At 42.2% G+C, this 144,179-nt stretch overlaps 1 long non-coding RNA gene across 5 annotated transcripts; it reads left to right on the plus strand.

Moving 5' to 3' along the window:
* The first annotated feature begins 4,026 nt into the window (after window positions 1–4,026).
* LOC142827878 (uncharacterized) lies at window positions 4,027–85,574 on the plus strand. Of its 5 annotated transcripts, none has more exons than XR_012902666.1 (5): window positions 4,027–4,346; window positions 33,007–33,203; window positions 42,764–42,856; window positions 60,601–60,663; window positions 85,193–85,574. It is a non-coding gene; the product is annotated as an uncharacterized LOC142827878 (long non-coding RNA). The 5 variants fall into 5 exon arrangements; XR_012902669.1 differs by lacking the exon at window positions 85,193–85,574 and adding an exon at window positions 65,295–65,480; XR_012902668.1 differs by lacking the exon at window positions 85,193–85,574 and adding an exon at window positions 63,202–64,243.
* The last annotated feature ends 58,605 nt before the right edge of the window (window positions 85,575–144,179 follow it).

Here is a 144,179-nt window from a genome sequence, read left to right on the forward strand (position 1 = left end):
AAACCACAGTCAAGTTCTATTACTAATGCTTTAGGTTTGCCTAGCACTTTTTATACAAATGATCCACAAGTAGGGGTATGTCTACACTACAGAGTTTTGTCAGAAAAACGACCATTTTTCTGACACAACCTGAGTTACGTCCACACTGCAATCGCATTTTTCCGAAAGTAAATCGAAAGAACAGAGTGGTTTTTCTGGCATTGGTAATCCTCTTTCTACGAGAGAGAAGTCTTTTTCTGAAAGAGGTCTTTCGGAAAAAGGTTTGTGTGGACAGGTGAGAGGGAGTTCTTTCGAAAGAAGAGGAAAGAGGAAAAAGCACAGGAGCCCTAGTGGCCACTATGTCCATAGTAATCACAGCTTAAATGCGAGATAGCATCCACAGTGAATGGACACTATCTTTCAAAAAAGCAGGTGGCTTTTTTGATGTGCTTTTGTGTGTGGACGCTGTCTTTCAGAAGAAGTTTTTTCGGAAGATCTCTTCCGAAAAAAGGTTCTTCTGACAGAAGCCTGCAGTCTAGACATAGCCTAGCTTACAAACTGGCTCACAAGCTGCCTTCTGCTACACAAAGTGGAACTGAGAAAAAATCATTTGAAATACTCTTCATTTCAATCCCAAATTCAGGATTGAATACAAAAGGCCCTGCAGCTGTGTGGTCTGCACTGTGTAGCTAGTGTTGGTGTGCGTGTGCTTGCAGGAAAGGGACAGGAGCTAAGGAGCAGTTGCTTTGCACAGCATGCTTCCCTCTTGTTTGGGCAGATATCCAGAAGCTACTAAGTGTACTACAGCATCTGTAACCCCTGCTGAGGTGATTTCTGAGCAGCTTTACTATGGAAGGACCTCAATGTCTCTTCCCTGCAGATTTACAAGATGCACAAGCTCCAACATGAGGCTCAATTACCTTTGTCCTGTAATTTTTTCCTGATCCCTGTAGCCCCTTCTGTAGCTTTCTCTGCATGTATGAAGTGTTTGTTTGATCTGTTAAGTATTAATATTGTCAGCCTTAAGAGATGAAAAATGATTTTTTAAATATGTTTTGGTCTTTTAATTTTTACAATCACTATTGTGGTATTATAGTGATAGAAATGTAGCCGTGTTAGTCTGGGGTAGCTGAAGCAAAATGCAGGACAATGTAGCACTTTAAAGACTAACAAGATGCTTTATTAGATGATGAGCTTTCTTGGGCCAGACCCACTTCCTCAGATCAAATAGTGGAAGAAAATAGTCACAACCATATATACCAAAGGATACAATTAAAAAAATTAACACACATGAAATGGACAAATCACGTTACAGAACAGGAGGGGGATGCGGGGGTGGGGGGGAAGGAAGGAAGGTAAGTGTCTGTGAATTGATGATATTAGAGGTGGGGAGAGTGGGATGTCTGTGAGCTAATGGTATTAGAGGTGATAATTGGGGAAGCTATCTTGGTAATGGGTAAGATAGTTTGAGTATTTGTTCATTCCTTCTCGGAGAGTGTTGAATTTTAACATGAATGACAGTTATGTTATTGTGGTATTAGACTTTCATCTATGCTGGCGTGTAGTTGTTTACACAATTAACTGATAAGCCTGGGCTTATTGGTCAATCCTAATGATGACTATACACAATCCCCCCTTATCAAAAGCAGCAACGGGTTGGGGGTGGGGCGGGAGCTGGTGACCATGAGGAGCAGTTTTTAAGCCAGCTCCTTGTGAGTGCCAGCTCCAGTGAAGCCGCACCTACTCCTGTGGATTCCTGCCTACAGCGGCTTCCGTGGAGCCACCTACCCACCACCCCACAGCAAGAGGCAGCAAGGAGGCAGAGAGGGTAGGCAGAGCTGGCGCTCGTACCTGCCCCCTGTGCATGTAAATGTGTAACTGCTGAAAAATTCGGCAATTACACGTTTACAAAAATAAATGTTTGCCAACATCCCTAATCTGTGCCAAGTAAGATATTGTGTAATCATAGTCCAGTGTATATCAGAGGCAGTTGATAGCATACTCAGAAAAGATCTTTTTGGAAAGATCAGATCTTCACTCTACAAAATATAATAGAACAATATTCAGAATGGCCATGGCAACTCTACATAGACTTTGAGTAGGCTTTTGTCAGCCTTCACGGGGCCAACCTATGATGCATTGTACAGGCATACAGCATCCCTCTCCATATACTCAATATCATTAAAAGCTTTTATTCAAACTTCACATGAAAGCTTAGTTTGAAGTCAAAGTAGGAATATGACAAGGGTGTGTGATGTCTGCAATCCTCTTCAACGGAGCCATTGACTGGGTAATGGCCAACATGCATCTGGAAATCATCAAAATACCCCCCTCTCATCACTGGAAGACCTAAAGTTCAGAGATGATCTTGCTCACCTATTACATATCCAACACCATGTACAGGAAAAAACAACCTGGCTTATCATAGCTAGCAAATCGGTCTAAAAGTCAGCTGCAATAAGACAGATATCATGACCCTTAATATTGTGTCACCATCACTATGGTAAAAACATTCACTGCTTGGATAGCATCATCTACCAGGATGGTAGAATGTACCAGGATATCTGGAACAGAATCAATGAAGCCAGGAATGCCTTCAGGAGCTTAAATGCAATCTGGAAATTATCAAAATACACCACTAAAACCATGCTCAAGATTTAACAGAACGGTGTAGTTTCAACAGAACTTTATAATGCAGAATGCTGGAAAATGGAAAAAGCATGACATTCCAAACTGTCTTCATTCCATACAACCTGCCACAGAAAAGTCCTCTGCTTTTTTAGGCCCAAAACAATCTCAGACCAAGACTTGCACATATAATGCAGGAGTATCGTCATTGCCTGGAGGTGTTGGAGGTGGATTGGCCATGTGCTTCAGATGGAAACTGATTCCATCACCAAGATGGACACCTGACGGCAAAGTACAATGAGGCTATCCAAAACCAACATGGCAAAGAGCTGTGGAAGCTGGGCTGTGTCTAGACTGGCAAGTTTTTCCACAAAACCAGCTGCTTTTGCGGAAAAACTTGCCAGCAGTCTACATTTGCCGCTTGAATTTCCGCAAGAACACTGACGATCTCATGTAAGAAATCAGTGCTTCTTTCGGAAATACTATGCTGCTTCCGTTCAGGCAAAAGTCCTTTTGTGCAAAAGCTTTTGTGCAAAAAGGCCAGTGTAGACAGCTCAGATTTGTTTTGCGCAAAAAAGCCCCGATCGCGAAAATGGCAATTGGGTTTTTTTTGCGCAAAAGCGAGTCTAGATTGGCAGGGACGCTTTTCCACAAAAAGTGCTTTTGTGGAAAAGCATCCGTGCCAATCTAGATGCTCTTTTCCGCAAATGCTTTTAACGGAAAAGTTTTCTGTTAAAATCATTTGCGGAAAATCATGCCAGTGTAGACCTAGCCCTAGCCCTGGGGCACAGCTGAAGAAGGATCGAAAGGCTTGCTAGAAACAGGTAGGAGTGGATGAGCTTTGTTACTGTCCGAAATGCGAGAGATGTAATGGGTACTAACTAATTTTTAATGTTTGACCTTCCCCTGTTAATCCCCTGTGTCTTGCATGTACATGTGGCAATTTTTAGTGTTGCCAATCTTTCAAACAGATTAGGTAGGGTGATTTTTTTTTGTTCCCCGTTAAAGGAGATCTCACTCCACATTATGTCTCCTGCCAGTAATTAATCCTGTCCCCCCAACCCCATCAGTTCAGCCCCGACCCCAGCTTCACCTGTGCTGCTCCTGGGGTTCTTCAGCCCCCATATATGCCTAGTTGGGGGCTGAAGTGAAACCAGAAGCAAGATTCCTTTCCTCCTTCCCAAGGTGGGGGGAGTAGTGCCATGGGCTCTTTAATGGCCCCCCTCTTTCCCAGGCTGGATGCTGCAAGCAGGAAGACCAGAATCACCACCTGCCTGTAGTTAATGCAGGAAGGGAAGGAGGATGAGGGAGTAGGGGCTGGCCTGGGGGGGTCCCTAGGCCTGCCGACAGGGGGTGGGGGGAGCATAAAGGGAGCAATTGCCCCGGGTACCAGTAATTCAAAGGGGCCTACACCTACAGCTGCTCCTGCTGCTGCTGCTGCTGTGGCAGCAACAGTGGCACACAGAGCCCCAAGCCCTTTAAATTGCCATGGGAGCATTATGACACACGTTCCAGGTGGCTGTTAGGGCTGCCTTGGGAGGTGGGGGCACTGTACAATATGCTCCAGGAAGTGCTGAAGGGGCTCTATGGTTTGAGGAGTGCTGAGGATTGGCTGCCCTTGGCCCTGTCCCTTCTACCTCATCCCCGCCCCTTCTAGGAGCTCAGAGGCAGCCACACACACACTTTGCCCAGGGACCCAGCATGGCTGTCTGCTCCCCTCTCCCCTTCCTGGAAGAATGGTAAGTAGAGAGGAAAAACTCTGCTGACTTCTAGAAGGACTGCAGTTTGAGAGGGAGCTGGAGGTTCTCGTGTCATTCCTAGATGAGCTGCAGTCCAGTTTTGCTCTCATTTAAAAACTGCTAAAGAGATTTTGCTTATGATTTCCAAAGACACCAAGCATGGAATTTTTCAGCCCAGAAAATTACCATTTCTAATGTTTTTGCTGTAGTGTGTGTTTCTATATTTGAATAGATGTGTATATCATGTCTATTGTATACACACACATGTATATGTAAATTTTATAAACAAGTTAGGAGCATATAAAATGAGATGAGAAGTCTTTTAAAAGCTTAATGGCAGCCCTGGCTATATTTAATAAAATGTCTCAGTAAGATATGGGCAAATTATTTACAATATATTATTGGCCTAATTAAAGAGTTGATGGCACTAAAACTTGAGTCTTTTGCCTAAAAACACACTAACCTTGAATTATTAATATGCTATAATTTGCTGCCTGTTGTGCCTTATGCTGCACAGTTCTTATTCCCTTATGTTATTGGCAGTTACAGCCAAGAATCTAGGGTATAAGAAAGATTAAATGCATAGAACAAATGCAGGCAAAGTAGTTTCACATTTAGTGTATTATTTTTGTGACTATTGTATTAAAATTGATACTTTGTGAGCTTTTCTTGGAACAGGAAGAAAGCATCTTTCTTTACTATTATTCCAAGATGTCTCTATTAGGGAATAGTGGACATTTAATTACTTTGAAATTCTCCATAACAAATGTACTAGTCTTGCCCCAAATTGTCCCTTGGATATCTGTGCATGGAAAGAACACATTCCCCACCCCTGCCCATGTGCTGGATGAGGAGGGAGATAACTTTCTCCAACGAACTCTCTGCACTGACACTTTGCTTGGAAAGGGCTCCCTGGGGCTTCTGGAAGAGCAGGAGACTGTTTGTTGCCATGGTACTGTTCCCTGGTGACTCACAGCATTTCCAAGTGGAAATTGTTTGAGAAATTAATGGTAGCCTGAAAATAGAATTTCACATTTTGTTTAAGATGTGCAAAGAAGGCTGATAGGATTTGACTTGTATATTAATTTTTTTCTGTGTTGGCGATTCAGTTCTTGTCTATCACAGAAGTCCTCTTGAAGCACTCTGACTACAAGAGTAGTGAATAATATGAAAATATGACTGAAGACTGAACAGTTGTGGGGTTTTTTTTTTTTAGAATTTGTTTAACTTTAGCGACTAACATATATTTTGGAGAGAGAATGTTTTTGTTAAAGGTTCAGTACCCCATCTCTCCTTATTCCTCCCTCTGTCTCAGTCCTTCAGCAAATCCGAGGAAGACTAGACTTGACATTCCTGCCATTCTTAAAGGAAAAAAATGTAGGAAAAAACATTTATACCCCCTCCATCTGTCAGGAGGAAGTAGCAAAAAGGGGTCAAAGATCCAATTTTAAAATAAAACCTTTGCATGTCACTCTTCATAGTTTGCAGTTGCATTAATTTGTGGGTTTCATACTACATCTGCTCTTAAACAACCGTTCTAGGATTTAGATAGTAGCAAAGCTTCAACAGGAGTCATGATGGTAGGGAAGACATGGGGCATCACAATAGAGTGGAGAAAAGCATCCATATGGCTCAGCAGAACTGGATGTCATTTTCCTCATGAACCCACTTGGATAGGATAACCATATGTCCAAATTTTAAAGGCACAATCCAGTATTTAAGCCCTCCTGTATGTGTTCTGGCTTTTTCTTTAAAAAGGGCAAATTGTCCTGTATTTTCTGTCTCCTCTCTCATCAGCACTGGGGGGGGGGTCCTATTGTTGGCTGGATCCTTGCTTGCCAGCCATGTACTCACCAATGGTGAGTTGTGGGGGTCCAGAGACCGAAGATAGGGGTGGGTGTGCAGGGCCAGTGGTGAGGTAAGGTGCGTGTGGGGCTGGCCGCTCCCTCTGCTAGTCTGTGAGTGCATCCCTTGTTGTGTGCCGGCTCTTGGCCACCAGGGTTCCACCTCTTGTTTCGTTTCTGGCCGGCATGGCTGTGAGCTACAGTGGCTGGTGAGCATGGACATGTGTCAGATGGCAGTTATGTTTCCCCTCTGCTGCCTACCAATCAGCCCTTTAGTGTGCTCCCTCTTGCTGTTGTCTCCCTGCTTTGTCCTTTCCCTCCCTCCATCTCATCTCATCTCATCTCATCCCTGAAGCTCCTTCATCTCCCCCAGCAAGGCATCTTGCTCCCAGCACTTCAGAGAAACAGACCCTGATTGCAGCACTCAGCTCACTAACAACCTGGCTAGCAGTTTCCTTCCTTCTCCTGCTGCCTCTAGCTGGGCTGGTGCACTACCAAGACTCCAGCTGGCTTGGCTGGATCTGGCTCCTGAGGCTCAGGGCTCCCCTCTCTGCCAGCACTGGCACACCAGCCCCCCTGCCGTCCCCATCGCGGGGCTGGAGCACACAAAATCTACTACCCTGGGCCCTCATAGGCTATGGTATATGAGGGGGAATGTGGGGTGTGTCTTTCTCCTTCTCAGTCGGGGGCCATCTCAGTGAGGATGTTTTTTTTTTGGGATGGTTGTTCTTTTGATTTTTCACTTGTATGTGGCCCCCAACTGTTTCTTCTTTGAGTCAGGGGCTCCCAACCCAAAAAGGTTCCCACCCCTGCTCTGGTCAGAGAACTTGTCCAATCCCTCATGATCCCAAGCCACTTCCCCTCCTTGAGGGGACAATTTGCCAGGAAGGTGCCCCTCTAACTGCTTCCTGCATATTTCTCAACAGAAAAAGTTGTTCTGTCCCCTTGTTTAGAAAGATGAAAATAGTGTCCGTTTTAATGTAAACATAAAACAAGATAGATTCAAACTCCACTCATTTTTTTAGAAATTAATACATTACAAAAATGATCCCAAAATGCTTTCTACCATTATACTTTTGGCTGAGGCATATGTGTTCAATTGAGTCAATTTTCTCTTTTCTGTTATAAAACAGAGGATTAAATAACCAACATTAAATTTATGAATTCCCAATTGTAGTAGTTGCATTTTGTGTTGAAGAAATACAATTGACATGAAAATGTTAAACAAAACAAAAAACACAAATTAGGAAACTCAAAATATCAGATTCTTTAATATTTTGCAAAACGTGCAAAATTGCATTTATTGGAATGAACATGTGTAATATTTGCAGTTTCATTAAATGTAATTCATGTTTGAATTCTTCTTTAAGAAATGTATTGTAGACCATGGTTGAGGCATAAGTAACAAAATACCTTTATTTCTGTTTTAATTTAATTTGTACATGCCTCTGTTATGCAGGAAGCATAGTTTTAATAAAAGTCATGTGTGTAGAGCAGTAGTTTTTGACATTCAAAATAAATTGTTGTCTTGTAAACTGTTTGATGTATGCCCTAAACTTACTGTAAGTAAAGTTCCCTTGAGGAGTAGATGGATACTGTCAGCTATTTACTCAACATTCTATTGAAAATAAATAAATCTTAGCTGCTATCAATTTATGTGAACAAAATTGTGATAGTCTACATTCATTTCTGTTGCAATACTTTTTTGCTTAGGTTTCTTACACTGTATTAGGAAACTTGGACAAGTTTATTTGGGTCTATCTTTTTTTATTCCTCTCTGCTCCCCTTTGAAAGCAGTGCATAGCACTATTCGAAACACTTTTCTGACCTTTTCCAATGTCAAAACATGAAACAGAGAGGAGGATATCCTACGGTTTATAGTGTGTTAAGGGAATTACCTCATCAGCATGAAAGGTCCATAGCTAATGAGCACCAGAGACAAGTGAGCTATTGGAGTGCTGCACTCTTGAGGATATAAAACAATATGTCAAAACACACTTGATATTTTTTCCCTTGTTCAGTCTTTCCTTAGCATTTCAGTAGACAATCAGGAACATGAGCATCCTTGGATTTTGGCTTTTCCCTCTGTCGCACTTCCATCTTTTTCCATTGCTTTGCTCCCCTTGCCCCAAGAATAATATATAGGAAAATATTAGTTTTATAGAATTTTAAGGGGGAAGGAGCAAATCTTGCTTTTATAAAAAGAAGACTTGAACAATTTGTTTTCCCCAGCATGTTATTTTTACATTAGCAAACAAGATTTTTGTCTTCCCTGCTTTATCTTGGAAGACTCTAAAGACAACTGTGGAATCAGTGTGGCTGAGACATCACAAAAATCAAGCAAGGGACATCTTAAGAGGGAACTATTTTTTCCAAATAGTTAAACCTTTTGTTTGTTCTTAACAAATGGAAGAAAAAAAATCTGCCACTTTTTTTCAGGAGTAGAAAACTGGAATGGAAGTAGTATTTTATCACCCAGAGATAAAGTAGTTAATTGATTGCTTTGAAATACTCTAAATACAACTAGCATTAAACATCTAAGGGGTTGTACATACCAGTCTTGCACCAAGATTTTTGTTGATTTCAGTGGGAAGTTAATGACTTGATGATGCCAGAAAAAGTAACTTGGTGGGCCAGAACAAAAAAAGATTAATTTGAGAAAAAATGCTTAAGCAAATAGAAGGTATTCTCTCAATACTTATTTTTAAAGGAATTTTATAAGTGCTATTCAGGTTTACAGTTTATGAGCATAGCAGTAGGAGTTCTGGCAGGACTAGCTTTTAGATCATCTTCTGGTATGAGGCAGAAATGTATTTTTGTAAGGTTGGGGGCATGACAAAAATTGCTTAAGTCTGCAGTCAGGAATCCTGATTTAAAAATATTCTTGGCTTTGAAAGTTGAAAGATCCTAAGATTAGATTAAAAATAAGAATGCATTTTTCACCACTAGTGAGCTAAAAAAGAAACTATTTTCTCATAAAAATGTTTTATATTTTGGGTTCTATGTAGGGGGTTTTGTTTCAAATCCAAAAGACATGCCTTAGCCAATGTTCATTTGAATTCCTTCATCTACCAATACTATGGAAAAGCGAACTGATTTTGTGCTCATGTATAGACCAACGAAAATTAGTGGGCTCAAAAGGAGTATTGTATCAGTGTTGGTGGTGAAATACCCCAGACTTGTCATCATGAACAGATGTAAAAGTCCAAAAACTCTTCTTGCTTGCTTCCTCGGTCTTTAATATGCTTTTTCTGGTCCAATCCATACAGCTAATCACATTTTGGTCTTTTTCATTCCATATCATTATCGAGACCATCACAACCCAACTGTTGTCTTAATCATAACCATTGCCTCATTAAGGCAGTGATCAGAGCTCTTCCTGTTCTCAGGCCACAAGAAAGACACCTGGTCCTAATTCAACCACAAAAACTTAGACTTTATCCAGTTCTAAAGCATACTAAAGGACAGCAGCACTCAGCCCACAGGAAAAAGGTTGAGGATATGATGAATCAAGATCAGTATGTGGTAGCCTCCACCATCCTTGCGTTGTCTACTTTCTTCCCTGTAGTCTACCCAGAGCCCTGTGCTTTTCTGATACCTTGTGCCAGATACAGACAGAGAGTAGGAAACTTGAGTATCTATGGTAGAAAATGGAGGCTGAAACTGAACTTAAACAATTTCTCAAAGCTTATGCTGAGATTGTATTACGAGCCAAAAGAAAGCTCCTTTCATCCTCCTTTGAAACTGCCAAATCCCTAAGGAGATATCCAGTGTGGTAAACAGTTTCATCAATTCTGAGTGCCTCCAGACCACAACAGAAGCCAGCACCAAATGTTCAGTTTTCAGTGTGGAGAGCTCATGAGCTCAGCTGATTATGGGGACACAAGCCTGCCAACGTGCTTCAAGAAGTGGAGAACTCTGGAGGTGTCAGATCTTATTGCAGTGTGGAAAGAAGAATTCATGAAGGCAGATCACTGATCCAGCAGAAGAAATGCTGACATCTATGTCAATATACAATGTAACAATATATGGTGGTAAACCTCTAACGGTAGCATGTTCATTAGGTTACACCTTCAAATAATGGTAACAATAACAATGCCACTTCACATTCAAAGTTATAACGAGCTTGAGTCCTGGCATCTCTTTCATTACAAATTAAGCATTGCTTACAAGGCACAAAAGCTTCAGGGGGTAGCTGAGTTAGTCTGTACAGAATAAACTTAAAAAACAACAAATAGTCTGGTGGCACTTTATAGACTAACAAAACATGTAGATGGAATCATGAGCTTTCGTGGGCACAGCCCACTTCTTCAGATAAGTGGGCTGTGCCCATGAAAGCTCATGATACCATCTACATGTTTGATTAGTCTTTAAAGTGCTACCAGACTATTTGTTGCTTTTTAAGTTAACTTTTGTAAAACTGTGCCTTTGTAATTGCAATAGTGTGTAGGCTGTGGAAATACAGAGGTATAATCTATCGTACATCTACAATGTGGAAATGCTTTAAAAAAACCTATTAGCATGTAGCTAAACTCAAGACAACTTCTGTGAAACATCTTTGTGAAACCAAATTGTATTTTTTCTCTTCTTGGTTTCAGAGGAACAATTATGTGTCCTTTTAGTTAGAACTAATTATTGGACTCGCTAATAAGGGTTTTGAATATGAGTAATCCTATTCCCAGGGAAGGATCAGGGGTCGTTTCCAATAGGAAACTTTTTTATGGACAGAGTCAGGATTTAAGTGTAGTCTGACTCAAAAGCTTTACAGAATAATGCTAGTGGGCAGTATATTAAACATACATGTACTTGCCAAAATGAAGATGCTTTACTCATTAACAAAAACTGTAAAATCTTCAGGTGTTCTAACTGGTGTTCTAGAACAGTGTTTCTCAACCAGTGGTACATGTACCCTTAGGGATACTTGAGAGAGGTTTGGGTGGTATGTCAACACAACTGAAATTTGGGGAAAACAGAATTTTTGTTTTAAGTTTTGCAGCGCTTTATTATTTTTGTACTTTTTTACACCCCAAAATTTCATTGCCCGCTTGGCTACGAGTAAGTTGTTTAAACAAATGTGTTGAAATTGTAGAAAAAAATTTTGAGTGTCTGAAAACTATAGATATTGGGGGTACTTATAATTTGTTTAAAAAGGGGTATTTTATAAAAAAAGGTTGAGAAACACTGTTCTAGAGAATAATATCAGATATATGAGTCTGGAAGTGTAGAGATCAATTCAGTCATTCTTTCCACAGTGATATATAAAGCTTTTGAGCTTTAATAGTATAATTTTCCTTTTACAATGTGAAATAGTACATTGATGGTTAGTCTTTCAGAGGGAGACAAAATCTGAAGTTTAAATAAAAAAGACCAACACCCCAATAAAAACAGCCCAGATCCTTGGTGGCACATATAACCTGCAGAGATGGGATGGGATGAAGAGGATGTTGAAGGAATTGATTGTTTCCCTGACTCTCAGTCCAGCTCTCTGCTTGTGTCGCTTAGAACAGACTCAGAGCTTCTGTAAACAAGCCTAAATGGCAATGACCCTCAGGGAGCTGATCATGAACTGAAATTAGCCAAGTGCTATTGTGCTCTAGTTATGTATCCTTCCATTATAACATGCTCCTTGTGCCAGGCCATTAGTATATGGAAGAGGCAACAAAGGAGCTGGTTATACTGCGTGGGCAGAATTCCCTGGCTTCTGAAAGCTAGCTAATTTCTGGCTTCCTTGTGCTGCTGCAACAATGCAAAAGGACCAGAGCGGGATAGAGAATCAGGTCCAATGTTTTTAAATTGGCATCAGTATCTAAGTCTTGTTCACAGAAAGCAAGAATCTGCATCCAAATTCTACTCCTGGTTGTCTTCCACATCAGAAGGTGTTTGCAATTTTCTCCCAATATGAGTGAAAAATACAAGCTGCAGGCTGGAAATGGTTGCCAGGATTCGGATTCATTGTGCTGCTGGCTTGATATATGCTTCCCCCGCTCTCTTTCTCATGTACACTATTTAAACTATGGAAGAAAAGGCATCAGGGGGTCTGTTTCTGACAATACAAACCCGTTTGCTGGTTGGCTGTTCTTTGCAGGGCTGAGGATTATTTTCTTAAAAGCTACTGTGACATTAAAACCTTTCTACAATGCTAGATTTATTTACATCTATATATAGCTTACAAAATCAGCCTCTTAAAATGAGGAAATTCACACAGATAAAATTTTTCCTGAAATATTATCTCAGGTAAGTAAGTGTATTGTTCTGTTTATAGCAAAGTATGCATTCATGAGATACTGAGTCACTGTTAAAAAAGTGCCCGTTTTGCCTTAGCTAAATAGGTACAGGAAACAGTATGTGCCAAATCAGAGTCACCATTATAAACATATTGTGTAACAATGAGTATTTTGTGATGTACACTTATTTTGAAAAGCAGTACGAAAGGAGGGCTTCAAGTGCTCCTATTGAAGTATTATGTAAACTGACAAACTCTACAGTTTGGAGGCAAAAGAATAAGGACTCTGGATTAATGGCTTCTCCCCAGTCTAGAAGGTGGAGGATTGGTTGGAAATGATCCAGTAGAAGGATTGAGTTTCATTTCTGCCTGAATCAGGGTTGAGGTAACTGACAGGGCTCATGGCCAAGAAGGTGTTGGCTGCCATTATGGCTGTACCCAGTGTGGACTTTAGACAATGGGAATGTATCTCTGGTTATTTTTAGTTGTTATGGTACTCCTTCCTCTTTTGAAGAAATTCTTATGAAAACATTATCTTGTCATCATGTGTAAATTATGTCGTATATTTTCAATATTATAGGGTGATGTCCACCCCACAGTGGGTTATATATTACGACTCCTGCAGCTGTTCTGCACAGTATTTTACTCTGAAGACACTCCAAAGTTCTGGTTGACTTCAATTTGGAATGAAGATTTTGCTGTTATATGCTTTGTGCGGGAGGGACTGGTAAATGTCTGGACTTTGGAACTGACTTTGTGATGTTTGGATAGTACTTACACTCCATGGGGTGAATTAGCATGTGGTGTTCTTATGCAAACAATAAAAACAAAACAAAGAATGAATTAAAAGTTCATTTAAGAAAAAGAACTTTGGCATATGACTAAAACAGTGCCATAATAGCAACAGTTTTTTTAGCAGAGGTATAAACTTGCCAAAAATATCTACCAGAGTGTAAAAACCAAATGCTCAAAATCATCAGTTTATCAGTACTTTAGATGCTGTTACATAGTTCAACATCATTTATCATGGATGGCTTAAATGCTGTCTTGAGACTACAGTTACAGTGCTTAAAAGATGGCACATATCAGTCGGCTAAAACACTGTAGTCCCAATTCTGGCCTCGGTTATAGTACTGTAAATCAGTGGTGTTACTTTGGATTTACACCAATGTAATGAGAGCAAAATTTGGTCCAGTAAGTACTTACAGGTGAAAAAAACCTTGTTATCAAAGTCAAAATGCATCTTGTGAAAAACTCACCCAAAGGGATCTCCTGCATCCAGTTGATATTTTGACTCTGGCAACTGCAGAGTGTAAGGGCTCAGTTATCAGGCTGGCTTACATCAGTCTGTGGAATATATGGTCCTTTAAGGAAGTGAAAAAGAGTACATCATATGACTAGAGTCAGGAACTTACCTATTAAAAGGAGCATGATTATACACAAATTCTAAATGTTGATCCCATTAATGCTAATAAGAGTTTTCAAATTATTCAGTTAAACCAAAATGTGTGTCCAACTGCAAGACAACTGACAGATACACCAATAGAAACAGTAGCTTAGGATGTCATGAATCTTAACAATAGAGAGAACACAATATGGCAAAGAAATTGTTTGCAAATGTTTACTACTTGGCTTTTGTGAACAGTTAAAGGCATTAATACTTAGGGTCTTTTAAATGGGAACTTACATCTGCTCTGTATATGGACTGCCTTATGTACTTGGTCAAACTGCCTCTTCGTGTGTTATACTGAACGCTTTATGCCAATATGATGGTATTCTGTTCCATGAAAGAAATGGCTCAGTTTCAGAAATGTTGTATTATATATTACTAGATGATTTACCCCAGCATTGCTTGGCTCCTTAACTCGATTACTTTTTGATTTTTGGAAAACAAAATGAAAATGTACATGCTTCATTAAATCATTGCTTGAGGGTGGGGCAGGGGATAAGGGGGTTCAGTATGCTGGTGACCCTGATGAGAGAGAACTAGCCAAGCCCTCTCTCACCACGGTAGCTTGGAGGCCAGGTGAGAAGCACCTCTACTTGGCCCCTGCAGCTTTGGCGGACACAACTGGGGAAGGGGACAAGGAGTCTTATAGACTAACAGATGTACTGGAGCATAAGTTTTCATGGGCTTCATCAGATGCATGTAGTGGAAATTTCCAGAGGCAGATATAAATAGGCAGGCCAGAATAAGGCTAGAGATAACAAGGTTAATTCAGTCAGGGCGGGCGAGGCCGACTTCTAGCAGATGATCTGGAGGTGTGAACACCAAAAGAAGAGAAACTGCTTTTGTAGTTGGCTAGTCATTCACGGTCTTTGTTTAATCAGGATCATCAGTGATCTACAACCCATTCTGAACTATGATCCTTACTTTCACAGGCTTTTGGGAGGCAGGCCAGTCCTCGCCCACAGACAACCTGCCAACCTGAAGCAAATTCTCACCAGCAACTATACACCGCACCACAGTAACTCTAACTCAGGAACCAATCCATGCAACAACCCTCGGTGCCAATTCTGCCCACTTATCTAGACCAGCGACACCATCACAGGACCTAACCAGATCAGCCACACCATCACTGGTTCATTCACCTGCACATCTAGCAATGTAATATATGCTGTCATGTGCCAGCAATACCCCTCTGCTATATGCATCAACTAAACTGGACAGTCCCTATGTAAAAGAATAAATGGACACAAATCAGTTATTAGGAATGTCAATATACAAAAACTTGTAGGAGAACACTTCAATCTCCCTGGACACACAGTAGCAGATTTAAAGGTACCCATCCTGCAGCAAAAAAACTTCAAGACCAGACTTCAAAGAGAAACTGCTGAGCTACAGTTCATCTGCAAATTTGACACCACCACCTTAGGATTAAACAAAGACTGTGAATGGCTAGCCAATTACAAAAGCAATTTCTCCTCTCTTGGTGTTCACACCTCCAGATCATCTGCTAGAAGTGGGCCTCACCCTCCCTGACTGAATTAACCTTGTTATCTCTAGCCTGAATATTTATACCTGCCTCTGGAAATTTCCACTACATGCATCTGATGAAGTGGGTCTTTGCCCACGAAAGCTTATGTTCCAATACATCTATTAGTCTATAAGGTACCACAGGACTCCTTGTCGCTTTTGCAGATCCAGACTAACATGGCTACCCCTCTGAAACTGGGGAAGGTATGCAGGTCAAGGTTCATCTGCCCCTGCTCTCTCCAGCCAGAGTGAGGAATGCAGCAAACTGTGTACTTTTCCTTCTATAAAAGGGAACAGCCAGCAATGGCCCTGTACAAATGAGGTGGGGAAGGAGCTTCAGCCCCCCGACCGTCCTTGAAGGGAGGATGGGAGGCTGAGACCTGGGGCAATTCCGGATGGTGACTTTGTCCCTTTTTTTTATGGTTTTATGAGAAGCAATCCCATTTTTCTGGCACAAATAAACCCTGACTTTGCTTTAAGTTATGATAAGAGGAAGCTGTATACCTTATTTGGTGGTCCTAGCTCTTACTCTTTAAGAAGAGCTCTTGAACAGATGGACAGACAGACAGAGAAACTCTCTCAAATATATAGTAGATAGTTGTAAAGTGCTTCAGGATGAGTACAAATTGAATACTATAAAATACTTTCCATAAATATTCATTCAAATCTTTAAATATATTTTCTTTGACTTTCCCCCAGATATTCTAATGAAAAGTTTATTGTAGGGAACTTGGAGTCAAGAATTTTAAGTGAATATTGGCAAATGTTTGCTGATAGCAAAGTTTAAGTCTACATTCAGCAAGTCCTAAAAAGCTTGGATTCTAAGTCTTACTGCATTCACTCAATAATTGAAAAGAAGTATGATATAAATGACCAGTTACATAGTATAAGAGGCAAGGAATTATTTGACTGTATGATACAAAATTAATAGAGGCTAAGTATTTATTACTGACATATATATGTGTGTGTGTGTGTGTGTACACACACACAAACACACTATGTTGGAGCTGCTGTAAGAAGGAACGGAGGGTCTGGTGGTTTAGCGGGACTTTTATTGAGCTCCATGAAGGCATGACACCACGGGATTCTCAGGCTGACCCTCTGAATACTGCTAGGGGAAAAAAATCTTCTGGGCACACCTAATTGGAATGGACTTGAGCAACATGTCTTTCCCCATAGATTTTTGTTTCCTTGTACCCAGATGGAAATGTGTTTCAAAAAGGTGACTGATACTATAAAAAGGAGGGACAAAACCCCCGAGGCCCTACCAGTCACATTGTTTTCACCTGACGTGACAAAAGAAGCATCTGTTGGATTCTGGGAGAAGAAGGCTCAATGTAAGAAGACTGCTGAATGCATACGGTGAGAAATGTTGCCTGAATCTGATACGGTAGGCAGCAATAGCATTTTAACTTTATTTTCTTGTAATAGTTTCTGAATGTTATGTCTCCCTATATGTACTCCCTTGAAATCTCTCTTTGTAGTGAATAAACTTCTTTTATGATTTTTCCAGTGTGTTTAAATGGAATTGCCTGGAAAAATCCATTTGGGGTGGCAAGTTGTATGCATATTATTTCTATTAAAGAAATAACGGTTTATATAAACTTGTATTGCTCAAGGAAGGGCTGAGCAGTACAAAACATGCATTTCTGGGGGTTGAGGGATCTAAGACTAGGAGTATATTGGGTTACTCTGTAGTGTAACCAAGATTGGTGAGAGCCAAGGTACAGCTGTCTACAGCACACACATATCTGGGAATGACTTGCATGCTGGAAGCTGTTTGTGAGCAGCCCAGATTTAAAGCTATGACAGCAAAGCATTGCAAAGCACACTCCAGGTTAGAGGGCAGGGTGACATTAGTCACAGCTACTCAGTAGTTTCAATTGTAGCCTACTATGCCATAGCAACATGTCATGGTTCTGTTTCATTAACAGATTTACATGCCATTTGTAAAAGTTAGTAAAATCAAATTCTTTATCTACCTATATATTTTAGAGATGTGCGTCTGCCTGTCTGTCCGCCTGTGAGTCTGTTTGTTCAAGAACTCCTCATAAACAGTAAGAGTTTGGACTACTAAATTTGGTGTGCTGCTTAAAGCAAGTTAGGATAAGAGGAGTTTGCTTGTGCCAGGTTTGCTTGTGCCAGGAAAATGGGATGTGCCTGGAATCCGATTGTTTTCTATTACATGAGAAGGGAAGGAGCTAATTGGAGAGACAGCTATATTGCAGAATGGCTACTTGAATGCTGTTTTCATGTTCCCTTTCAGTCTTTTCTTTTCTAGACTAAACACTGAATTCTTTCAATCTTCTCCCATAGGTCATGTTTTCTAGTCTTTTAAATATTTTGCTTTTCCCTGGACCTTCCCCAATTTATTCACATATTTCCTGAAATGTGGTGCCCAGAACTGTACACAATGCTCCAGTTGAGGCCTAATCAGGATGGAGTAGAGTGGAAGAATTATTTCTCGTTCCTTACAACACTCCTGCTAATACATCCCAGAATTATGTTTGTTTTTTGCAATGGTGTTACACTGTCAACTCATATTTAGTTTGTGGTCCATTATGACCCCCAGATCCCTTTCTGTAGTACTCCTTCCTAGACAATCATTTCACATTTTGTATGTGTGCAACTGATTGTTCCTTCCTAAGTGGAGTAGTTTGCATTTGTCCTCATTGAATTTCATTCTGTTTGCCTCAGACCATTTCTCCTGTTTTGTCCAGATCATTTTGAATTATAATTCTATCTTCCAAATCACTCGCAACCCCTTTCAGCTTGGTATTATCTGCAAAAAGTGTGCTCTCTCTGCTAGTATCTAAATCATTGATGAAAATATTGAACAGAATTGGACCCAAAACTGATTCCCGAGGAAACCCATGCATTATGTTCTTCCAGCATGACTGTGAACCAATGATAAATATTCTCTGGGAATGGTTATTCAATCAGTTATGCACACACCTTATAGTAGCGCCATCTTGGTTGTATTTCCCTAGTTTGTTAATGAGAAGGTCATGTAAGACTGTATCAAAAGCCTTATTAAAGTCTAGGTACGCCACATCTATCACTTCCTCCCATCCACAAAGCTTGTTACTCTGTCAAAGAAAGCTATCAGGTTGGTTTGACAAATCCTTGCTGATCTTTACTTATCTTATTATCTTCTAGATGTTTGTAAACTGATGTCTTAATCATCTGTTTCACTGAATGTATAGACAGCTCAGTATTGGGAGAAATGTGTGCGTTGTGGTGCAGTTCTATTTAGAAGGTCTGTACAACCAAAGTGAGTCTGTATATGCTTGAGTTCTGAGGCGCTGTCTCCTTCCCTAAGCTCTGCTATGGCAGTTATGGTCAGATGAGGCATTTAATTTAATTCTCCTTAACTTTTAAGTATGAGGGTTGGTAGCAGGATATTCTTGGTGCTGGTGATGGGACTCAAGTTTAGAACTTATTCCACCAACTTTGTCTGACAGAGCCTAAGTTTAATGACATTATAAGATTCTGTTAGAAGTCCATTTAGCTAATCAGAAATGAATTTGAGATGGTAAAGGATGTCTGTAGAGTCTGAGGGTATGTCTATACTACCACCCTAGTTCGAACTATGGTGGTTAATGTAGTGAATCGAAGTTGCAAATGAAGCCCGGGATTTAAATATCCCGGGCTTCATTTGCATCTTGTCGGGAGCTGCCATTTTTAAATCCCCGTTAGTGCAGACTCCATGCCCGCGGCTACACACGGCACGGAGTAGGTAGTTAGAATTAGGCTTTCTAATTCAAACTACCGTTACTCCTCGCGGGCACAGAGTACGAACTACCGGGGATTTAAAAATGGCGGCTCCCGGCAAGATGCAAATGAAGCTCGGGATATTTAAATCCCGGGCTTTATTTGCAACTTTGATTGACTACATTAACCACCCTAGTTCAAACTAGGGTGGTAGTGTAGACATACCCTGTTAGACCTCTGAGAAGGCATGGAATTACTTGCATTTCTGTGCATTCAGTACATTTTGTACATACCATAAAATCGCAAGTATAAAACACACTTTTCCCCCAGTTTTTAAGGGTTAAAGCCGGGATGCGCATTATACATAGGAGGTCATCTGTAAAGTTTTTGACTCACCCTCTCCCCCTGCCCTGCGGCAGGCACAGCTCTCAGTGCTGCACACGTGTTCCCCGGGCGAGCCTGCAGGTGGGAATGGCCCCTTCCTTCCTATATATACACCGTAAAATCGCAAGTATGATGGGGGTGTGCATTATAGATAAGAGTTCAGTTTATGCCGGGATTCTGATGTTTAAAAGGTAGGTGCGCATTATGCATAGGTGTGTATTATACTCGAGATTTTACGGTATGCTTTATTCTCTATGGGAGGTTGGATTTTATAAATACAAAGAAAGAAATATAATTCCTGGACTCAGTTCTGTACAGTTTATTCAGGCAAAACTCCTATTAGAAAATATAGTTTTAATCTCATCGAAGTAGTGAAGTAAAACAGTCAGGCATTCATTAGCTTAGGCTTATATAAAAATTGTGCTATTTTCTGTTTTTTCTGGTTCTAAGGATTTATCCAGTATAAGAATATTCCAGTCTTAGACTCCTGAAGCTTTGTGTACTATCATAAAGATTATGTTGTTGGCTTACTTATATCTCATTATTCCCAGAGACTGCTAAAATTATAATTTGCTGAAGCTGCAAATTCCTAAACCCATTCTGAGGTTTTCATGGCTATTGTAACTAAACATATTAGATACAGTAAGAACAGCTGCATTATAAAGGTTGTTAGAAGCAAATAAAAAATGCTGTAGTGTTCTTTCCTTACATAATAGATGTTTCTATCACTATCTAGCGGGCATCTGAAAATAATGAAATATGAAATATTGGGAAATAATTTGCTATCATTAGAGATTTTTTTAATTCACACATGATTTTTGTCTCTATCATCTGGTAAGAATTACAGAAAACTATGACACAGGAATTCTGGTCATGCAAATGTAGGTCATGACAATTCTTTTAGCATTTTAGCAATTTAAAAGCCTACCTAAATCAAATGCAATAACTTACAGGTTATACACCAATCACTCTGTCTCAGATATAATATCATTTGCATATGCCAGACAAGTACAAGAAAAAAATGAGTCTAATTCTACTCTCCTGTACACCAGACTTGAATATGATTTGTAAACACATACAAACAAAACAAAACAAAACTGTATTAGTATTTTGTATGTGGCTCCTTTGCTAAGTTTAAAAAAAGGGTTAAAAAAAGAACTAGATACATTTAGGGAGGATAGGTCTAGCCATGGCTACAAGCCATTGGTTTCCAGAAACATGAGAATTGGTGATGGGGGATAGATGAGTTGATGATTACCTGTTTTGTTCATTCTCTCTGTGGCATGTAGCATTTGCTCTGTTGGGAGGACAGGATGCTGGATTAGATGGACCTTTGGCCTGACCCTATATGCCTATTCTAATGTAAATTCACTCACTGATTAAACTGATTTTTTAAAGCTTGATTAAACTTCTGAAACCAAATTATTTATGTTATAAAAATAACATAACTTTTTCTCTTTATGTTGACTGCCATAGGCATTTAGGGTGCGATTACGGCTAGCTCTCCATGACCCCTGCTTCCCTGTGTCAGCAACGCACATTGTTGGTTGCAACACATGTAGGAAAGCAGCCTTCATAGCGTTGCTACTCCCATGTGGGTGGATATGAGGGATTGAGAAGAAAGGATCCTGGCAACTGGTCTGGATGGTTTGGGTGAAGGAGTGAAAAATGACCCATGGATTGCAGACCTGAATAAGGGAGAGAATGGTGGTGGTGCTGATGGTGACAGACAAATGGAGAAGGGTTAGAAAGGAAATAGTGGGTTCTGTTTTGGCCCTGTTCAGTTAAAGATGTTGACAAGAAATTTAAGAGAAGATTTGAGAGAGACAAACCATGGAATTGGATTGAAGGAGACACTTCAGTGTGTGGGGAAGAGAGATTTATGAGCCATCCGCACAAAAATGAAATGTGAAACTATATGAGCTGGTAAGATTTCCCAGAGACAGGGTGTGAAGTAAAAAAAGCAAAAGGTCAAGAAAAGAGCCCAATAAACTTGCTGAGAGTGGGAGAGCAGAGAAGGACCAACTGAAAGAGATGCTAAAAGAATGGTTAAAGAGATAGGAGATAATCAGGAGAGGATGGTCTCTCATAATCCTGTGATGATAATATATAATAAAAGACAAGGTAATTGACAATTGCGCTTGTGACCCAATTACCCTTTAACCCACATCTCTTTAACCCTGTTGGTGATTCCCTAATGTTTTACCCTAAACAACATGTGTAACCTTTTGCAACACACTACATTGAGAGAGGACAAGTCTGTCCATGCCCTTTGGCCAAGTTTGAGCAGGTGTTTTATGCCCCATAAATTCTATACCCTTTAGCACCACTCTTAGAGGTACTGCCTTGTTTTTTTCCCTTCCCATTGGCCAAATGGCTTGAAATGATCCTACAATAGTCCATTCTTTAAAACCAGATTTATTAAAATCAGTAAAGTCTGAATAAGTGTCCACATTTTGGAGAACATATGTATAAAGTATCTCTAAAACTTTTCAGGTTCACTTTTTACTAATTGACATGCTTCCCTGCCTTAAAATGTATGGGCACACTTTGCAACTCACATTTAGTCCTTTCTCAGATAAAATGTGAGCCACAGAAACAAGACCTGGGTAAGGTCTGTGGGACCATGCCTTGTGACAACTGGGCAAGGGGAATATCTTATCTCCTTTTACATTTAGCTCAGTCTGAAAAATCAGGAAAAAATCAGCTTTGACCATTTAAAGCAGGGGAGCTACACAGCAGAGCTTTTAAAAGTAGTGCTGTGTTCAGAATCATGCATTGAATAACCACATTTCAAAAGAAGCATTTCAACCAATTGCTGAAATATAACTGTCCATGCAAAATCAGCACATATGGGAGGATCATGCTGGTTAGCAGGTGTAACAAAGTGAGGTCAATGTAAAGAAAAGGCAAGATTCCCGGTGGCTTGGTGCACACCTATTTACTGAGACCACATAATAACTTTAGGCTGATGGTATCATTTTGTCAACAGGCTGCTATTTAAGCGACTTTTCCTCTGCACATATTTTAATCTTCCAACCCTATCTTTCTTTAGTCGAGTAAAATGATAGCTTTTCCCTTGACAACAGGAAACAAACAGGTCTAAATCAGGTTCCGTGTATTGTGCAGTAAAAGATGAGCTGGTGAATTATATTTCAGACACCAGAAAACACCAGAGGAATGCTGCCTGTTAAGGACTTCGAGTTCATAGGAGAAACTTAGTTTTAAAAATAAATACAGGTTGCACCTCCCATATTAAGGATTCTCTCGCCTGGCAAAATCTGTGGTCTGGCATGACCACAGATGTTTCTGGATGAGAGAGACCTGGGGCAGGTGGGCCAACAGCTGGGAGCCCAGTGCAACCCTCTGAGTTTGCTAGCAGTGGGACTGCAGCAGCCTGGGCGGAGCATGATCAGGGCTGTCTGCTGCCCAGCTGTGGGGCTGGGACCCCAGCATTCCAAGAGGGGAAGCCTAGACGAGCTGCATCAGCTTGGGAGGCAGTGGGGCGTCAGCAACCCAGGTGGCAGCGGCAGTAGCATGATTGGGTCTGCCTGCTACCTGGCAGAGGAGCTGGGGTTGTGGCTACAGCAGCCTGGGAGGGAAGGAGAAGCCCGCCACGGCAGCCTGGCAGAATCAGTGTGGCTGGGGCCATGTGTCACTTGGCAGCCCGACTGGGCAACATGCCATTTGGCAGTGGGGCTGGAGGTGTCTGGCCAGCCAGCAGCATAACCAAAACTGGTGCTGGCCTGCAGAGAGCCCAGCTGGGCTGAAGGAGCCAGTAGCAGGGAGGGGCAGCAGGCTGAGGGGCTGGTGTCAGGGGACCTCCCATTGTCCAGCAAATTCCCTCATCCGAGACTGGTCAGTTCTGGAGAATGCTGGCAGGAGAGGTCCACCCTGCATCACTTATAACTTGAAGGACTCATGAATCTTTCCATAGTTTAGCTGTCCACTGATAATTTCTCTCTCTCTCTCTTTTCCTCCCCCCCCCCTCCCCCACCTGATATTTCTAAGGGTATGAGGTGCTGGAAATATCAGTTCAGATTATCTTATTCATATTTAAGAAATAGTTAACATCTGTAACCCAAAACATAGCATTTCTTAACCTTAATCACAGAGTAGCTGAACGGCCTCTGGCCTTTATGGTCACATAAGGCAAGTCTACACAACAGGGCTAAACTTGAAATAAGCTATGCAAGTTGAGTTACGCTAATTGCGTAGCTTAAGTTGAAATAGCTCATTTCGTCTTTCAGTGCTGTCTACACAGCAGTTACTTTGAAATAGAGCACTCTTCCCTGGCTTCCATTACTCCTCATACAATGAGGGTTCCTGGAGTCGGAGTAAGAAGCCCATTGTTTCAAATTTATTTCAAAATAACGGGCATTCTGTGTATATGTGCGCTGCGTTATTTCAAGATAACTGACATTATTTCGAAATAATGCTGCTGTGTAGACATAGCCTCATTGTTCACAGAAAAATGTACTTTATAATGTCCTGACATACAAATCAATCTCCGTTTAAAAGTCTGATCCTGGGATGTGAGGAGACTTCTCAGCCTCTTGTAGGAGGTGGTCAACTCCTTTTAGTACTGGGTTTTATGATTCTCAGTGCAAGACAATTTTCCAATTGTACACAGATACAGCGTTACTGCATCTTCTGCATGCAAACCTTTCAGGTCCACATTATGACACTACAGTACTTGTTATATGAAAAAAGCAGAAGTTAGTTTGGTGATAATACACCACTCTTTATATCAAGGCTCTTTGTACATAAACTAATTACTGTGCCAGTGATCTGTGGCAAAACAAGTTTTTTCATGATTTAAAGGAAGGTAAGGTAACTCTAGAATAACAGAGTTAAAATAATTTGAGTACTTTCACATTAGCCATATTTCTTCACTTGCATTTCATTTAAATGGTTTGTCTTAATAACTGCATTGTTCTGTAAGGATTTTTCCTATTAGGTTACTGAAACGTGCTCTTAATTTTAATTCAGTTTCAGGATTTTTTTTTGGTCTGGTATCTTCCATAGTTTTACAAATATTACTGAGGGGTCTATTGAATGTGTAATCATCATGTTGCGATTGTAATTGAAACAGGAGTGCAGGCCATGTGTAATATGACTGTATTCCTTAACTCTTCATCCCAAACTTGAATACCTTTGAATGTTTTGAGCTAGAAGGTGCAAAATATGTAATCATAACTTACTGGTAATAAATATACTAACAGAAACTTGACAAATCAAGACATATAGAACTTTTAAAAGACACCAATGAAGTGATGTCTTCAGGTACTCAAATTATTCCAGTATATCACAGCTAGTTGGTATAGATTCACTAGTTTATGAAGGCATCATGCATCATCCATCTTTGCTTCAAAAAGAGAACAATTAGTTGTTTTCACTTCATTAAATTAGCTGATTGTTCATTTGGGCCCTCATGAACTGGCGGTATGTTTAAACCTATATGTAAACAATATATTCTGAAGTATGTGCCCTATTTCTCTGTCAGTACCAGAAAGAAGTGTACACATAAATACTACATACATCACTACAAAATCATGGTTTGGAGGAGAAATATTAGGTCTTCACTTTTCACACACTTCCTGGTGTTGTCAATAGAACTTCCACACAAATGTCAGATGGTAAATTTGATTCAAAATGTTGTGAATGAACAATAATGTGCTTCTCTGCACCCCTCATGCATCCAGAGAGCTTCTTTTTTTCTCCTTCTTCAATTGATTTTCTATGATTGCTTTCACATTTGACAATTACGACTTGGACCCCAGTGAAGTCAGTTGGAGTTTTGCCTTCAACTTCGCCGGGGCCAGAATTTCACCCAAGTAAATGTTTAAATTTGCAGAGTACATAAGCTCATCAGAAGGAATGCTTTACAAACTCTGCAACCCCTCTTTTGCTAGGTTTATAAACTGTGAATATTTGCAGTCACAGCAAAAAAAATTGAGCCAAAAGTATGATTAGCCAAATGAAAACTTCATGTCTCTTATTGCATTCAGATAACTGAGGTTGCGCTCTAATGTTGTAATCCTGGAGAACTACATGTTTTTAAATACTATGGTAAGCCAGATACTTGCTAGAATCTATTAAGTTTACCATACAGTATTGTGGACAAGTAAAGATACTGGAAGAAACAGCACAATGAGGGAATGTTTCCAGATTATCATCATCCCTCTTTGTTCAGTTTTTCCACACAAATTCTGTGTGTACAGTCAGCATCCACACATGAGGATTTGGAGATTTATGAGATAACCATCAAGATCAGTGTTGGGTAGCAACCCAGCATGTGAATATGGAATAGTGTTCTATGGAATATAGTCATGAGACTTTCTAAACAACTGTGCTTATTGCATTTGTTCAAGTACTCTGTTGCAAGTCAAAAAGAGTTTGTGTCATCATTGGACTTTGGAAGCTTTCTCATCTTCATAGCAGAGTGGATAAATATTCAGGGGCAAGTATATGTCCATATGGCAAAGAAAACTCCACATCTGGCCGGTGTCAGCTAAGTTATATTCACGGGGCTGTTTCCCTGCTCTGTAGATTTCCAGGCTTGGGCTGGCACCCGAGCTGTGGGATTCTCCCATCTTGCAGGGTCTGAGAGCCCAGGCTCCAGCCTAATCCCAGAAATCTACAGAGCAATGAAATGGCCTGAGCCCAGTGAGCCTGAGTTGGCCAGACACAGAGTCCTGTGGCTGTGTAGTTGCTGTGTAGGCCCAGGAGATGTAAAGCCTGCATGAGTTTAGCAACCCTGGCAGCTAGAGCTAGGTTCTCTAAAAATGGTGTGGAGGAGTTATAATGAGCTGGTTGAGGCCATCCCCAAGACTCTTCTTACATGCAAGCCAGGAGAAATAGCTCAGGTTGAGGAGGATTAAAGGCTGGGATGCAGGGGGCTTTGACATACAGTCTTCCCTGTGCTGCCTGCATGGGCCACCTCCACTTCATGATCCAGAACGGTCACCACCAAGGATAAGAGAGTAGTTTAATCGAGTTTCCTGTTCAGTTCTTGGCTTCACTGGTGAGATCAGCAATAGCTCTTCAAATGGCAGCGAGGAAATTATAGCGTGCCCCTTACTCACTTCATACGCTTGTTCAGGAGCACCAGCAGCAGAGAGTTAAGCGCTTATTTGGGCCTTAGAAAGGGCAGTTTACTGGTGTCTCCACACAGATCTTTTTTCTTCCAAAGTATTCAGAAAAACCAAAACTCTTCTTGGCTCTCCTCCTATATCTGCATGCATTTCTCAGATATTTCTGTAGCTAAATAGTATTCATTTTATGCTCTGTCCTTCTAGCAAGGCAGTCCTTAGAGGGGATAGGAGAAGAACACATCAGGCTAATTAACTGAGTTTTTACAGCATAGCTAAGCAGATATGGCCATCTTTGTACACATCACACAATCAGCACTTTTTGTAGCTATTTGTTTAATTAATCACAACTTTGGATTTGCTCAGAATGGGCTGACAGTGTCAAGTGACATTAATATAACTAAACCTGTGTGAGAATTTGGAAGAGCATAAAAATAAAGGAGGCAGTGGAATTGTTTAGGGTGGTCATGGGGGCCATAACAAAAAGTAACAGAAGGAAATTTAGCAAAGGAAAACTCAGGCTAAAGATCAGGAACTTTTTGCTAATGAAGAGGTCTGTTAAATTGGACAATAATTTTCCAAGCAAAGGGGTAGAATACCCACCCCTTGGAATATTTAAACATGAAATGGGCAAAGCTCTGAAGATTATATTGTAAAGAATAATCTAAAATTGGCCAGGAAGCTTGAAAAGATTACTTAATAGCTTTTTTCCATACCTAATTCTATAATTCTTTGCTACATTAAAAACCAAATTGCTAAAAAGCTGAAATGATGCAATGCTATTTCTATAAACAAAAGAGAATATCCAGGAGGAAGAGAAAAGCATCAACTGGGTGTTAATATATAATTGCCTCAGATGGAAAAGAAAAACTTTGAAAAGAAATTTCTACTCCAGGAAAAATGTGTGCAATTAAAACCTATTACCAGAATTATTTGTAGAAGATGTAACATTATAAGTGATGAATGGACTCATTTGAATGAATGTTTGTCTCCTTTGCCTAGTAAAATTCTATTTTTCTTTCCAAGGTTCAAGGCTATAAAGAAAATGTGGTTACTTTGGTGAATTAGCCTCACTTGTTTTATGAGTAAGAGACTTTTAAATTCTTATTCTCATCATAAAACAAGGGAGGCTATCTCCACGCATTTATGCAGCATTAGGCTGATTGATAGCGATGACTGTGCTAAAGACAGAGCTTAACCTTTTTTGAAAACTGTGCCGATGAATACCTAACACTTCACATTAGCAAATGGATACAACTAAATATTATAAATAGTAATAAGCACTATTTCCTATTGATCTAGTTGCTTTGGACAAAAATCTTCAGAAGAACTGAGGCTGTTCTAACTTTTACTGGGATCCAGATCTGTCTCTAGCCACAGTCAGGGAATGCAATGGTAGACTAACAATATGCATGGATGTTGCTCATACATTACAGTGATGGGCAGCAGAATAAAACCTTGTAATAGATAAAGTCTATCTTTCTCTGGGTCTTGCACTAAGTGGAGCTCAGATGTGCCCTAATATCTGGCCTCAGAATCTTGGCTACCATGGTAGAAAGACCATCATGATTTTCCTCAAAACCCTACAAGGTAGCAATTGCACCATGTTTTTATCTTCTATTGTTACTTATTTATACATTCATTTCCTTCAATTTCTCCAGACTTTTTAACTTGGTTTAGAGCAGCGGTTCCCAACCTTTTCCAGATGGGGACCCATTTTGACAATTTAGGAAGACTTGGTGACCCAAGGCAATTCAAAAACGGGGGGAGGAGGGAGGGCAGAGCCACCTGGGGAGACACTTGGTGACCCTTTTGAAATGTAATGGTGACCCATATTTGGGTCCGGACCCATAGGTTGGGAAACCCTGGTTTAGAGTAATAAATTAAAACTCTGTGGGTATGTGTCACGCACACAGTTATGTGTTATTTAATTTCTAAGCAATTTCCATTTTTGTGGTGTACATTGATACCATTTTGGCTGCAGTATATTTCAGTCAACCAGGAAAGTGCTCTTATGATATCTTTTCAAAAAAACCCTCATAACTTTCAGGACTTTTTAAATTAAAAAATAATTGTCCTAGTCATTGAAGTGAGTCCACTATTGAGAACCACTTGTTTGAATTTTCAGATCGGGCCCCCTGATTCTCCAGTGTAGTGGGGTAGGGAATAGTACAAAGTTTTGAACTAAGATGTAATTAGTATTAAAAGGTGGTAAAACATGATGAGGGAAATGAAAAATGTTGACTTTTCTTATAATTTCCCATGACAAATAATTTATTAATTAAGGCCTTGTATGCCATAACTTTTCCTTTTACTTAGCCATGACTAACCCCTTTAAGACAGAATGTGAATCTACAGCGCACTAGCCTGCTGTATATTGACTGGCTGTGAAGACCCTGTGCTGTTTCGACATTCTGTACTGTAGCTTGATAACCTGGGCAGTACCCTAATGTAGACAAGCTTGAGTCTGTTGGCATTTTATTTTTGCTATTGTAAGCTAGTTCTTAATTCATTTTTTTTTATATGTCAAGTAATCAACCTAACTACCCCCCCTGAGAAACCTGGCTTTTTAAAATACCACACTGTAATATATTTAATCTGAATGTTAAAATGGAAAGATCCAATTACAATTTAAGCTTCCTACAGAGTATAGTCTTCTAAATTCTTTGAGCTTTATTTTACCAGAGCAGTATATAAATCAGGGCAATCCTTTGGCTTTTCTAATAAAAATATTAAAAGCTAATGAAAAGTGCTTTATTTTGATGCTTGTCTTACAACAATCTTGAGAATTCTGTTTCTGAAGTGGAGAGAAAAGTTTTAGTTTGGATTCTCATTTTTTCCAGTCTCTGGTCTGCAAGCATGAATTCATAGATTAGGAGGCCAAAAGGGACCATTGTGATCATCTAGTCTGATATCCTGTACAACACAGACCATAAAACTTCCCCAAAATCATTCTCAGAGCAGATATTTTAGGGGGAAAAACCCAAATTTATTTAAAAATTACCACTGATTGATACTCACCATGGCTTTTAAAAAAATGGCTTCCATGATTAATAACTGAATATTATGCCTGTATAACTGTGTTGGCTTGAGTAATACCAGTACAGCCCTTAACATAGATGCAGTTATACCAATTTAATGATGCTATCTTCTTCTTCAATGCCCATTCCTCAGTGATAACAGGCCCCAGGAAGTCTTCCACCTCCCCACCCCATATCAGTTTCATTCTTCTTTAAACCTTTTGGTTTTATATATTTTTTTCCACCATGTTTATCCAATGCACCCTTGTTTGTCCTCTATTTTTAGCTCCTGGGTGATAGCGACTTCATGTCTTGAATCTTGGTTCTCAATGCTTACAAGAGGCAGGCAGTGTTCTATTTTTATATGGACACACATTTGGTAGGAACCAGACTGATTCTTTTCAAATTGAATTTTAGGGCAGGGTGAGCGATTTAGTAAAAGCTTCAAGACCATCTGAACACATTTTGTTTAATGTGAAAATTGTGCATTCAGCAAATTGTGCATATTCAACAGCAGCAGTTCACTCCATGCTCTGGGAGCATATCCAAATAAATGCAGGTTCTGGCTGTTACATTTGATGAACTTGAACAACCCACATAATGATGTAAGTGTCTTTATATAACAGTTGCTGCCAGGAACAGCTTGTCCACCAAGAAATGAATGTAGATAGCAACAGGAGGCAGCGCTGTATGATGGATATAACATTGAACTGGGAGCTAGGAAATCTGGATTCTATTCCTGGCTCTGCCACTAACTTGCTATGTGACTTGGACAAGACACTTCACTTCTCTGTGCCTTGGTTTCCCCAACTGTAGAATGGGAATAATGATATATATCCTTGTTTTATTTAAACATTCTGAAAAGTTCTATGCAAGAGATTATTACAATTATTATAGTTAAAAGAGGGCTGAAAGCCTTGAAAATGGTCAGCCAAGAAGATTTCAAGAAGCCTTCCCCCAGAAGGAAAAATCCAGCTATTTATCTATATTGACACCCTTTTTCTAACAGCCACAATCCTTTCCCAGGGTGCAGGTTAGCCTAAGTTCCTGTCATTCTGTAATGACACCCTCCTGAAAGGTATGAGTTCAGTAGGTTTGGAAGATGGAAAACGGAACAATGATTTCCTAAGGGTCACTCTTTCATAATCTTTTAGTGGTTAACTTTGTAATCCTCCCTCGGCAACAAACCAGAAGGTTATCTGTTGAGGTTCAACTGAAACTCACACCCCTTTTGGATAGAGTAGGATAGTACTAGTAGAATTTAAATTTCTTCTATGACCCATTTAATCCCTAAAAATATCTGAGTATTTTACAACAATCAGTATTTAATTCTTACCACACCTCATTAAGTAATATTTTAACAGTGGCCTCTTCATAGCTAAGATTTTGACCATATTCTATTTTAAAGCCCTTTCATGTTCCTACTAGAACTTTGGCTTAGGAAATTAGTTTGGCCTCAAAATCGCCATATTCACTCTGAAAGTGAAGGCAAATGATTTGGTAAAGTTTGAAGAAAATAAGATGGCTTTTGAATTCCGGGTCAGTTAAAAATTATCCTGAACTGACTTGTCTGACCCTTCCTTGTCTCCATCTAGCTTGTCTACAGTGGCTTGTTCGCTACATAAGTAAATTAGACAATACACAAATTAAGTGACTTGTCCAAAGTTGTCCACACAAGCCAGGCACCAGGAACAGAACCCTGAAATACCGACCTTCATTCCCCTGCTCAAACTTCTAGACAACATTGTCTTTTGTTGTGAAGAGGCTGGAGGCAGCAATCTACGCAGTAATTGTTCTGCTAAAAAACCACACGAGCCTGAATTCTAGTCAGCATAGCTCCATTGACTTCAGTTGGCCCTGTACTTCTAATGTCCATCTATTTACACATAATGGAGATAGAGATTTTTATTTCTTTACTGCAAGTTTATTATTTTAACAAATGTATTTCTTGATCTGGGATAATACTAAAGTGAAAGAACTTCACTGTATTTTTATATAGCTGTAGTTTGATTTACAGAAAATGTATGTACCTCTTCAATTAACTGGTCTTCTATATTCTTCTGAGCAGGATTTTCCATAACCATGGCAGTTATTGTGTAATAGTTGGTTATCAGTGGGGTTACTATCTTTTTAGTCTTCAGCAGCAGCTTTTTCAGTAAATCTTGGCTCCATTAGCACTAGGAAAGCTGTTTCTTGTCAGATTTCTTGGCTGATGCTCTCCTTGATGCGACCTCTCCCTTTGGGATGCGGGAGTGACATTGAGTTATATTGCACAGCGTAACATAACATTGTGGGCTTGCCACAGCATGACACTGCAGCGGGGAACTTTAACACGATGAGATTTTTCTCGAAGAATGAGTTAACAAGGATGATATGCCAAAAACAAATTGGGACAGACTCTCTTCCCTGTGCTGGCCCCTTCATGCTGCTGTATGTCCAGCCAAGTGAAAATTCTCTCTGTATGCAGGAGTTCATATCAGATACAAAACTGGCACAGTGAGACCCTGTGACATCTTCCTACCAGTACCAGTGCAGGGAATGGTGCCGGGGTGAAATGGGGCATGGCTGGACTGTGACTGGGCTCCAGTTCTTTGTGATCTCCATCAGTTGGGAGCTTCTCTACCCTGGAGCTTCTGTACCCTATGTTGGGGTTGGTGTCCAGGAGGGCAGAGACTCAGGGAGTTATAACCAGAACCCTGATGACTTCTTCATTCTCTGCTGAGAAGATCTGGGTGACAGCACAGAATCTGGCCCATTGCACCCTGGGAAAGCGAATCACTTTTAAAATAATTTTACCATGATCTAGTACTGTGGGCACAGAACTAGAGGTTAGAAAAGCTGGGCTCTTTTTCCAGGCTCTGCCACTGATGTATTGTTGTATGACCCTGGCCAAGTCCCTCAACCTCAGTTTCTACATCTGTGAAGGCTTTATGAACTACAGAGGAAAAGTAATGGACATTTTTACTGTGATGATACTTTATGTATGAAGTAACACAGTGCCCAGCCTCACTCTGCACTGCTCCCTAGTAGATAGCAGAGTACCAAAGACCACATGATCACTGCTGTACTCAGTGGATGATGGGAATTAAGGTTGCCAACCCTCCAGGATTGCCCTGGAGTCTCCAGGAATATAAAGATTACTCTCCAATGAAAAAATATGTCATGTACTAAAACCTCCAGGAATACAACCATCCAAAAGTGGCAGCCCTAATGGGAATTCAAAATGTACAAACCTTAAAAACTTCAGATTAGCTTAGGCAGTTATAAAACCCTTTGGGAGCAATCTTCTGTGCCCAACTTTCTCCCTTCCCTCCAAGAACAATTCTACTTTTTTCAACCTGCCATGTTGCTCTCTCAGGGGTTGAAAGAGGTAGTCTTTTACCTCTTTACCTCTTGTCTTTTAGGTAATCTGCTTTCCACTTCAGCATAGGATCTTCTTGTGTTTCTATACTTCGAAGCAGCAAAGCCCACTCCCAGTTGGGCCAAAATCTCAGAACAGGAGAATGGGAAAGAAAGAAGCAGCTCGCTGAGTGTGGATTTTACAGTCCTGCAGTGTGATCTTGCATGGCAATGGTCCCATGGCACCACTAAGTTGAACAAGGTCAGAGAAAAGGGGCTGTTGAATGGGAGAGGTGCAGCTGGAATGCAATGGTCCAACCCCTGAAGAAAGGGTTTGGAACTCATCAATACCAACCCTCTGTTGAGCAAGGAGGTTGTTAAAGATATGGAGTATTCCCTTTCTACAGTGGGACTTATCAGAATGTTCCTCATCCTGTTGCCCTACGAATGAAAAATGAAAACTCTAGATTTCACTTAAGCTACATTTGAAAATGTCTATCGACATCTATTTATAACATCCACTTTATTAACTGTCCTATATTTCTACAGCCCCAACCCTTTTTTGGGATTTCAGCGCACGGTCTCCTTTGCCCAACTGGAATCCTATGGACTTCAGTAGGACTCCCTATTAACAGAAGCTGATGCAGGATTAAGTTCAATGTAAATGCAGTAGAGTCCCTATGATCCAACTTAAATGGGACCGACACATGGTCGGATTACCGAATATGTCGGATGATACAGACTCTACTGTAGAGAGCAACGGAACAGCTGATGCCGCTCCTGCTGGGGACAAAGTCCCTGCAGAGCAGCATCAGCTGTTCTGTTGCTCTCTAGGAGTCGCTGCTGCTGCTCTCTTGCTCTCTAGGAGAAGCTGCTGGTGCTGCTGCCACTGCTGCCGGGACGCTTCCAGGCAGTAACTGATGCAGCTCCCCGGGAGCTGCAGGGTCAGATAAAGCGGAGTGTTGGATTACCGGGTGTTGGTTAATCCAGACTCCACTGTGTTTCTTCTTTTTGCTTCAAAGGCTGTTAAAAAGGTAGTATAAAAAGTAAGTGAAGGCTGTGTCGCAAACCAAGAATGAAATTCTCCATAGGAGAACTGGGTGACCATATTTGCACAGCATGAAAAACTAGTAAAAATTCTGGCTTTTCTCCAAACGTGTTTGAATTGTATTTCATGTTGTAGAAAAGAAGCTTATTGCAGCTGATTGTTCAGTCTGAAAAGTAGGTGGCTCTGGAAGAGGGAAGCTGCACATAATATATACAACAAGGTTAGAATGAGAGCTTTCATTCGGTGTTAGTGGAGGTATTCATTGTACTAGGAACCAAGGGCACAGTTTTCAAATGTAGGTGCCTATATGACATAGTTAAGCAATGAAATAAATGAGGCTGCTGAGGTTCTGAGTGCCTGCAGCTCCCACTGATTTTAGTAGGAGCCTCTTCCTTCTTAAAATGTGTCCCATTAAATGAGTTGACCATGGGCATGTCATGAATTGGTGACACAACAAGGAATTCAGTCTTGGAATCCTAGCTATGAGTATCCTATTTGTTCTGTTGGAAAAATGAGGCTATTGATGGCCACAGATTGGTTACAATGGAGTATGTCCAGGCTCTAGAAGAGGCAGGAGTTGCCTGTGTCACTTGCAGTGATTCTAATGGCTGAGTGGTAAAGAACTGGTGGTTTTTAGAAACCACCTTGGCTCTTGCAGGGAAGGTTGTTTTGACATAAGCTTTTGAACTGGTACTCTGGAGAGGGCAACAAAAGCAAGACCCACCCAAATGTGTATATTTAAATAGCTGTCCAAGGAAAAACAAAAAACAGGACTATTGTGGGGGATAAATCAATCTGTATAGCTGTGATATGCTGCAGTATTTATAATGATATCTTTTTTGACAGTTTTACATCAGTGTAATAATTGACCTCACTGGATTTATTCCTGACTTACATTGGTGTGAATTCAGAACTAGACGTATGGTTTTTTTTATATAAATCTTTTATTAGAATTGTCTCTCTTTTTTTTTATAGACACTGAACTAATTTGTTCTCTCATACACAGCCATAAATGGAGTTGAATTTATGTGTCTGAGGTAAAAATTTGGCCCCATAATTCAACTAATAAAAGATACATGTCAAGAGCCACAGCCTACCGGAGTGAAAAATGACATTTCTCCATTGACTTAAATGGTTTGGCTTAGCTCAATCTCATTTGAACCATTTTATTCTGCACAGTTAGTTTGGAAAGCTTACAAGAAAATGACTTTTTATTAGATCTTCAGTGCATCATGGCCAAATACTTCTGTCTTCATTCAGGTAAATGTCTCGTTGACTTTGGCCTACTGTTTTCAGGAAAGCTGAAAATAGTGTACCACAAGAGCTACTTCTGTTTCAGTAACTTGGTAATTTCTGTTCCTGGACCCAGCTGTTCCTAGCAATGCTCAGGAACGTGAAAAATGAAAAACAATTAAAAAGCAGGGTGACTGCATTTTTCCAAAAGCCAAAAATGCACTGTGCTTGAATTCAAGTTTGGAGTAAAGTTTTGGCTTCTTATGCTCTGTTCCGATACTAAATCAATTTGCCCATCCCTAACCTCAACTCTATTCTAAATGAATGCATTTGGTATACTAGATTTCAGTGATAGGTTCTCCATTCTTTATTGCTCGCTTGAGTTTACATGAGAGAGTAGAGACAGCTTTTATTTCTTTGGAGACAATTGCTGATGCAGTCTTCTGGATTGCAGGGTTTTCTCTTTGAATCCCTCTGAAATGGACTTTAACAAATTCTATTCCAAGATAGGAGAGCGCTTGAAGAAGCAAGGCAAAGCACTTATGAGTTTCACAAATCTGTTGACTGCATGTCCTCATATGTGTTCCAAGAAATTCACATTAGGATTTCAGCACAACGAGAATTATGGCGGGGACTCTCCAACACTTTTGGAAAATGAATTTGCTTGATGCCAAGGTAAGGCTTGCCAAAGCTCAGCTCGCCAAATCATAGCTCTGGAAAATGTGAGAACCAAGAGAGCTGCATTCTGGGAGGTGCTCCGACAAGTAACTCCCACTGTAGTCAGTGAAGAGATTGAGGGCTTTAAATTAAGACTCCCTACATATATTGTTTTCAGTTCTCAACTTTATCTAAGAGTTTAGTGGGTGATTTAAAAAAAAATATTTTTTTTAAAGGAAAGTCTCTTTGGTGGACTTTTGCATCATATGTAACATTTCATGGTGCAAATACAGTATACTGTTACATTTTATTCTCTGAATTCTGGCTAAAATCGTTGAAGTTTTCAGACTTAATTGTGTCTGGCTAGACAAATTCTATATGTACCTTTAGGAGCCAAAAGAAAACTCCTGTACTTTGTGTTCTAGACCACGTACATATTATAACTCAGTTGTGCTGAATATAATCTTCCTATTTAGAAAGTGGTTTATTTTTCATTGTAAAACAATAGCCTTTGTACAACAAAATCTAAACTAACTAAATTTGGGATGAGGATTTCAAGTGATTTAAAAGTTACCATGTTTCCATATGTTCACGAATACCCTATTTGCGCAGATGCTCAGTGTAAACCTGTGAATAAATTAAATCTACAAATGCCCATGCATTTTTTTGTTGCTCTAGATACCTACCCAGTTGAAATATCAGGCCTTATGGCTACGTCTACACTGGCATGATTTTCTGGAAATGCTTTTAACGGAAAAGTTTTCCGTTAAAAGTATTTTCGGAAAAGCACGTCTAGATTGGCAGGACGCTATTCCGCAAAAGCACTTTTTGCGGAAAAGTGTCCGTGGCCAATCTAGACGCGCTTTTCCGCAAAAAAGCCCCGATCGCCATTTTCACAATCGGGGCTTTTTTGCAGAAAACAACTCTCTGCTGTCTACACTGGCCCTTTTGCGCAAAAGTTTTTCGGAAAAAGACTTTTGCCCGAACCGGAGCATCATAGTATTTCCGCAAAAGCACTGACAATCTTACATGACATCGTCAGTGCTTTTGCGGAAATTCAAGTGGACAGTGTAGACAGCTGGCAAGTTTTTCCGCAAAAGCAGATGATTTTGTGGAAAAACTTGCCAGTCTAGACACAGCCATGTGTCTTCCAGGGCATTTTGAGTGCTAGCAAATCAAAATCAATTGGCTTGGAATGTTTTATGTACAACATTTAGTATTACCTTACATATATTGCTTGTTTAATGGAATGCTGGTTTCAGCATGAAGAGAAGTGCAGCTTTTTTTGTGCCTTATTCTTTCCACTGGGTATTATATTTTAAATCATGAAACTTTTCTACAAATGAAAAAGTAATTGGTACAGAAAAAAGACTGCTCTACAACTAATTTTTAAAACAAAATTTCCATGTCATCTGTACTTCATGTGATGATTTCTACAACAAAATAATCTAATGTGTTCTATCAACACTATCTATTCTATTGCCTTTGACCCAGCTGAAATTGGTTGGTCACTAACCTCACTGCAGTCCAAGGCCTGATCTGATGGGCTAATAAATGGACAACAAACACACATCTCCAGCTCCTTGGTTGCTTGTCCCTGGAACCTTAGTTTGAGCAGAAAAACAAATTCTGAAATATAGTACATCTCCTGGATTTCTTCACCCAGCACTGTCTGCAAATAGCAATAAATTTATGTATTTAGTGTAGCACTGAGGCCCACTCTAATAAGTGTTTATTCGATATTTCCAAGAAAAAAAAAGGCAGTTCAAGTGGTTACCATGACAACTGCTGGCTCTGAAAAAAGCATTTATAATGTTTTAAAAATCTTTTCAGATTGTTCTAATCTTAATTTATTGCTGCATGTCACAACTATATACTGAGATAGAATTTCTCTGAGAGAAGTTGACTTAAAATGCACCACTTCAGAGGAAGTGATTTTGAGGAGAAGAGAATTCAGTATCTCACAATTAGTTGCCGTCTATTGTATACTGTCATTATGACTGAAGACACCAGACAAATGGGAGAAATTGGCAGTGGGCACACCTATTTGTGGTTTTTAATTTGTACATTTTAAAGAAGGGCCAGATATGGACTCCTTTTCTGTGGGACAAATTCTTCCACCCTTGCACATTTGGAGTAGCACTTTACTCACTAAAGGTGGGATTATGGCTTTGCTACCAAGCCCAAACAAGGGATAGCATCATGTTGTTATGCCTCCCCTGTTGCTGACTAGAAGACAGACTGTGACTCCATGAGCAACTTACTTCCGTTTTAGGGTTGCCAGTGCTGACTGAAGCTATTCTGGGACATTTTTTTCACAGCATGACATAATGTCATTTTCTTAAAATATCTCATTGAAATCTTCAGGATTGCTTCCAATAATCAGTGGGAGGTTGATATTGATTCCAGGAAATTCCAGGCCAATCCTGGAGATTGGCAACCCTACTTCCCTTTGGGCAGAAGCACCCTCCCTAGGGTTGCTGTGTTGCCTGGAACTGGTTGTAGGCCTAGGCAAGTATATTGTTGTCCCTGGCTACCAAATTCCAGAAATCACTATATTGCTGTGTCATTCTGCTGATTGGCCTACTTCATACCCTCCATTCCACAAATTGGCTGGCTGTGGTTTTTCTCAGCTGCTTGGGTGAATGGGGGGAGAAGGGAACAGACATTTTTCTCTTCTGGTTGGCAATAGAGTTAGGGCTGCTTCTGAGTTCTTTCCCTCACATCCCCCATCCTGCCAACTCCCAACTATCTGCGTAAAAGTGAAGACTTAGGCCTTGTCTATACTACAGAGTTTTGTTGGAAAATTGAAAGAACAAAGGGGCTTTTCCTGCATTGGTAATCCTCATTCTATAAGGAAGAAGCCTTTCTGCAAAAGAGCTCTTTTGCAAAAAGGTGTGTGTGAAGAGCGAAGAGTGAGTTCTTTTGGAAGAAGAGGGAAGAGGAAAAAGCACAAGTGCTCTGATGGCCATTCTGTCCATAGATATCATAGCTTACATGTGAGAGAGCGTCCATTCAGTCTGGATGCTCTCTTTTGACAAAGCAAATTGCTTTTTAGATGCACTTTTGCAGTGTGGACACTTTTTTCAGAAGAAGTTTTTTCAGAAGATCGCTTCTGAAAAAAACTTCTTCCGAAAGAAGCCTGCAGTCTAGACATAGCCTACATTTGGGTTTTGTTACAAAAGGCAGCTTTTGTTGACAAAACATTGAATATGCACCCACTGTGATGTGACTTTTGGTGGTAAAAATGACCTGTTTTGGCAATAAAATAAAATCATCCCAATGAAAGATGTAAGGTTTTTGTGTACATTTTTTCCACTGTAGACACTACACCTGATTTTATTGCTTTCATTGGCCTCCAGGAGGTGACTCACAGTTCCCAGCCAGGTAAACAACCAAGTGGCCCAGAATTTTTCAGATTCCATTGCCTGTTGGCTTGACATGGAAAGATCTTATCTCATCTCCCTACGTGAGGGGTGGGGAACTTCAGGCCCAGGGGCTGAATGTGGCCTCCAGCTTGCCTGCATCTGGCTACGAAGGCTCATGCCCCACCGCCCACCCCCAGCACTGGGGAGCCTGCACTAGCATTCCAGCCTCCCTGCTGCCCCACTGTAGGCCTGGAGCCCACCAAATCTACTCTCCTGGGCCTCCCTAGGCTCTGGTATGTGTGTGGAAATGTGGGGAGTGTCTTTCTCCCACTCAATTGGGGGCCATGCTTTTTGTTGTTGTTTGTGTCTCACTTGGCTCCTGACTGATTTTTCTGTGGATCAGTGGCCCCCCAATCCATAAAAAGGTTCCCCATCTCTGTGCTAGATCATCATGGTGACTTATTGCCACAAACTCTCTTCTGTTTGGACTACTGCCGAGCTGCTGGATCTTCTTAGGATATGGGGAGAGAAAGCTGTTCAGTCCCAGCTGTGCTAGAGCCATAGGAATTTTGATATTTACGGGCAGATTTTTCAAGGTTTCTGAGAGAAGGGCTATGAAAGGGACACGCTGCAGTGCAGAGCAAGATAAAGTTGAAGAACCAGATATGCCATAAGGCAGCATTTCTCAAACTGTGGGTCGCAACCCCCACGGGGGTTGTGACCAATTTACAGGGGGGTCGCAGCTGATCTGATTTTTTTCTTTACAAAAATGTGTCTCTCCCCGCGGGCTCCGTCCGGTTAAAAAGCCATGAAATACCGGACGGAAGCCCGGTGGGGACAATTTTCCTCTGCCGCGTCTGGCAGGGGCAGGGTAGTGAGGAGCGCCGCAGAGTCTAGTGAAGAGGGGGCAGTTGCCGGGCGCCGCTGCTCTGGCCAACGTGAGCAGCAGAGACTGGCAGCTGGCCATGTGATGTCTCCCCTACACACTGTGAGCTGAGGCAGCCGGGACGGGCTTCAGGAGCAGCCACTTTCAAAGAAAGAGTTTCCTCCTGCCTGGCTCTGCAGGGGGAGGGGGGGAGATTAGATTGGAGCAGGCTCCTGGAGACTGAGGATGTCTGCTTCAGTGGGAGGGGGAAGCACTGAGATGGGAGGACACTGGGGAGCCTACTTCAGGGGAAGGGGAGAATACTGGGATGGGGGGGCGCTTTTTTTTTTTTTTTGCTTAACAACTTTGGTGAGGGTGGGGAGAGTCATACAAATTTGTTTAGCATCTTAGGGGGTCGCGGTATCTCAAAGCTTGAGAACCCCTGCCATAAGGCAAGGGAAGCAAATCACTGCTCCATACTGTGCTTATCACCTGCCAGTTCTACAAGAAACTGGGTGCTATCCTTCGGGGTGACCCCACCTCTGCCAACAAGAGCCCCTTGGAGACGTTAGTGTGCCTGAGGTGGCGGAAAGATGATGTAACTCAGAGGATGAAGTCATTGATGAAGAGGTAGAGTTAGACAATAATGTGCAACAACCCACTAGGTCACCTGTTCACCATCCTGGAAGTGTCTAGCCAGTCTCAGCAGTTGTGCTCTGGTGAGCAAGAAGCAGAAGAGGAGACTTGTGATAAGTGGCTGCAGTTTGTGTAGAGTGGAGGTCAGTTCAGGATATAGAAACGTACAAAGCTGGCTATGTTTTTGTGTGCTGGATATTCCCTTGTGCAGCTAATCAGTACAGTGGAGCAGGCTGTTGAGGCATGCCAAGATCTCACAGGAATCCTCCAAAGAGATCTCTAGGAAAGTTTCTTGGAGGCACTCTGCAATCCTTTGCCAAATGTTCCTTGGCAGAGCTGCTTTGTTCCTCCCCCCATTGTAGGAAACTTTCATAAGAAACATCAGAATGGCCATACTGGGTCAGGCCAATGGTCCATCTAGCCCAGTGTCCTGTCCTACAATAGTAGCCAGTGTCAGGTGTCCCAGAGGGTCTGAACAGAACATGGAATCATCAAGTGATCCACCCCGTCGTCCATACCCAACTCCTGACAAACAGAGGCTAAGGACAAAGCAGCACACAGGTGAACAGCATAGGGACCAGGGTGGAAGCCACAAACATGAAGCAGATGTGCCCTTGCTTCCCTACTTACCCTCAGAAGTCAGATTCCGCTACTATGACCCCCACCTGTGGAAAAGTGTGGGAGAATTTTAGAATTTTTCTCTAGTTGGCTGCCACACCATCCTCATAGAGTGCTCTTTGTGCCCATACAGAGCACACACTCTTCCCCACCCAACACTCACCATGCTGTAAGATGGTGTTTGTCAAAGCGTGTGCTTGCCAAGAGTCAATGAGAAAGCGATTGTTATGTTATCAGAGGTGTATTTCATTGACATGTTTCAGTGCTGTGTGTGTGATCTCAATAATCATGCTTCTATTCATTGTTCCTTGTACGTCAGCAGATGTGGCTTTGAGAAACACGCTTCCCTCCCCCCCACCCCCCCCGGCCCTTCCCAACACACACTGGCCAGGTATCTCTGCCAGATAAGAAAGTGCCCAAGTTGGAGCAAAGAAGACATAGTCTGGGATGTATGGCACATCAATGCAGAGAAAGGGGAATGCAGGGAGTGGATGGAAGCTAAAAGACAGGACAAAAAAGAAACCAGGAGTGTGTTAAGAACAATAACCGAGCAGACGATTAAAGTCATGCAGGGGAAAATGCAGATATTGAAGTTCTTATTAATGCTACAGACTGAGCAGATGCATGCACACCTTCTCCTGCAGCACAATCAGAATTATTTTCTGTGCTTTTCCTTCCTCCCCAACTCCACCCATGCCATCCTTTCTGCTTTTCAGGACTCCTCAGTTTCCCCTTCATTCCACTCCCCTTCCGCTGACCCCAGACAGCTTTCAGAATGATAGCTAGACCTATACCCACCTCTGAAAGTCTGCACTTGCCTGGTACTTCCTTTCCCACTGTAGGATAAAAATTTCTGAGGCAGGCTATGATATTCTGTTAAGAACCCCTATTCTAAATTTGGAGTATGGGACTGGCACACAAACACAGTACATGATGGTTAACCCCCCCCCCCCCCCCCGCCCCACACACACACCTAGCCCAGGATGGGAGACAGGACAAGACACATTCAATGGTGCTAGGAACAAATGTGCCATTGTCATGTAGTCCTAATGTCTCTGCTTTAATCCCCAGATGGACCACATCCTGCAGAGATACCTTCTTGAAGCTGACAGACTTATTGACTTGACACATAGTTGATAATTGATGTCTGCTTTGTTTAAATACTTGTTTTACTGGAAACACTATGTAGCTTTATATTATTGATCTTATTTTGCCTCACAGTCAGCACCTATCCAGGGGTCCAGGATCTTACTTCCCCCCCATCACTTTGATCTGCCCATTGAGCATCCTATATAATTAGTTGTAACCTATTGTTTGGCAGCATTCACTGAGCTCTGACAAGTGACGTGAGACTCCGACAGCGCTGCGTGTGTAATAAACTCTCTTGCTTACTTCAGATACGGTGTCCAGGTTCTGTTCCTTCAGTTGGGGGCTTATCCGGGATTCAGGCTTATGAGCTGAATGGGGCCAGAGACTGACATCCAATAGGGGTGAGTATGTTTACTTTACTGTTTTATCATTAGGCTAGGGATGGAAGTCTCTCTTTCCCCTCAGACACATCCTGATTCTGTTCCAAATATAAGACAGAGAGAAACCTGGACGTGTGTGAATCAAGCATAAGGGTCAGGCCTAAGGGGTACCCATTGGAAGGGGTGGGGGGAGAACAGTATAAGAGGGTTGTGTACTGTTTAAGCTAAGGGGTGTGTTGTGGAGGGACTGGACAAACCACCAGGGATCAATTGAGCCACACGTTAAGCCTAGGATTGGCTGTGTATGCAAGGCGGCAGGCAGTGCAAACTGGTGGTCCCAATTTCTCATTGCACGTGACATTGCAAGTCCTGATGGAAGCCCCCCATCAGGCACATGACGTAGATAACCTTGAATAGTACTAGTCCCAAATAAGGCTGGCAAGTGCGTAAGACCACAGTGGTAAAGGTGGAGACATACATCCCCCTAAGGCTAGCAAGTGTGTGTGAATTTGGACTACGGTAAAGGGGGAAACACACATCTCCATAGGACTGACCTACGTGGAGACTGACCATACGGTCAGCAGGCAGGGTGATTTAACCCTGACACCCAAGGGGAAGGCGAAAGCTGACCCACAGGAATAAATTTTGAGTACAAGTTCACAAACCCCAGTGGCAGTGATTTTAAAAACACAGTATGTTACAGCCGGAGCAAAGGAAGAGGTGGTCAAACCGTGAAATAATCAGGAAGGCAATAAAATAGACAACGCAGTAATAGTGGTGCTGGACATCCTCAAATTAAAGGAGCAAAATAATACCACCTTAAAGCTGAAAAATGAGGCATTAAAAATAATAATAATAAAATTAGAAAAACAGAAAAAAGCAACACAGGCTGTCCAGACATATGGTTTGCTCATACAAGTAAAAGCAGAAAAATGAGAAATTGGAAAAGGTTGTTAAAACCTGGAAAACAATAAGGCAATGTCTCCTGTTAAACAACAAACTGCAAGCACTTTTACAATGCCTAAAGAGTGGGGGCAGAAATAGACAAAGGAGCCCTGGCAAGTTTAAAAGATAAAATGGGGTCCCCTGCATTGCAACCACAATCATATGAGGGGCAAGCCAAAAGAGAACTGAAATTAATGCCCCCGTTCTTCCCTCCCTTTAAGGTCCTTTAAGGGTCTTAAAAGCATATAATGAATAATACTAAAAAATTGCTAGTAAAACAAATTGGGCACATTGGTACAAAATTCAGGAAAAACCCCACATGAAAAAAAGAAAAGAAAGGGTATACTATACCTTTGAAACAAATATTGCAAGAGTTAAAGCACAACCCATGGTCTGACAATACCATGCAGACCTTTTAAGCAAATTGATGAAATATTTATTGGTTTACAAACTCTTAATCTCAATCAAAATAAATACTACTGTTGTTTGACTGTTATAAAAAACCTGTACTAAGAAGTTTAATAATTATTAGCTGACTGTAGAAATAAATATTTGGAATTACCCAGTGAAAGGAACCAGAAGGTGTGGGGGCTAATTGAAAACCCCACCCTTCTTACTAAATTACTAATGGACAAACCTGTGTCCCTAAAAAGGGACCCTTCATGAGAGAAAGTAGGATCCGGTACAGATCATAAGAAGGAAAGAAGCATGTAAAAGGGGGTAAGAGGCTTGGGTCCTGTGTGGGCGAAGTAGAAGAATAAGGAAAACAGTAGTTAGTATAGGCATTGGGAAAGTTAAATTACTGGAACAAGGAAAGTTTTCATTGAAGAACAAAGCAAGTGATGAAGGGTAGGAGAAGGTAAAGTGTTGATTTTGTGGTGTGTGGGAGGAATTAAGCAATTGTCTTAATGTGTTAAAGAAAACCTGCTATAAAAAGACTTCTTGTTTCTTTGTGGAAATTTGCTAAATGGAAATTAAGGGGTTCTATTAAACTTGACTGGTTAAATGCAAACAGGGAATTCATTGCAAACTTGTAAATTTGTTTGGTAGGTTTCAAATGAATTGGTTTTACTTTGTTTTAAATAATGCCCTCTCACTTAAAATTGCAAACAGACAAAACATAAATAACTAGTGCTGCTTGTTTTGAGGCATTTAACATTTAAGGTGGTTCTAAGAAATAAACTGTTATGCTAATAGTTACATAAAACCTGTAAAACACCTCATACACTTCAAAGAGAAGCCACAATGGGTTGTATTTTTGCTGTGTGATCTAAAAGCAGAACTCTGGAAGTTCACTGTGTCTCTTTCAAGGTGAAGTCTTTGGGTTGCTCATAACTTTGAATCTGAAAGCAAATGTGTGTGAATGCCTGGCTGTTAATGACCACTTTGAATCTTCTGTAAATAATAAAAAAAAGGATAAAAAAGGGCCTGTTATTCAAAATTTCAACTGGCTATAACACACACTGTTCTGTAGTAAATTGTCCAAATAAAAGATATTGTATATAACAAAATATTCATAAGCCCCTACGTGACAGAAATATAATGCTAATGTTACTGATAACATGGAAATAAATTTAGTGCTAACACTATACATGATACTCTCTCAGAAAGAGAAAGCCTTTTAGGCTTGCTGGAATGGTAACTGGCAAACACTTTGTGCCAAGGGAAATCACTATAGCAGTATATACAGTTACTACTTGTAAATAAATATGAAGCTTCACAACAGACAGACTAAAAACCTGCTCTGTGGTATAAGAAGAAAATTAAGGCATGCCACCTTTAACTTAATAATTGAGCAGAGAAGTAATTTACCCAATCCCTCAGAAGCTGGTTTACAAAATAAAAGCATAAGTAATTATTGGGTAACAGCAGGCTAATAAAGAAGTCAGCAAAATACTTGTAAAATAAAAAGGATTACAAGAGATATAATGTACCACCTCTATGTGGGTAGGAAAATGTTCTTTTATCTTTCAGAACATCAGAAAGTGTTGGTACCAGCTGAAGAGCAACTGAAGAAAAAAACATGGTTCTACTGTCACAAGTTGCGTTTTGTGTTCTAAGTTTGTTTTATCTTGTCTGGAGCACATCTATTGCAAACATCGTTGTTGTGTATTGTCTTTTAAATGAAAGAACATTCTAAGTAAAGCAGTAGCATGAGCTAGGAAAAAAACTGTTCAGCAAGAGAAAGGGAAAGAAAGAGGATTGGGCCCAATCAAATAGCAACTCTAGGAAAACTTAGTGAAAGGACAGTAAATTACTGTCGTAATTATTTAAGCTAGGTAAATGCTAACAATGTCTCCACAGGTGAACAAAAATGGACTGGAAGGCAACCATGGGGCCATTTCTGCTGCCACTCCTGCTACCCCATGAAGCCTGAGGAAGGAAGCAAGGAGTGTGCCATGTAAAAAGAACTGGAAGTGGGTTAGCAATCCCCTTTCACTGGGTTTGCTTTTCTTTAATTACCAGACTAATGAAATATTTAGCTTTTGCAGAACTTGCACACTAACCGTGAAAGGGGTTGGCCAGAGGTAACAATAAATCTGCAAGTGAAGCACAGGCAAGTGAGACATCAGAAAATTTGGATAAATCATAAACAGATGCTCACATCAATAAGTAAACTAGTAACCTCACCATTGTAATAATAGCCGACTGCCCAGTCACCCACTGGTGCCAGGTGCCTGAAGCCTTAGAAGGCCTTGAGAATACCTGGAGAGAATTATGGAATTACATGGGATTCCCCATTAATAATGAAAGACACTCTTAAGCTGTAGTCCTCTTAGGGGGACGGTATTTGCAATCAATGCAGCCAGTGTCCAAGTTACGTCTAAAGGGGGACTGCTGCAGACTGACGGCCAAGGAGGATACAAGGCAGAACCACCTGACACTGTCCTGCCCTGAACAGATTCCAGTCTCAGAGCCCAGCCTGATAATAATAGGACCAATGCTGCCAGTCCTCACCTCGGTAATGTTTTATACCTACTGGGTCGAGAGACACACCCTGTCCGAAGGGGTAAATAAGCCATGTGAATGGTTGGGCCCCATATGGGAAATAATATTACCAGCCTAACAAACCAAATTGGAGAGCGCCTCATTCACCAGAGGTGGGGATTAGTTGATAACATTGCAGGGTGGTTTGGTGCTGGTAACTCAGTCAGCAACACCTACATCCTAGCACATCAGGCAGAGAAACACAACTGTATCAAATCAAGAATAGCAGATGTAGTAATATCAAATGCCAGTGGAGAACTGGATACTAGCAAGGCTGGTTGGTTAATCTTAAACAGCCTAAAGGATTTATCATGCTCTGTGTCCACCTTGCTAGAAATAACTTAGTACGCGGTCCAGAATTAATCAGGTTATTGATAAATGGTACCAAATAAAGGAGCTGGAAGATAAATGTTAAAGAATGGGGCAAGCTCTAGATATTACCGCACAAGTAATTGTAACAGACTTCTTGGATGGTCAAGTCCACCCAGCCCTTACTGCCAGGTGTGACACTGAGCGGATCAAGTGTGACTACAGGGCTTTGGGAGTACGGGTGAAGGAGTTTGGAGCACAGGTGGTATTCTCTTCGATCCTTCCTGTCAAAGGTAGGGGCCTGGGCAGAGAGAGGTGCATCCTGGAGGTGAACGTCTGGCTGCGAAGATGGTGTCGCCAGGAGGGATTTGGCTTCCTTGATCACGGGGTGCTCTTCCAGGAAGGACTGCTTGGCGGAGATGGAGTTCACCTTTCCAGGAGCGGGAAGGCCTTGTTTGGACACAGACTGGCTAACCTTGTGAGGAGGGCTTTAAACTAGGTTCAACGGGGACAGGTGAGCAAAGCCCACAGGTAAGTGCTGAATGTGCGGGACTGGGAGATGGGTTGGAAATGGGGGGGACTACGGCCTATAATGGCAAGGAGAAAGGAGGGTCAGGGCACAACAGGGAGGCAAGATCAAATCAGTATCTTAGATGCCTATATACAAATGCAAGAAGTATGGGTAATAAGCAGGAAGAACTGGAACTGCTAACCAATAAATACAACTATGATATCATTGGTATTACAGAAACCTGGTGGGATGGGACGCATGATTGGAATGTTGGTATGGAAGGGTACGGCTTGCTCAGGAAGGACAGACAGGGAAAAAAGGGAGGAGGGGTTGCCTTGTATATTAAAAATGTACACACTTGGACTGAAGTGGAGATGAACGTAGGAGATAGCTGTGTAGAGAGTCTCTGGGTTAAGCTAAAAGGGGTAAAAAATGAGGGTGATATCATGGTAGGAGTCTACTACAGGCCACCTAGCCAGGTGGAAGAGGTGGATGAGGCCTTTTTAAACAATTAACAAAACTATCCAAAGCCTAAGATTTGGTGGTGATGGTGGACTTCAACTATCCAGACATATGTTGGGAAACTAACACAGCGGGGCACGGGCTACCCAATAAGTTTCTGGACTGCATTGGAGACAACTTTCTGTTTCAGAAGGTTGAAAAAGCTACCAGAGGAGAAGCTGTTCTGGATTTGGTTTTAACAAATAGAGAGGAACTAGTTGAGAACTTGAAAGTGGAAGACAGTATAGGGGACAGTGATCACGAAATAATAGAGTTCATGATCTTAAGGAAAGGTAGAAGGGAGACCAGCACAATTGAGATAATGGATTTCAGGAAGCCAGATTTTGATAAGCTCAGAGGGTATGTCTACACTACCCCGCTAGTTCGAACTAGCGGGGTAATGTATGCATACCGCACTTGCTAATGAAGCCCGGGATTTGAATTTCCCGGGCTTCCTTAGCATAAACGGGGAGCCGCCATTTTTAAATCCCCGCTGCTTCGAACCCCGTGCAGCGCGGCTACACGGGGCTCGAACTAGGTAGTTCGGACTAGGTTCCTATTCCGAACTACCGTTACTCCTCGTGAAACGAGGTGTACCGGTAGTTCGGAATAGGCACCCTAGTCCGAACTACCTAGTTCGAGCCCCGTGTAGCCGCGCTGCACGGGGTTCGAAGCAGCGGGGATTTAAAAATGGTGGCTCCCCGCTTATGCTAACGAAGCCCGGGAAATTCAAATCCCGGGCTTCATTAGCAAGTGCGGTATGCATACATTACCCCGCTAGTTCGAACTAGCGGGGTAGTGTAGACATACCCAGAGAACTTGTAGGTAAGGTCCCATGGGAAGGAAGACTGAAGGGAAAAACAACTGAGGAGAGTTGGAAGTATTTCAAAGGGACGTTGTTAAGGGCCCAAAAGCAAACAATTCCGCTGTGTAGGAAAGATAGAAAATATGGCAAAAGACCAGCTTGGCTTAACAAGGAGATCTTGCATGATCTCAAAATAAAAAAGGAGTCATATAAAAAATGGAAACTAGGACAACTAACAAAGGAGGAATATAGGCAAGCAACACGGGAATGCAGGGGCAAGATTAGAAAGGCAAAGGCACAAAATGAGATCAAACTAGCTACAGGCATAAAGGGAAACAAGAAGACCATTTATAAATACATTAAAAGCAAGAGGAAGACCAAGGACAGGGTAGGCCCACTGCTTAGTAAGGAGGGAGAAGCAGTAACAGGAAACTTGGAAATGGCAGAGATGCTCAATGACTTCTTTGTTTCGGTCTTCACCGAGAAGTCTGGAGGTGTGCCTAACGTAGTGAATACAAGCAGAGAGAGGGTAAGTTTAGAAGACAGGATACACAAAGAACAAGTTAAAAATCACTTAGGAAAGTTAGATGTCAGCAAGTCACCAGGTCCTGATGAAATGCATCCCAGGATACTCAAGGAGCTGATAGAGGAGGTATCTGAGCCTTTAGCTATGATCTTTGAAAAATCATGGCAGACAGGGGAGATTCCAGAAGACTGGAAAAGGGCAAATATTGTGCCCATCTATAAAAAGGGGAATAAGAACAACCCAGGAAACTACAGACTGGTCAGTTTAACGTCTGTCCCAGGGAAGATAATGGAGCAGGTAATTAAGGAAATCATATGCAAACACTTGGAAGGTAATAAAGTGATAGGGAATAGCCAGCATGGGTTTGTGAAGAACAAGTCATGCCAAACTAATCTGATAGCTTTCTTTGATAGGATAACGAGCCTTGTGGATAAGGGAGAAGCGGTGGATGTTATATACCTAGACTTTAGTAAGGCATTTGATACGGTCTCGCATGATATTCTTATTGATAAACTAGGCAAATATAACTTAGATAGGGCCACGATAAGGTGGGTGCATAATTGGCTGGATAACCGTAGTTAGAGAGTTGTTGTTAACGATGCTAAATCCTGCTGGAAAAGGATAACAAGTGGAGTTCCTCAAGGGTCTGTTTTGGGACCCGTACTGTTCAATATCTTCATCAATGATGTAGATATTGGGATAGAGAGTACGCTTATTAAGTTTGCAGATGATACCAAACTGGGTGGGGTTGCAACTTCTTTGGAGGATAGGGACATAATTCAAAATGTCCTTAGCAAGTTAGAGAAATGGTCAGAGGTAAACAGGATGAGGTTTAATAAACAGAAATGCAAAGTGCTCCACTTAGGAAGGAACAATCAGTTCCATACATACAAGATGGGAAGCGACTGTCTAGGAAGGAGCATGGCGGAAAGGGATCTAGGGTTCATAGTGGACCACAAGTTGAATATGAGTCAACAGTGTGATGCTGCTGCAAAAAAAGCAAATATGATTCTAGGTTGTATCAACAGGTGTGTTGTAAGCAAAACTCGTGAAGTCATTCTGCCGCTCTACTCTGCACTAGTTAGGCCTCAGCTGGAGTACTGTGTCCAGTTCTGGGCGCCACATTTCAAGAAAGATGTGGAGAAATTGGAAAGGGTACAGAGAAGAGCGACAAGAATGATTAAAGGTTTAGAGAACATGACCTATGAAGCCAGGCTTCATGAACTGGGCTTGTTTAGTTTGGAAAAAAGAAGATTAAGGGGGGACATGATAGCGGTTTTCAAATATCTAAAAGGGTGTCACAAGGAGGAAGGAGAAAATTTGTTCCTCTTGGTTACTGAGGACAGGACAAGGAGTAATGGGCTTAAAGTGCAGCAGGGGAGGTTTATATTGGACATTAGGAAAAAATTCCTAACTGTCAGGGTGGTCAAATATTGGAATAAATTGCCAAGGGAGGTGGTGGAATCTCCCTCTCTGGAGATATTTAAGAACAGGTTAGATAGACATCTGTCAGGGATGGTGTAGACGGAGCTTGGTCCTGCCTTGAGGGCGGGGGGCTGGACTCGATGACCTCTTGAGGTCCCTTCCAGTCCTATTATTCTATGATTCTATGATTCTTATGGAAGTGGTAAGATCCCATCTCCTCAACACTCCTCTGTGGGAATGGGGAAACTGAGAATCCATGAGAGCTCAAGGCTAATATGAACAGGCCATAGCATAGTATTTAACATTCTAGCACCATTGGGCATCCCTCATATACAATGGGCTAGAATGTTAACCTCCCTACCTGTGCAGAGGGAGGGACATATCACAAAGGGTATGTCTACACTATAAAGTTATTTCGAACTAACGTTAGTTAGTTCGAAATAACTTTGATAGGCTCTACACTAGCACTCCGCTAGTTCGAACTTAATTTGAACTAGCGGAGCGCTTAGTTCGAACTAGGTAAACCTCATTTCACGAGGACTAATGCCTAGTTCGAACTTACTAGTTCGAACTAAGGGCTCTGTAGCCCTTTAGTTCGAACTAGTGGGAGGCTAGCCCTTCCCAGCTTGCCCTGCTGGCCACTCTGGCCAAGACCAGGGAAACTCTACTGCCCCCCTCCCGGCCCCGGAGCCCTTAAAGGGCCACGGGCTGGCTACACAGTTTGTGCCAGTTGCAAGGCTGCCAGCACCGTGCTAGCAGACCCTGCACCTGACACTCCATGAACCAGCCACCCGATGCCCCCCAGCCCTCCCCCTCTTCCCGGGACCAGCCTGGCGGCTCCCAGGAGCCTGCCCGGGGCCGCAAGAGGAGGGCGCCCGCGTGGTCTAGTGCGGAGATCATGGACCTCATCCAGGTTTGGGGGGAAGCCTCCAATGTCCACAATCTCCACACTAGCCACAGGAACGCGGCCGTCTACGGCTGCATGGCTGCCAGCCTGGCCGCCAGAGGCCACCACCGCAGCAGGGAGCAGGTCCGCTGCAAAATAAAGGACCTGCGGCAGTCCTACTCCCGGGCCTGCCTGCCAGAGGCCGACCCGGAGGCCTGCCCCCACTTTCTGGCTCTGGACCGCATCCTGCGGGCTCACGCCGTCCCTGCCCCCACGGTGGTCATTGACCCCGGGGCGGAGGGACCACTCAGTGACACCGAGGAGGAGGAGCTGGAGGACACCGAGAGCCAGGAGCCTGCCGGCAGCCTGCCCAGAATCCAGGACCCCCGAGGAACCCCACAGAGCCGATCGCCTGTGTCATCAGAGGCCGGGGAGGCCTCCACATGTGAGTACCATCATGCTCCCCTTAGGTGTATGGGGGGTTGGGGGGAGAGGGAGCCCAGGGACCGTGCGCCTGGCCCTTGCCCACCATGGAGCTGCAGCTGGGTGTCATGCAGGGGCCCTGGCCTTGCAGAGGGGGGCTGGGTTTCACCCACCTGGGCCCCAGGGAGAATTGACCGCTGCTCTTGTTTCACCACAGCCGCAGCACCTGGGCCTGCAGGGCGCACCACCCCGCCTGCAGCAGCCACCCGCGCCCGGGCCAGCAGGAGAGCCAGGAACCAGGAGGAATACCAGCAGTGGCACCTCCGCTTCCTGGATCACCAGCTCCGCACCCAGGACCACTGGGTCCAGGAGGACCTTTGGCTGCACCAGCGGAGCTTGGAGGCGCTGGAGGAGCAGGGCCGTGCCCTCAGAGGCTACCTCCAGAGCCTCCTCGACCGGTTCCCGCTTCCTCCTGCTCCTGCTCCCCCTGCTCCTGCTTCCTCCGCAGCCCCCGTCCCTCCTGCCCCAACCTCCACACCCATTCCCCCCCCGACACTCCCTCACCTGCAGTGTTGCAAGATGGGAGAGGCAGCCGGACCCCCACCCCTGAGCTTTCCTTTCCCTTCCTCCCTTCCACCCCCTTCCAGCTCCCTCGTCACAGGTTTCCCCCTCCCCTCTCTCACCCTCACTCCTCCATCCCCCCACCCCACTTATGTTAAATAAAAAGAGATGTTGTCTTTATTTGACATTAGGAAGAGTGGTTAGGAAGGGGAAGGTTGGGAGGGTGGAAGAAGGCCCCAATGGGGCATGCAGGGAGAATTCAGTCGTCCTCCTCCTCCACCAGCAAGCTCTCCCGCAGGGCTTCCCGGATCCGGACAGCCCCCCCGGTAGGCTTCCCAGACAGCGGCAGTGCAGGGCTGAGCATAGTGGCCAGCCATGCAGTCAGCCTCAGCCATCCAGGCTGGCAGGAAAGCCTCCCCCTTTCTCTCACACAAATTGTGCAGCACAGAACATGCTGCCACTACAGGGGGTATATTGTGCTCGGCGAGGTCCAGACGGGTGAGGAGGCATCGAAAGCAGACTTTCAGTCGCCCGAAGGCCCCCTCCACCACAATGTGGGCCCTGGTCAGCCTGGCATTGAAGGCCTGGCGGGAGGGATTGAGGTGCCCCGTGTAGGGGCTATTTTCCCCTTTTCACACCTTCCCTTTTTCTAAAGGCAATGGTATGCAGGAAGGGTGCGGCTGGTTTCTCCCGAGGACTACTGCAGCCCATTATAGCAAGAGCTGCCTGGCCAAACTTTTTACTGGGGGGGAGCAGTTTTTTTTTCTAACAATACCCTGGGAATGGATTTGGGTGTTGTTTTGACAAATTATGTGGGTGTGTTGATTACAACATTCCCACTGGTACTGGTGCTCTACGGATGATTCCAGAGTAAGCTAAAAACATTAAATTATTGTATTTAACCTGAAAGGTTCATGAACCCTGAGGTTAAGAGGAAGGACTGTAGGATAAAAATTTCTGAGGTACGCTATGATATTTGGTAAGAACCCCTATTCTAAATTTGGAGTCTGGGATTGGCACACAAACACAGTACATAATGGTTAACGCCCCCACACCTAGCACAGGATGGGAGACAGGACAAGACACATTCAATGGTGCTAGGAACAAATGTGCCATTGTCAAGTACTCCTAATGTCTCTGCTTTAATCCCCAGATGGACCACATCCTGCAGAGATACCTTCTTGAAGCTGACAGACTTATTGACTTGACACATAATTGATAATTGATGTCTGCTTTGTTTAAATACTTGTTTTATTGGAAATACTATGTAAGTTTATATTATTGATCTTATTTTGCCTCACAATTAGCACCTATCCAGGGGTCCAGATCTTACCTCCCCCCCCCCCATCACTTTAATCTGCCCATTGAGCATCCTATATAATTAGTTGTAACTTATTGTTTGGCAGCATTCATTGAGCTCTAACAAGCAACATGACACTCTGACAGCGCTGCGTGTGTAGTAAACTCTCTTGCTTGCTTCACATACGGTGTGCAGGTTCTGTTCCTTCACTACCAAGCATCTGTGTGTGTATGTTGTTTCTTGTACACTAAACGTTTTTGAATGGTAACTGATTTGTATTTGTTTCTTGTAAATTGAGATGGCAGGCACTACCAACAAATACACAAGCAGCGTAATCATTTGCTTATAGGCATGTAAGACCCCTAATTTCAGCATTGTTTCCTAGGGAAAATACACGTAATGAAACACTGCAGAACCAATCATAGAGATATATATTACTGGTCTGGTTCCCATTTTCAAAGTGTTACCTCAAAGCGTCCCATTTTTAAATTGCTCCCTTCTGGGCTTCTTTGATAGCCCTGTTACCTGGCTGCACAAAATCAGTAGCCAAGTGGCCAGGGCTGGCCCAAGTCCTTTTGGCGCCCTAGGCGCAGGTTTGCGGCGCTGCCCCCGGGCGCACGGTGCATGCACGGGCCCGACTGTGGAGCGCGAGCCCGCCACCCTAGGGTGCATGAGCCTGTCCCAGGGGTGCATGGTGCGTGCGTGGGCCAGCCTGGCTGCAGGTGCACAGCCCAGGACCTGCTCCTGAGGCGCATGGCACATACGCGGGCCGGCCACAGTCGCTGGTGTGCAGCCCGGGGCCCATGGCGCATGCGCTGCCCAGCCCGGCCTGGCCACAGCTGCTGGCATGCGTGCTGGGCTGTGCAGGGCCCCACGACCATGAGAGGAAGGTTGCTGCTGGCCGGCGCCATGGGGCCGGCGCTGCGGGAGCTGGGCGCATGGCACCTGATGGCAGCTATACAGGATACCGCGAGCCCCTTACAGCTGCCATCAGGCGCCCCCCCCATTGGTTGGTGCCCCAGGCAGCTGCCCGGCTAGCCCATGCCTGAGTCCGGCCCTGCAAGTGGCCTGCCTCAACACTCCACCCCGAGCAAATTGTTCACTCTTAGCTTCACAAAGGCTATACAATATACAACACACAGTTATGGCCATGGGAATATTATCCACATTGAAGTCTAACCTGCCATTAAGGCATCACCAGCATGCCTTTAATTTTCCAAAAGCACCTTCTACTGTCATCCAGCACCTACTCAGCCAGTTGTTGAACTGTTCCTTACTGCTACCAAGGTTTCCAAGGTAAGGTTTCATATAAGGGATATGCTGGGTCTCGCAGGATCAGTATGGGCATTTCAACATTTCCCCACTGTAATCTTCTGATCTGGAAAGAAAGCCCCCACTTGTAGCTGTCAGTGTTCCTGAATATGTGTGTGCCATGCACTTTCCCAGACCACCTTTTGTTGATGTCAGTGAAATGCCGCAGTGGTCCACAAGTGCCTGCAACACCATGAAGAAGTACTTCTTTCCATTGATGTACTCAATTAAAACCAAGGAGCTACGTCTAGACTGGCATGATTTTCCGCAAATGCATGTAACAGAAAAGTTTTCCGTTAAAAGCATTTGCGGATAAGAGCGTCTAGATTGGCACGGACGCTTTTCTGCAAAAGCACTTTTTGCGGAAAAGCGTCCGTGCCAATCCAGACACACTTTTCTGCAAAAAAGCCCTGATCGCCATTTTCATGATCAGGGCTTTTTTGCGCAAAACAAATCTGAGCTGTCTACATTGGCCCTTTTGCGCAAAAGCTTTGCACAAAAGGGACTTTTGCCCGAATGGGAGCAGCATAGTATTTCCGCAAGAAGCACTGATTTCAAACAGTAGGAAGTCAGTGTTCTTGCAGAAATTCAAGCAGCCAGTGTAGACAGCTGGCAAGTTTTTCCACAAAAGCAGCTGATTTTGTGGAAAAACTTGCCAGTCTAGACGCAGCCAGGTAGTCTGGTGTCAAAAATGGAATATGTGCATTCTATCACCCATCCACAGTCAGGGAAGCCAATTTCTGCAAAACTTTGCACATTTGCATTAAGGCAGTCAAACTCCAAACTGAATTGTGATGAACTGCTTTCATGAAATACCTGTTCCAGCTCCAACCTCTCAATTCAGTTATTGGTGCTTGCACATCATTGACAGCTGCTATCAAAGATTTGATCCATACCCAGGCAAAGATGCCCCTAAAGTCAATGACTCCTTATAGAGTTCACAATCAGGCTTAGGAGAGCAGTGCAGGGTCTTTTTTTAGGAAAGCAGTGCAAGGGTTTTTTTCCTGAAAGAAACAGATTGATTCCAAAGGACATCAATCCAGCCTTTGTATAACACTGGACTTTCCAGTAGGAGGCTAACTTTCGCCTCGTGATTAAATTGAGAAAATTAGATGAGATATAGGCAATCTTACATAATCATATAAAAAAACAAATCTAGGCAGCACATGGAAACATCTGTTTTTTTCCTATAGAAAGAGTGATCACACATTCACATCTGTATATCAGTCAGTAATTAGCAGTAGTCTGTGTTGAGCTTCATTTCTGCATCTGGGAATACAGCAACATCACAGCCACTGAAAATAAAGACAAGGAGCAACAGCAAAGAGGACTTGCATTAAGCAACAATGTTTTCATTAAGTAGGTAGTATAGAGACTCCATCAAATATTTTAATCCCATAAAGGGAGAGCACAGTTGACAAAAGTTTTTTTTTTATAAAGTTGTCCCTCTTTCACCCAAAGGTGTGTGTATACTTGTACACAAATAGTGTACATATTTAAGCACAATGATTTTTTTTCCATTAACAAAATATTTTGTGACTAGAAATCTTGAATCCCCTTTGGTCTTTCAGCTGCTCTTCTTGCATGAATCTGCTATTGGCACCACAGATCTCTGGGATGGGACATATTTGTCCAAGCCCCTAGACCAAAATTGAGTGGGGGAGGGTGTAGGTTCCAGACATATTTTATCTATCAGGAACATTAGAGATTACAGGGTTCTCTCTGGTTTGAGAACATCTGTGTGAAATTACGTATACACAAGTAGTCTTAACAAAAACAAGATTATTCAAAATACATAGGTAATAGAATTAAAAAGAACAATAACAAAAATGGTTTGCTTATCTCTACATTCTTATGTCTCAGAAGATGAACTAGATACATTTTCAGTTTAGTTACACAGAAAAACAAGACAAATAATTAGCTGGCATTCCTTGAAAATAACCCCTTTCAGGAACTCTCTATTTAGCCTGGTAGTACTGGTTGCTTTTCAGAGAATAACTCTTCTTGCTTTGAGTTCTCTCTTATCAAACCCTCATTTCAACCCTGATCCGGGATTGGTAACCCTTGTTTTTCAATTCCATTGTCTTCAGTCACTTTGTAAAAGGGTTGCTGTCCCATTGCTCCTGTTCCAGTCCAGCTGTGTCCCAGTTTGGTGTAATGAGGGAGTTGGAGCTGTCCCTGGAATATAAATGAGAGACAGTAGTGCACTGAAACCCAGAAGAGTAGAGCTGGGATGAGGCTAACCCCAAGGTAGCAAGTGGTAAAAGTTCCCTAGTTGTGAGGCAGAGTCAGGTCAGGCTGGTGAAAGCTAAGGGCAATTTGGGGACAGGCTGGGGGAAGAGTCACTTTACAATTTACCCATCCCAGAGAGCCACAGCCAAAGAAAGCAGAAGGGATATGCCTCCTTGGCTCTCAGACTGAGAGAGCTGAAGTTGAAAGGATGAAGAAGAGGGAATAATAGAGGGGTAAGAACTGGAACCAAACCTGAGGAATGAAGCTAAGTGGGCATGTGGTGAGAGTTGCTGGAGCGGCACTTGGTGTTGGTGGACGGTTGGCAATTCTGGAGTAGTTGTGGGAATTCTTTCAATAAATTAACCCCACACGGGCTATTTATGTGTGGAGTGTCTGAGTGGGATATTTCTGGGAATCACATAAGGGAAAAAAAGATGTGCTGTGGCCTGCCACTAGAGGGTGTTTCAGGAGGGGCTGCTGTTTGAAATTTTGATGGAGAATGTGAATAGGTGATAGGCCCCTGGGAAGAGGGGTACTGCAGTGGGGAACCTGCTGGCAGAGACTCCAAGAGGTGGTTTGCTTTCCAATAGGGTTTAGACTTGCTGTTTTCTTTTGGAGATGTACCTTTGTAACAGATTAAAAGCTGTCTTTCCAAGGCTTAATGACCTACCTCAGCTATTACCTTTCACAGGCCACTCCTCGGCTGGTTGAACCTAGTTTCAGTCAGGCCTCTTGTTCATCCTGCCTAGACAACTCTCTTTGGCCAAGCAATATGAATTATGACCAGGTACCCCCTCCCTCACTTATCATAACATTATTTAATGTCACCCCGAGGTTCTTCCTCCGCACATTGTTGGGCCTCCTGGACAGTGACCAGGAACAAGTGCAGTGCCCAAGTTCTCTTGAATACAGTTTCTAAGGGAGTGCAATGAAATAGGAAAAGGAGACCAGTAATGTAACTGGCTGGATGCACGGCTAGGATTATTCAGCACCTGGTCTCCTGGGTGCTCTTAAAAAGACTGAGCCTCCGCTTCTGAGTAAACAGAAGTTCCAAAGACCGAATACTTTAGGCAAGGGCTATCATTTCATTATTAATTTTATAGTTTCCATAGAAACAAATTGGCAAGAAGACTTGGTTGGAAAATTTCCATCAAAACAGAATATTAACATGAAATAAAAAAAATTTTCATGAAAATTGACTTTTTCCTGACCTTTTATAGAATAGCTTGATTATAAACTCTCACTCCTACAAGTAATCTCTAGTACAGCTAATTGTCTTGTCCCCTTGACTTTGGTGGAAGTAGGGTATGTCTACACTTGCACTCTCTTTCGAGAGAGGGATGCAAATGAAGACATTCAAAATTGCAAATGAAGCCGGGATTTAAATATCCTGCACTTCATTTGCATATTCACATTATGGCGCTATTTCAAAATAACAGACGCTGTTAAGACACAGTTATTTTGAGAGAAAACCCTTCTCTCAAAATAATCCTTATTCCTCATACAATGAGGTTTTCCAGTTATTTCAAGAGAAGTGTTTTCTCTCGAAATAACCGCTTCTTAACAGCGTCTGTTATTTCGAAATAGCGCCATAACGCGAATATGCAAATGAAGCATGGGATATTTAAATCCCGGCTTCATTTGCAATTTCGAATGTCTTCATTTGCATCCCTCTCTCGAAAGAGAGTGCAAGTGTAGACATACCTGTAGATTGCTGACTATGGGTTAGTAGAACTGGATGCAAAGAGTTTATAGGACATTTATGTGCAGACTATGTAAAGCAATATTAAGTGAATATAACCCTTATGAAAGGTGCAGCTATCTACTGCTTATACAACAGATCTGGCTTAGGCACTGACAGGAAAAGTTTTGCTGTGCCCGGGTGAGATCACCTCAACTCTGTCTTTGAGGTTGAAGCTTGACATAGAGGGACTATCTTTTGAAGTGAGACTGAGGTTCGTTTGTCATGCCTATTCTACTTTTTGCTTCTTTATTGAGGCAGCCAAGAAGTATGCCTATTATTGCAGCTGTGGTGGTGGTCTTTCTGTGACGAAGACACCAACAATGTATCTTGCTCAAGCCACCAAAACCTTGTCTGGTGTTAATCCATTAGTTGCTACTGACCTGGGCTGAATTTGGACTAGGGGCTAGAGGTTTAAAAAAAGATTCCTTGTGCCCATTCCATGCTTTTCAGCTAGGCAACACCATGGTCTTCTAATTAATATGTGAGCCAGTGGGATAGTATCTGCATTTAATAAATGCTTTAGATATAAATATTCACTTTTAAGAATTGCTGCTGCCAGATTTGCAGTTTCGGGAAGAAAAAGAAGAGATTGCCACTAACATACGCTCAGCTTTTAAATTTGTATTCCCAAATGAAAATCAATTATAAGAATCCTGGAAAATGTTTCAGTCCCTTTCTTGAACAATAATCTAATCCTGAAGACTGCTCTTTGATTCCCTTCTGTAATATTTTGGGTTTTTTCCTCTTCTTGTTTTATTTTACTTGTTCCCACAGACAGCTTCAAATGACCTCAAGAACACAGGGCAGCTAAAAAGATTGCTTAAACTTCTTAATACTTTTAATCCTTACTTGTTATAATTTGATTACTGAGACAGATTTTTCTCTGTGGGCCTCATATTAAATCACTTTCAAGTTGAAACAAACCAGAAATCCTTTTAACTTAATAGAACTAGGATTCAATACAAGCTACTCAGATGTAGCACAAAGTGTAGCATGTTGCATCCTATTCTTCCTGGTTTTTAAATAAAAGGCTACATGTGAATTTACCTTTACAGTATAGTTATATTAAAATATTGGTAGGGATAGTGGTAGTTTTTGGAGGGTTTGACATATTTGCTAATAATGCACTGTTTTTTGGTTATATCTTTTCTATTGTAACAAAAGAACATGTCCCTAAAATGTTCTGCATTCAGGGTACTCATTTCTGCACCGATTAAACATACTTTCTATTTCGCTAGAGCAGCAGTGCTACTGAGTATACAGCGTCATGTAGAAATGATTGATTTCTTATTCACCAGGGTGAAAATGATAAACCAGCATCATCTGGAATTCAGCAATAACAGAGCTCGTTGTGAAATCAGGTATTTTGTCATTGTGAAATGTGTTTCCAAGGAAATTCGTGCAAAAGGTTTAACATGGAAAACTGTCTGAGACTGTGTATGTTGCCCATGCAGTCTGACCAATAACAACAATGGGCAAGCCCATCTTGCTTCACTCTGTAGCCATTCAAGTGTTGTGGGCTTGCAAAGTCAGCTCAAATTAAAACCTTACTTGGTTTCCATTCGGCAGCAAGGAGGGGAAAAGGTCTCCAAAAGGAAAAAACAATGAACACTCAAGGGAAAAACACAATTTTCATTGTTCAATTTTTGGGGAAGAGCAATGCAATAAAACAGCGTGGGGGCATCAGAGGGGGAAGAGAAGGGAATTAATCCAGTAGATTAGCTATACTTTATCAATATGAAGGCATGCATCCCTTTTGCCCTGCCCTGGCCTGCCTATTTATCCCCTTAGCTTGCCTTGTGTCTGTCCACTCTTGCAATATAAGCCCAGACTGCAGAAGGAGGATCAGCTTGCTACCATGAGCAGCAGCTCTAAAGTTCAGCTGTTTAAAATCTGTTTGGAGATAACATATTAAAAATTGGCATCCAAAGTATCTTCTCCTTTTGAGGAGCCTTTGAAACTGTGAAATAAATAATTAGTGTTTGACGGTAGCATGTGAGTTTTGTAATAATAAATACCAAGAACTTTATCTAAACATATTAACAAATGGCCTTAAGGTCACATGTATCCCCAGCCATAGGTGATGACAACACTAATACTAAATACCTTTCCTATAGCTAGTAGCATCTGCATGTGCAGGATACACTAAAGGAAGTGTGCACAATAGAGCATCGGACTTACACCCAAATCCTGTGTGCTCACTTTGTGCAGCTAGGCCTTTGTGACTGTTCAAAACACTATTGATTTCAATGGAATGCTGTGCAGGGATCTGCCACAGGTGTTAGTGATGCTGTCTACAGTTGCAAGAGAACCACAGACTCCTGACGACCCGAATTCAAATCTGGATTGGAGAAAAATCCTTTGACCTTTAAAATGCATTATTAAAAATGGGCTCAAATCAAACCCCTTTACCTGAAACCTTTGAACTTTAGGGATGATCAAATCCAGATTCAGTCTTTGCTGATATTTATATATCTATAAACATACACATGTGATGAGTAGAGATCTGAAACCATTTAAAATAATGATTTATTTTTAAAAGAGATTTCCATTCACATGCAAGTTATGAACACAAAATCAACAAAAACGTCTTAGTACATGACAAACTTTTTGCCTGCATTCTTATATGTGAAAAAAAGCCAAATACATCCCTTTGAAAATTTGCAAAAGTAAAAATTGTTTCCAGGTTGAAAGCTTTTATGCCAAGTTTAATCTGCAACCTAAAACTTTAAAATAAAGATTTATAATGAAAATTACAATCCCTTAAATTTAATAGCATTAGTGGGTGTTGCTGTAATTTATGCAATAGGTTTAAGTTGTAGCAGGCTTCAGGGTGTCAGTGATTGGAAAACCAGATGATGGATTAACCATCTGATGTGTTTATAGACTCAATCTTGCAGAACTTTCATTTGCAAAACTCCCATTAAAGTCAATGGGAATCTTATCTAGGTAGCAAGACAGAGGATTGTGAGTTATATTACATATCTGAACAAGGGAAACTACCTTAGGAATGTCTTTAATTGCATTTGGTATGTGTATTTACAAATTATTTTACCAAATATTTGTATTTCTGTAATAGACTTTACTTGGTTTCTGAGTGCTAACATTAGAGACCTGATTTACCACTGCCTTGCCCTTTATGTCATCTTTTTATTCATACAAAAAGAGGATGTAAAATGGTATAGTGGTATTTTACACCTACTTTGAGCTGTTACATGTTGTGAAACAATGCAAGACAATGGAGAATGATGCCCAGAATCTGGAGTAGGTGAAGGAGACTGGGAATATCTATACTGCAGTGTAAACCTGAGCTTCAGTCAGACTCAGGGCAAACCCCGCTTGCTTCCACACTGCAAATTGTGCTAACCCAGAGCTTGAACTCAGGGTCCCAGGAATCTAGAGGGCTGGAGAGTCTGAGCTTTGGCCAAGGCAGAACTGAAGATTTGGTCCCTATTGCTTTGCTTTGCTTTTAATATGGCTTCAGCTTGACTTGATCCCAGAAGTCAGCCAAATGTATCCCACAGTTCCTTGAGGTAACTTCCTTAATCCTCCATTGGCAATGCACTCTATTGCCGACAGAAGGCACATTCCCTTTGCAGAGCAGAGCAGAGCAGCTCAGGTCAGCATTAACCCATTCTCTTCTGCTCACTGATCTGCAAGCACACTGCCCGAGAGCCTCCAGGGTTTGCAGTGGAGACAGATCCCATCAAGCCATTTGCACTATTCTAACTTCAGTTAACAAGACTGTGTCAAGAGGCGTCTGAGGACCTGAGTACCGCCTTCACAAGATGTGGTGATTCACTTTAGAACTGTTACATTTTATCTCCTTCAGAATCCACATGCATTAGTTCTGTGCTCCTCCACAGAGCTGCTTAATAAACAACAACCCTCTGTTTCAGGACTCTCAACTTGTATTTCCTGCTGTTCTTCAGGAACTCAACCCCCGGGCTCAATGTACCACCCTGGACCATTCCAAAAGGAAGTGTTCCCTTAATGAAGTTACAGCCAATGCTCCTAGGAGGGCAGATCAGCAGGTCCAGGACCAGAAAGAGAGGGGTAACAGATGAACAATGACATGCTGACAGGTGGGGAGTGAGGGTGAGGCACAGTACCCAGGTGGAGGACAGTGTTTCAGTGAAGGAGCTGGCACTTGCAAAGCAGTTCCTGGAACAGGAATCGTGGCCAAGGGAGGAGGACACAGCTCAATAAGGAGAAATGTTCCAGCAGCTCCTGTCTATAATGGCTGTAAAAGCACCAGCCACTGCTGCTTCTCCTACATCGTGGCACAGTTGATTCAGCAACATCAGCTCAGCAGCTGCTTGGATGACTCCATGCCAAGGCAGCCCCTGCATTCAGGACTGATGAGTGACTGGGCAGGGCAGCTAAAACCTATACAGCCTTTCTTCTTCTGCTCCTCCTCTCCCCGGTGGAAATCTCCATCCCTCTCACATACTGTAAAGAAAGGAAAGGAGAACGTGGGGCCAGAGAACATGCAGTGATAGGGGGATTGTGTTGAGAGCTAACTATTTCCTGCCCAAGGTTGTGTGGTTTACTGTTTTAAGCCCTGTTTACTTACATATAAAGTAGGTTATGTTTTCAAAACAGTTTATTGCCATCAGTGTATCATATCATACAATCACTGGAGATAATAAAGCTAAAAACCTGGTAAGAGGTAATTAAGCATCACAAATCAAACAGTATTCCTCTAGTTACCTAGGGATAGCACTTCTATTTTCAATAAATTCCCTCTTCCAGGGCAGCTGCCCTGCCCCCACCCCAACTACAAACAAATTCATTTTCATCATTTCATTCTGACTTACACTGCATGACAATCAAGACGATGCCCTCCCAAACATGCCCCCGCAGGCACATTCTTACACATAGTAGTCCCGTCACCCTCTTTCCCCCGTTTCATGTAAGTCCATAATGTGAGCACACAAAGCAACCAGCTCCCACAGTGGTCGTTGCACTTTTTCTGGCTGAGGATGTCAATCCAGTGTCCCCTTGTTATCATATGTCCATCTATGGGAGATGGCTCACCGGTGGCTTTGGCAAAGGTTGTGAAGAGTGCAGTGAGCCACAGTGTTGGGTACAACATTACTTACACAGGCATTCAAATGGGTTTGTAAAAACCTCAAACATGATTTTAATCTGCCCGAAGCATATTCAGGAAGCATCCTACACTTTCAGCAAGTATAATTTTTGCCAGGGCCTTCTGAAATCAGGGTATGGTTTTATAAGCCAAGGGACAAGAGAGGATGTGGGAATCTCCAAGAACAAATGTGGGCAAAGTAACACCAATTATGCCAATGTCATTTGGTGGGAAGAGTGTTCTGGCCTGTCCATTTATGTAGATTCCCAAGCAGCAAAAAGCCTTCTGTCATTGTGAACTTTTCCTGAACAGCCAATCACTGACATTCATAAATCTGCCTCCATCATCCACTAGTGCCTGCATAACAATGGATTATCACTCTGTGGTTTATGCACTGATGTGCTCCTTGAAGAGGGCAAATGAAGGGCATATGAGTCCCATCAATAACACTGCCATAGTTAGGATTTCTTTAGTGCCAGCCACCTTAGGCTAAACTACCCACCTGGTTTGCTTGGTGTCTTCTGCTACCACTTTATCCACAATTGACTTTCCAGCTCCCAATTGCTTGGCAATGGAGCTGTAACAGTCTGGGGTAGCCAGCCTCTAGACAGTTACTGCAACCTGATTCTGGACTGATGTGGTTGTGTCTCTTACTCTGGAGGGTCAGGGCAAGATGCTCTCAAAACTCCAGAAATGTTGCTTTGTTTGTACGAAAATGCTGGACTCATGACTGGTAATCTCTGGTCTGTATAATGATGTGCTCTCACCAGTCAGTGCTTGTAGTCCTGCACAAGATGTAACAGTCTACACCGGGGGGATCAGTGGCTATGCAGCCTACTGAGCAATTCTGGCAATGAGAATCTGCCATGCCAAGTCTTCTTTCTCTACTGCCTCCTGCAGATCCATCAGGAAATCAGGACAGAAAACACTGCCAATGTCCTCCAGCTCCTGGCAGATGCTTTGCCAGTTTCCTGACATGGGAATGAAAGAGAAAGCAACAGATATTCATAAAAAGGTGCCTCTTCCATGTTTCTAGCTTTGGTAGCAGGCAGCATACAGGCCAGATGGCTCAGCAGGCTGTGTTGGTGGGCAGTTCAAACTTCCTGGAATGGGTGGGGTTGGCAGCAGAATTCTAAGGCTAAAATAGCACATTGCAGGGACTGGGGGAAGGGGGAGGGAATGTTAGGCATGCTGGGATATGGTTATTTTGACTCAGATCAGTGCACTGCAGTATGGATGCCAGAGTCCTAGATTTGAGTACAGGTCAGAAAATTCTTAACCTAAGGTTAAATTGTAGTGTAGATGCTCAAGCCCAGAATTCCCTGACAGGGGTCAGCTAACCTTAATCACACTAACTCCAGGCTTACATTGCTGGGTGGACATGTGTTGCTGGCTGAGCAGTCCCACCATAGTTTGAACTCTGGGAAAAGGGAACAAAAATCTCTGCCCAGAAGGATATGCATCATTATGCTGCTTGTAATTTCTAAACATAAGTAATACATCCCCAAACTCTTTAGCTTGGCTTAGCCATAAAGAACATATAGAGCATGAACACTATAACAGCTTCTATTACTTTGGAGAACCTAACCCTGTAACTGATTTGTGTGTGTATGTTTACCTGCTTTAACCTTGTAAATAACTCTCATTTCTTTTTCCTTGTTAATAAGCCTTTAGTTTGCTTATAACAGGGTTGACTACAAGCATTGTCTTTGGTGAGAGATCTAAGGTACAACTGAACTGGGCTAAGTCACTGATTCTTGGGGACTGTCAGTAACCTGACCACTGTTGAGAATTTTGGTATGAGGGACTGTCTATCACAGAGACAGGCTTACCTGGATGGCAAGAATGACTGGAGTGATCACGGGGACTCTGACTCCATGATAAGGCTATTATAATACTTGAAGAGTTCACACTTGATATTTAGTTTGATTATAGAACATACAACCAGTTTGGGCTTTGTACTGTGGTTTGTGGCAATCTGCCCTGAGGTTGGCCCCCATATTTGTGACTGAGACAAAGACCCATATGCTCAGCTGGTGTAAACTGGTGTAGCTCCATTCATTTTAATGAGGCTATGCTGATTTACGTCTGAGGATCTAGATCTTAAAATGAAAGATTAGTGTTTCTTTGTTTGCAGTAGTGCCCAGAAGTCCTTCCTATTGATTTCAGTGGCACTAGGATTCCCTCTCCTCCCTCTGTATTCTCTCAGCCTCATTGGTTTTCACAGGATACAAAATTTGTGTTCATTTCAGTTCTAACTGATACCCACAACTTAGACTGGAGTGGAAAGGTGATTCATTTCACATACACTTTTTAAATAATGGGATTCTTTCAGCTTGACTGGAAGCTGGATTTATGCTGGGCAGTTGTCCTCTAAGTTCATAGTTTCGAGGACAGGGATGGCCAACCAGTTAGAGGCTAAGAACCAAAATAGCTGTGGATAGAGTGCAAAGAGCCACGTATTATATATTTATTTTTATATATCTATATATCTATAGCTAGATAGATAGAGTACACAAAATGTACTCTATAACATTGCAGGACATTTCTGACAAAAAACAATTAAAAAGTGTCTAGTCACTTAAAAATTCACATCTAGTCAATAGATCTTCAGAGAACTTGACAAGGAGCAAACATCAAATTAAAAAGAAACCCTTTGAAAATACAGTAGTAGTCTCACACTAAAAATAAGCATTCTCACCATGTATTTTAAATTTAACACTACTGCCCTATTACATCCTGTGAATTTTTTAAAATTAAACTGAACTGAGAAGTAAATTAGCACAATTTGAAGTGCCTGTTTCACTCCAGCTTGTTGACCTCTGGTATGGTTTCCTCATTTTTTTTACTTATGAAGTTTGTGGCTTTTTTATAGTTCTAAAAATTCAGGACTGTCCCAGACTGCAAATATGAGAGTTTCAAAAACAGTAAGGGAGAGACTTATATCTTAGAATAATTCTTTCAGCCTGGCAAACAATAGCCTTTGATTTTCTTTTAAAGAAATACAGTGTAAACCAGGTACATGCTGGTTCTTTTTTTTTTTTTTTTTTTTATTCAAAGTAAGAATAAGAGCCTCCGGAAAAGGGCACTTTTTCCGGAGGATCGGGGCCAGTCTAGACGCTCTTTTCCGGCTTTTTTAAAAGCCGGAAAAAAGCGGCGGACATTTTTATTTAAATGCCGCGGGGGATATTTAAATCCCCCGCGGATTTCCCTACGACGACTAGTGAAATTTACATGCCCCTTCCGGAAAAGGGGCCAGTGTAGACGTAGCCAATAATTCATATCACTCTCTTGACTGTTCTGGTCACATCAGTATTTACCACTCTGCCAGTCTGTTTCATCTGCAGATTTTATCAGCAGCGATTTTATATTTACTTCCATATCACCGAGGAAAATGTTGAATAGCATCAGGCCAAGAAGGGATCCTAACAGAGTTCCACTAAATACTCCTCCTTGTGATTTTGATTCCTTGCCGATCACTGTTTTTTGAGATCTGTCAGCCAGTTTTTAATCAATTTAATATGCATTTTATTGGATATATAGATATAACATTAGAAGGATTTCTGTAGACAACTCTCCAGAAACATTTTTATTACTTCAATTGTTATAAAAGTAGAAAAAGAACATTTCTAATTATGGCCAATATGATACCACAATAGTGCTAGAGGTAAACTTTTTGTTAAGGCATTATTTGCTATTACTTTTTAAAGGCTAGTAGTCATTAGATATGGAAAAGACTTGTTAGCTCATACACTTTTGAATATGCCTGTGGATATAGTTTACTCTGATACCATACACTAATTCCTGTAGATATTATATTTCAGTGAATTGCTTTTAAAAGAAGTGCACATGTTATAAAAAGAACGATGCTGTTGCTAACCTTTGACCTTACATATGCTACACAATATGATTATGAGCTTTTTAAGATGTATAAGTTATACAGATATAATCCTTCCTTTGAGTAAATTCTACTAACAGTTTCTCATCTGTATAGAAAAAGAGGGAGTTTATAGGGCTAGATAATGTAACAGTTTTATTTAAATCTGGAGGGTTTTTATGAGTCAGGACTAATAAAATCTTCAATGGATTTCATGTTTATTCATAGATATCTGTAAACGCCATCCTAGATTATGAATCAGAGGTGATTAGACAGAATTAACAGGCTAGTCCAAAGAGAACTTGAGACCAGAAGATCTAAGGGATACTTTTCTCACATGATTTGAATTATTGTGAAACATTAGCTTCAGAGAGAGAAAGAGAGAGATCTTTCTGCTAGATGCAAGTTCTGGGCAAAGGAGTATTATTACTAAGAGAGCTACTGATTTGGCATGTCTTTGGGTTGTCACCTGTATTTACCCATTAGAGCTTTGTGAATTACTCACAATTTCATCTGAAACTAGCTGAAATGCTCTGTCTGCTTTGCTTCAAACTAGAACTCCAGTCCTTACTTTTCAAAACAATTATCTGATTTCAAGTTGGTCTATGTTCTGGCCAGAATGAATCAGGAAAAATGTATGGTTATATGTGAAAGAACCTCCTTGTTTCAAAGTCCCAGAGGGGTAGCCATGTTAGTTTGTAACTTTAAACAGCAATGAGTAGTCCTGTAACACTTAGAGACGAATATATATATATGGTAGCGTGAGCTTTCATGGGCAAAACTCACTTTCTTAGATGAGCACCAAGGAAGTGGGTTTTGCATATGATATCTCATCTGGGGAAGTGGGCTTTGCCCACGAAAGCTCATAATACTATATATGTATTTGTTAGTCTCTGAGGGCATGTCTACACTACAGAGTTATTTCAAAATAACAAGGTGTGTCCACACAGTAAGCCCATTATTTCAAAATAATTTAAAATAACGGACTTGCTATAGCATAATAATAACCCCTCATTCTACGAGGAATAATGTCTATTTCAAAATTGTTATTTCAAAATAGGGTTAGTGTGGATGCTCAGCTGCTGTTATTTCAAAGTAATTACTCCCCAGTGGTTCCTGGAGCTCTAAGTTGAGATAGTGTGTCCACATTAATGAAGCCTGCTTTGGACTAATTTTGAGGCTTCCCTGTAGTAACTTATTTTGAAATAACTTTGTAGTGTAGATGTAGCCTAAGGTGCTATAGGACTACTCATTGTTTTCCTTGGTTTCAGTATACAGGCAGTCCCCGGGTAACGTACAAGATAGGGACTGTAGGTTTGTTCTTAAGTTGAATCTGTATGTAAGTCGGAACTGGCGTCCAGATTCAGACACTGCTGATACTGACCGCCAGTTCTGACTTACATACAGAATCAACTTAAGAACCCCAGGTGTCCCCAAGTCAGCTGCTGCTGAAACTGATCAGCAGCTGATTCCAGGAAGCCCGGGGCAGAGCAACTCTGCCTGGGGCTTCCTGTAGTCAGCGCTGGTCAGTTTCAGCAGAAGCTGACTTGGGGACTCCTGGGGCAGAGCAGCTGGGGCGCTGCTGGGTTGCTCCAGTAGCGCCGCTCCTGGGTGCTACTGGACCAACCTAGCAGCACCCCATCTGCTCTGCCCCAGGCGACCTGATTCAGCCGCTGCTGAAACTGACCAGCAGCGGCTGAATCAGGACCTGGGGCAGAGCAGCTGGGGTGCTGCCGGGTTGGTCCAGTAGTGCCCAGAGCGGGCGCTGCCGGACCAATCGGCAGCGCCCCAGCTGCTCTGCCCCAGAGTCCAAAACAAAAGCCTGGTCTGCTGGGGGGGGGAGCAAACTAGCTGCGCCCCCCCCCTCCCCAGCAGACCAGGGACACGGGGAGCAGAGCCTCTGAGGCTTTGCTCTGGCAAAGCCTCAGAGGGAGGGACCCCGCTGCGGCTGCGGCTGCGGCTGCGGCTGCGGCTGCGGCTGCGGCTGCGGCTGCGGCTGCGGCTGCGGCTGCGGCTGCGGCTTCAGTCCGGGAGCCTGTGGTCTGCTGGGGACGGTCCCCAGCAGACCACAGGCACCCAGATTGAAGCGGCAGCAGCGGCGGTTCCCTGCGCCTCTGAGGCTTTGCTCTGGCAAAGCCTCAGAAGCGCGGGAACCCGCCCGGTGCCCCTGGTCTGCTGGAGACGGTCTCCAGCAGACCAGGGGCACCGGAGCAGCTTACGAACGGGGCTTTCTCGCCCCGACTTCCGGAGCGAGAAAGCCCCGTTCGTAAGTGCGGATCCGACATAAGTCGGATCCGCATAAGTCGGGGACTGCCTGTACTGAGTTTTGATCAGAGATTCTGAATTCATTCAAACATAGAACTGAAAGCTAGAGCTACTGAAAACACATGATGTCAACTTTTTTATTATTATTATTTTCTGTTTTTACCAAACATTTTCAGGCTTTCCTAAAAAAATGAAAACCTGAGAAATGTAGTTATTTTGGAGAAAAGTTTTGACCACCTCCTGCCAATTTTTTATGAACTTGAATGTTCACATTGAAATTTCATTGAGATTTTTTTTATGTGGGGAAAAATCTTTTTCTGAGTAGCTCTAATCAGAGTGAAGGTCTAGAGACTGAGTCAGAGTGAACCCATAATGACAGAGGCTGAAGATTTACATAAAGCAGAGTCAATTAAAACTTTACAGCTCTAAAGTATCCTGTAGTAACAAAATTCTAATATCCATATAAACAAGGAAACAAAGTGCTGCTAGACTATCAATGTGGCAAGATTTTAATGAAAATGATATAGACATAATACGTATATATAATAGACAGAACATGTATTTTAATTGTAGTTTGCTTTCTTAATGGTTAGTATATTTTATTACAGTAACTAGTGTAGCCAGAGTACAACAGAACTTCATAGATTTTAAGGCTAAAAAGGATTACCGTATATACTCGAGTATAAGCTGAGTTTTTCAGCACATTTTTGTGCTGAAAAATGCCCCCCTCGGCTTATACTCGAGTCAGCGTCTTGAGAACTCAGGAAAGTGAGTACGCTGGTCAGGTTCTAAGGCATCCAGGTTGTCGTATCTGTCAGGAGGTGTTATTGTTATGGACTGCGCTGTAAATTCATCATCAAAGTATCTCGTGTCAATTTCTGAGGTCTGAAAGCTCTATGTATGTGCGATGAACAGCGCACATACATAGGCTTGTTGGCTGCACAGTGACTGCCAGTGATTGGCTTGTCACTGTGCTGTGGGCAGGGGGCGGGTCTGGAGGCAGAAGCGTGGCTCGGCGCAGGCTGAAGAGAAGAGATAAGGTAAGGGGCCTGAATGGAAAGGATAAAATCCTTATGGAAAGCAGGATCTGCCCAGGGATTGTGGAAATATTTTATCCTCTGTGTCGGGGGAATGGTATATGTGGAGAGGGAGTTGCCATCTGCAAGTTTCCCTCAGCTAAAAACACGAAAACAGCTAGGAAGCCAGGACACCTGAGGAAAAGAGCTATGGGGAGCTGATTGAGCTTGGTTGCTGATTGAGCTTAGGTTGTTGTACTTTTAAAGTTACGGTATTTTTGATACCATATTGTTTTTGTTGACCCCCTTTTCCACTTACAGAGCTAGGTTATTGTTTTTCTTTGAAATAAATATTCATGTAATTTTATTGGTATCTATCTTCATTTTTTACATTTACCAGTAGCTGCCTCATTTCCTACCCTAGGCTTATACTCGAGTCAATATTTTTTCCCAGTTCTTTGTGGTAAAATTAGGTGCCTCGGCTTATATTCGGGTCGGCTTATACTCGAGTATATACGGTATCTAGTCTGACTTCCAGTATATCACAGATTATTCCATTTCATCCAGTGAACTCACTATTGAGCCAAATAACTTGTGTTTGACAAAAGCATAACTTGTCTTTGGCTAACATACACATTCTAGGAAACTGTCCAATCTTGATTTGAAGACATCAAGAGATGGAGAATGCACTACTTTCTTTGGTAACTTGATCAATGACCAATCACCCTCACTGGTAAACATTTGTGTTTATTGCTGATTTGAATTTGTCTGGTTTTAGTTCAACTGGTTGTGTTTGCTATACTTTTCTCTGATAGCTTAAATTGAAACCATGAGTGATAGTGGTTTTCATATTTCCCACCTTAGTTTTCCATGTCTGCTGTGCATTATCTTTATCCAAGTCCCTGTTCAAAGCTGAGATCATCTTCTTGTTCTGTGTTAGTGTAGCGCTTAGCACAATGGAGTTCAGATCCATGGCTAGGGCTCTTAGATGCTATGGTATTACATATAAAAATAAATAAATAAATTCATAATTAAACCAAAAAAGCAACATGCACTTCACCAAGGCCTCAGTCTTGCAAAGAGTTACATGTGTCTTTAACTGAGCTCACTGAGAGTAGCCTTACATCTACACAGCAGTGTTATTTCAGAATAACTGACGTTATTTTGAAATAACATATTCTGCGTCTACACTACAAGCAGTTAAAATAATGGCGAGCTGCAGGACTTCTTACTTTGACACTCTGACACCCTCGTTTTATGAGGAGTAAGGGAAGTCGGAGGAAGAGTGCTGTGCCTCGGACTTCCTACTGCGTGGAGAGCACCAAAAGCTGAAATAAGCTATTTCAACTTAAGCTACGCAATTGAAATAGCTGAAGTTGCGTAGATTATTTCGGCTTTGGCTCTACTATGTAGATGTGCCCTTCGTAACCCAATAAAACAATTTCCAGTGTGGAAAATTAAATACTGATATTAATCTTTACAGAATTTGGAGGCTAGTTTGCCATATTGTTAAATCCAGCCCAATAGCCATTAATGCCAGTCTTTACCACTTGTCCTGCTGTACCCTGTATCTCTATATGGGTGGAATGCTCTTGCTTACTTGCTGCACTATGTTTTACTCTTTCAAATTGCCCTTTTCCCATGATGCTTACAAGAAACTAGCTAAAGACTATGCTAATGCAGAGTATTAGCTGAATGTAGATTTCACAGAATCATAGACTCATAGAAAACTAGGACTGGAAGGGACCTCGAGAGGTCATCGAGTCCAGTCCCCTGCCCTCATGGCAGGACCAAATACTGTCTAGACCATCCCTAATAGACATTTATCTAACCTACTTTTAAGTATCTCCACAGATGGAGATTCCACAACCTCCCTGGGCAATTTATTCCAGTGTTTGACTACTCTGACAGTTAGGAACTTTTTGTATTTGTATACCTCTCCCTATCTTTCACGTGTTGTTTGATTATGAGTTCTTCTGGATTGTGTGTGGGGACAGAGCCTAGCACATTACTAGTTGTCTGTTACCACCACCAAATAATAACTTCATAACAGCATAACATTTTATAGCTGGAATAAGAGGAATTCAAATCAAACATAAGTGCCTTATGAGTTTTCTTCTTTCCCTTAGAAGTAGTCAAACTTAAATAATTGGTGGACTTCAAACAAATACATGCCTCTCTGAACTTATGCAGACAGGAAAGCCAGCTATTTTCTGTGTTGCCCACGCACATATTTTCTGTGACGCTAGAGAGACACGATTATGAGCAGAGGCTAGTGGCACACATATATACAATGCATGTCAAAATTTCCCTTTCTCTCCAAATAGCTTTGAAAGTAATCTCAGATGGAAAATGTAAGAACAGAAAGGCAGTCTGCTTTGTACAATGTCTCCTTTAACCAATCACTGCTGCTACTGTAGTTGGGACAATCCTAAACTACTTTATACTGATTAGAAGAGTCTCAGTGGCTGGCTGCCCCACTTTTACAGTTTTGTCCAGTACCCGGTTTTTGTGTCTTTTCAGCACTGTACATTTATCATCTGTGTTAAACCTCAGATAGGTTTGTGCTTCTGGAACCACAGACTTGGGTTGGGGCAGAATGGATATCCCCCCTCCCTCTGATCAGTAAGGGACATTATGTGGTACAAATTCCAGATGTAACACTGAGAAAGGGGGGGGGAGGGGGAAGAGAGATGTTGAGCCAATATCCTGCAATATTTTTGAAAGCACTAAGTTATATCTGTCCATTCATTCTCTCTCATGTTTTCCTTCTATGCCATATAATCTTCAGCATGCTACATGAAAACACTATAATTTGTAGGGTATCTTCCAGGCTCCACTGTTTCCCCTCCCCCTGCCCCCAATCCCATTTTTAGAAGCAACCTCATGGGAAAATATACTGATGTTCTCTTAAGTTACATAAGCCCTTAATACATAGTTGGAAATGTTTGGACAATCAGGCAATTTTCTTATGACCACCATTTGCTTTCCATTGTGCATGTAGATTATGGGTGAGAGAGATGCCTCAGACTGGCACTTTTGCTAGATGCAGGATTAGCTAGACACTTCCTTCAATTCAAGTGCTCATTTTAATAAAGCCTATCACATCTTTTTAAAAATCATTATAGTATTTATTTGCTATGAGAAGATAGAAATCTCCTCTGCTTTCACATTTTTCTTTCAAAAGAGGAATGGGCAAGACCTAGGACTGGCAGTCAGAAAATCTGAGTTTTATTCCCAGCTCTCACATTCTTAGACTAACCAGATAGACCACGATTTTGAAGTGCCCACTAAGTTTGTGGGTCTCCATTTGTGGGTGCCCACCTTGAGAAATCCAAAATGAGGCCAACAAGTTCTCAGAATTCCAACTTCTATTGACTTCAGTTTTACTTATGCGTACTAGGCTCTTCTGAAAACACAGCTCAAGGTAACTGAACTCTGGGCACCTCAAATCAACGTGGACATTTTGTAAAATTTAGGCATTAACATCCTGTGCCTCATTTTCTTCATATGTAGGAATAGTAACATTCACTTTCCTCTCAGGAATGGCACAAAGCTGAATTCATTAGTGTTTTTGCAGTGCTTAGAGATCTGCAGGAGATACTGTTAAAGAACAAAGTATATGTGAACAGTGTAGTTCCAAAGCTAGCAGGAAGGGAGTTCACCATTCCAATTGGAGAACAAAGAAAGAGTTCCCTAGAGCTGCTTCTGACCTCCAGAAAGACAGAAGCTCCATAGGGGAAACCATCTATTAGTGGGCAGGGGAGGAGATAGACTGAACGAGGTTTTTCTTGCATTGGTACCTTCCATTTCAGTGTGAACATTTGGACCATTTTTGCTACAATTCATTGTTTTATGTGTAGGGATAATGACATGTTATTATCTTTATTGTGTGACAAAGACAAAAGAGTTACACTTAATATGCTGTGAGTGAGGGGTCACCATGAGCAACCTATGAGAATCCTATGTACTATTAGTCCCTATTCACTGAAGATTTTATAAAGTGGTACCAACAAGTTAGCTCTTCACTGAAACTTCAGAAAATAGCAGGAGAGCTGAGTGAACTTTGGTGATGCCTCCCTCTTTGTTCTCCCTCCAACCAGCACCAAGCAAGCTGAAATCACTCTAGCTGGGTTAGATGGTAGTGCCTCAGGGTCAAACCAGGCAGCACTTACCCTAGAGAAAGAGATGGATCTGTGTGAGTGTATTCCTGGTCTCTGTAACTTCATAAGGGCTTGTCTTCACTTACCCTGAAATTGATGCTCTGGAGATCGATCTTCCAGGGTTCAGGTCTAGCAGGTCTACTAAGGACCCACTAAATTGACCACTGATGGAACCCCAATATATCCCAGTACTCCATGAGGTCACAAATAATAAGGGTATGTCTACACAGCAAAGTTATTTCAAAATAACTTTACCAGCAGCTACATAGCCAAACCGCTATTTCGAAATCAAATCGAATAGCGGAGGGCTTATTTTGAAATTGGTAAACCTCATTCCATGAGGAATAGTGCCAATTTAGAAACTGCTATTTCAAAATAAATGCTGTGTAGATGCTTATTTCGAAACAGGGAGCCTCCAGCCCTTCCCAAGGTGCCACTCTGGGCACAACCAAGAAAACTCCTCTCTCTCTCCTCCTCCCTGGAGCCCTTAAAGGGGTAGACTCTGGCCACAGTGCCTGTGCCAGCTCCAAACCTGCCAGCCCAGAGCCAGCAGTCACTGCACCTGACCCAGTGGCCCCAGCATGAACCAGTGCCAGCCAGCCCTCCACCGCTCCCCAGGACCAGTCTGCCAGCTCCCAGGAGACTGTCAGGGGCTGGAAAAGGTGAGCGCCTGCCTGGTCCATTGCGGAGATCAGGGACCTAATTCAGGTTTGGGGGAGGCCTCCAATGTCCACGATCTCCGCACTAAATGGAGGAATGCAACTGTCTACAGGCGGATGGCTGCCAGCCTGGCCACCAAAGGCCACATGTGAACCCAGGAGCAAGTTCACATGAAAATAAAGGAGCTGCAGCAGGCATATGCCAGGGCCACAGAGGGCAGCTCCCAACCAGGGGCAGACCCAGACCCCTGCCCATATTTAGATGCCATGGACCACATACTGGGGGGCAGGACGGTCCGTGCCCCCCTGGTGGTCATCGACCCTGGGGCAGAGCTTGCTGCTTCCTGCTGCTCCAGCCCCTGCTGCCTCCCCAGCTACTGCTCCTCCTCCTACTCCTTCTCCCCCTCCTGCTTCTTCCTCCCCACACCCCCAGGGATGCCGAGGCCCCCACACCCATGGTACTGGGAGACAGTTGGGCCGGCGAGACCCCCCCAGTCCTGAGCTCTGAGCCTTAAGCTTCTCCTCCCCCTTCCTCCCCTTGCCTCCCCCAGCCAGCTCCCTCCTCCCAGGTTTCCCCCTCCCCTCTCCCACCCTCCCTCCTCCCCTCTCCCACCTTCTTTCCCCAGTCTCACCTCAGTTTCATTCTCCCCCCACCCCAGTTTTGTTCAGTAAAGAGGCTTTGTTCTAATGAACACACGTGTCTTTTATTGTACAGCAGGAAGGGGGGTTAGGGAGTGGTAAGTGGAAGGACGTGAGGGAGGAATGAGGCACAATCCCCCAGTGGGGCACACCAAGGAGACTGTTACTGCCTGCAGAATGTGCTAACAGGCTCGCAGCAACATGTCCAGGAGAAGCACCAAAGTGCCCAGGGGCAGCTGCGGCTCCATGCTGCAGAGTTCTGTGGTGTCCTGAGTGAGGGCAACCAGAGCATACAGAGAAAAAAATGCTTTGCTGTCCCTCAGCAAGGTAGGCAAGCAAGCAGGGAAACCTTAGAACTGTCTGTCCAGGGGGGGTCCCTTTAAGCACAGTTCTCAGATAGCCTCAGGCAGCAGCCACACAAGGTAACGCCTGACCTGATGCCCTGACAGAACCGGTTCCAGCTGGCCTTAAATGCGATTCAGCATCCTATCAGTGTGGATGCGCTATTTCAAAATAGCAAAATGCTATTTCGAAATGCATTTTGTTTCTAGATGCGTTATTTCGAAATAAGATATTCCGAAATAAATAAGATATTTTGAAATAACGCTGTAGTGTAGACATACCCTAAGAGAAGATGATGGGAGAGTTTCTCCCATTGACCTCTCGCAGTGGGATGCTGCAAAAATACAATTTAAGGTATATCAACTCCAGCTACACTATTCACATAGCTGGAGTTGTGTATCTTAAGTTGACTTTTTTGTGTAGTGTAGACCTAGCCTAAGCACTGATAATGAATGGTGAATGGGGTATACTGGAAGGCTCCCTCCGCAAGTGACCTCTGAAAGGATGCTGTTTCGTTGGATGTTCATACAAAAGGGTGAGGAGTTGAATTAAAGGATTATTGCTGAAATTACTGTCAGGGCAGGTGACAGTAACTTTACCTGTCATTTTTAGGCAGCAACAGAAGTCATTATGAATTGGCACAAGAAAGTCCTTCTGCCCTTACTCTGAGGAGTAGAAGACTGCCTCTCTAGAGCTCCCAATCTTGCAACTGAGAGACTCGGACCAGGAATCATGATTATGATGACATATAGTATTGACCACTGGTAGCCAAATCGAGTACACAAATTGTTTCAAGAGAAATCTTGGGAGGAAGCTTTAGGAAATATTTTGTGATATGCTGGTTATATTTGGTTACCCCTGATTTTAAGAAAGGAAATGGCGGCCTAAATAAAGAGGGTTAGAACTGAGCAAATGGTGCAAAAGGCTTTCTGTGAATAATAATTTGAATATTTAAAGACATTTGCTTTTGAGTTTTAATAGTAAATTAATATTAACATTAAACATAAAATAGCAAAGTGGAAATGAAATGTGCTTTCTGTGACCTCACCTTAGGAACCTAAAAAGTTGCAAGCTAGTAACTAGCATTCATTGAACATAGCAAGTAAATTCAGTGACTAAAGACACATGTTGGGAGGCAGTGTTTCCCAATGGATAAAGCACTTGACTGGGACTTGAGATTTGGGTTCTTGTATGGGCTCTGCCATTGGCTTGTTGAGTGATCTTGTGTAAGTTACATCATCTCTCAGTGCCTCGGTTTCCCCATCTGTGAAATGGGGATAATGATACTGACCTCATTGGCTTGATGAAAAATGCTATATAAAAGCTAGGACTTACCAGTGTTATGCACTTGCTCTGCTCTAACCAATGGAAGGTATAAGAGATTCTTAAGCTCTTCTTTGGGAAGATACTGTGTGAGATTAACTTTGCAACGGACCTTTTTTCCTTAACTTCCTGATACTCTGAAACTTCCTTTTTAAAATGTGGATTTGTGCCTCTCTCTTGAGTTGTATTTCTGTCGATGGACAGAATAGGAATTCGATCAATAGTTCAAATATAGGTATATTTCACTGTTAGAAAAATCCTGATTCCTGTGATCAGTTAATTTTTCCTCTTTCATTCATTCTCCTAATGGGTATTGGATATGCTGAATCTACTTTCAAATTTTGTTTGGTTTAGCCGTTCTCTACACAACTGGGAGCATTGTAGCTACTTTATCTACTTAATGCTGATATGGAAGAATCAAACACTATTTGCAGAAGCGAAACAAATGACTTCCATATGCATACAAAATCTCTAAATAAATCCATCAAATATGTTGCCTCAACTGTTTTTCTTCTAACACAGAGAGAATGCTGGCACATTGTTAGTACACAGTATTTGGTTAGCTAACAATACATAGAGATCTTTGAGGTTTGAGAAGAGGATAATTCCCACAAAATGTAAAACTATCAAGCTACAATATTCGACTCTGATATACTACGTTATTGAATTCTAAAGCTTACTTTTTGTAAGTTTGACTGATAGGTTAGGCATAACAGGTAACAAATATCTAGTACAAATGCTGGGAAAAGAGTTGTAATGGGCTTCAACTCTTTGGAAAGTACACCTCTCATGCTAACTGTCATGCAGTGGTTTCATACAGTCATCCATCATTAATTATGGCAAAACTCTCATTGTCTTAAGGAAGGTCAGGATTTCACCCAAGGGATTTAATTAGTGAGTCTAATCTCTAAGGGCCCAATCCTGCTAGCATTTAAGTATAAGTGCTTTACTTTACTCAAGCAAATACTCCTATTTCAATCATGTGGTAAAGTGTTTGTTGGATTGGTGCTTCACTTTGATTTCAGAGCCAGTTCCCAATGTCCTGGGTATAGAATAGCCAACAAGCAGTAAAACAAAAATCACATGCTGGGTTTGTGCTTTTATTCTATTTTATTTGATGATTGGTATTTGAAGACAAACATTCATTAAAGCCACTAAGTTATATAGTCACAATGGCTTTGTCTTAATTTATCGGTTGCTGAGTTGTCCAAAAGGTAGAACTGTGCAAATAATGAAGTTTTCAATTCACTGGTAATTTAAAAAAATTAAAATAAAACATTTGTTTTGGATTAAATGGAATGTTTTACTTCAATTTTGAGCTTTAAAAAATAAGTAAATTTGAAGGAAATTTTGGAGTGAAAATTCATTTTGAACAGGAAAATCAAAATGTTTCATTTAGAACATTCCAAAAATGGAATTCCTTCTAGGGTCTGTTTTAGGTTCAGTACTATTGAAAGTTTTTATTACTGTCTTAGGTAATGTAGTGGAAAGTATGCTTATAAAACTTGTGGATGACATTAAACTTTGATAGACTGCAAGCACTTTGGAGGACAGGAGTAGAATTCAAAATGACCCCGACAGAGTAGAGAAGAGGTCAGAAATCAAGAAGATGAAATTCAGTAAAAACAAGTGCAAAGTGTATTGTACTTAAGGGCTACATCTAGACTACATCCCTTTTTCATAAAAGGGATGTAAATTAGATGTATCGCAATTGCTAATGAAGCGGGGATTTAAATCTCCCCCGCTTCATTAGCATAAAAATGGCTGTCTCTTTTTTTCGGCACGGAGCTTTGCTGGAAAAAAGCGCCAGTCTAGATGCTGATCTTGGGGAAAATAAAGCCTTTTCCAAAAGATCCCTTGTCCCTTATTTCATACAGGGATATTTCATATCCCATTTACGAAAAAGGGATGTAGTCTAGACGTAGCCAAGAGATAAACATCCAATGAACAGTTACAAAATGGGGAATAACTGGTGAGGTGATAGTACTGTGGAAAAGAATCTGGAGGTTATGAGCTAATAGTGTGAGGCAGCTGCAAAAAAAAAAAAGGTTAATATTCTGAGATGTATTAACAGGAGTATAATATGTAAGATGCAGACAGTAATTGTCCCACTCCCCTTGGCACTGGTGAGGCCTCAGCTGGAGGATTATGCTCAGTGAGGGTACGTCTACACTGCGGGGTTTTTCCAGGATCCCGGAGTTATCTTGGAAAGACGCCACTGCATCCAAGGAATGTGTTTGCTCTTCTGCTTTTTTTTTTTGCAGAAGAGCAAATGCGTTCTTTTGGGGAGACCTATATTCCTCGTTCTATGAGGGATAAGGGCTCTGCCAAAAGAGGAGGCTTTTCCACCATTTGGCCTCATCTAGACTGGGCCAAATGGCGGAAAAAGCCTCTTCTGGAAAAGTGATTGGAAAAAGTTACACAAATTGCAGAACACAATTTGCGTAGCTTTAAAAACAAACAAACAAAAAAACCCCGTATAGCATAGACCTAACTTGAGTGATGCTACACTTAGAGGAAGAAGTTGACAAACTGGAGAGAGTGCACAGGAGAGCACCGAAAAAGGATGAAATGTTTAGAAAACTTGACCTAATGAGGAAAGGTTTAAAAATAAACTATGTGTTTAGTCTTGAGAAAAGAAGACTGAGGGGGAACCTAACTATTCAGATATATTAAGGGCTGTTAAGAGAATGGTGATTGATTAGTTGTTCTATGTGTCCAAAGCAAGTGGGCTAAGCAGTAATATACTTAATCTGTAGCAAGAGAGATGTATATTTGATAAAAGACAAAACTTTTAAATTATAGCTAAACTGGAAAAGGTTACCAAAGGAGGTTGTGATTGGACTTGGAGGTTTTTACAAACAGGCAAGATAAATGCTTGGCAGGGCTGGACTGGATGTAGCTGGATCCCTTCCAGCTTTAGTTTCTATAATTCTGTGAAAGAAAACAGTTTTTAAACATTTTTAAAAGTTCTATAATGAAGTGATTTGGGGAGGTAGTTTAATTTTTTTTTTGAGCTCGCGGAATATTGAAGAGAATGAAGACCCAGTGGATGGTTTGTGAATGAGGATAGAGCGGTAGCTCTTAAAATGTACTAACTTCCTTAGATAACTATGTATTTGCCATTAGTAAATAACAATATTCAAATATTACACCTTTCCATTCCAGGAAGGTGAACGGTAATAGTGCAGATTCTGAAGTAACCTTATCTATAATTGAAACATTGGATTGGTCCAATGAGCGGACTGGTCCACTGTCCCAGTGGTCAATATTACACAACAAATAATCATATTCTTGGTCCTAGTCCCTCAATTGCAAGATTGGGAGCTTTAGTGGAGTAGCCTTCTACTCCTGAGGGTAAGGGCCGAAGAGTTTTCTTGTGCCAATGCATAGTGACTTCAATTACTACCTAAAAATGACAGATTCAACCAAAAGAGTGATTTCCATAAGATGAGAACTTTGGAATATCTGAGAACTAACGGGGTGGAGGTGGAGAGGGAGCAATGTTGTGCTGACAGGCAGGCAGAATACTCTCCTCTTCCCCTGTGAATGGATCATATTGATGTAACCTAAAATCTACAAAGTGTTTAATTCCTTTTAATTCCCTTCTTGACAAGATCTATAAAATCACCAGAAGGACAGAATTTTGGAAAACCATTCTGTAAACCTGCAACTATTAAAATGGTGCACTAGTTAAACAATGAATGCATGGTCTAGTTATGTCTGGGAATTTTTCAGCTTTTAAGTGGTTATAAAACATTTTACCTCCCTGAAAATAATTATAAATTTCTTAACTGAAGTGATTTATTGAGAGACAATAAACCTGAACCCAAATGTATACCTTACTCAAAGGAAAGCAGCTCAAGAACTTCCTGTTCAAAGGGAAGATTGTGCAGTAAGGGTGGTAGAGGTTTTTATGGAGCTAAAATAAAATTAAAATGTCTGTACTTTACATTAAACCAAACCATTTTGATAAGAATCTTGGCCTGAGGCAATTTAAGCCATGAAAAATTAACTCCCCAAGCACTCCTGTCAGAGTCTAGTGATGGAAGGATCCCTGCAAATTCTTAATCTGCCTTTCTTCATGGTAGGACAATATAGTTCTATAGAAAAGAAGGTCAAGGAGCTGAACTCCCACAGTAGGTATCCAAAAAAGCAATCAAGCTAAACTAGCAGGGAGTGGATTCCAACTGAACTCTGTGGTGAGGGGCTTTTTTCTTCCACCACAGGTATCTTACAGAAGGGAGGATTCCAGGGACTAGTGGTTTAATTTCTCTGGCTACCATGCTAATCACATACGTCCCATAATTACTGTCTTTCTTTTTTACCTCAGACTGTCATTCTTCTGTCTTTTAGCTCCATCCAGCAGGCAGACAATGTGGACACAAAGGCCGTGCAAGCTGGCTAGACACCTGATGGAACTCTGAGTTTCCATGACACACTCCCCCACACCGCACTCTCTCTTTCAAATATTTAATTTGCATTCTTTCCCAGCAATTTCCAGACGCTCTGGGGCTGCTTTCCATTTTCACCTCATGCAATTATAGGTCTGAACATAAAACCTGGTGAGCACAACCAAACCAAGCCCTTGCAATGTGTGCCACAAATATGCCAAAGGGTGAGGAGTTGGCAAAAGTCATGTATCTGCAGGTCATTCTCATGTTCAGTTTTATATTGAGCCCTACCTTCATCTTGTGGTCTGTACAACAGTGGATTTTTCAGAAGGCAGTCCAATTGGCCTGCAGTGAACTCCAAAATGTTTGGAGGGCAGGGAGAAAAGAAGGGCGTGGGGATTATAACATATGAGAAAATGATCATGAGATTCAGGCATTGGTAATAATAGTAAAATGCTGTGTTAGTATGACTGCTCCAGCTGCACACATGTGTGAAGTAGAGAGAGAAGAGACGTCAATGGCTCAACATTCTACAAGTCCAAACAGGTTGCCAAAAGGCTTCTGCATTGGTCTTCAAGGTGGTTGTCATGTCAGAAATCTTCATTGCCATGTGAGAGACCTGAGTTTGACTCCTGCAACAGTCAATCTAGATCTTCATCCTTCTGCAGACCAATTGATAAGACATCTCCACATGAACCAACTTCCAGTCTCCAGCTATAGCTGTTCCCCATAGGAGTCAGTCTGTAGACCACCAAGGAAGACTCTGAGGGCCAATGGTGGTCCCTAAGCAGTTTGAAAATTATTGCTATAGAGAGAGTTCTGGTTCTGAGAAAAAGGATCATTTGTACCATTCGGAAGTATATTAATGTATTTCAGAAGAGTGTTCTATCCAGCAGTTCTTAAACAGAGGGAAGATGCCTGTGACAAGTAAGTCTTGTTGTCTTGAGGTTTAAACTGGAGGGAACAATTGAGAAGACCCAGATTAATGACACAGATTCCTGCCCACAGACGAGAGCAATTTTGTCACTGGAAAAAAATAAAATGGTACTTTTAGCTCAGCAACAATCAGGAGGGATAATATAATCAAATTATAAAAATGCTGAAGTAGATTTCTCCAGCAGCTTTTCATAGTTTCCCCCTTTTTTTTCTGTTGCTTTGTATGTTTTGCAATAAATAACACTTTAAATAACACTTTTTTTCATGTGGTGCAGTATTTGGAGAAGGCTCATTCTATTTATTGGTTTCATAAGAGCTAAAAACAGAAAAGAAAAAAACATTGATACAGCACATGAGATTCATAACATTCTTGTTCAGAAAGAGACCATCCTAAAACTCTTGCAGAGAAGGAACGTTAAATGAAGAGATGAGGCCACACCAAATCCCTGCTTCTGAACAAGCCCACATTCTAGAACTTCAAAGTTTAACTGCAATGGCAGAAAAGTCTTTCACTTCATCTTTGAGAAAAGCTGAAGGTTGAAAAAGCTACTGAGGGGAAAACTGTTCTAGATTTGATCCTAACAAATGGGGAGGAACTGGCCTCTGAGCAACGGGCTTAAACTGCAGCAAGAGAAGTTTAGGCTGAACATAAGGAAAAAGTTCCTAACTGTCAGGATAGTCAAACACTGGAATAAATTTCCCAGGGAGGTTGTGGAATCCCCATCTCTGGAGCTATTTAAGAGTAGGTTAGATAAATGTCTATCAGGGATGGTCTAGACAGTATTTGGTCCTGCCATGAGGGCAGGGGACGGGACTCGATGACCTCTCGAGGTCCCTTCCAGTCCTAGTATTCTATGATTCTATGCAAAGATATGCATTTGGGAGAGGGGATCCTGAAATAGACAGCTGATTTGAAACTAATCAGCTGTGTGCCTTAGTTCTTTCTTCCTGCTGGCTTATGATGGACATGACCCTGATTTGTAAAGCTTGAGTCCAGATATAAATTTTCTCATACAGATGGGTGTATAGACCAGGATTTTGGTTTGAATTCTTCTCTAGATACATGCTAAGATTGTCTGTTACTATGTGAGTGTGAAATTTTAGCAGTTGGGGTGTGCATGAGAGGAGAGAAAGCCATTTTGCATCTTTGCACAAGCTAACACTCTCTCCCTCCAGTTTCACAGGGTGCTGGAGGTGCTCATCAGATTACTTGCATATGAATGAAAACCCTGCAACTCAGACTACAACCAGTTGCAGTTTGGATACTCAGCACTTCTGGAAATCAAGCCACTTTTATGTAGGAGCTACCCATTTTTGGGCAAGTACATTTAAAAATGTTAGCCTTTGCTTCCAGAGATCTGCTAATTGGGTCTCGTCACACATTACTTATCGTGCCCCTCTCATTGACACATCCACTCCTTCCAATGGGTACTTTGGTACTGTGATTATTGGTCTGGTGTAGGAACTTCCATAGAACAGAGAAATAATGGAATGTTTTTCAAGATGTGGGACACTTATTATTACTTGCTGCCTTACTTCTTACTAGAAATTTTCTACTGATGTTAATTAAACTCTCCATAGCTCAGAAGGTTAAAGAGCTGTCTTCTAAAGAAAAGAGCCTGTTTGTCTGCTAGGTTTTTTCCAAGTTAAGCTATACCAGCTATACTATAAATCTAAATTCATACTTCTTTTTTTGGCTAGAACATGCTCACAATCCTTGATTCCTCATGCCAGCCTTATGAAAAGGGTTGACTGAAAAACTGATCCAGAAATTTCAAAGACAGCATTGTCATAATCTTTTAAACCATAACTCCATTTTTTCTGTAAGTAGCTATCTTCTATTGTTTAGCTTTATCATCAAGCACTATCATCTTAAAAGTGACTGCTGAAACTGACCAGCTTTATTCATGACCTCATGGCTGATAAGTTTTGCAGCTGAGTTAGTGTCTTTCAGTCTGTGAGGTAACTCTAGGGAAAAGAGATAACTGTCTGTCTGAATCACTGTAAGAATTGGACTTTTGTGCATAAGTTTACTTCCCTCTAATTCCTAAATAATGGCATAGCCAAATTCCAAATATTCTGTTAAATAAAATTCTCCGGGACATGTAATAAACTCTAGCTAGAGTTCTGGTTGAACTGTGGATGGGTTCCCTCATAAATACAAGAAGGCACTCAACGATTTTTAAACAAGAGGAAGAAACACTGCTCTGAGGAATAAGCAGCCTTGTAAGCCATGATATAAAAGTAATCTGAGTAGTTAAACACAGAAGTGCAAAGGAAGGGTTAGACTTATATAAACAGAGGAAACTAGCGACCTATGAAAGTGGGTAAGCAAAACTGCCACAAAGAGGTACACTCAGTTTACAGTTATGGGCAAATGATGATTCGTGGCCAACAAGAGCTGGATCCTGCAGAGGCGCAGGTAAACACGGAGGTGGGGGCCTGTTAGCGACTAACCTGCAGGCCAGAATTTGCCCATCCCTGGCTTACACATACTCCAACTAGGCATTGTGGACAGCCTGAGATTTAGACAATGTGAGAGGAGAGAGCAAAGGAATTTAACCACAGAAACATAAAGCATTCAGGAGTTACAGAGCTTGGAAAATTACAAAGGCCTTGAGAGGCATCCTCCCCTAATCTCATTTCGTCCCCTTCTGAAAATCTGAGATTTGTTTGTATATCAGATTGGGTAGAGTGCATCCTGCTCTGTGTCCCCTACAAGTCCTCCTTAGGCTGATTTGGTGATGGTCAACTTCCTGATGCCCAGTAGAGCCCTACTTTTAAGAAGGTTGTCATGCTGCAGGCCCCTGTGCAAAAAACCACATTATTTTATTAGGACTGAGAGTTGATCCAGATTGAGGCCTTCAGTGGGGAGTTAAACACTACTTCTGGGCAGGGCTGCTGTCTGAATGCAGTACAATAAATTGTCTTTGGGCATGTCCAGGCTTGTGATTACTCACAGTGCAACATAGGGTTCATAACCTGACACAGATACATCCCATTCTTTCACCCTGGTAGATTGCCAAGTTACTCTTTTAACAACGAACATAGATTCTTTTAATGTCTAATTGCTAATGATGAAGGCTTTTTTCAAGTGCAATGTGTTTATACAGCAATAGCCAATTAGCATTTGAAATATCCATTTATTTTTTGTTTGTTCCAGAGAATACAGCTATTCCAGAGGGGCCTGAGTACACAGAGTTTTTCCAAATGTAAGCAGTAAAGTAGCCCACTTCCTGTACTCTCCATGAACTTCCTAACCAGTGAAGCCATATAATTGATTCATTTTTTAATAATTTTCATTAAGAAACAAAAAATACTAAAGGGTGTACTTACAGCATGTATATATTACCAAATATTGCACATTTCACACGATCTGCAATCAAATTATCCAACTTTAAATCTTGACAAAACTGAAAGACCAGAAAAAAAATCAGATAATATTACAGAGATATAACATATTGGGGTGAGAATAATAATAAAAAAGATGTACATAAACAAGAGGAAAGGGAGATAGGGGACTGATTGATAGGGAAGGGAATGAGATTATCTGAGCTCTCTCAAGTTCTTTCTCCAAATGTATCAAGAAATGGGGTCCAAATTTATTCAAATGAATAGAATTGCTCTCTACATTGATAAACTCTAATTTCCTCTAGTAACTCAGATATGTCCAAATGCCACTGCTCTGCACTGGGCATATGCCTACCCTTCTGCTTGGTTATTAGTGTGGCCCTCAAGAACCAAAATGTTTATGGTAGAGTTCAGCTGAGTATAGTAAGTACCTAACCTAGGATATAATTTTCAGCTGAGATTTGGTTGCTAAAGCCAGCCACTTTTCACTGTTGTGTCCATCTTTTCCCACAGCTACCTGGCTTTTGGACAGTACCATAACATGTGCACCAGAGTTTCTTTCTCTTTATTACAGTGCCAACAAACAGGACATGGTCCCCACTTGCACAACTTTAGCGATGTCTAATACATTCTTTTGTTGCATCAGCCATCATTTGAGAGTCGCAGATCCATTTTTAACGTTCCATAACATGCTTTGCCACTGGGGTTATTTTCAGGGCTGTGATAACCCTTTTCTCACACTTTTGGAAAGAATTTCAGACCAGTGGCATTCCTCTTCATTAGTGAAGCATATAGGTGCCTTTAGCACCACTTGGAAAGTGCCATGCCTCTCCCAGGCAGCCTTAAGAGCTACCTAGAGTGCACCACACGGTGCTCCAGCAGTAACCTAAAGGGTCCGCTGCTCTGGCTGCCACTGCTGCTTCAGTAGCAGTGTTGTCATCCGGGAGCTTGAGGCCCTTTTGTATCACTGGATTTCTGGGCAACTGCCCACTTCCCACCCTACCCCCATCCCCTCCCATCAGCAACATCATAGATAGGGTATCCTCAGCAACAACTATAATGTTCAGCAGGTGGGTGCGGAGGGCTCTGTTCACCTTGCTCTGGGGCTGTCTTTGCCTGATGACATTTCAGAGAATTTATTCGGTGGGCAGGATCAGTCTGCTGTACGGGATTCTGGCTGAAAATGGCTATTAGTGTCTAGCTTTAGAGCTCAAGGGATCCAATCCTCCATGCCGCACAGCACTCCCTGGGTTCCTCCTAGGGATGCAAATGTAGGTGACCAAAATTGCTAATGAAGCGGGGATTTAAATAGGGATTTAAATATCCCATGCTTCATTAGCATAATCTCGCTGGTGCGTTACTCAGCTCAAGAGCTGTTTCGAAAGTGAAAGTGCATGCTGGAACGCGTTAGTTTGAACCAAACCCCTTGGTTTGAACTAATGTTACTCCTCAAAATGAGTAGAAACGTTAGATCGAACCAAGGGGTTTGGTTCAAACTGATGCGTCCTGGCATGCACTTTCACTTTCGAAACAGCTGTTGAGTGGAGTAATGCTCCAGTGAGATCTTGCTAATGAAGCATGGGATATTTAAATCCCTACTTCATTAGCAATTTTGGTCACCTACATTTGCATCCCTAGTTCGAACTAGGGAGCAAGTGTAGACGTACCCTGAGAAAGGAACTAATAAATGCTTATTATATTGTGTTCCCAAATCAAGTTTAAGACTATGGAGAAATATAATGTCTCTTTTGACCTGCTTGCTACCCATGAATAGAACAAACTGCCTTGACTTCTCCAGTAGGTTATCTTGTGTCAGATGCCATACATTAGAACACATAAGTTCACCTTTTTTCCTAGAGAAGATGCAGATTAAATTCTCAGAGGTCAAGAGGCCTAATTCTCCACTGGCTTGTCCCTAGCATTGTCATAAGAACTTGTGCAAAGCAGTATAAAATGCTTCCACATCAGAGTACAATACTCACTCTCATCAGAAGTGCATGCTCCACATACTATATTTCCAAGAACAGATGTAAATTACAATGTAAGGCAGTAGAGATATATTGTCAATTACACCTGTGTACAGTGCTTAGAAGAGTGAGTGATGATTGGTGAATTGATGTAGCAGTATTTTTATATTTGCTTTGTAGCGGTGTAAATGACAGTGCAAGATATACAAGACAATGAGAACCCTCAACTTATTAAGACTACATTGTGTGACATTAGCCTTTGAATAGAGTCACACAAAATCTAAATAGTGATAGAAATGTAGCCGCATTAGTCTGGTGTAGCTGAAACAAAAAACAGGACCATGTAGCACTTTAAAGACTAATAAGATGGTTTATTAGGTGATGAGCTTTCGTGGGCCAGACCCACTTCCTCAGATCAAGGAAGTGGGTCTGGCCCACGAAAGCTCATCACCTAATAAACCATCTTGTCTGTCTTTAAAGTGCTACATAGTCCTGTTTTTTGTTTCAAGAAAATCTAAATGTGGAACATGACTCAAAACCATCAAAGAGATACTTCATATTTGTGATATTACAATAATTTTTCATATGCTGTGTAAATTCTTCAGTGTGTGTCATTTTCTATAGCCAAAGAGCTAAACATCAGCATTTCTGATGGCAATAATAAGCGACAAGGTTACTCTAGGTTTGCGTGGGATGGAACTATATTTAGGTTTAAAGACTTTGTACTTATACACTGCATGCATATTTCGAAATAAGCTATTCTGGAAGAAATACTCCTAAATGGCTTATTTCAAAATAGCACGTTTATACTACAGGGAAGCCTAAAAATTAGTCCAAGGCAGATTTCCCTAATATGGACGTGTTATCTCGATTTAGAGCCCCAGGAGGCACTGGAGAGTAATTACTTGGAAAGGCCCTGGGGAGGACCTATTTCAAATTAGCAGCAGTGGAGCATCCACACTACTGTTATTCTGAAATAGCTATTTCGGAATAGGCATTATTCCTCGTGGAATGAGGTTTACAGAAGTCTCAATAAGATGCCCGTTATTTCGAATTTATTTCAAAATAATGGAATTGCTGTGTAGATGCTCACATTGTTATTTCAGAATAATGACCATTATTCTGAAATAACGCTGCTGTGTAGACACACTCTCAGATACACTTTATAAATAAGGTAGAGTTGAGAGGTAGAGTCACAAGAATCCATGAGATTTCCCCTTCACCTTTGCAATTCATTCTTACAAGTACTTTTCCTGTAAGGAAATCAGCAGCACTGACCCCAATAGTGCTGTTTTTTTCAGGTGCAGTGATTTTTGTAAATGAGGGAAAACATTGCAGCAGAGGAATCCGAATTACCTGACTTTTAGTGCTAGTCTCACTTTTGTATATCAAAGCTCAGGGTATCTGCATGCTGCAGTTTATCATAGCATTTCAGGTCTTCTTGAATAGCAGTCTGGATCTTCTTCTTATGGAGAAGATGTTAGGTCAATGAGCAGATTCCTATCTGTTTCAGTCTACTGATCAGTCATAATATTGCTATTAGTAAAGTGGTGTTATGGCTCAAATATGGAAATATTCACAATATAAACAGATGCTGGATGACTTTCTCCCACTTATGATTCCTTCTGGACTTATAAATTATCCTACCTTCCCCATTATTGAGATAGAAATCAAAATTCATCCTTATTACAGGATATATAGTATGTCTTACAGGAGAACTTTACCAGTATTTACTTCACATCCAATAATACAATACATATGTTACACACTAGGAAAAAAAGGGACTCTTTCTATCCTCCCCTAAACTTTTTTTTACTAATTTACCTCTTAAAGTAATGCATTCAGAGATTTAGTTAGTTAATTACTACTCGCTAAAGCAAACTTTAAAAACTGAAACCACCAACCTTAAATCAACTAACTACAGGTTGAACCTCTCTACTCCGGCACCCTCGTGACCTGACTGGTGCTGATCCAGAGAATTTGCTGAATCATGGGAAGTCAGTATTACCTAGCAGCATTACCAATACTTCCACTGCTTACTGGGCTCTTTGAAGACACTAAGGGTAAATTAGGTAAATAACAGCACAGAACACTGAAAGCCAGGACTGGTTGCTGTAAACAAACTTTATGGGACTGCAGAAAACTTGGCTACCCCCATGATAAGTGGACACCCAGCTAACTAAATTCATGCTGGACCATGGATGTTGCCAGATCAGAGAGTGCCAGACTAGAGGGGTTCAACCTGTATAGTTGCGATACAGTATTTTTATTTAGATTCAAGTTGTAATATCTGCAATTATGGCACTAGCCTAAGTGAAAGCACAGATCTATTGTTGTTTGTTTTAGTGTATGAGTATGTGGCTTGCATGGAAGACCTGCCACTTCTCCACTGGCCTCTTCCTTAGCTGTAGTCACGAGGGACAGGGTGAAATTTCTGCTGAAAAAAAAATGAGCCAGGTATTTTAACCAACCTACGAGCTGCTGGTACTAAACATTGTGAAATCCTGCCTAATTGACATGAGAAGGATCCAAATAAATAAAAGATCATATAACTAGGGTCTGAACTACATATGCCCTGAAGAAATTGCACAGAGAAGAAGTATCTTTTTTTGTGTTGCTTTATGTACCAATCTTGCAGCAACTCCTGCCTGGCTACATGCTGACTGGTGGCAGCTCCATGATACAACATCAGTGCCCATTCCTTAATATCCAATAATATATCACTTGAAAAATAAACAGCAAGATAAATGAGAGGACAGATGTCTAATGAGGCAGAGGTTAAGGAGTGTTAAACTGTGCTGGACACCATCCGACTTGCTGGTGTTAAATTATGCTGCATGCCCTAAGCACGCTCTCTGTAAAAGGTCAATGCTCTGGGTATGTTCTTGAATGATTTATGAAATCAAAGAATGGCCCACATGCCTATCTCTCTGGGAGGTGAGAAGCTCGCAGCACTGTCAACTACAGTCCCATCATAAACCAAATTTAAACATCAGTTCTAAGAATCCATCTTCATCACTTTCTATGTTGCAGGGGCTCCACTGTCTTGTTCTCACCAGCCAGCCGTGACATGATGTATTGTTCTTTGTATTCATCCCTGCAGTTAGTTAGAGGTCTGCAGTGGTCTCCATTAAAGGCAGACTCCCTGAAAAAGGCTGTTTCTCTGTAGCTGGGTAGAAAGGGACTGACTTACACAGATCCTTCCCTGGCTTCCATAGTCTACTGTGAGAGGCTAGTTGCCATTAGACTGATGATAAACTGAGCTGCTCTATATTTGTGGCAATAGTCAATGACATACTGTCCATAAATAAAGTACATTCATTTGGCATGACACTTGTTTTTATTTATTGTATTTACTTTAATCAGCGCAAACCCTAGTACAATGATGAACTAGATTCCATACATGTAAAGTCATCCGAAGACACGTCTTGTGCAGTGTTACTGCTGTAGCCAGTTTATGCACTATGGAAGCTAGCTGATGGCAATTGACTATTGGTCAGACACTTTCCATTGGCAGGAGACTTCAGCAGCAATGAGTTCACATTTTTTGTTCAAGTGCTGATGTCTTCAAGGTACTTGAATAACTGGGAGATAGTACCATTGTGTTTGAGGTAAAGGAGATATAGAGCTGGGGTGTATCTCTGGCCTTTGAGTCCATGTTATCTTACAATTTCCTTCCCACAGTGATCTCCTACAAATGTTTAATAGGTTGGGGGTAGAGGGTGGATCAGTGTAGCACACCACAGGTGAGGTCTCCAAAAACAAAGCTGTTCTTCTATACAGACTTTGTAGGCTGAGTCCTGCATTAGTGTAGCCATTTCGATCTTTCTTTTGTGTCCTGGTCTAAACCAATCTGGAAGAAGTTCAGGACACTGACAAAGGACATATGTAGTTGAAATTGGTTCTTCTCTGCCTTCTTATCTAGTTTGTTCAGAAATTGGAGGTTAGATACACAGAAGTAGTTTGCAAAGTCTGTTATATTAAAACATTTTACAAATACAGGTCAGGGTATAAGGAGTTTTGATGGTGGTATCTGCAGTTTAAAAAAAATGTTAATAGTATCTGTTATCTGGGACCATGGGTCCTCCTGACTATTTTTTCCCAGCCAGGAAAGGCAGAGATCAAAGTCAGATATGCAGACTTGGGTTATCCTCAGGGCTTCTAATACTACTTTAGCACCAAGATTAGATTGAATTTTGAGAGAGGGAGTCATATTAATAAGCCAATGCTTGGTTCCAGAGAGAGCATCTATGATGTAGGCTGCCAGTTTCTTGCAGCGTATGGTGCTGCATTCCAGAACTGAGGCTGACAAAATGATTTATGATCAGATTAATTTGGTGGGATGTGACTTAGTGGCAGCTGTGGTAGAGAAGTGAGACCCAAGGCACAGGGTTGTAAGAATTGCTGTAATCTATTAACAACTTGTTTCCAAAGGCACTCCAGTTATGTTGCTTCCTTCCTTATCACATTTTGATGTTGGATAAGATTGACGGGGATGGTCAAGTGTTTTGATCAAGTTCAGGCTTGAAAAAGTTAGGAAGGTAGTGGGAAGAGATAATTTCTTGGGGGAAAAGAAGTGAGAAACCTGAGTGAGCAGAACAAAGATGAAACTTCACTGCAAATGTTTTGCATACATCTGTACGTGTAACCAGCTTTCCCAAAAATTGCACTACAAGCTGGCATCAGCTACCAAGGAAATTGTATTAGTCCTATCAAGTAAGGGGCTCATGGAAGTGAAGTAAACAACAACAGCGCATTGTAAATAATGAGAGGTTGCTGCTGCTCCTCTTCTGTTTGCACCTTTAGTTTGTCTTTTGGTTTGGTACTCCTTGGTACAGGAGATGGCTCAAAAGCAGCAAGACATAGTGTAATGGTTCCCTCCCTTTTCAGATCAGGACTCCAGGGGCATGTCTATACAGCAGGGCTACAGCCAAAATAAGCTTTGCAATTTCAGCTATGACAATTGCGTAGACTAAGTCGAAATAACTTAACTCAGCTTTGGGTGCTGTCTACACAGCAGGAAGTCCAAGTGCCCTCCAACTTCCCCTACTCTTCATAAAACGAGGGTTACAGGAGTCAGAATAAGAAGTCCTCCAGCTTGACATTATTTTGTTATTATGTCAAAATAACTGCTTGTAGTGTAGACGCGAACTATGTTATTTCAGATTAACGCCAGTTATTCTAAAATAACACTGCTGTGTAGACATACCCCAGGAGCAATGACAGATATTTGCATTTGAATTATACTGATGCAGGTTGCCTTACCTAAGAAGTGGAACGCTCTTCAATTTAGAGATATCTGACACTTGCGTCAACTCATTTTGGCCAATCTCCAGCTGTGAGACATTTACTTATTTTGTTTCTGTTACTCTGTTTCCACTAAAACTTTAGCAGATAATGCATCATATGAAGTAAGAAGATGTGAAAGAGGATTTATGTTCTAATGGCCACCAAGAGGGAATCTGCTAGTGTCAGAGGGCAAATACTTATGTCAAGACCACTTTATTCTGTAGCAATAAAAAGTCAGCTCTGTACCAATAAAAAAGCCCTGTGGAATTGCATATAGCTGAGGGTATTGCATGTATTCCCTTATGAAAAAAATGAGCATTTTTCTGTGCATGGTTGCACATGGGCTTTGAGAGTCTACAAACATTTGTTTTTAATGAACAATAGGTGTAGCAAGAATAGGTGTAGCAAGTTAAAGACTCGTAATTTAGTTGCAATCTTAATGCTTTAAATCTTTTGCCAAAAAATGATTTAGAGGCAGTCAGTCAACAGAATGGAGAGTCTTCCTGTGTTGGGATACAAATCATAGACATTGACATACAACAATGGCATAGTAAATTAATATAATAGTGCCCAGTTGTGTGGCTGTATCTAAAGGGAAGTGAGCAATTTAGAGCTGTGTAAAGATTTGCATATTTATTTATTTAAATATTTTTTTACCCCGCCTTTCCATTTAAAATATTCAAGGCAGCTTATAAGAACAAACAAAAAAAAAATACAAATATATATAAAAATTTAAATTATGAGAATTTAAAATATGAGACCTCATAGGGACATAACCGGCTAAAAACATATAGCGAGGAGGAACACACACATACAGACTCAAACATTAATAAAAGCACGAGTAAGTACAAGGGATAAACTTTGGCTGTACGCCTGTGTCATCAAACAGAAAAAAAGGCACTTTCTGAAGGATCAGTTTTACATGACTTTTTTGTGTGTGTTGTTACCAAAAAGGAACTGTTTTAGCAAAAGCTGCATTTCCCTTTGTAAAGGGAAAATCAATGCTTGTGTGTTACAGCAGTAGGATTGAGGAGCGTAGGGGCAGAGCCAAGAATAAATAGGACATGCTCTGACCTGGTAGCACAGGCACAACCTTGCCCCTGTGATCAATAGCAAAGGAAGATGGAGGGAGCCTGCTCCAGGGTGTGGGGGCATAGGCTCAGAAGACAAACTGCTTGAATTACTTTTGCCATGCAGAACAGCTGCCTAATATCATATATTATATACAATTTTGGCTTCACCTAAGAGGAGAGGCGGGGAATAAATATGTTTGTTTTGATGTAGAAAATAGTCATCATGAGTTACTTGCTTAAAGTCCTCGGATCTGTTGTTTACTGTGCATCTTTCATATGAAGACGTGTTAGTTTATTTCAGGGATTCTCAAACCTTTCTTTAAAGCAGAATATCTTAACAGAGAGATTGCCTTGAGGGTCACTACCTCTTCTATTCAAGTTCATACATACTCTCCTATCCCATCACATAAAAATCTAGTTGCAACTACAGCAAAAGCTCAGATGGAAACGTGAAATTAGAAAATCTGCTTTGTCATTTAATGCAACGTAGCAGCAGGAAATGAGGAGAAATGATGAAATGAAGAACCTTCATTTGAAACAATGGATGCAGCTGTTGTCTTTCCTTCGGACCTTCATTGGAGACTATGAATTCAGGGAATGTCTACCCTGCAATGTAAACTCAAGATTCCGACTCTGCTATGAGACCTGAAGAAAGTTCCTTGTGTCCTGTTTCAGCAAGGTAATGAAGTATATGATTAAATGTAAGTGCACAAGAAAATCCACTGAGTTCAATTAGGCTAATTAGCACACTTAAGAGAAAGCATGTACTTCAGTACCTTGTTGAAAGGGTCCCTGATCTCTTTGTGGCGCTCTCTGTAAATTAGGATGTTGTATTGTATTTGTTTCATTGCATAGTTGCGCTGCAAAACTAAACTTAGTAATGTTTTGCAATGATGCAAAATTGAAGGGAAGATACTACAGAAGGGATCAAGTATTATTAGAACTTCTTTCTCTGATCACTTCTGGCACCAGTCTCACTACTTGTACAGGCTGAACCTCTCTATTCTGGCACCCTCGGGACCTGATCAGTGACAAACCGGAAAATTTGCAGAACCATGGGAGGTCAATATTGTCTAGCAGCATTACCAACACTTTCACTGCTTACTGGGCTCATAGAATTTAGGGGTAAATTAGAGATAAATAACAGCACAGAACACTGAGAACCAGGACTGGTGGCTGTAAAAAAACTTTATGGATCCTCAGGAAACTTGGACATCTAGGTAACTAAAATCATGCTAGACCAGGGATGTTGCTGGACTAGAGAGTGCCGGAGGTTCAATCAGTATTTACAATTGATTTTATTTGTCCAGTCCCATATTAAAGAATATAGGACATTTATCCCATTAATTTTAACTGATCTTTGCACAATACATAGCAACACTGAATGGAAAGATATTGGATAGTAAAAATAATGTTTTCCTTGGGTACCATGCACTTCAGAGTGAGTTGTTCCACCAGACATTGCATATTAGCCTTATAAAAGAGAAATAAAGTATTTAAAAGATGTTAAAGGTATTCCCATCTCTTACAATTGCATGCTGAATTCTAAAGATTGGAAACTGAAACTTCCAGGGCTTGAGATAGTTAATTTTCTGCAAAACAGATGAACTTAGTGGAAAATAAGATTGATCTTGGTGCAGCAGGACCCCAGAAGATGTTTTTCTTCCTTCTCCTCTTTGAAAGATCACTCTGGTAAAGTTAGTGGGGATGCCTGGAGCATTTTCTCACTCTGGGGTGTAAAAACATTTGTTCCTGGTTGACATACCCATTCTGAATTCTAGCCAAGCCCTCCGTCTCCACACCAATCTATCACTAAAGTAACCAGAGACGAGAAAAGTTCTGGACTCTGTCCTAATTCGTGTCTCGAAAACTGATTTGGGAAGAATTACTTTTCCCCATTATGCATTCTTTTACTCACAGGTTTTATATCCCAGCCATATGGGGAGCAGAAAGATATGTCCCAACCTCTCTGCCAAATTGTTTTCAAGTTATTGAATAATGGCGCTCAGAGTAACATGGCTATTTCAATTCAACCTATGTAGTCATTAGTCTTCCAAAAGCCTCTCTGCAGTGGGGATTAAAACAGGAAATGGGCTGTCCTAACTACTGGGTTTCTGTTCTTGACAGCTATTGACTCACAGTGAAATCTTTACAGGTCACTTAACCTCCCAGTGCCTGTTTTAGGTATAATAATGACACCTACCTCAGAGACTTTTTTTTTTTGAGAACTGCAAGGCACTGTAAAGCCCTTCAAAATCTTCACCTGAAAGATGCTATGTAAATGCCTCTTGTTGGCACTATTATCCCAGCTCTCAAGATGAAGACCAGTATCTTGCAACTTACCCAATATCCTGTCAGGATTCAGTGTCATGAGCAGAGTTGTGAAGTGATGTATTTCCTATGACCAGTATTCCTTAGAAGGCTGCTGTGCCATGAACCATCTGGAGTTTTACTAAGGTCAATTAACTCATTCTGCCATTTGAGGAGTTGGAAGAATCCTGCCTGAAAGTTGCAAACGTAGGGTCTGTTTGCCGGTATTTTTGCCTACTGCCACCACAATTATACACCATATTAAAGTACCAAGTAAAACCTGGAAGACTGTGCTTTCTCCCATGCCGCCTTACATGCTTGGGAAAAGCTCCCCTCAAACAGCTTCAAAGCTATCTCCATTATGCACCTTCCACTCCGTCCTCAAAATTCTTCTTTGCTGCAATGCCTACAAAAACTTGATAACAGTTCAGCTGCTGGTATGCTCAAATACTACCTGCAAAGCTGACCAATACTGTATCATTGTTTCCTTGTACTCCCTCAATCTGCCTATATCATCTATGGTTCCATTGTCTACCTAGATTGTAACCCTGGGGGTAGGGCAGAGGTGGTCTTTTTGTTCTGTTTGTATGGTGCCTAGAACAGGAGTGGACAAACTTTTTGGGCTGAGAGCTACTTCAGGATATGGAAATTGTGTGGAGGGCCATGAATGCTCACAAAATTGGGGTTGGGGTGCAGAAGGCGACAAAGGCTCCAGCTGGAGGTGCAGGTTCTGGGCTGGGGCCAGAAACAAGGAGTTCAGGGTGCAGGAGGGGACTTTGGGCTGGCACAGATGTTTGGAGTACAGGATGGGGGCGAAGGGTCTGGTTGGGGGTGCAGGCTCTGGCGTGTGGCCAGAGGTAAGGGGTATGGAATACAGTGGGGGGGGAGGGGGAGAGCTCTGGGCTGGAATGGAAGGGTTTGGAGGATGGGAAGGGATCAGGGCTGGGGTGGGGGGTTGAGGTGTGGGGGCAGGAGGACAGGGGTTCTGTCTCTGGACTGCACTTATCTCCTCAAGCAGCTCCCAGAAGCTGCAGCATGTCCCCCTTCTGGCCAGCTCCTCTGCAGACACATGGCCAGGTATCTCTGTGCACTGCCCCCACACCCCCAGGTGCTGCCCCTACAGCTCCCACTGGCTGTAGTGTAGGAGTCGGAGGGGGGACACTCTGCTGCTTCTGGGAGCTGCACAGAGCTATAGTATGTTTGGAGCAGGGTGAGCCCCAAAGCCTTCTCCCCAGTGGGAACTCAAGGGCCAGATTAAAATGGCTGGAGTGCTGGATGTTTTCCAGTGGGCATAATTTGCCCCCTTCTGGCCAAGCACAACAGGGTTCTGGTCCATGGCTAGGGTTCATAAGTACTATGGTAACACAAATGAATAATAATGAATTAATAATAAATATGATTGGTTAGAACGGAGCCATTCAAGTCTGTTCACACTTGCTCCCCTACTCTTCCTTGGTCAACACATACATGTATGGCCCAGATCATGCCTTTCCATGGGAGAGAAAAGCTGTGATTGGCCGGCCTCCTGCAGAGTTTTCTACGCATTTGGGGGGAGGGTGGGAGAGGGACTGTCTTATGCCATTGTGAAAGAAGCAAAGAATACTGTCCTACGCTCCAGACTTGAGCCTATGGAAGAGAGACCAGGTCTGCGCTGCCAGGGCTCCACCTAGTGTCAGTTGCTCCTTGGGACAAACTACCCCCCTCTTTTAAAAGGCAGCATTTTACATCATTCAGTTGTATTAACCCAGGGATGGGGAACTAAGGCCTATGGGCCGAATCTGGCATGCAGCTTACCTTGATCCAGCCCATAGAGAGACTTGGGACTCCTCTCTCCCCGCCCCCACCTCTTCAGGGTGAGTTGGTGCTCATGCTCCACCCCACAATGAGTCTCTGAGCTTTGGTGCCTCTGTGGGGCTGGAATGGGCCTGCTAACTCCTTGCTTGCAGGGAAGCATGGACGGGGCTTTTGAAAGGGGCTTTACGGCCTTAGCTCAGGGCCCTGAGATGGAGCCAATAAAGCTCCTGCATGCTGCATGCTGGTGGAGGGAATGAGGTGGCTTCACATGCTGTCATTTCCCCTCGCCTGCGGGCTGGAGCTGCGTGCGTGCATTGCAGATAGTGCAGGGAAGCTCTCTGTGTCTGCGCTCACCTGCAAGCTTTTCCCTCACCGATCCCATTGGCCGTGAATCACAACCAATGGGGGCTGTGGGGAGCAGTGTCTGCAAGGGCAGGGGGATGTGGAACCATCTGTCCTCCCTCTCCAAACAGGAGCTGCTCCAAGTAAGCACCCCAATTCCCTGCCACCTCTATCACCCTCTTTCCCAACCAGACCCCCCCACTCCCAGCCCCCTCCCACACTCTTCCTCGCTCCCTCCCACCCAAGATACCACACTCTCCCACTCCTACACCCTACCTCCTGCCCAGACCCCTCAGACCTGTCCTGCATCCTACTATCTCAGCACCCCAAGGTGCACAAGTGAGAGGAGTGTCTTTTTTCTCTCCTGGTTCTCACTTGGGGCTCTGTCAGTGGGGTTTTTTCCCCTCACTTGTGTGTAGCCCCCAACTGATTTTTCTGTGTGTTAGTGGCTCCTAACCTAAAAAAGGTTCCTTACTCCTGTATTAACCCTTGAATAATATTATGAAGTTTGGTCAGAGCTGCTTCCCTACACATAAATCCTTGGATCCAAGAAGAGGTTTAGCCACCACTTCCCACAGCTCTCACTGGCAGGGAATGGTGAACTGCAGCCAACAAGAGTAGCTGTGCTTAGGTAAATAAAGTATTTGTCAGTCCACTGGGGGCTAACCATGTCTGGCTTATGGGCCAGAGGTTTCTCACCTCTGTTAAAAAGGGTCTGTAACATGGTCTAACATGGTTTCTCACCTCTGTCTGAGGGGGGTTTCTGTAACATGGTCTAGCTCGTAGAGTTCTCTGGCAAAAATCCCTCTTCCTCTCCTTTCCTCCCCTTAAGGGAAAATAGATGAGAATACTACTAGTATGATTTCATTTGTGTGTAGAGGGGGCTTTAGAGAGGAGGCACATTTGACGGTCTGAATTCTCCATGCCCCACCCTAAATATATAACTTCATGTAACTCACACCAGCAGATCAAGAGTCTCTTTTTCCTGTTTTAACATTTCTTAGGGTATGTCTAGACTCTGCCATGACCAGGGAACACGTTTGCTCCTCTGCTTTTTTTTGCGGAAGAGCAAACACACTTTCTTGGGGAGCCCTGTATACCTTGTTCTATGAAGAATAAGGGCTCCTCTGAAAGAGAAGGCTTTTCCACCATTTGGAGCACAATTTGCATAGCTTTTTCCAAAAAAAGGCTATAGTGTAGACCTAGCCTTAGTCCTGTCTAAACAATTTATTTACACAAAGCTTTAAAAACAAACAAGGATTCTTTCCTTCCAAATGAGTGCCCAAGATTGATGGCAGTTGTTACTTAAACAATAGCCTGGGAAAAGGAGGTGTGACAACCAGAGACAGCACAAGGTGCCACTTGGAAATCTAAAGAGGGGAAAACCCTTGTGTGGTACCATACACAATGCCTTTAAAGATTAAAAAACGTTTTTCATTCAGTTATTTAGATTATCATTGTAAACTGAAGAATTTGAAGAATGTTCTGATCTTAACATTTGTCACCCAGATAAATATGATGCATATAAAATATTAAAATACCATATAATTCTTTACATAGGTTTGCTCACTCCCGTAATGATATTTCCTGTGTTATACATCTAGCTAAGTTTGTAACTAATATGGTAAGCAACTGACTTTACCTCTCTCTATTCACAAATGATCTGTGAGTAGATCATGGCTTTGCCAGATTTGTTTGAAATTTGCTAGACAATTTCTGTGACTAATTCTTTGCCGGTAGATTATTTTTTAGTACTCTGTATCTGAAATTTGAAATTCAAGCAGTGCTGGCTAGTTTTAATTGGTTATGTGAATAGCACGACATGTTTCTGTTTCCTGATTGGATGAGCACAATCTTTGTCAAGTAGATTTCTGGCACAAATACATTCATTTGTGAACCGAAGCATTTCTTTTTATGAACATTCTCCAACATTACCTTAAAACTTAATGTTTCTGCAAACACTCTTATCAGTAAACTCAATAGTTAGATTATTCATGTCAGCTGAATGCTAAAAGGGGTATGATTTTTTTAAGTTAAATATCTATGGGTAACTTTTGCAATGTTTGATCAGTTCTCTTGTTTACTAAACAGTTTAGTCAGAAAAGGGGCTACTTTTAATGAGACTTAGGTCCCAATCACTTCAGAAAATGGGGCTTTGACTTTTAAGTTACCCAAGTGCTTTGGAAAATATTACACTAAATATACTTACCAGAGCCCCTATCTTAAATCAACCCTCAACAACATAAATATGGCAATTAACTGATCTTTCTCACAAAATTCCCAGGGTCTTATACCACCATAGCTAGCACTACCCAATACATTAGAGGTTCAGGAAGTTTTAAAACATACACTGAAGTCTGATAAATTGAGTGGTTTATCAATTGAAGGTTGTTCGCTACCCCTAATACTACATGGCTGCGTCTAGACGCCATGATTTTGCGCAAATACTTTTAACGGAAAAGTTTTTCCATTAAAAGTATTTGCGCAAGAGAGCGTCTATACTGGCATGTGCCTTTGCGCAAAAGATTTGCTTTTGCGCAAAAGCTTCAGTGCCAGTGTAGACGCTCTCTTGCGCAAGAAAGCTCCCATGGCCATTTTAGCCATCAGGCTTTCTTGCGCAATAAATTAACTTGGCTGTCTACACTGGCCTCTTGCGCAAGCGGGAGCGTCGGAGTATTTGCGCAATAACCACTGATTTTGTACAGTACAAAGTCAGTGTTCTTGTGCAAATACTCGCGGCCAGTGTAGACAGGTGGCAAGATTTTGCGCAAAAGCGGCTGTTTTTGCGCAAAATCTTGCCAGTGTAGATGCACCCCATCAGTTTAATAAAAATATACACACTTGTGCATAGACAAACTATGTTAAAAGAACATTACGATTGTAAAGTCAGATACTCACAACTTAAGAAATGCTCAAAAGTTGTACATCAGAAGTTTGGAAGGATGAAATAATTTACAATTTGCAGAACCAGATCTCTTTATATTATGGCAAAGATGTATCAAGTCGATGACCTCTCAGGAGTGCTCACAGTTTCCTGTCTGTGACATTTCTCAGCAATCCTGACAGACCTGCTTACTGTGTGTAAAGCGAGAGAATCACCACTCTTATTTTGTTTTCCATCTCTCTTCTGTTGGTGGACCATCTGGTTTTGAGAAGCTATAAAAGTGATTATTAGTGGTGGGAGACTCCTATTTGTGCCTCTGAAGGTAATTAATAATAAATAATAATAATAATAATTAATAATAAATTGATCTGTACAGTATATGATTTGTCCTCTTTAAGGCCTGATCTAAAGACCATTAAAATCATTGGGAGTCTTTTCATTCACTTTCATGGAACTTTATTACTTCTCTCTTATCAGTAATCGAAAAACCCTATCATAAGCACAACATAAATGTGTAGGGCCTGTTTTTTAGACATGTGCCCAGAAAGTATAACATGAAAAATATACAGCAGTCCAGGCTTTTCAATACTTTATCTTCTGCTTCATATGCCCATTGTATATATACATGTGTATTTAGGATAGTATCTAATAGCACTGGGCAATATGACTTTTCTCAATCTGCATATACAACCATAAACATGACAAATCAGGCGCTACACCTGTCTCAATTGGCAACTGTCTCCATTGCTGCCCTTGAGGCTAGTGACTTGTGGTTATTTGTATCACAACTTATTTTGAGTGCATTGAGCTAGATATTTATTACACACACATAACTTTAAAATAATAGTTTTTGTCAAACTTGTCAGTGTGAGGAAATCATTTTAGCCTTATCCCAGACATTAGATGGCTACAGAGGATAAAACACATATGCTATAAGATAAAAGAAAGGAACTTTCTGAAATGGTGTTGATTTTCTTTAACAAAAAAATTCTCCCTCCAGAATGTTTTGCCTTTTGGTATAGTTTCCTTCTCTATATTTAAGGACGGTGTCTGACATAGGTGGTTTGGTTCGGTTTTGTTTCCAAGCATGTGTGGGGACTGAGAAGCCAAAGTCAGTATTTTTTTGCCTGGGACATTTAATCACAAACATAAAATACTAAGGACTGAGCCAACTTTCCACTTTTTCCAAGACTACCACACCTCAGACAGTGGCAAAGTTTGTTCAGCATATACAGGACAGAGCAGGCAGGCAGAGGCCTGGAAAAGGAAGGAAGAAATAGTTTTAAAATATATTGAGAAGAATGGTAAATAATAAAGAGCTCAATTCAAGATATAAAATGTTAATATCGTTTTCTAAATTAATGGACAGCAAAGTTCTTTCTAATAATGGCTAAATAATAGGCTAAATGCTGACTTTTGTTTTTCCTGAGTGTCATTCCACAGCAACTCTATTGGCCTCAGTGTTGATATTCAAGATTTTAATAAGATCAGAATTTGCACCACTGTATTAACTGTATTACCATACTAACATATTTTCAGACAGAACGGTTTTAAAATGGAAAAACTTCAAAATAATGTGATGCATAAACAATATCACTAGGGAGGGCTGAAACTTTGGATAATATTTTTCATATATCAATCAGATTGGTAGCTTGTACAGTTTCTTCTCAACTGTGGGATAGGATGCAGAGGATGTAGTTGAAGATGTCTTCCATTACATGCTAACAATATAGCAAGGAATAATCCTTCAGTAGCAGTATGATTTAAAATCCCACTGAGCCAAATTTTAAACCCTGTCAAAACTGAAGAAAATGGCAAAAACTCATATTAACTAAAATGTATTCAGGGTTTACCCTCTCCACAGCTCAGAGCCTGCAATCTTATCCGCATGAGTGGACACCTGTGTCTGTGCAGTGGCTCACAGGATTCCGAAGTTATGAAGCAATGTTCTCATATCTGCAGTTTTTGTTTTGAGCAACTAACTTATTGCACATTCAAGAACTTAGATTTTCACTCACAAATACCTTGTGCCCATGCCAGTAGGTATGATATCTACCTACTGAATTTGTACACATTAATGTAGTCAACGTGCTCAGGGTTAACTCTAGACATGAAAATTTAGAAGCTACTTTTTGTATATTTCTTTTAGTAGTTCTCATTTCTAGAATTCTGAAAGCTCTAGAAAGAGTCCCCTACATCGTAGGCAGGGTAGTGAATGAGCTGCTGTTCACAAGGGCTACGTCTAGACTGGCGTGATTTTCCGGAAAAGTTTTCCGTTAAAAGCATTTTTGGAAAAGCACGTCTAGATTGGCAGGACGCTTTTCTGCAAAAGCACTTTTTGCGGAAAAGCATCCATGGCCAATCTAGACGTGCTTTTCCGCAAAAAAGCCCCGATCGCCATTTTCGCAATCGGGGCTTTTTTGTGGAAAACAAGTCTCTGCTGTCAAACTGGCCCTTTTGCGCAAAAGTTTTTCAGAAAAAAAGACTTTTGCCCAAACGGGAGCAGCGTAGTATTTCCGCAAAAACACTGACAATCTTACATGAATCTTCAGTGCTTTTGCGGAAATTCAAGCGGCCAGTGTAGACAGCTGGCAATTTTTTCCGGAAAATCGGCTGCTTTTCTGGAAAAAGTGGCCAGTCTAGACACAGCCAGGAGGTGTAGAAATGCCCTATTACATAAGCATTATCCTTTTGCATGTCCACCTGGTATTTCTTTTATTATTTCAGGAAAAGAATAATCCAGCTGAAAACAAAGAAACTAAATGGCTATGACTACTTGAATTTAGAAGATTTGTAAGGAATTTGAAAAGTGACTCGATGAGTAACTTTGAGAGGATTGTGATCTGCTTACAGTTGAGAAAAAGAAGCTAAATTGTTTGCCACAATTGTTCACTTAGCTTTATTTGTCAAGTATTTTGTGCACTTCCATGTACTTCTCTGTTGTGGGTTAAAGTAAAGGACTTTCAAAGGGGTAAGCCTTTAATGAGCTGTAATTCATACCACTTCCATCGAAGAAGTCAGATATTGTGCAGTACAAATCACTAACAATAAATAATCACTCTTCCACTTAGAGATAAATTTGCTACCTTGTACTAAATGTTATGAAAATACCCCTTTCATAAACATTGTGTCAGGATTGTTTTAGAGAAAGTTAGCTTTCCTGGTACATACAGTTTAAGTTCCGTGAAGGCAAAAATTCCCCTTCTTCCGCTAAATAAATAAACAGTGGAGTGGTGTATGAGACTTGTATGGCTAAGAATGTCTACTGCTTGACAGCAGTTTTTTTTACCATCAAACAAACCCTTTTTTATTTGATAGCTTTTTTAATTTTCACTATTTTATGAGGAAGTCCTACTGTAATCTACTACCTAGTGCAAGCAAGTCATCGGATTTAAAAGAAATCACTCTATTGCTTGTGTAGTTTCTGTGAATCTCTTTAGAGTTCAAATAGCAGTCATTCTTGTGAGATTTCTAATACTCCCTAGCTTTTGCCAAAAGAACAGCCTCTTTCATAATATCTTAGCATCTGTATGAAAAAACATAGCAAAAAGGACTTTGATCAACTTCAACAGTGAAATTCAATTTGAATCGAGCTACTTATTATATTGATACATGTTACCTGGCCCTCTACATATAACATAAATGCTGTATCTTAACTTTGGGTCCATGTCTGGAGATTTCCAGTGTTTAAAAATTATCCAGTAAAACCTTAGCAATTGGATATTTACAGAATTTTAAAACATTGACATCTTTGAAATTAGACCTTTCAGCACACTAGCTCATTGGAGATTTCCTTCATCTCTTGAGTAGAAAGATATTAGGGATGGACATTAGAACAACAATCCTGTAACAAGTTTGCTGTTTGAAGGAAAGTTGCTCTGATTTAGCAGGAAGGCAGTTTCTCTAAATCAAGAAAGCAGTAAGAGGAAAGAAAATATTAGTTGTTTCAAAATGAATTTATTTTCATTTCAGGGGGAGATTTTTCAGGTGACAGAATTTGGACTAATTGAAATAGATCTGCTCAAAACATCGTTTGATGAAATTTCAACTAGTTTTTGTTGATAAAATATTTTAAATACAATTTAAAGAGAAAATATATCAGTAAACTATTACTGAGTTCTTACAGTGAAACATAACAGGGTGACTCATCCTTTAAACACTGGGTACCCTGAGCTAAAATATCTTGATTACTGAATGAGCCCCACCTGGAATAGGTCAAGTGATTTCCATTAGACAGGCAACAAGAAAGTGCAATAAGGAATCAGGTGTAGCAAAATGCAGGACAATGTACCACTTTAAAGACTAACAAGATGGTTTATTAGATGATGAGCTTTCAGAGAATAATTGCAGAGCTGTAGGTTCCTGTTTCAGACCCTCATTGGGAGACTGTTTAGGTGTGTAAACTGGTAGGCTGAAAAAAAACTATAGCCATGTAAAGCCTGTGAGCAGTGGGTCTAGGAAGGAGTACAACCCAAACTCAGAAGGAGGACTATGGAAACCTCTTTGTTGAGAGAAGACTTTGGGTCTAAAGAGTCATTGGAGACAGTATGCAAGATTAAACTGGACCTCATCCAAAAGAGATAATTTTAAAAAAATACTATGGCTTATGAGATGTTAAGGGGTCTTGTGCAGGAGCAGAAGCTGAAGCAAGGTACTGGAGAGTGACTGAGGGCCACAAAGTGGTACCGAGGGAACACCAAACTTCTTATAAGGTAATTCACAGTTTCTTTTCATTTTTTCCCTCCAAATATTTTAAGGGCTGTCTCTGGTCTTTCTCCTTTCTCTGTGAACTTGATTTGATACTTAGGCTATAGAATGGCCTCTGTTCCCCACTATTTGCCTGGATGTCACAAATAAGTGAAGCTGATATGATCCAAACACACTTCCAAATTAAAGGTCTCAGGAGGCACATTTAAATGTCCCAATCCTGTAAAATGCTAAGTTGACTGACTCTAATACAACAAAGTATGTAACTAAATGTCCTTAACTTTTTTAAGCTTGAGTTTAATGAGATGGCCTATGGGAACTAGCTTTATTTTGAGCAAGTGCTTTGGGGTGTCAGGGCTAGGCTGCTAACTGGATGAAGACCAGGATGTGGAACTAGTTGAAAGTTTGCAGCAGTGGGCGGTGTAGAAAGAGCAGGTATTAAGAAGTAGCTTGCAATGAAATTTCTGTGAGGATTCAGTCATCAAAATATGATTCCTGGCAGAGACCATACAAAATGACATACTAAGCCTTTAATCACTGTGCTTGGAAGTACACCTAATCTTGTGCTGCTTGGTTTTTTCAATTTTTGACCCTCTACATTTATATGCCACTGTCTTTGCTTAGGCTTTCATAATTTGGACACAAGTTTCTTTAATTGTGGTTCCATCATTTTTTAAATTTTCTTTATTCAATGAATGAACAGGCCTCCACACATGAAGAGAGCCCTTTGGAATTTGGAGAGACAGGCTGGTCAGTATCTACTGGTGTGGTTAGAAACCATAAAGAGACTCTGAATAGCAGTTTATTAGAATTTAAAAAATGGTGGTGGTGGTGGGATTTTTGGCATGTTTGATAAAGTAACATGGAGATAGGTAAGGGAATGCTGCATTTTCATTGTCAGGAGGTGGAGGAAGGAAGGCCTGACACCCCAAAGGTTAAAGAAAGTCTTTGGGCCCAGCTAGCCCCACCCCCACCCTGCTTTACCTGCAACCAATGCCAGGCCTGAAAGGAGGAGAAAAGGAAGGAGTCTGGCTCAGTTTGGAGCTGACTGGTGAGGAGGCCACAGCCTGGTTCAACAGTCTCAGGGCACGAGCCAGAAAGTGTCTGTTTAGCAGCCAGGGAAGCAAGGAGCCTCAACCCAACCTATCTGGGAAAAGGGAGGAACCTATCAAAGCCCCAACTAAGGGGAATCTGGATTCATGGGGTTATGCCCCAAACTTAAGGACTTGGATAGGGAGTGGCTCACAGTTCCTAGGCCAGCAATGTAAGGGGGACAGGGAGGCAGCACCTCTCCCTTTCACCTGCTTATTCAGCAAACTAGCCACCAGTCTACACAGCCACTAGGCTGCTGGGGGCCTGGCCACAGTATAATAGAAAAGTTTTCACAAGCCAGCTCTGTTCATTTCTAGTACTTTGGTTACATTTTCAAAGCTTTGTAGAACTTGTTTCTATTTTTTTCCTGATGTTTAAAAAAAAAATGTTTTTTGAAGATTCAGTATTCTAATGGGCTGAGTGGGTTTCCTATTCTGTTCTTCATGTGTACTGCAGCGAATAATAGAACAATCATTCTGTTGATTAATCATGCTCCACCTCTGAACCTTTTTTTGTATAGATCTGTTAAGACCAGTGTTTCTCGACCAGTGGTATAAATACCCTCGGGTACTCAAGATAAGTTTGGGGGGGGTACATCAACACAACTGAAACTTGGAGAAAATTTAATTTTTTGTCTTAAGTTTTACGGGGTTCTATTTTTGTACACTTTAAAATTCATTGCCCACCTGGCTACGATTAAGTTGTTTAAACAAACATGTTGCAATGATAGGAAAAAATTTTTGTGTCTGAAAACTATAGGTACTGGGGGTATTTATAATTTTTTTTAAAGGGGCACTTAATGAAAAAAAGTTTGAGAAACACTGGTCTAGATGTAGCTTCAGACTCGCACAGCAAAAAATAAAATGGTAAACCATAGATGAACTTCTGCTTAAGATATGTCATCAATGAACCAGAAAACTGAGTGGCTTTAAGGGTTAACCTTAATTCAGGTAGCATTAATTTTAAAAACTTTTTAAACTTTTCCCAAGATAGCTTCTACCCATTCTGCATTAAATAAAGCAACCTTTTAAAAACAGATTTACAATGTTAAAAGAAATACTGAGCTTAACCATGTGGTATCTTTGATTAGGCAGCTCAAACTCCATTTTTGAGCTTCAAGTCTTCAAAGCCAGTTTGGATTGCAGGTCAGTTATTCTAATTATTGGCAGGTGGTGCAGTCTTATCTGAAGTACCACTGGAAAACAGTATTTTCCGAAAGGGATCTCAACTGCTGCTGCTGATCATGTAACTTCATATGGACCTCTCCAGTTATTTCTGTGTACCGTGCAAAGGTTTAACAGTCAATATGCTGTGTCTATATTGTGAACTGATAATTTTTCAGAGTGCTGGTGTTAGCATAGCACCCTCCAAGAACCCCCTCAGAATCAGCGATTCTGGATCCAGATTGTTCTGGATGCTGGGTAAACACAAGTGGTACTTGAGAGAGAGTTTAGTATCTGAGCTTTTAAAATGGCATGAGGATGAAGTATAACATCATGTCTAATTTTTATATCTCCATGTGACAATATGATCCCCATTCACCAAACTTCAAATGCAAGAAAAATCTGTGTGGTGGCTTCCCCCCCCACCCTGTTTCTGGGGAAAGAGCAACAAACCAGTGTTACTATCGTATATAGTGGATGCAATGAAATATGGGTGCTGCACCTGGCTCATACGCCATATACAGTCTTTCTGGAAAAAATGACAGCTGAAATTTCTTCTCTAGGTATGAAAACTTTTGTGGTTTGGTTTAATTGTTTGGCCTTAGCAATCTAGCCCCACATTTCTATTGCCCACAGAAGAGCCTGTAGAGTATACCCTGAGGAAATAAATCAGAGAGCGGTCCTCATGTGGAGTTTCTAACTGATCATTTTGTCAGAGGAGACAAGGGAACAGTATTGAGAATTCCAGAAGGGGTAGGGAGTCCTGGAGGTCGCTCTGTCAGGACCATCCATATGGTGGCTCTCTTCATCCATGCTGCCTGCTCAGTCCCCAGTGACTTCCCTAGCCTGCTGTCACTCTGGGTCAAAAGGAACTTCAACATATAGGTCTCAGCCCCCGAAACTATCCCTAAATTGGGGGCTTCCAATGTAAGATTTGGAGGTACAACATGTAAAAAGTAGCCTGACGCAGAATTGTTTTTCAGCATATTCCTTACTAGTTGGCAGGGTAGATATGTACTATGCAGCACATCTGGGGTTTTTTTTTCTCCCCTTCCTTTAGCCCTGTTCTTCCTCATATCTCAGTTAACCCAGATCCGTGTTCCCACAAATGCTCTTCCCAGAGAGAATTCAGGGATGAGAATTGCCTTCCCCCAAACTGCCTTCTGCATAAGCAAGGGCCTTTCTCTGTATGTCTCCACAGAATAATCTGAGACGTCATTGTAGCATCATTACACCCTGAAACAATCTGCACTAAGGGCTTGATCCTGCACTCATTGAAGTTAATGGCAACGCTCCTACTGGCTTCAATGATTCAGGATAAGGCCTTGATTCCTATTCTGATGGTAATTTCATTAGCTCTCCTGAGCTATGTCCAGTAGTGCCGTGCTGGCAAGTTCTTGAGTAGGTGATCCATTAGGTGGTGGTTTTTCCTATGAGTCCATGTTGAACCAAAATCTTGGTTTGATGGTAGGGACTCTAGGCTGTTCTTTAATTGATATTCCTGTAAAGTCCTCCTCAATGTGACCTTTTAAAATCTCCTCTAAGAATAGGGCTGTTAACAGCAGTGTTTAACTAAATTTTAATGTTGGGCACTTGTCTTTGCTGAGATGGCTAGAAATAAATAGTTTCTTTGCCTTCTCCACTCTAAACTATTGTAGAAGCTTCAGGGGGTAGCCGAGTTAGTCTGTTCAGCAGTGGTTACCAACCAGTAGATCAGGATAGATCTGGTAGATCTTGGAGCCTCTGACAGGGGATCCTGACTGGTTTGGCCAAGAGGCCATCAATTGCTGGCACTCAGCTGCCCCATCCCATACTGCTGTGCTTCTTCTGTCCTTCGCTTTGGAGCTGTCTTCCTCCCTTGTCCTGCAAGTGGTAGGGGGAGGGAGGAGGAGAAGGAATAGGAGGGGGTGCTGATTTCAGGGTGCCCCTTCTCCCACCCTGTAGTCTATCTCCACAGAATGGAGGGGGGTACAACAGGGCTTGGGATGGAGGGAATTTGCTTGCTGCTTTTGAGAGTGGTGCAGGGATGAGCCTGCCTTAACCCCACTGCACCACCTGTGGTAAGCAGTGTCCAGCTGGAGCCTGCATCCTGAACCCCTGCTCCAATCATAAACCCCCTCCTGAACCCCAAGCTCCTGCCCTATCCCTGAGCCGCCCCCCCCCACCCAGACTCCCTTTCAGAGCCTGTACACTGAACCCACTCTTGCATCCCAACTCCCTGTCCCAGGCTCATCTCAGAGCCACTCCAAATCCTTTAACCCAAGACCAGAGCCTGCACCCCAACCTGCTTCTCCTGCCTGATGAAAGGCAGGAAGGATGGGGGAGGGAGGGAGGATGGAGTGAGCAGAGGTGGGGCCACAGAAGGGGCACAAAGGAGGTGGGGCAAGGGTATTTGGGTTTAAGGTAGATCCTGAATTGCATTTAAATACAAAAAAGTGATCTTGTGCTTTAGAAGGTTGGAGACCACTGCTGTACAGCATAAACTTAACAAATGAGCTGATAGCACTTTATAGAACAGCAAAACATGTAGATGGTATCATGAGTTTTCATGGGAACGTAGGAGCTATCACTTGTGTGGCTTATGGAAGGATGCACAATTATGGTTGAAGTTCAGGTGGGAAGGTGAGTGCATATGTCTGAGAGGTTATGGGCAAAAATGCAATCTACAAAATTTTAAGGAGTGCTTCCCTCTTAGATCTCATTCCTAGCAGGACTAAGCCCCCCCCTCTAGCAACCAGCTATATTATCTAACCTAGAAATCACCTTGCATGTTTTTGGGTGACAATCTATGCAAGATCAAGCTCCAAATGTTGCATTCTGTTTGGACTGTGTATTTCCAATGTATCCTTTAGATCATCAGCATGTAGTTATAGTTAACAGGCATGTGTGATGATTATGAACGTTACTTTTCTTATGATAGCCATAGTGCCCTAGCCTATGTACTTGTCACTAGAGAAACATATTGTATGGATCATTTATTTAAATTCTGCCACAAATGGTTTTCCTACTCCCCCCCCCCCCCCCCCCCCCCCCCATGCTACTCTATACAGTGTCCTCTTCCTTTCGGGCTCTGGACTTCACTTTAGTACATATGTCCTGGTCTCTTTTTTTTTTTTTTTTTTTTTTTTTTTCCTTCTTCCCCCCCCCCCCCCCCCCCGCACTGCATTTTTATATAAGGAACTTGTGGAGTAGATCCAAAGTTCATAGAAGTCTTTTATTGACTTTGGGTTTGGATCAAGTTGTTAGTGCATATATGAAAGATGCTGAAGCTATAGCTCTGGAGCCTGAAGTCTTCTATGTAGCAATGGAAGTACAGCAACTTTGATGTCTGACTTGTTCTAATTGATGTATCTCTTACTTCCTGATCTGCTTTGTCAAAAAACATGAATTGCATGGGATATTGAATAAGTTGGTGGTGATATTCCTTAGCTTGCTTGTTAGGCTGCCTTCTGCACACTTTGTAATACTTTATCATCACTAGCACGTGGACTTTCCAGAATAATGTATTTTGTCTGTATTCTGTTCTAAAACATGAAGTAGGCAAGTATAGCATTCACTGTGATCAGGGAATCCCAAAGTATATGCTCTGATATACGGAGATGGCATTGTCCTTTCAGGCATTAACGTCAATTCAAGAAGTTCCGCACAGGAAGACATAAAATGGCATCCTGGCAGTTGCTATGAAAAATGTCCTTGTGATCACAAGGGACTCATAGCTATTTTATGAGTTAGTGATGTTCAAATGGAAAACTCCATTGAGGGAGGGAAAAGGTAGAAAGCAATTTTTTTTTCAGGGCTCGATATGAGCTTAGCTGTAAAAACATTACTCCACCTGCAGCTTTAACTAAGAAGGCTGGTGCTGAGTCTGCAAGTGCTCCCTTCAAATATAGTGTGGGATTGGATAAATTTTTTGTGGGATCCAGTCCAGCTGTGCTCTCATCACATTGATTTAATGGCCCTTAAAAGAAACTGTAAAAGTGCTTTCGGGTTGGTGGGCCCCAGCTGTTCTTCATAGTATTGCATAATATAGCAGACTGGGATAACTATATAGATTAATGATTATTAAATGCCTGGCTTAATCATTTGATTTTTTTTTCCCCCAAAAAAATACAAGGCCTTGGACAAAATGTGGTTCACTGAGGTAGCTGGCTAATTATTTTCAAAAAAGGAAAAACTTAAGATATGAGGTATATTTTATTTTGATCAGGATAAAACTTTGCATATGCCAAGTTTGGCCTCTGTTGAATCCTGTTGAATCCTGAATCATAACTCTCTGTGTGTATTTGTTTTCCCTTAAGTGCTGAAAAGTGATGGCTCATTTCTGGAAGCATTTATCTGTTTTCATTACCAGGCAACAGTGCAAAAAGCCAACAAAATCTGAGGATTATCAGAGTCTCTGATGAGGTTAAGAGCACTGAAAGTCTGTACAAACTTTGACAGTCAAGATTCCTAATGTCATTTGAGTTTCCTGCAAACAGAAGAGCAACTGTGCTTCTAAGCAATTGGAGCAGCTTCTTTTGAATTGGATGGCAAAACCCTCACTGACTTCAGTGGGGCTCTGAAGCTATGAATACACTGCTGGTTTTTTTTTTCCAAAAAAAGTATGCTAATTGTGAACCGCAATTCGCATACCATTTTCTGATTCTTTTTTCGGAAGAGGCTTTTCTGACATTTGGCCTGTCTCCAAGGGGCCAAGTGTCGGAAAAAGCTTCCTCTTTTGGAAGAGCCCTTATTCCTCATAAAATGAGGGAGACAGGACTTCCGAAAGCGCAAGTCTGCTCTTCCATTTGTTTTGGTTGTTTTTTTGAAGAGCAGATGCATTCCCTGGATGTGGTAGAGCTTTTCTGGGATACCTCTGGTGCTTCTGTGCCAAGAGGAAAAAACACTTACGTATTGAGATTCCTAGTGGAACAGGTGGCTCTTCAATCCCTGTATGAAGGAGGTAATAGGCCCATATATACGGATAACAAGAGTAAAGAGATTAAACGGGAGATGGAGTATGTTGGGTTGTAAAAAAAAAAAAAAATAGTGGCAAACGTTCCATTTGCTGAAAGGTAAACTGCTGTAAAGAATATACATAGAATCACTAGCAATTTATCTTAACTTGTTCACACACTATTTAATAATATGATTACTTAGGTGCAAATTTGCTAGGACAAAAACCTATTTAGGTTAAAATAGTCTGGCTGAGTTCTTAGATTATCCATGTGTCTGTTTTCCCAGATATCTCTTTATTGTTTTAACTATTGTTAAAATTGTATGTATGTTACTCAAAACTGCAGGCAAACTAGAAATGGAACATAAAACATTCAAATGTCATAAAATAGACCCTGAAAGCTTGTGGCCATAAAACTTTAGAAATCTAAATCAGTGTTCTGTCTCTGTTGTTCAGATCAGTAGGGCCCAAAATGTGACCCTACAGAACCCAGAAACATTGTCTACACACACCTCTCCTGTACAACTTGTAAGGGAAAATGGATAGCTTCTGCAAGTGTTAAAGTGACAGTGTACAACAAAAATGCCTTGCTTTTTAGGAAGTAATATGAACAATGCAAGATGAAAACATTCAGAAATGACATTTTATCAGAAATGACTTGGATGGCTAAAATCAGAATTTAAAAGCAAAATGGATTTTTTTTTTGGTGTGTTTTCCCCAAGTAATGCAACTAAAAATGTCTTAGTCATTTAATGTATTGTGACACAGTTGACCATACCTATGGACGCTATCATTTGGCATGGCAAGGCCTAGTTAAAGCATTGACTTAGCAATTAAGCTATGAGTTCTATTCTTGGCTCTATCATTGAGTAGCCTAAGGTCACCGAGCATGTCACTTTGGGCATCTTCAAATGTGGCCTAAATTTAGGTTCCTACATAATGAACTGATGTTGGGGTTATTTTTAATCAAGGTGCTCCATATTTGCACCTTCTCAAAGTCTGTAACAGCTCAATACTGTTGGGGAAATGAGGCCACTCGTATGCCGTAGATTGGAAATTTTTGCCTTGCCAGCTGTCTCAGTACAAATATTTTTCTGTTAATTGGGATTAATAATAAAGATCTTTTATATCTGGCAACAAAAAATGTATTTTTGAAGTGTTGTCACTAGCAACACCAATATTTGATTGACAGTCGACATGTATGACATGATTTCAGACATGCTGGTTGTAGTTGTTACATGATGGTCATTAAGATGACATTAGATATGAACAAATTTGCAAGCAGTTGAGGGATTTGAATAATCATTTACTTGAGCCTGAATGTGTATCAAATACAAAGAAATCCCACTTCTTTAACCATTAAGTAACTACATAAGAGTGAGCATGTCTCGTGCACCTTGTATTGTGATTATAGCAAAGTTAGCCCCATCTATGGGCAGAGAGATGAGTGCAGTGTGATCATGCTGATGGTCCTTCTGCTGCTAATTCATAAAGCTGTGCAATTTATAAACTGATAGTAGTAGTATTTCCATTAGATGGTGAAGAAAAGACCTTGCTCTGCATCTTTTCATTTCACAGTCAGGACACAGAATCCACAGAAGAAAGAAATATAGGTACAAAAATCTATTTAAGCATGAGAGCCAATTGAGACCTGATGAAACTGAGTTCAACCTACTTAGATTTGGTGAGAATATGGGAGAAATTTCTGAGGGAGAAATTGATGGGAAGCTTTGCTTTGGGAAACTGTCTTGTAGAACCCCCAAAAGTGCGCTGGCTGCTCCCCTCCCACAGCTCTGTGGTGAGCTGGGCGTGCTGCAGGAGGTGGCTTCAGCCTTGGAGGAGCAGTGCAGCGGCTTCCCTGTGCCGCAGGAGGGATGAATCAAGCGCAGGGGGTTTCCCTGCACCACAGGAGTGGGGGGTCATCTCTGGGGTTTGGCCCTGGGGCAGGGGGTTTGGCTGCACCGCGGGATTGTGGTTTGGCCCTGGGGCAGGCATGCGTGGGGGTCTGGCTGCACTGTGGGAGCCACGTACCAGCCCCAGAGGAGGCATGTGCCATCTTCCCTCTGGGGGGGGGGGGGGGACTCTGTCCCACCTCCCCCCTCTCCCTCAGAAACCTGTCCCCTGCCCTCCCAGTACCCTGTCCCCTCTCTTCTGTCCCCAGCTGCAGAACTCTGTCCCCACTGGCACCCTGTCCCCTGCCAAAGCACCCACTAGCACCCTTCCTCAGTACTACGTCCCCTGCTCCCATCAACACAGTTGGGGCCACATTAGTGAAGCTTGGGGGGAAGGGGAGGGGTCGGAGGAGGGTTTTTTTATTGCATCTCACTTGTGTGGCCCAACTGACTTTTCTGTGCATCAGTGACCTCCCGCATCCCCCCAACTCAAAACAGGTTTCCTGCCCTTCTCAGAAATAAAGACAATGCAGAAACTTTTTGTGTTTGACACAGTATTTTATTTAAAAATGAAGCCTGGCCAACAAACCCCCAATTGGGGCCAAGCCCCCATCTGGCTACAGCATCATAACACTCCTGCACTCCCCTTTCCCCAACGCCCTACATCTGAACCTATCATACACTGGAACCTGCTGCCCTGAGCCCCTCACATATCCCAACCCAAATTCCTGAACCCTCACATCCAGAAGTCTGTGGCTTGTTTAGTACCCTAACCCTACATCTGACCCCAACATTGCCCGGCTTGGAGCCCCCTCCCCGAACCAGTGTTCCCATATCCACCACCTCCTGCATCCATATTTCCTCCCAGAGCTTGCACTTCTCACCCCTTTCCACACCCAAATCCCTCTTTCCCACCCCGGAGCCTACACATCCTGTCTCAACCCAGTGAGGATATGGCTAGACTGCAGGAGTTTTTCAGGATTCTGGAAATATCCCAGAAAAACTCTTCCGCATCCAGGGATGCATTTGTTCTTCCACTTCTTTTAGTGGAAGAGCAAATATGATCTTTCGGTCACCCCTATATTCCTCTTTCCATGAGGAATGAGGGGGTTTCCAAAAGAAGGGTTTTTTCTGACATTTGGTCCAGTCTAGATAGGCCAGAAGAATTGAGGGGGGCGGGGGGAAAGCAGCAGTATAAGGGTTGGGGATAGCAAGTGATGGAGAGGAGGAGAAGAGAAGGGGCAGGGCTTCAAGGAAGGGGCGAGGTGGTAGATCTTGGCTTGTTCTGTCATTTAAAAAGTGATCTTGGGTGTAAAAAGGTTGGAGACCATTGCCTTACAGAATTACTCCTGATTCACACTTGCTCAATTGAGATCAAAGTGAGGACACAATTTGCACCAGTCTTCATATCCTTGCATACAATCTGAAACAACATGTAGACTAGAAAAAATAAGTTCAAGTTTACTTTATCCAGGGAACCCAGTTTGCTGTAAAGAAAAGGGTGCAGTATGACTTGGAGCAGATCATATTGTTTCATGACTATGGAATGGTTGAACAAATAGCTATCCCTCTAATTTCATGCTACACTGACATTGTTATGATTTCATCATAATGGTGTACACTAGGGTATACTAAAAGTGGAAGGAATTCTTGCATTCGGGGCCCTGTCTTTCACAGCTCCAGCAGGAGTTGGTGAAGGACCATATTAATGGGGTAATTTAGAGACAAGGCTGAAGGGAGATCTGTTGAAACAGACCTCTTATATCAACTTGATTATTGTTGTGTCTGTAAAGTAACCTCCTGAATTGGGGGTTTAAGGTCTTTGTTTGGAACCTGGAACACATTAGGGCCTAATGGAACCATTAAAGACGTATCCAGGGCATATTACAAAAATAACAAGTGTTTAAACCTGGTTGTGGTCCAACTGTGTTGTAACATAGAAGTTATGTCATAACCTTGTCAAACCATGTTTTACTTGTACCTATAGTGTTCTGAGGGAAAACACAGATTTTTATTATGCTTACATTGCTTGTCCTTTTGACAAGCAGGCTTGAGTGAAATTTAGCAATCAGCCCAATACTAAAACCAATAATATGTTCTATTACTACTGTTTTTTTGACATCCAGTCATCAGCATGAACATAAACAAAATATTATAAGAGTTGAGCAAGGCAAGATTTTGGCCTAAGCATTGACAAATTTATCTTATCCCTGAGTCAGAAGGAAATAACATACAACAAAGATAGATGTTGCAGAAGATTTATTTGATTAGTACAGAAGATCTCCCTTATCTGGTATCTACTAATTTAGCCTCAAGAACCATGACACTTTTTTCTCATCCTTCATAAACCTGATGTTAGGTGAGACCTTCACAGGAAAAAACTGACATTGTCTGTTTAAGCAGTTGAGTTGGGGCATAAGCCACTTTTTTCAGATATTAATATCATAAGTAGCTAAATATAGTGGGTCCAATTCTCTTCAAATCATAGAATACTAGAACAGGAAAGAACCTTGAGAGCTCAAGTCCAGTCCCCTGCACTCACAGCAGGGCCAGGCATCATCTATATCATCTCTGATGTCCAATCTGCTCTTAAATATCTCCAGTGATTCTGATCTGGTGCAGAGATCCTGGATCTCATTGAGATCTGGGGAGAGGAGGTAAACCTCCAGGATCTCTGCACCAGATGCAGGAATGCTGAGATCTATGGCCAACGGCTGACAGGGGTCACATGTCCCAGGAGCAGGTGCATATGAAGGTCAAGGAGCTTGGGCAGGCCTACACAAAGACCAGAGAGTTTGGCTCTTACTCAAGGACAGCACCAGGACCTGCCACTACTTTGACTAGCTCCACCTCATCCTGGGAGAGGGTTCAGTTCCTCCCCCCCCACCCTTGTTGTGGACACTGGGCTGGAGATGCCCATTGTCATTCTCCCGGAGGGCAGGCCTGCTGTTGAGGAAGAATACCACCATGCCTGCCAGCCAAGAGCTCAGCCAATTCCTGGAGCCGGTACCACCCTCTCAGGATGTCACCCAGAGATGGGATGAATCCAGGGAAGGCCTATCAGGTGAGTTCCATGACTGTTCCCTAGACACATGGGGTGGGGGGAGGCAGCAGGAGGCAAGGGGTTGTGTGCTCCTTGCTCAGCCTAGGGATCACACCGCAATCTGTGCATGTGGAGCACCAGTCCAGAGCAGACAGACTCTATGAAGTTGCCTCAGAGTATCCTTGTGCTCCTGCTCACAGGGTTTCTAGAGAGGCCTGCTTTACTCCTGATTCCGAGGTGGGACACCCTTCCACCACAGGCCACCACTGAGGATGGGATCGGGGACGGACACACACACACAGCAGTGCCACGTGTGGCACATGGACGTGCCCTCTCTCTCAGGGCAACATCTGCACTCTGGCAAGAGTGACGATGCAGAGGATATCAAGCCCCTGCCAGGGAAGTCTGCTGGAGGGGAAGGAAGTGGGGGGCACCCAGTAGTTCTCTCCCCAGCAAGCAGCATCTGCTCCTCACACACACCCATCCACCCTCCCCCACCGGGCAGGGATAGAAGTCATCTCCATGTGGGATGCGGCTAGTGCCAGACCTGGTGTTTGCACAGCATGGAGGGAAGCCCAGCTGCCCCGTTGTGTTCTGCCTGCCTGCAGGCTCCTAGCCTGGCCAGCACCTTACGTTGCCTGCTTGTCCCTAGGATGTGGGGGTAGTTCAGGAAGAGGCCCCCTGTGTAGGCCACAGATGGCCTTGCTCCAAGCACATTGCCTTCATCTGACCAGAGACCTTTCAGTGTCACCTCAGAGATGAGGGCTAGGCTTCATGCACCCTGTCTCCTGGAATGACTACCTTTCTCTTTGTTTTTCACAGTTGGAACAGCTGTGAGTGAGGTGCCCGCAACACCTCCCGTGCCAGCCTCCCAATCCTGTGGGAGCTGCTGCTATTGCAGACGAGCCCATGAGGACGTGCAGCAGGAACGTGTCACTTGTCTGCATGGCCTCCAGCTGTGGGAAGCAGACCAGGAGCTGCGCCACCTGGCAGGAGCTGGCCCAAGAGACCTGCAGCATGTGTGCTGCATATATAGCCACTGTCGACTGCATGCTTGCAGCAATTGAGTGGTCCAGCAAGCACCCACCTGCCCCTGCTCCTGCTCCTCTGGCTTCTTCCCCTAGGCCCTCTCTTGAAACTGCTGAGGGCCCAGCACGTGAAGTGGCAGAACCACCCGAGGCAGGCACCAGTCCAAGCCCCATCCCTGAACCCATCCTCCCCCCCCCCCCCAGTTTCTTTCCCCAGTCCTTCCCCTAGTTGTTTACCCCAGTTAAAACACATTGAATTTATTGGTTCAAAACAAAAGGTCTTGTTTTATCAATGGGGGAAGGCAGGGATGATTGTGGGAGGAGAGAGACAATGCACAGGCCCCTTGTGGGGATGTCCAGTCGAGAGTCTCAGATGTCCTTGGATGAAATTCTCCCCTCAGGGCCTCCTGGATGCACACAGCCCCCGATGAGTCTGCGGCAGCTGTGCGCGACTGCTGAAAGGCCCTGGTGAGTCGCTCGGCCTTTTTCCCCTGCACCCTGGCAGGAATGTCTCCCCCTTGTTCTCACAAATAATTGCAGCGGACACTGCATGCCATCACCTGTTGGGGGACATTCCACTTGCTGAGGCCTATGTGAGTGAGGAGGCAGCAGAACCTCCCTTTGAGATGCCCAAAGGCGCCCTCCACCACCACACACGGCCTACTGAGCCTGGTGTTAAAACATTCCTTGCTGGGGCCTACATGTCCAGGGTAGGGCTTCATAAGCTGGGGAGCAGATGGTAGGTGGCATCCCCCATGATGCACATTGGCAGGTCCACATCTCTGACCCTGATGGTGTAGTCGGGGGAAAAAAGTAGTCGGGGGGGAAAAAAGTATCAGTGTGCATCTTCTGGATCGGGCTGGAGTTGTGGAAGAGGTGATTGTCGTGCGCCTTCCTCGACCACCCAACATTGATATCTGTGAAGTGGCCACAGTGGTCCATGATGGCCTGCAAGATGGTAGAAAAGTACTCCTTATGGTCAATATAACTGGATGCCTGGTGGTCGGGGGGCCGGATGCCATCCTTGGCCCCCCCACTCCCACCACAATTGGGGAAGCCCTTGGCAGCAAAGCCACTGACGACGGGGTCCACGTTGCCCAGGAAGATGAGCTAGCGCAGCAGGATGGTGTTGATGGTGCTCGCTACCTGGAGAAGGAGACGTGCAGGAAATCACAGGGTTGCCAGGGCCCTTGGGAGGTCTGCGAGCCCAACCCCCTTTCTCCCCACACAAAGAGCAACCTCCAACTCACCCCATCCCCCAGCAGAGCTTTCTGCAGATGGGACTGAAAAACCTCCTGGGGAGGGAGTTTTCACACCTCCTCTTCTCCCCCCCCCCTTCCCTGGGGAACCTCATTCCAGCAGTTCACCACCCTCCCAATAACAAAGTAATAGTGTCATACTTGTATGACCATGTCCCTGACAGTCAATCTCTCCCTGCCAAACCGGTTCTCTATGGAGCAGTAGCTATCCGGCGTGGTGAGCTTCCTTAGCGCAATGGTGACATGCTTCTGCAGGGGGATGGTGGGTTTCATGTGAATGTCCTGTTGCCTGAGGGCAGGGGCAAGCCACTCACGCAGCTTCGGGAAGGTGCTGTCCTATATGAGGAAGTTCTGGAGCCACTGCTGGTCATCCCATCTTTCCATGGCGTTCTGGTCACACCAGTTAGAGCTGGTGTCCAGTTACCAGAAGCAGCAGTTTATGTTGTGTGCAGGGAGGTGGCAGGAGAGGCTGTGCTGCAAAAGCAGCATGTGGCAAAGTGAGATGGTGGCCCTCAGGGAGCTGTGGGTGCAGATTTTGTAGGCTGCGCTCATGGCACTGCAGAAACAGCACCAGGAGGTGCATCATGAAGTCCAGGCGCTGGAGACTGCTTGGCAGCAGCTCCGGCTACATGGCTGAAGTGCTGTGATGTCTTCAAGGGCAATCAGAGCAGGCAGTGAAAAGGCTTTGCTGTCCCTCAAGGGTGTAGACAAAGGAGGAGAGCCTGAGACATGACTGTACAAGGTGGTCCTTTAAGGATGGGCCTCAGGAAGTGACTGTGGTCCTGATGCCCTGCCTTAAGTGCTTCTGGGGTGGGGGCTTAAATGCAACTGAGGCTCCAATCAGTGTAGATGCTTTATTTTGATTGACATTTGAAGTGTAGATGTGCTATTTCAAAATAAACTATTTTGGAGTTTTTATTCTGAAATAATGCTGCTGTGTAGATGTACCTTTAGTAATCCATGATAGCACTTTTCCTTGTAACCCATGGCTAATTACTTTGTTTAGGACCTTTTGTTGTGGGGCCTTGTTAAAGGCTTTCTGAAAGTCCAAGTTCATTATAGAATTGGCTCATTCTTGTTCACGTTTCATTCTTTTTAAAGAACTCTATTAAACTGGTGAGGCATGATTTCTTTTACAAAGCTGTGTTTGATTCTTCTCCAACATATGTTCATCTATGAATCTGGTAATTCTGTTTTTTACTATGGTTCCAACCAATTTGCCTGGGATTGAAGTTGGTCCTAATTGCAAGGATCACTTCAGGAGCCTTTTTTTAAAAAACACCAGCGGTACATTAACTACCCACCAATAAACTGGTATGGAAGCCGATTTAAGTGGCAGGTTACATTCTACAGTTGTGCAACTTCATACTGAAGTTCCTTCAGCACTCTTGGGTGAATATTATATGGTCATGGTATTACTATTGAATGTGTCAATTTGTTCGAAAACATTCTTTATTGACATCGCCATCTAGGACAATTCCTTAAATTTGTCACCTACAAGGAGTGGCTCAGGTGTTTGTGTGTGGGGAGAAAAGGTTGTCTCATGTCTGTGCAATGAAGACCAATTCAAAGAATTAATGCAACTTCTCTGTAATGACCTCCTCTTTCTTGAGAACCCCTTTTGCACCTGAACTGTCCAGTAGCCCCACGATTGTCAGACACCTTACTTCTCATGTATTTAATATTATTTGTGATATTTTATGTCTTTTACTAATTGATCTTCAAATACTTTGTTTTTGTGCTGCCCAAGAAAAACTTAGGCCAGCCAGGTATAAAAGTACATGCTCCTATACTTCACTAGCATTTAACTTTCATGTAAAAATTGGCTTTTTGCTTCTAATGGTCTCTCCTAATCTATTAAGCCACAGAGGCAATTTTTATTTTTTGATCATTTTACTGTGGGTTCTTTTTTTAAATTGGAGGTTTGATGAAACTGTTTTCTATTCCCTGAATGTCTTTAGTACCTATGTTTGTCTGTACTAATAGTTTTTGTTTAGCTCCTCTGTACGATATTGACTCAATCCTTGGGCCGGGCTACCACTTCCTGTGACTCCACTTGGCTGTAAAGGACGAAACGGAGCCAATGGGAGCTGTGAGGCTCCGTGGCCGCAGCACCAGTACGTAAACAAACCGGGGTGGCTAGTTAAAGTGTTCCTGAAAGTGATTCTGTGATACGCTTTCAGAAACACTGATCTAGATGGTGCTAGGTCCTGCTGTGAGGGCAGATGACTGGGCTTGACCTCTTGAGGTTCCTTTCAGTTCTAGTGTTCTATGATTCTGTCAGCGTAAAGCACAAGTAAAATAGGATGTTATTTCTGAACAGAAAACCCTTAAATATCTTACAAGGTGTTCATACAAAATAGGTTGCTTTGGCATCCATTTTCATAGGAACTGCTACTAACACTTCAAGGTGAGGAAATCAATAGCTGTGTGAATGTACAAGAATAGACAGTCAAATCAATTTGCTGAATGTGCATTTTAATAATGTTAACAAAATAGCTTGTCCTTAAATGCTGTCTTTAAAATGCTTCCAATGTTTGTGGGAAAAGCAGTACAAAATCTAAAAAAGCAAGTATACAATTAGATTTTTTTTTCAAGTTTTTCCAATAGTGGGAATGAGTTTGAAGTAGATTAAGTAATGACATCTATTTTTTTTTTTAAATATACTCATATTGAAGTGCTTTTCAGAGTTTTGGGCTAGCTTGGCTGAAATCCAGCGTTAAAGCAGTTTGAGAGCTATTGCTAACACAAGCAATAAGCTTCTGCAAGGTAATGTCAATTGTATGCAAATTCTGGAATTTGCCACAGATTTACTGTTTGTGGTAAAATTGTGGCAACATTCTTAACAAGATTGTGGAAGATTGCCAGTAGCAGGAATGTTGGCAGCCTCAAAACTGCTTGTGTGGCTATCATCTCAGGTTACTGAGAAATTATAATAGTTTGTCACAGCTTTAACCCCAAAGAGACACATGGGGGGAGGAAAGGGAGAGGCGCAAAACCAAAGGTGTTCACCCAATTCCGGGAGAGCCAAGTTCAGCTCAGTTAGCGCACAGGCTGTGCAGATAATGGTTGTAGTGTTACAGGTCCAACTACTGGTTCAGACTTCTACAGTCTCACACCATTTGTGGTCTGGCACTCCTGTAGGTTGGGGTGGGGAACTTCAGGCTCAGGGGCTGCTGCTTGCCTGGATCTGGCCCCCGATGTTCAGCACTGGGGAGCCTGCCCTAGCGCTGCAATCCCCCAGCCACCCACCTGTGGGGCTGGAGCACACACAATCTACTAGCCTGGGACCCCCTAGGCTCTGGTGTGCAAAGGGAAGTGTCTTTCTCCTTCGCAGTCAGGAGCGTCTCACTTGTGTGTGGCCTATGACTGATTTTTTTTTTCTGTGGGTCAGTGGCCCCAGACCCAAAAAAAGGTTCCTCACCCCTTCAGTAGTTGCTCTCAGGCTGGAGCAGGAGGAAAAGCTGGCACCTCTGGTGAGCAACTCCTCATCCTTCCACCAGAGCTTCCAGTGCACTGCAGTTGCAGGGAAGTGGGGATGGGGGATGCTCAGAGGAAGAGGCAGGGTGGCTGTGGATCCCCACAGGACTGCAGGTGTTGGTGGGGACCAGGACTTCAGCTTGGCTGTTGCAGGTCTCGGTGTGCTCCTACGGGACTCTGCTCCTGGGGCTCAGCATCCAACATGCTTCATCCTCCTCCCACGTGCCCCCGACTCAGTCAATGGTGGCCCCTCTGCTATTGCAAAAGTGGAGCCCCACAGCTGGTGGCAGCAGAGAGGCCACCATTGACTGAGCAGAGACTGGGATTGCAGAGCCCCACGGCAGTCTGTCTTTGTGGCACGAGTTCTGACCAGTGCGTCTCAGATCAAATTACAATAGGCTTCAACTCTACCCGCAAAGTCGTCAACAACAGGAGCAGTGGCCTGGTAGTGTTGATTCTACCTGCCCCTGTACCCAAACTATGGGAAGTGCAGAACTTGGAATGAGCCCTCTTCCTGTTACCAGCACACATTTCTCTATCCCTTCCACACTTTAGGGGGACACCCCTTTACCCAATTCCTAGGGCTCAAGGTACTATCTTGTTAATTTACACACCCACCCTTACCCAATTCCTAGGACTCAGGGCGTAATTTCCTGGGGGTTTTCAGGACCTTTTGCCACTGAAGGAGCCTTACACAGTAATATTCTTATTCTCTATTTATTGACAATTCCCAAAGCAAGCAGAATACAACTACTAAGCACACAGTGTCATGCTCGCCAATTCTGATAAAGGCAGGCAAACTTCCCCTGTTCACCAGGCAAGGTCAGTTTCTCTGGATCTTAGCTGCTGCATGTCATGGTCATGCAGGGGAGTCCTGGCAGCTCTGGTCTTAGGTTGTGTCTTAGAGGTGAGTTCTTCTTCCAGGTCTTTCTTCCTTCTTCTTGGTGTTCCTTTCTTCCTCTCCTTTTTCCTTTTCTTCTTCTTCTTCCTTTCCCCCTTCTTGCTAGTCTCCTCCTTAGACCCCGGTTTATATAGGGAAACTAGAATCCTTCTTAGCTATACCATAACCAATTATTTCAGTATAATTTTACTAACCAGTCATAACATACTGAAACAGAATTACCTCATACCCTACCACTTTAGTTGATTTACACCTACCAAAATTAATTACACAGCAGACAGAAACAGTTACAATCCAGACAGAGATCACACGGACAAACAACAAAGTGGGGACAGTAATAATAGAATGCTTATTCCACAGCCTCACCTATTGGTAAACAGTTTCTTGCCAGAATAACCTCTTGCTGTTAACTATGTCTTCTCTACCTAGATCTGTTTTCCTTATCTGGTGACAGTGGATGCCATTAGGGCAGGATCCCCTTCTCAGTCTGGTGTGACACTATTTTAATGCAATTTAGATGGAATGTGAGTGTGACACTCCAGGCTTTACAGCTAATGGCTGATGCTTTTCAGTTTGGCTGCAGAGGAAGGCTTTAATTTAGGCCTACCAATATGACTACAGGCCTTCCACTAGAGCTATAGAAAAACCATAGTTACATTCCAGATTCTATCAGAATAGGAAGCCTCCAACCCCGCACAGGAAGCGGAGAGAAAATATAGGCACAATCGGTAGAGGATATATTTCAGGGTCCTATTGACACTTCTACTACAGGTTGAACCTCTCTAGTCTGGCACCCTTGGGACCTGACGGGTTCTGAACCAGAGAATTTTCTGGACCACGGGAGGTCAATATTGTCTAGTAGAATTACCAACACTTCCACTGCTTACTGGGTTATTAAAGGACATTTAGGGGGTAAATAACAGCACCGAACACTGAGAGCCAGTCTTGGAGGCTGTAAAACTTTATGGGACCATCAGAAACTTGGCCACACCTGTGTGAACTTGACATCCAGCTAACTAAAATCCTTCTGGGCGATGGATTTTTCCGGACCAGAGAGTGCTAGACTTAGAGAGGTTCAACCTGTACTAGGTTTTGGGGGATAAACCTGAGACAGGCAACAGCTCTGTCATTTTACAGCTTCTCCCAGTTGTGTGTTTGGCCAGAGACTGCTTTAACTTATGGCAGCTGGGATACTGGCCATGACTCGCCAGGGTATAGTCTGTTCTATTGCACATCTGGCCCCAGGCAACCTCATATACAAGTAATGGAGGGATATATGGATTAGGGATGTTAAATAGCATGTAATTGAATAGTTATGTAACCACATGAAACTTAGTGGTTACATGACTATTTGATAGCCCCTGGAGGCAGGGCCAGCATCCCGTGTGCTCCTGGCAAGCCCCCTGCCACTCTGACTTGCTGCCTCTCTATTAGAGGCAGCAGTGCAGGGTGGCAGGCAGGAGCTGGGCTGCAAGGCGAGCTGGGCTGCAAGGCAAGCTGGGCTGCAGCAGACAGAGGCAGCCTCCCCTGCTCTGCCTCCCCCCACCCTCACCTCAGGGAGGGGCAGGTGGCACTCTGGTGCTGGGGGAAACTGGTTTTTAAGCTGGCTCTACCTAGCACTGGCTTCTCCCTGTCACCCACTGCCTCTTTAGTAGGCAGCAAAGGGGGGCAACAGGTGGGTCTACAGAGCTGGTACATATGGGGACCCAGCTTGAATGCCAGCTCCCCATGTGTACCCACGCCTGCCTGCCCCCCTCCGTGCTGATGCCTGTCTGAGGCAGCAGCACGGGAGTTAGGAGGGCATGCAGATCTGATGCTCATGGTGAGCTGGCTTTTAAGCCAGCTCCTCTTGGGCACCGACTCCTACTCCCCCTGCCCTTGCTGCCTTTGTATCAGAGGCAACAAGGGGGGATGGGATTGCATGTAGTCAACAAGATTAACCAATAAGCCCAGGCTTATCAGTTAATCGTATAGTCATCTACATGTTGACATCCCTAATATGGAGTCTTCTGGTTTTGCCACTGATATTCTGAGTGACTTTTGGTGAAGTGACTTTACCTCCCCTTTCACACCCCTTGTCTATTTAAACTTCATACATTTCAGGATCAGGACTGTTTCAGACTGTTAAGTGTTCATGTAACCCACTGGTCAGTATATTGATTTGTATGCCTCTGTGCCAGTCCCCAAGATAGCGGCCATCAGTGTACAGTGCCTTAATCAAATTGGAGTCCTGATTTCAAATGACATTTTCCTTGGAGAACTGTTGAAATGTGTACTGTTTCTAGCCTTATTTGAGGCACTATTGTCTAATGGTCAGAGTAGGTTACTTAACCTATGTCTACAATACCAGGTTATTTAAAAATAAGTTATTCAAAATAAGCTTATTCCTCTTCACAAGCAGGAGTTACTTTGAAATAACAGGCCTGGTAGTGTGGATGCTCACCTGGCTATTTCGAAATAGGCTATGTCTGCTATACCAGGTTAAGTAACCTACTCTAAACATTGTAGACATGCCTGAAGACAGGACTTCTGACTACTGTTTTGGCTTTGAGAGGCTCACAACTCACTTAACTTCTGTTTACTCATATGGGTCATGTGGTGGTAATCTACTTCACAGGGAGTGCTTTACAGGCATTAATTAATTAAGCCTTAGCCTTTCTTAATAGCCTTAGCAGAAAAACACTATGTAAAAGGAAACGGTTATTACTACCTGTTATGTGAATAAATAGAAGATCTGAGCTCTAAAATTACTTTTAAAAATATATTTTAATTATTGGAGTTTAAAAAATAAACCAAGTTTGACCATGCATAATAAACCACAGTTGAACATTAGACAGACTGACTTTTTTGCAGATTTGTTTTAAAAATATATTTGCTGTCAAGTTAAGACTTTGTGTGCTGTTATACCCAGAAAACACTTTTTACAGCCAAGTTACAAACACCTCAAACAGTGTACAATGTAGAAATTGACAGAACCTTAAGTATAATGATTGCTAGCTAAGTCTCTTATAAAGGCGCCATTATGATTATCACTCCTGCTCTGCCAGTTTCAGTTTGAAGCTTCATGAGAGCTGGGTTAAAAGGTGAGTTTCTAACTAAATTTTGGATGTAGTTATTGAATAGGACAGTAGAGCTCTTAAATGCATTGCATGTACTTGGAAAACACTGCAGAAAAACAAATATTTCACTTGGATTGAAAGGAGATGTAAATCTCACACAAAATGCCTGTCAGCAAATTTAATTAATCTATTAATTGTCTGAGGAGTGGATTGATAACTATCCCAATTATAGGAATCCCATTCTTAAACTCCTGATTATTTTATTTTAGGTACATCACAGAAAATAACGATCATAGTACTGGAATTTTAATTTGCATTTGAAAAGGAATATTTTATCAATAATACTTACTAGCATAATTCTAATATCTCATGTTTCAGTTCACTGGCTGAGCTTTCAAGTTAAATACATTTTCACTTTTTTTGGTTGACCCAAAACAATTCTTTGAAACTTATTTATCAAACCAAAAAAATCTTTGGGTTGATGAAATCTTTCATCCAACCCAAAATGAAGTTTACTTGAACTTCTGTAATTTGGCAACCTTGAGAAATAGGCTATGCTTGATTATGGAAGTTTCCAGACCATGAGTGTTTGCCATAATGAAGGGCTCTGTGGGTGCGGTTGCAAGGTTTGGGAGGGAGGGTGCAAAGTCTGGCTGTGAGGGGGATGTTAGTGGGCCACTTACCAGCTTCCCTGTCCTACTCCCAGGGGCACATATGGCTCTATGTTCCCCTCCCCAGCCGCTGCTATATGGTGGCGGGAGAGAGCCTCCAGACCAGCACTTTGTTGTTCTACCGTTCCCCCAGCTGAGGAGGGAAGAGGAGAGAAGCAGAATGCAGAGCTGTTTCCTCCTCCCCCTGCTAGGGTCTGAACCAAAAATAAGTGGTGTAAATCTCAATGATATCGTTTCAGATTTTCAAAAGGAACATAGTTTTGGAAAACTAAGTCAATATGAAAAATCTCAGTTGGCTCTAGTGTCACAGATGTACGTCTGGAAGGGACTTTGAGAGGTCATAGTGCAGTGGGGCTAGACTCTGATGCAGGACCAAATAAATTCCCTCTAAGCTGTGTGACTGTACAGTTGCATGTTAAGCCCTGATCAAAGGTTCAGAGCTGCAGCAGGTAAAGATGCATCTTCCCAAGCACTGAAGCTGCCACAGCTGTCACCGCTCCTTGCATCTCAACCTTCTACCCCACTCCTGAGCCCCCTCCCTGACTGCAAATCCCTCTTCCCCTGCTCTATCCCAGAGCCCAGAAACCCTCATCCATTACCCCATCTAAGGCTACATCGTCAGGTTGCCCTCGCCCACCTGCCCCCCATCCCTCTGCCTCAAACTTGATTCTCCTTCTGCATCCCAAACCTTCAGCTCCATCATTGCCACACACATCACCCCTCCATGCCAAATCAAGATACTGACATCCAGAAACTCTGGGAGGGTGGTCCGGTCCAGTACCCTGTACAGAAACAAAAGGAAAAACTATGTAGCACTTTAAAGACTAACAAAAGCACCATCTTGTTAGTCTTTAAAGTGCTACATAGTTTGATCTTGCTAAAACAAAAGGAAAAACACACATGGCTACCTCTCTTCCTGTACAGAAAGATATTTATAGTGGGTATAGCCCACTGGAAAGAGGAGCAACAGAATGTGGGGCCACATGTCCTCCAGTGCAGTTGTACTGCCCCCCAGTCCTTCCACACACAGTCTCAATGTCCTCTGTTTGTATAGCAGCTGGAGGATATGGCTGGGGGTGGGGGCTAAGGGTGGACTAGCAGCACTGGAGAAGCTGTGGCATGGAACTGCCTATGGCAGGCATGTCCAAAGTCCGGCCCGCGGGCCAATTGCGGCCCGTGTTCCGATTTAATACGGCCCCTGCTTCCTCCCCCTCTCCTGGCTCCCCGGCGCTCTTTTGAACTGGCGCGTCCAGCGCGCCACTTCCGGCCGCGCCGCCGCCCATGGCCTCCATGGTCCTAGAGCCTGCCCTGTAGGGCACGTCCGCAGCCCCGCTCCCCCGCTTGGCTGCAGGTTCACCCTGCCCCCGGGCCGCCGTGCCCTGCGCCCTCCGCCTTGGGGCTGAGAGTGCGGGGACGGCCCTCATGCATGTTCACTTCTTCAAATCTGGCCCTCTTCGAAAAAAGTTTGGACACCCCTGGCCTATTGGCTTCACATTCTGCTCCTTTCACTGCTGCGGTTCTGAGGGCACAATAGGAGGAGGACAGAGCCCCATGCCCTATGTAAGGGAGAGCATGGGAGCCCTGGGCAGGGGGTGGGATGCATAGGAGTCATATGGAGGGTCACATGAGATCACATGCTCCCTGTTGCCTCCCCTCTCACTCCTGTTACTGGTGAGAAGTGGATTCCGCTTGCAACACTGCCGCCATCTTCCAAAAGAAGTGAAGAAGGATGTGGCCAAGGGGGACCCCACTCTGGGGGGAAGCGGAGAAAGCTGGGGCTGCACAAACTGCCATTGCAGCTGTGATGAGTGTATGTTCCTATGCTCCGGCAACCCTCCCCTGTCCGAATGCCTTTGTGGGGAAAGGTGGCTTGTATTGTGACTATAGTGCTAACTTTGCTATTTACATTAGTATCCACTCTTTAATTACTGGGTTTATTTTGTGTTATGTTTTCAGCACTTGGGTTATATTTAAAATTAATTGTTTTCTTTTAAACTTTAAAACTTGTCTACACTGAAGTTAAAGTGAGGAGCATTGTGTGAATCACAGCAAGTGCTTCAGGAGCAAATTCCGCATTTTGTCAGAGGTGCTTGCAAGAGAGGGCCAGGGAGTGTAACTTTGTTACCTTTTGAGAGGTCATAGGCAAAATGCAGGCTGAGAGAATAAGTAATCTGGTTCAGCCTGCCACATGTGAATCAGTTTCACATGGCTAGCTGTACCTTTGGTCTGATACCCTACAGACAAAGGGAATCAGTATGTACAATTTGAGCTTTTCCGAAAGTATCTGTAGAGCTTCATTTTTCATACTGGTATGTGATCTTGTGCTCAATGAGAGAGAAAAATCAATCCAAAATTTGTTCTGTCAAGGTTTTCCTTTTAGAGTTAATGCACACTTAGTGGGTGTACTTGATAAAATTCTATTCTTCTTTACTCTTAGGCAAACCACAGTGACTTTACAAGCCATGTGGTTCCTGGATATCTCTACAGGCATTCAAGCTCTTCATTATAGAAAGAAGTTGAATGCCCATGGAAGTACCTGGCAATGAAGAAAGGCCATCTTTGCTATTGAACAGTTAGAGTTGTCAAAGAGATTCTGTACAATTTTCATTGAGTTATTCCCTGGGAAATGGCCTATGCAATCAAAGGTGAGAAGGTCGTTCATGACATTCTTTCTATTACACGCTGTGGAAATACTTGCTCAAAGCTGACATTTATCATGCAAGTGCAAAGACTGGCCTACTATGTGCATATTAAAGTTATCAAATACAGGCAGTCCCCGGGTTACGTACAAGATAGGGACTGTAGGTTTGTTCTTAAGTTGAATCTGTATGTAAGTCGGAACTGGCGTCCAGATTCAGCCGCTGCTGAAACTGACCGCCAGTTCTGACTTACATACAGATTCAACTTAAGAACCCCAAGTCAGCTGCTGCTGCTGAAACTGATCAGCAGCTGATTCCAGGAAGCCCGGGGCAGAGCAACTGTGCCTCGGGCTTCCTGTAGTCAGCGCTGGTCAGTTTCAGCAACGGCTGACTTGGGGACGTCTGGGGCAGAGCAGCTGGGGTGCTGCTGGGTTGCTCCAGTAGAACTGCTCCTCAGCGCTACTGGACCAACCCAGCAGCACCCCAGCTGCTCTGCCCCAGGAGTCCTGATTCAGCCGCTGCTGAAACTGACCAGCAGTGGCTGAATCAGGACGCCTGGGGCAGAGCAGCTGGGGTGCTGCCGGGTTGGTCCAGTAGTGCCCAGAGCGGCGCTGCGGGACCAACCAGCAGCGCCCCAGCTGCTCTGCCCCAGGGTCAACAAGAAAAGCCTGGTCTGCTGGGGGGGGGGCACACTAGCTGCGCCCCCCCCCAGCAGACCAGGGACACAAGGAGCAAAGCGGCAGCGGGGGGTGCCTCGCCTCTGAGGCTTTGCTCTGGCGCGGGACCGCTTTGCTCCCGGTGCCCCTGGTCTGCTGGAGACGGTCCCCAGCAGACCAGGGGCACCGGGAGCAGCTTTTCTCGCCCCGGAGGTCGAGGTGGCTGACCGCTGCCTGTGAGCTCCGGGGCGAGAGAGCCCCGTTCGTATGTGCGGATACGACGTAAGTCGGGGACTGCCTGTACACTGCAGATTGCTCTTTAGGTTTCCTACTTCTCTTCCAGCTCTTGGGCCTGACTCCAAAGAAATCAGAGGATTTTGGATCAGACTCAAAAAGTCTGGTTGGTACAAGGCTGAACACAATGGTGGCATGCTGTACATTATGTAAATGTGCAATGTGGGTGAGTAAATGCCACAAGGAAAAATTTAATTTTTCCTGATGATAGCTAAATGTGTAGACTTAATATTGCAATAGCATACATTTTTTACGTTTAATTTCCTTTTTTGTAATGATGGAAATAAAGGTTTTTCTGCTGCCTTAAGGAGTTTCATAATTAGTTTGCACAACTTCTCTCACTCCAAGGATAATTCAGATTATTGGCTACAGCAATATGGTTGTGAACAAATATTGCATCATTCATGAGGATGTAAAAAATTGACATTTTTAAGAGTGAAGGTCCCAATCCTGCAAACCTTTAAGCATGTGCTTTACTTTTCTCATCTAAAAAGCTTCACTGAGGTCACTGGGAGTTTGACTGCACATATGCAAAACACATTTTCAGCTGCATATTAAATTATCATTCAAAATATTTTTCAAGCTGACAGTGACTGTCCATCCCTGAAATAGTTACGTGTAAAGTTAAGAGAACATTTTTCTTTTCAATCCACCAAAATGAACAGCTCACCTAGTTGATGTTCAATCCTTTGTGACTCTCTTTTATTATTATTATTATTATTATTATTATTATTATTTGGATGTATATTAGATATTTGTGATCTTCATGTTTGTAAGTAATCTGTCATTTGCAGGCTGTTTGAACACTTGTCAGGGAGTGACATGAGCAGTACAATTAAGCTCACAATATTCTGCACTTCCAAGAAGTGAATTCAGCACAACCAAATGTGAACAAAGCAAATGTATAATATTAAAATAGGCCATAAAGGTTAAGAAAGACTCGCTCAAAATTTGGCTGGCTGGCTGATGTGTTGGCAAGTTGCACAGAGCTGAACATCTCCAGATGCATACAATAGAGCAGACTGTAATCACTCTTCTTTAATATTACTCCTTGCCTACAATTGCAAAATTGCATCCATCTCAGCCCCTCTTCAGTTGAAAGGCCTAAGATCACACTAGATTATTTTGAAATAAATAATGGCTCACTCATATACTGTTTCAGGGACATCCATGTATGTGTAAAGTAGCTTGCAGTATTATATCAGTGGAAATCTTTGCCTAGTTGTACATTTTTAAAAACTCCTGCTCATTCTGGTTATTGAGCTATGATAGTGAGTGAGGGAGTTTTATTACTATAGAACTGAAGTTAGTCAACCAAGAAAGTTTTATTTTAATTTTTGGCAGGGAGTTTTTTACAGTAAAATATATACTCAAAAATAGAACAGGTGACATTTTCAAACACATCAAAGCATTGGACAAGAAAAACTTAGTGTATATGGACTAGTCTCCAATAATTAACTTTTAAAAAAAAATCTTGCCTGTTTACTAGTTTTAGTTTATGTAGCTTCCATCCCCTCAAACATCATGTTGTCCATTAAGGTCCCAAACCTGCAAAGAGAATGAGATGGATGGATCCCAGTACTTGCATGCAATCCTGCTGACTTCAGTAGGGCTGCATGCAGGCACAAGGGATTGTTTATGTGGCTCTTTCTCCAGGAAAGGGACCTTACATTATAAATTTCTAGTGGCAGACACTGCTTTAACTTGGATTCTGAAAGTGAAACTCCTAAATGCATATTTAGATCCCCAGAGAGCATAAGTGACTGCTGGGTAGATTGAAAATGCACTTGGCTGAACCAATGACACAGCTCTTTGGCCAGAAATGGAAAGAATATGCTTACAACAAATATTTAGATGCCTATATAAGAAATTAGTAAGTACACACAATCTTTCACCTTGGAATAAAGTTTGAGAGTACATGCTAGTAGTGATTTTTGCATAAAATACATCATAAGGATGTTGTAATTAATTCTAAAACAAGCATCATAAACCTAAAAAATCTAGCCATTAGACTTGGGGGGAAAATACGAACATCTTAATGTATGAAAACGTAGTCCGCGCTGGATAGAACTAGGGTTACTTGGCTGAAGTGACTGTTATAACTTAGATTTAAAGAATTGTATTGTCTGTAGTCCCAGATTAGATTAAATTGACTTCTGAAGACCCATAAAATATTATATTCCCCTTTGCCGTGCCACAGTAGTTAATGTTTGTGTGTCTTGAGTGTGCCAGTCCATACTTTAACATGGCTGGATTTTTAATTTTAACCTTTGTACTATAAATTCCTTGGGTTAAAAGGTTTTGTTTTGGGGATAATCTCTGCAATGCATTTTCCCTAAATCACAGAAAGAAGTCTTAGCCTTAGCTCTACTTCCACATAACTTTTTGTCAGATTTTTTATTCCATTTTTATATATGATCACTGAACACAAAACCCTAAGAGAATGTTACCGTGTGGTTTTTCTAATGATTTGAAAATATTTTGTATTAAGCTTAAATCTTTTTCATTTTAACTTTTAGGGCCAGATTCATGAGTATACCCTAGCTGCTTTATGCTGCTCTGGAGTGCAAAGCAACCCAAGTGCACTGGCCTCTTAATACGGGTTTATGACTGCGATGCATTGCCAAAACAGCACAAAAACAGCTGAAGTGTACATTCCAGTTTACCGCTCCTGTCGCTCCCTCACGTTCATGTAGCTCATGTTCCTTCTCCTTCTGCACCTTTCCACTCTTCCCCCATGTACACATACCAGATTCTTGACATCCTTTCTGCTGTGCACAACTCACTCTTAAACAAAATATTTATGATTAAAAGTTCAACTTCTGAAAAAACTCAGGAATGAAAAGTCAAGAGGAGGCTAGCCCAGGGAAATGCAGAGAATTGCCTGTATTGGGAGAGTCAAGCTTCCACAAAAGGTAGGAAGGGACTAATGGACTACTTAAGCCCAAATTGGGACACCTGAAACAGGAGACACCCTTCTAGCTAGGGGCTTAAAAAGGAGATCCTGCCCCTCTCAGTTAGAGATGTGGAGTCCTCAGTGTGGGAGAGCAGGCTGACTGGAGCCAGGAATGAGGGAAAGACTGGTAGACTACTGGAAGAAAGGGAAGAGTTTGTTGTGTTATTCTTACTTTGGACTTTGAATTCCCTGGAAGGGTCAGAATTGTGGGTAACCTAGCTGGAGGGCCCAGAAGGCACCAGTGGAAAAGCGGCTGAGAAACTGAGGTTGAGTGTCTTCTGCATTGCACAATGCTGCATGAGGACACTCTGGTAAGGATCTGTTCTGACACTGCCCTTTTTCAAAACAGTAGCCCTTCCTTAGCTCTCTGTGGGACTGAGGTTACACACTGTGCTCTGGGAAGAGGGCGACCCTCTACACTGTCAAGAGGCTGAGAGAATAGTGTGAAGCTCATGAGAATGGAGTTTATGCCCACAGAATCATACAACCATGGAGTTAGAAGGGACTGCAAGGGTCAACTATTCTAACCCTCTGCCAAGATGCAGGATTTGGTGTGTCTAACCCATCCAAGGTAGATGGCTATCCAGAATCTTTTTGAAAACTTTCAGTGAAGGGGATTCCACAACTTTTAGCTTAGTCTCATTGAGAACTAATTTGAGTAGCCATTTAAAAAATGTATCATGCACTGAGGTAGAAAATTGTTCATCATTTGCTAAAGGAAAAACATTCAGTTATGAAGAATTACACCAAAGGGGCCATCAGTGAGGGTTACTAATGAGGGCCTCAGGAACCAAGGGGACAGCTGTCCTGGGGCCCTGCACTTGAAAAGGGTTCAGGGCTCCCTGCCACCAATGCATCGGCCAGAGCCCCAGACTCGGGACTTCACTGGGCTCAGGAATTTGCTCAGGGAAACTTGCCTGCAATTTATAATTTGAACTGGATAACAAAAAGCGGCCTGACTTAATAGCAAGTGAGGCTGTTTTCAGAATCAAAGTACAAATGTTTAGTTGTGTGCTGTTATGATGTGTTATAAAACAGGCTGCATTTTCAGCTATGTCAAATCTCTAGATCAGTAGAACAAAAAGCAATTTCTCTTGCCCATAGCAACCCAAGTGAAATGCTACCAGTAAATCCTTTATTTATTGACCTTTCTTTTGTTGCTATTATTTCAATGACTATATATAATTGCTTAAATACAATACAGGCCGTCCTCGCTATAAGTCCAAGATATGTTCCAAAAAAATTGGACTTATGGTGAAACAACTTAAAGCAGGGAATTTTTTCCCATGGCTGACTTCCATTTGCACTAATTGGGGGTTTTGTTGTTTTAGTTTGTTTTTGTTTAGGGTTTTTTTGCATGACTTAGAGTGGGAAATGAAGGACTTACAATGCATCAGTTTCTACAAGTGTCATTGGTTGTAATGTGGAATGGGTGTGTACCAGGGCGACTCTTAGTGGGGACGCCCTGTAGCTTAAAATACAACTTCAGCTTTTTTGGCATCTGCATGGACTAAATAAATGAGTTGTTGAAAGATTTGAACAGTTTTTCAGAACATATTAAGTTTTTCATGACTTGTGTGCACACACAATGTTCACTTGGTTATCCAAAGGAAATTCAAAGCCAAAAATAACTTTGGGATTTATTAAGAGCAAGTCACTGTTTTAATGGGAAAATATTTTATGCTATGAATCGTAATATGACTTTTGTTTTACAACTCTCATTAGAGACTCAAAAGAGCAAAGACTATTTTTGAGATTGGTGGTGGATTTTACTGATCTTGATTATTTCTATTGGTGGAACAATTTTTTTTTAATGGCTGCAATACTTATTTGAGTAACAGCCTAACTGGAATATTTTAGTTTTCAAAATATGGAAATTGTTCTGCAAAATGAGAGATGAACAGGTACTGACTACCTCTGTAATTTTACTCATGGATACTATGAAATTGCCCACTACTTCTTCTCATAGAACCATTAACTTCATGTTAACAATATCTTGGCAATTAGTCCTTAGCAGAACCAGTGGTGGGCTCAGACCTTGTTCGTTGTCTTCAGCTGTAATTATTCCTGGAGCCACCTGTTTGGATTTTTTTTCTCTTTATACCCAGCAATTTTTTCACACTGCTCTGGCACAGAACTTTCTAATTGAGGAAATTGCTGTTACCCTCTTTATGCGAACAGGTTTCTGCTTCCTCCCATGCTTTTCAACTGAATGGAGTATTGAGGATTGTAGCTACTACTGACCCACTTATGTAACAATGGAGAACTTAATGGAAATATCACAGCTGTTACAATATATATTCAAGCATAAATCACTGTTGATGCTACAGTTGATTCCAGGCCATCTTCCAAATTTTTATAAAGAAATCAATCTCACAGCAAAACTACCCTCTAAATTCTGCCAAGGATTTTGGCTAAATATTGCCCTTCGTGTCAAAATGCGGTGTGCTCTCATTTCTTGCGGAACTGGGGAGAGTAAACTCCACCTACTAGCTGGTAATTGTACATCTGCATGTGATATTTGGGTTTCAATGAAACAATCTTTGTTCAATTTTCTCTGGCTCAGTTGCTCTGCTTTCTGATATTTCTGTTGCTGTATTGGCAATGGGGGAGAGAGGTAGTACGGCAAGTATATTTAAGGCGGTGTAGTTGGTTTTCTCATACCTATTAAGGATGAAGATGTGAAAATGGCAGGAGACTTAAATTGTGATTAGGGGCTCTATTAGAATGCAATAAACTAGTCCCCTATCCCTTCCCCGGACATGATTATTACACAGATGGAAGCCTCCTTGCAATTTCTCCTTTTTCTTTGAGCTCTACGGCTTGCCTGATTATTTCCCTTCCTCAAATCATATCTATGTTGTGTGCCCCATCCTGTACCTGTCCTCCCACACGTTACTTCCACGTGCAGCCTCCTATCCAAACACTCTCCTCACAACTGTTTGGTGGTGGTGGTTGTTTTTGCTACACTCACTGCACATCGTTTTCTATTGCAAAACTATTGGCGTAACTGTCCAAAATTTGTCCTCTTGATGTTATAAAACTTAGTTTATGGCTAAACAGAGACAGGTATTTCCTCCCTCACATCTGCGGCCTGGACAGATCCCCATGTGTCCTTGCCAAAAAGCTTGGGCATTAACTGCCAAATGGGGTTTTCCTCCCACCTGTCTCCTTGGTTGTGCAAGACAGTCTTCCTCTCAGCTTTACCATGCCATCCTGTTATCTCATTTCCTCCCTTGGGTCATGACTCATAGATACCTCTGCCAACATCTTGACCTGGGAAGGTGAGAGAATTGTTTTCTTGACTCCCTTAGTCCTTCCCTCGACATCTATTGAGATGTAAATTGACAAATGGTAGTTATATAACTTGGTGCTATGGTAAGTGTGCCTGTCACCTCAACTGTTTACTTATAACTACTCATCAACAGTCCTCCATGCTTGCAACCATAGGAAGGAGAGTGATGCAGACAATCCCATTGAGTGCCATGTTGCATCAATGGGTTGGGCTGCTCATAAAATCCCGCTTGACTAGTTAACTGCTCTGGCATTTAGAAATCTACATCTTCTGAGCAGATAATACTAGTCACCATATAAATGGTCAGCATTTTCGAGTACAGTTAGCCCACAATGGCTCACATGAGATGTCAGTTATTTTCCATTATAAATATTAATTTTTGACACCAAAGTGTAGGAACATGACACTTCAATGGGGATCGTTGGAGAGGACAGGCTTGATTCTATGGTAATACAAATGATTGTGCTTTCATATGATCCATTCACAAATGGAAAAGGAAAATAGGAAGAGTTGGAGGAAGTGGTTTGAGTATGTGTTGCTGTCCCAGGGAGACCAAGATGGGCTTACCTTTGGGGTCTAATATGAAATGCAATTGTGTTTTTTAGCCCTAGTACTCCTCCTGTGCTTATCAAAGTATCAGGAAAATTTAGTGCAGTTCGGCAGGATTCTTAATTTTTTAACTGAGCAAGGAGAGGCTTGAGGTCTATTGACTGGGAGAAGCATGCACAGTACTTTCCCCACATTATATCTGTCTCAAGCTTTGCTACTAGTTTGTTATAGCCCATTTAAAAAGGAGTTTGGGTGTGTAAAGGACCCTCATGATGCTTTTAAAAGTATTTATGCACCCAATTCCCATCAGCAGTCTGCTTTGGCTGCTTCTGCAGCTGCTCCTGTCAGCTAGAATCTTTATCTTCACAGTGACCCTGTGTGAGAGAGACATTCTCATTATAGATGGTAAAATTACATACCTCTGTTCTCTTGCCTGAAGATTATGAATAAATCAAATGTCTTTTGAAAAATCTGTTTTTCAAATCTGGCATCAAAAAAACTAAAATGTGTTAGTCATAGCTGTATATTGCCTCATAAAGCTATAGTGTAGAGTTAAGGTTGTTTAGGTGCCTTAGTGCATTTTCCGTTCACAATGGATGAGATCTTTATTGAACTAACTTCTGTTGGTGAGAGAATTCTTCTTCAGGTCTAGGAAAACTACTCCATGTCACAACCAACTGCTCCATCTTTTATTTAATTGTAACACTGAGTACCTTTCCCAGACCTGAACAAAAGCTCTGTGTGGATTGAAAAGTTTTCTTGCTGATAGAATTTGGTCCCGTGGAGATATTTCACCCGTCTCGTGTCTCTAATATTTCTGGGATCTGACATGGATACACCTGTACTGCATTTCTATTCCTAAATATGTTTGGATTGTTTACATTTTAACCTTAATTCTGAATTCCTCAGATTTGTATAATGCTTGTTTGTGGGATATTTGACAACATCCCTGTAATTATTTTATCCTAAATTACTGGCACATGCTTCCTGCCTTAACTCCCTCTTAACATTATGTATGTATTCTCCTACAAAACTTATTCCCGGGTGATGTGCTATATTAACATAGAGCTCATTTGGGGAGAACATGAGAGTAAATATAAAATATGTACTTTTTAAATCCTGACACTTTTAAAATCCTAGTAAAGAACTGTTGCCAGAGCCTGGAGCCTGATCCTCTAGGGAACTGTGGAGAAACTTTTGGCTCTTGATTGAGACTTAGGCTTAGTGAAAGTTGAACCATGGAAGCCCACAGAGGAACTACTGCCAAACCCTCAAAAATTGTAATATGTGCTAGATAGAGCCCATAGAAAGCAACCTTTCATTCTGAGTTTAGAGTACAACAAATATTTCATTCTAATCAAGCTCAAACTTTGCTTTGTGCACTCTGCATCTTTTAGTCAGTTTAAAAACTCTTCAGTTATATTATATGGAAATCTTCTGTAAGGAATGGATTTTTATTGGGTACTCCTTTTTTTACAGTTGGCCAATAAATAGGTCATACAACACATCCATAGTCCAGTTTACAGTAAAATGCTTCCCCTGCCTCCATACAAACATCCGTGTATGCACACAAATTAATATGAGGATCTTAGTCAATAGAAATGCGGTAGAAGCCTAAAGTCATCAGTGAACAGAATGGTTTTTGGTAACTTGAACAGGCCTTCTTAAGGAGCCCTCAAGATGAATATTCATCCATCCATCCAGCTTTCTCTATTTTTTTAAAGTGTCTCTCTGTCTAACTTCAGAAATCCTTTCTTGCTGGCTCTTGGCATCTTCTTGAACAAGGAATGTAAACTGAAAAGGCTGTAAAGATTAATACTGGCACAGATTCCATAATGAATAATATATCAGGAGACACAGACTAGTTCAGTGGTCCGAGACCTAGTGCCACAGTCAATAGTAGGACAAATGTCTCTTTTTGCTGTTTGAGACAGGAGCTTATTATGCCACACTCTGATAAACATGAAATTCAGAGGAAAATAACTGTCGTCCAATCAACAGCCAATAAATGTAAGAAAAAATGGCTAGCTAACATGTAGAAGTAATATTCCAAAGAAGAGTGCAAGACTATCATAGACATTAAAGAATTATTGGTATTTTTATCACAATTTCTTTCATCTTGATAGAGTATGCAGTAGCTGTTAAAAATAAATTAGTGCTTATTTATTAACATGTCAAACTATTGACTAAATGAGTACACTACAGCTCATAGACGTGTGGGTTACATTAGTTCTGCAAATGATATGTTGGATGATAGGCAAGTCACTTTAACCCCTCTGTGCCACTCTTTTCCTGTTTGTAAAACGGGATTGATATTGACTCTCTCTGTAAAGACCTTTGAAATCCATTGAGGAAAAGAGGTACATATGAGCTGTGTTTGTATTGATGCACACCATTTTATGTTATAGTTATATAGTTGAATACATAATGATATATGTAGTTTAAAAAGCTTTATCATGATCAGTCAGGAAGGGCGGTAGCACTGCTGCTGAGAGAAATTTCTGAAAAGTCCTTAATTTTGGAAGTTCAATGACTCTGAAAATGATCTACATTCCACAAAAATTTGATGTCTCTCCCCCCTCCTCGTTTCCATTTTTGAAAATTATTTAGATTGGAAACGAAGTGTCATGAAAGTGAGGCTAGAGAGAGTTACACTAAAAGAATGGAATCTCATGGCATTTAAAGACCTCTAACTTTTTTCTTTATCACACATTGCCAAGAAAGTGGTAATAAGAACTCTATATCTTACCACATCACACTGTCATGTATTCTGTATGTGCCAAAGTACAGAATCTATTTTGGGACTGAGTTTTTTTTCAGAAATTATACTGGACTATCTTTTGTTTCCTTTCATCTTTTAAAACCAGATGCCTTAGCTGAGATAAACATAACTATACAAAACTTGGTGGAAGTCACGTAACCCCCCAAAAATGATCTTACATTCTGTCTGTCTATCTTAACAAACTTTCATGTCTCACAGTCTCAGAATCTTCCGGGGCTACAAGCATAGTGATTCCAATGAATTCATGTGTTTCTAGAAAGGACTATGCAATAGTTGGACTGAGTGGTGATGATTTTTCTGTAGAAAGTCAGTCCATGACTAAATTTTTACCTTTTTTGGACACTAAGGGTGCATTTACACAGCACTGGAAATAAGATACGCAATTTGTGCTACGCAAATTGTGTAGCTTATTTTGAGTCTATTTTGAAATATCATAGAATAATAGGACTGGAAGGGACCTCAAGAGGTCATCAAGTCCAGCCCCCCACCCTCAAGGCAGGACCAAGCTCCGTCTACACCATCCCTGACAGATGTCTGTCTAACCTGTTCTTAAATATCTCCAGAAAGGGAGATTCCACCACCTCCCTTGGCAATTTATTCTAATATTTGACCACCCTGACAGTTAGCAATTTTTTCCTAATGTCCAATCTAAACCTCCCCTGCTGCACTTTAAGCCCATTACTCCTTGTCCTGTCCTCAGAAACCAAGAGGAACAAATGTTCTCCTTCCTCCTTGTGACACCCTTTTAGATATTTGAAA

The sequence above is a fragment of the Pelodiscus sinensis genome, chromosome 3 (assembly GCF_049634645.1).
Source record: "Pelodiscus sinensis isolate JC-2024 chromosome 3, ASM4963464v1, whole genome shotgun sequence".
Taxonomy (NCBI): Eukaryota; Metazoa; Chordata; order Testudines; family Trionychidae; genus Pelodiscus; species Pelodiscus sinensis.